Raw genomic sequence first — 121,540 nt, 5'->3', positions numbered from 1 at the left:
GATAAAGTTAAAATAAGGATGGAAGATTAAAAACACGATGGGCTGGTGATTACTCAGACTTCTCCAGCATCATGGTGTTTTTCATCTAGATTGCAACATCTGCAGTCCTTTATTTCTAAAGATGCAGGATTGTTTACTAGATTAATAAGGTTGTAAACATTTTTCATTAATAATGGATGATAATGAATATGCTTCCATTAATACTGAAAGCTGAGCAGTATCAGTGACAGTAATTTGCAGAAATGGCTGGTGTACAACTTGTCCTCACTGCACCTGCGCAACAAATTCCTCTGCATCGCAGGATGCCGGTCGAGCCAAACGCGCCTGCGCAACAATACCCGAGCCCGGGAAAAACCCGTCAGCCACGATCTGCGCATGCGTCACACGCCCTGGCCGGCGCCCCACCCGCGCCTGCGCCCTCCGCCGAGCGGAAAGCCCGGCCAGTGCGCATGTGCGAGGGGAGAGCGGGAGGCGGGGGGGAGAGCGGGAGGCGGGTGTGGCTTTCGGCGCATGCGCACCTGGCCCGGGTTTTTGGGACGAGTCGGGCAAAAAAAAAGTGGGCGCGGTGCGCATGCGCGGGGCCGGAGGTGGGGGGAGAAGCGACGGTTCAGGTTCGCCGCCCAGCACCGAGCGCAGTGGTCGTCATGGATGAGGAGTACGACGTGATCGTGTTGGGCACTGGGCTCACGGTGTGTTGGGGGGTGGGGATGGGGATGGGGGTGAGGATGGGTGTTGCCGGTGAGCCGCCGCCCACCTCGGTGAAGCCTCGGGCCTGCGAGCTGAGTCAGGCTCAGGTTGAGCCTCGGCGCCCAAACGCACTCGAAAGCGCCCGGTGTTATTTTGTTTTATTATCCTGGTCGTTTTCTCTTCTGCATTTTTCTCTCTCTCTAGCGTTCGCGGTAAACACTCTTCCCCCCCCCTTCCTCTTCCCCCCCTTCCTCTTCCCCCCCCTTCCTCTTCCCCCCCCTTCCTCTTCCCCCCCTTCCTCTTCCCCCCCTTCCTCTTCCCCCCCCTTCCCCTTCCCCCCCCTTCCCCTTCCCCCCCCTTCCCCTTCCCCCCCCTTCCCCTTCCCCCCCCTTCCCCTTCCCCCCTTCCCCTTCCCCCCTTCCCCTTCCCCCCTTCCCCCTTCCCCTTCCCCCCCTTCCCCTTCCCCCCTTCCCCCCCTTCCCCTTCCCCCCTTCCCCCCCTTCCCCTTCCCCCCTTCCCCCCCCCTTCCCCTTCCCCCCTTCCCCCCCTTCCCCTTCCCCCCCCTTCCCCCCTTCCCCTTCCCCTCCTCCCCCCTTCCCCCCTCCTCCCCCCCTTCCCCCCCTCCTCCCCCCCTTCCCCCCCTCCTCCCCCCCTTCCCCCCCTCCTCCCCCCTTCCCCCCCTCCTCCCCCCCTCCTCCCCCCCTCCTCCCCCCCTCCCCCCTCCCCCCCTCCCCCCTCCCCCCCTCCCCCCTCCCCCCCTCCCCCCTCCCCCCTCCTCCCTCCCCCCTCCTCCCTCCCCCCTCCCCCTCCCCCCTCCCCCCTCCTCCCTCCCCCCTCCCCCCTCCCCCTCCCCCTCCCCCTCCCCCTCCCCCCAATAGGTTTCTCTTTCACATTTTTGGCTCCTTCTACCTTTTGAACACCAGGAACCTGCAGTGAATTGGCTGGAAATAGAACTGGGCGCAGTGTTTCCCCGCTGGTTTGGCCAGTCAGGGGGATATTCGAACACTGCTGTGTGTTCAACCATGTCGACCTGAAATGTGTGATTGTGTAGCAATACAATGGCGATTCCTTTCACCTCCTGCATTTTAATGCAATCTGGTCACGTCATGTGCTGAAACGGCACTTTGCACAGTGTTGTAATTTGTTCTCTAGTGTAGTAGAGGCGTCCTCTCTCCAATTTCCCCCCTGAAAGAAATGAGGGGTTTATACTTGAGCTTTTACGGTAAAATTTGTAGCAATTGTATTTGCCGTGATTGATTCTTTATGGTGTCGTCACCCACATTTATTCCTGTAAGTAGACCACACTGATGGGATGGTTAGGATTTAGATTATTAAATTCTCAAACCAGATCCTTTGGGTCAGTAACTTGAGTTTAGTGTATGACACAACTGTGGGTTTCTTTTCTACTGAAATCTGTCAGTGTTGTTGTACTACTTGAATTTTGCAAGGAAATTGAAATCTGTTGTACTAAGCTTATTGGAGACAGCTTGCTGTAGAAAATTGTACTTCAGGAACAGCTACTGGATCATTACTGTTTTGTGGCAGAAATCAATTTCTCTGCATTTTGACAAATTGAGATTATGCAAGTTATTAAACAATGAAAGATGCACAATAAGTATAAGTGCATGCCTTGAGGGTGATGCCTTTCTCTATCTTGGTGGCATAACTTTTTCTATACAGGAAAATTGTTGCTTCATTTAGCTTGTTCTTTTAGTGAATCTTCCTATTACGTTTCTCTTGCCCTTCCTCTTTCTGTGGATGTAGAAGGTCTGTCTTGCTTTAACCTTTTGTTAGCAAGCAAAATTGGAGAGGCAAAAAGTCAGTAATGGAGGATATCAAGTTTGAAAATTGGAGAGAACTTGTATGTGTAAAGTGGCTTTCATAAACCCCGTATCTGAAAGTGTATTAAAGACAATTCACTTTAATGCCATTACTACTTTCCTGTTGGGTAATGAAACTGACAGTTTGTGCAACAGAAGGTCTTAAAATATCAATTTGTTCTTCTGTTAGTTGATGGCTAAATACTGACCAGGGCATCAAGAAAACACCCATATTCCTCTTGAAATGGTGATGTGGAGTCTTTACCTACTTGATGTGGAAGATGTAGTCTCAGTTTAATTGGCAAGCTAGTATAGAAATCTGTTCATGTACGGATGTCAAGCTAGACTGTATTTTGATGAAAGGTTATCATCCTGAAATGTTTTTCTCTCTCCCATATTGTACCTATTCTCAACTTTCAAACTTGTACTGAATTCTGGAGGAAGGCTTTGACCCATGACCACTGACTTGAATGTGCAACTTTATTATACAGCTCAAACTGATGTTCATTTTAATTTTTCACCCTAGTCTTCAGTATCTTTGTAACTTGGTGTCAGAATGCTGCTGATGTGAACCAGAAGAATGTACAGTAAGCAGAAGTGAGAAACGATTCATAGCATTGGATGTGATGAAAAACAGACACAGCTGGTACATTGTTTAATGTGGAAGTGTGTGACCCCAGTTTGTTCTCAGTTCTGCTTTGAATTGAAAATTGCTGTAGCCATCTATGTCATGAACAAGTTATTTTTCTGAAACCTATAAGGGGTGAAGTGATTCATCAGGAACATGTTTGGCAGGTTGTAACAACAGTTGTTTATTTTGTGCTTTTGTTATCAGAGGACCTGAGTTGCTTGCTTTTAGAGGATAAGTTATCACTTGGGTATGTGGAACTGGTCTGCTTTACAGAAATCTCAAGTTGCAGCTGGATGAATAAGATTAAACGCCAGGTGTTTGTAAAGAGGAGTACCTGATATTGCTGTGGAAAGACGAATGGTTACCTTGTAGGTTGTTGAGGGTGAAAATCCATAACTTGAGGGAGGGAGAATGCATGTTAGAGGGACACATCTATAATGTTACTAGTGGATAGGACACGAAGAGTAAAGCTACCAAATTATAGTTGTAAAATGCATGTTTTAATCTTGAATTCAGAGTAAATATCTTTTTTAAGTGCTTTAGTAATTATTCTTGACTATATGACTTAAAATAGAATCTGACAGTGTAGCAGAACATTTGCTTGTATATGTCCCAATCATTTTTCATCAGTTGTTGGTCTGGTGATTTTTCAACAACCACATCAAAACTTTTCTACCTTTAGCAAAGGATTGAGATAAAGACCATGTGGCTTGGCACAACTTTAGATACCTGAAACATTTTGATTCTTGGTTTAGTCTTTTGCTGTTAATGAACTATTGGATAGATGTGAGCAAAAGCTTTTTGAATGCAGCTGTACATTTTATTGGCTCATGCAACAGTGTTTATATTGGCAGCTAAGGTGCCATTTTCATTGATTCTGAAAATCCATTTACTTGTGGTCATTGCCTGTTCTTTGCACTGTGATTATAAATTTTAGAATAATTTGAACTCGCTTCACTCATAGTGATATTGATTCAATGAACCTTGAATTTAGTATTTTCCCAATGTTGTTTTGTGGTTGCCCAATGGAATTTAATGGAAAAACTCTTGGGATTGGGGGGGCGGGGGGGGGGGAGAGATAGGTGTTGTAATTTTATGTGCAGAATGTTCAATTATCATGGAGTATTTTGTAAACTGGCTTCAGTGCTGTGACTCATTAAATGTGTGCCCTTGTCAGTTATTTTAAAGGTTTGAATTATTTTGGATAGATGAGGCATAATTATTCATCTGTTAAATAGTAGTTTGCTGTAAATATTTGCCTTGTGTCTGGACGAAGAAGGCAAATGGGCCAAAAAGTTTTAACTGAAGTAAAAACAGCAAATATTAGAAAAACCCCTCAACATTTTGGGTCTGCAACCCTTGGTTCTGACAAGGGGTCACTGTTTCTCCTTCCACAAATGCTGCCTGACCCGAGTTTGAGAATTCCTTATTTTTTGTTTAATTTCCAGCATCTCTAGTTTTTAACTTTCATGAGATTTATCATTCATTTTTAATATTTGGTTCACTGAAAACTAGACCTACTGTAAAGAGCACAATGGAGCAAGAATTGTTTGAGGGAGGAGTTTTGAATGGGATTTGGAATTGAAAGCTTAAAAGTTTTTAGCACTAAAGAGATGGTAGGAATTAATAAGTTCAGACTCTTAAATTATTGTATTAGAAACTTTCAATATCATTAGACTTTTACCCCCAAAGGTGGCAAGTAGATTTAAATTGAGGTAGGGAAAATTTGGGCTTGGTGACTGTATGGTAGTAAATAAGCATGCAGGCCAGATAACATAGAACCTTAAGGCATTGAGTGGGAGTCTTTAATAGTCAATCTTTAAATTGACTGTATGGATTGCTGTTCTAAGTGCAAAGTTGATTGGTGCTTACAGAATGGATTGGCAATTATGGGCATTTTCTTTAAATTCTGTGCTGTTGTCATTCTTAAACACTTAAGATGCTTTAGTCTTTACAAGTACTTAGAAATCTGGGTGTTGACAGCAAAGCACATTAGCAAATTTTTGTTATAGAGCACTAAAGCAGTACATGCTATCTGTTCTCTGGAATCAAAATATGGCCTCTAATGGACAGACTAGAGAAATCAGGGATGAAGTGGCCCGTATTAGAAGCTGGGTTGTCACTGGATCTACTAAATCTCTAGCATCCCCACCCTATCAATAAAATGTGCTTTTCGCGGTAGTGGGATGTTTTGCTTGAATTTCATTATTTTAATCCCCCAATCTAATTTGAAGAGGTATGGCTTGCAATACAACATTACCCTGTTACAGACCACTTTTCACAACTGTTGTAAACTGTCTGCCAGTGGAGGCAATATTTGGAATACCCGTAGATCAATATGTAAGTTTTTTGTTCTGCAGTAAAACCATTCCATTTCAAGCTTTAAACCTTTATCCACATCAAGACATTTGAGTAAATCCATTGCAAAGCAGCTAAAATAATGGGCTACGTGGAAAAATTGCCTTGTGTATTGTGAAATATAGACTCCAGCTTTTTAAATCTTAAATCGTGCAGAATTATGGGATGAGGAAAGCATAAGCAGTTTTGCTCGTGTAAACTGGTTTGTAGTAATTGCATAAGGAAGTTATTTTTGGTTTAATTTTGAATTAACCTACTTTTCCTTGGAAAAGTTTGTTAAATGCAAGGGATATAGTTTTGTATTTGATTTCCAACTATTTAACATTTAAAATATCAAATCCATCAACATTTAGACTTGACTTGCGAATGGGATTCTTCATTCGACTTAAGCCATCTAATTTTTGAGGTTTCACGATTACATTTTTTTCACACTGTTGGACATGTCTTTTGGAAGACGTGCATCCTGGGGTAAGCCACGCTCTCGGCTTGCAAACCTAGTATTGGTTGTAAACTCACTCAGGCTAGAATGTCATCAGTTTGACTCACTGTGCAGAAAAGGCATCCAATTTCCTTCGATATATTTTTTTAATTGGACCAACAAATAAGTGACTCATGAGTCTGTAATTCTTGCAGTGTGTCCTAATATTTGAGACCTGTTGATTAGAGAAAATATTTGTTCTAGGTAAAATGATTTACTTTAAACCTATTTATAGCCACTAGAACTGTCTCTGAAAATGTCAGTTTCATTCTTTTTTCCAAATTTTTGATTTGTGATAAGGCTTTGAGTTGGATTGTCAAATAGTTCTTGATTTTCATTCTCTTTGTAGAGGTGCTGAATTTTTTTTATTTGGTAACCTGGGGACTCTCAAGCAATTTGCTGACCAGAATTCCCGAAGTCTTATTTTGAACAACTAGTTGTAGAAAGGATATTGTACTTGGTATTCCAGCTGGGGTCCGAGACTATGAGCATGCCTTGTTTAGAGTTGCACTGTTTCCATTTAAGTTTATTTATACTTTTCTGTTTGGTTTTATTTTAAAGACATCCTTTTTAAATCTTTTTACAATATTCTTTAGCTCGGATTGCTTTTGGTCTTTGTCAATGTGCATGGCTAAATGGATATGCTGATGTACCCGTTCTACTCAAGTGCAGCGAAGCTCTTATATGACATGCTCAGGACTTTGGAGTATGCTAGTTATGCCTGAACACTTAATTCACTTTCTTCTAAGATACTGAACAGTGTTACAGTTAATACTGTGGACCTAGTAAGTATCAAGGGGAGTGCAGGAACTGAGACTCTGGGTAGGAAGGGAGCGCATGACTTGCCAGAAGTTTACTGAATATTTGGATAGCAGATTATTGGAGTTTTACTCTATAATGTTTAAGATTTCTTTATTGGTCACATGTACATTGAAACACACAGTGAAATGCTTCTTTTACATGGAGTGTTCTGGGGGCAGCCCACAAGTGTCGCCATGCTTCCGGTGCCAACATAGCATGCCCACAACTTCCTAACCTGTATGTCTTTGGAATGTGGGAAGAAACCGGAGCACCCGGAGGAAACCCACACAGACACGGGGAGAACATACAAACTCCTTAGAGACAGCGGCTGGAATTGAACCCGGGTCGCTGGCACTGTAATAGCGTTACGCTAACCGCTACGCATGTTTCCTTTCCAAGTCTGTTATCTCTTCCTTGACCCTCAACTACAGGATTCCTATAGACCCTGCAATGTTGTAGCTAGTTATCACCAAGAGTGCATAATTTTGTTAAAGGTAGATACTGTTTGCACTAAAAAAAAATCACCATTTCACATTTTCTCCAGTTGTATCACTTCAGTGAACTTGTGACAGTATCACGTGCTTCATCCCTGGAAATGACATTTTGCCTTTTGGATATCACTTTTGAGTGCATTAGACTGAACAAGATACAAGGTGCAATTTTTGCAAGTGGTTGATCTTGTGAGACCTTCTATTTTTAGAATGGGGTTGCTATTTATTGCAATTCAGTTAACAAGTTACAATTCATAACCTTGATTCTTGTGATACTGAAACTTCAGGTAAAAGCTAGAGTATTAAAATCCCAACTTTTCTGTAATCTTGTAACTCTAAACCCCCACCTTAAAGAATATGGAATCTGATTTGGTATTTTAATTTCCTTATTACATTCATAGGAGTGGGTTGTTTGCACGTTCAACATTTGTTCACTGTAGGCAGAATTTTAGCCAAAGGGATGACTAAACCTGTAATGCCCCTTGTGTTACTAGATCAAATATTGGCGGTTGCAGTCAGATTTGGACTTCTAAAAAGCCAGTGTATCAGTATTATGCAAGGAATATAGTGAGGTGTCTTGGACTAGTGAGATTAAGCTAGATAAATTTACAAGCGTGAGGTGGGAGGGTACATCATTAAAATTTTGCTCACTGGTATGGAGCTGTCAAATGACCAAATTATTGAATTGATCACACTTGTTTGGTTTTTCTCTGGTTTTGTTGAGTCTTCATATAGTGTTAGACCTGCATAAGATTGAAATGTGCAATATCAACTGATAATTTATTCTTCAAAAGTCTTTAGAAATTTTCCTTTATAATTAGTAAGTGATAAGGCTGAGTTGTGGATTCCCAGTGAGATCTTTTCAATTCTGTATTTGTCCTCTATACGGATGTATGCATAATTTAAAACTTGGTGATCAGTAGCTAATGCATGAGTTTAAAGACCAAGGGCAATTGTATATCTTACAGATAAGATATCTACTGCACTATAGAATAGACTGACAAGCACTTGGGTTTAATTGCTGGTACTGTAGCTAATGGGACAGATCTCTCTCAAATCACTAGAATCTGGATAATGTTATAATAATCATTGGTGTATAGAAAATGTTGGCTTTTGAGAATCTTGCCTTCAAAAATATACTGCTGTCGAGAGGCATGACGGTGATTTCAAGTTATCACTATTGAAACCTAATTCCTCTAATTTTGCATGTATGATTGCAATTTTGTACCTTTAAATGCTGAGGATTGGGTAATTATGAAGAGAAGTGAGAGAATTTCTTACTGGAAGCAGTTGTTTTTGCATGAGATGGAACTTGCAATCAAATCCTACCTGAAGGTTTAAATTGATCAAGTTTCTAGTAAATGATGGGGATGGAAGCCAGGTGCTGTTTTGAAATGAGGGTGCAGTATGAAAGATTGGCTGCTGTATAAAAATGTACTATGAGGTCCTATTACTGAATTGAGTGGCTGGAGAGAGAGAAGGCAGCTACCCTCTAACATACCATGTGCAGTTCACTGTGTCGAGATTTTGATTTTTTTTAAACTCTACAGCAAAAGGAGGATGCAGGCCTTGAGAGAATCTTAAAATAAGCTAAGCTGAAAAGTGATTGTGATGAAAGCCAACGTACCATGCATCAATTGGGGGGGGGGGGGGGGGGGGGTTGGAATTATTTTAAACTCGAACTGGATGCAGAGTTGAAGCAAAATTAAAAATTGACTTCAGCTCCTTTCTGTCTGGAAAATGAGTTAGTGGACTTCCTTTGTCTTGGTTACTTGGTTAGCTCTGATTAGTTTATTCCAACTGGAAGAAAGTACAGTTTAATTCACAGAATTGTGCAATGCAACACAGGAAGCATTGTGGTCAGAAAATGGTGGGGAAAAGATGGGTGAGGCATCTGTGCAAAAATAAGTTTTAGATTATGACTTCATCATCACTAACAGTGTCCAGCCTGCTGAATGTCTCCGGCTTTTCCATTTTGGATTTCCAACATTTGCATTTGCAAAATTGTCTCCTGCCTTATTGTTTTGCAGTTGCAAGTTAAAGCCTGAATCATCTCAAGCAATTGTACAGCTTTATCAACAAATGTTTTGTTTAATTATTGTGTTTATCTAAATTTGCCATCTTATTTGAGTGTTTCCTTGTAGACTTTAATAAAGTGTAATATTTATCTGAAATTCTAAAGTTAACTTTGAACATATCACTGTCAGGATAACCTCACTTTTACACTCCCAATGAAAACCCATACAGGTCCTGACTTGTGTACAGTCTGTGCATACAAACAAACATTTGGATGACTGGCTGCTGCAGGCATCTTCTGTGTGGGAACTTGGTTTAACTATATATTGCCCTTAGTTGGGTTATCTTTTTATTTAAATATATTGCTGGATGGCTGCATTTTCAACTTTCGAATTGTTAGGCTTATGAACGGTAATCTGGGAAGAACCTGTATTAGGATTGCAGTATGTGATTGTAGGTCATGCTGATTTATCAATGAAGGCATGCACCGATTAAACATGCTGAAACAATTTTGTGACCCAGTCTAAACTAGATGCCAAGCTTTCCATCAAATGTAATGCATGCAGTTTGCCAAGTATGATTTAGCAGAAGTCCAATATTTCACTGAATTACAAAACTTGTTTGTTCACTTTGGTGATCTGGGTGTCGTGATTAGCATTTATTGCCCATCTTCTGTTGCACTTGAACTTGGATATTTGAGGGTATTTAAGAGCCAGTTACAAAGGTGGGTCAGACCACATTTCCTCTCCTGAATCAGATTGGTGAACCAGAAGGGTCTCTTTCAATAATCTAGTAGTCTTGCCTGTTTTTACTATGACTATAAATTCCACAGCTGCCATGATGGGATTTGAACTTGAATACGTGGATTATTAGGCCAGCCCCTAGGTTACGAGTCTGGAAATCTAACTTCTGTGCCATTAATTTCTTCCTTGCATAATAGCCATATAATGTAAACTTGTAGTTTAAATATGTGAAACTTTGGATTATATCTTTGTAGCAACTTGAATTCAGCTTAATGATGCATTTTGCATATCTTTATTGCAGCAGTTTTCAAATTGTATTTTTGATTGAAAAATTTCTTTAATTCCGTGTATTAATTGTACTAACACTTCTCTTGAATGCTGTTTAAAGAGCATGTGGATTACTGTAACAAGATTCAATTATACATATCCATAGATTCAGTATGTGATTTTTTTTTAAGCTTGGTCTAGCAGTCTGTTATCCAGCCCTTTATTTTACTTATTTTTTTCATAGGAATGTATCCTTTCTGGAATAATGTCAGTAAAAGGCAAGAAAGTCCTTCACATGGATCGCAACTCCTATTATGGGGGTGAAAGTGCATCTATAACTCCTTTGGAAGATGTAAGTATGACAAATTGCTTGCTTGCTTGCTTCCCCTTCAATAGAAACCTGTTGCTTTTTGTTTCAGGATATGGGTGTTGCTTGCAAGGCTGATGTGTATTCCTAATTGCCCTTCAGAAGACTGATGAACTGCTGCAGTCTTTTAAGATGAAGGCACTCCCACTGTACTGTTAACTAAGGAATTCTAGGAGTTTGGCTGAAGGATGATGAAGGGATGGTTAGTTTGTATTAGAGCGAGGATGGAATATAACTTTGAGGGGAAGCACTTGGGTGTCAACTGCCTGTGTTCTAATTGATAAAGTTTGAGTTTGGAAAGTGCTCCTGAAGTAGTCTTTACAAGCAACTGAAGTGGAGTTTGTATATAGTGTGATGGATGGTGTGCAAATCAATCAATCCTGGATAAATTTTAAGCTGCTAGTGGTGTTGGAGATTTTCTTCTCAAGAGAAATGAAGAATATGCCATCATATTGCTAATATCTGCCCTGAGGATTTCTCATTGCAGGGTACCCAGCTCCTGCCCTGTCTTTGGCTGCAGTATTTTGAGGCTGGTTCTGTTTCTGATTGATGATGGTGGGACTTGGTTAATATTAATGTCATTAAATATTAGGGAGAGGTGATTTGACTTGCTCCTAGTAGATGAGTACATATAGTGCCAAGACACCATTTGGGGTGAATGTTATAGCCATTCCTTGATTGAAAAGAATGCATTTTTTGGGAAAGGTTTCATTAAATGAAATCAAAGTAAAGTAAAATGCTGTCGTACTCTGACTCTATAAATGCCTTGTGTATTCCTATATACAGGATGCAGTGCACTGTTCAACATCATGAATAATGGCTCTAAGTTGGACACAAGCCTGATGGAGTCAATGGCAGATTTGTAAAGCAAGGAATTGTTGTACTTGCCACGTCAGCCTATATCTGGATGTTAGCCAGGTCTTGTTGCAAGCTTGACTCTTTCTATAACGCTGTTTAAAATAAAAGTAATGAAAGTGTCTTCTCCCTTGTTCTTGATGCTGCTTCATCGTCACGGACTGTTTGATCCTGAGTTCTGATTTCCATCAGAAGTGTACTTAAACTTTATGGCTTTGTTTATTTTATTCAATTGCCCACAAGACTAAGCTGGAACATTTGTTCTTGGAATCCTTGAATGAATTGGAATACACACTTTGAATCTTAACATTTATCCTGTTTACTTACTTGCACTTGGTCTGTAATTTCAATTTCTGGCTTGGAATGAATAAAATTTGGTCAGAAATGCTCCACAGTTGGGCGTTTCTGGGAAATGCCTTCATGGTCAAAATGCAAACTTGGTAGGTTAGGAAAAGTCAGTTCTCTGCACTAGGTTGAGTTTAGAACAATGCCCAGTATTTTGCCATTAATGAGATGCCGAGGCCATTATTCTAATTCATGCTGATGGCTTGGAGGAAGCATCTGTTTGGAAATGCTGAATTTTGTGATGTTCAGAATGAGATGTTGCATCAGATTGTAATGATTTACTTTTATTGGTGGTGACGTAGATTTTGATTTGTTACCTGAGCAAAATTGTTTTGAGTAAACAATATTTTAACATTTAATTTTACTGAGGGCTGCAAACAACAATTGCATTGTTTTGTTGAATTACTCAGAATTATTCATCCATGAAGAAAAAAATGTGGATTTTAAATCTTGGTCCTTGGGCAAAAAATAATGCTGCTTGTGCTTGTAGAAGTTTGAATATTCTTTACTTTTTCTGCAAATACTTTTGCTAAAAATTGCTTTAACATCCACACTTTCTGCTTGTGCTCTTTACATCAGCTGTATAAAAGATTTAACCTCCCTGGTTCGCCACCGGAATCCATGGGTAGGGGAAGAGACTGGAACGTGGACCTGATCCCAAAGTTTCTTATGGCAAATGGTAGGAAGAATCTTTTGAAATCTTAATTGTTTAACTAAGATAAACTATTTTGATATGGGTGGAGAAACCATTTAGAGCTGTAATTTTGTGGTAGTTCATGACCATACACATTTGAACCTTGGCATTATTCTCCAGATCAATATTGACAATTGTTGTCAATGGAGGTCTGCTTGTTACAATGGTAGGTGGTGCTTTTGTGGAAGCCACCTCTAAATTGTTGAGTTAAGAGTTGCCTTAGTCCCAAGCTCAGTAGCTTGCAGGATCTTCCTGAGGAGTGCAGAAATGCATTGTTTTTTTTGTCTACTATTGCCATTATCAAGTTTTGTGGTACATCAAGATGCATCATCGTATCCAAGAACAATATACAGAGCAACGCATGTCTGTACAACACCTGCTGCAAGATGTGCAAATCATGATCTTGGCAGCGAGCTTGTGACAGCCCCCAATCCCAGTGCAGGCTGAAGTTGAACAAGTCTGTCTCGTTGCATTTTTGTCTCAACTTTCTCATTGTGATACAGTACCTCTCCAAGGTTTCTACTGTACTGGAGTTGATCTACAGGCTAAAAGAAACTGATACTAAAGTTCTCCACTTGAGAACCAAAATCATCCCAACTACTGCCATTGACTTGCAATACGGAGACAGCACTTGCAGGTGTAACTTGGTGCAAATTGTTACACCACTGATGATGCACAAAACAAGTTTTTAGTGTTATATTACTGTTTAGTTATATAATTAAGGGAATGGACAGTGCACTGTAGAAGATGCATAGTTGAATGATTGGCATATTAATCATGACTTGGTGCTCAGATGATCCTGGGTTTAACCCTTTCTAAAATAACAAATAAGAAATCTATGCTGATGTGTAATCGTAAATTTTAAGGTCCTGGAAGGCGCATTTCCCAGGTTTGCACCATTTCGTTCACTTTTTTTCATGTGTTTCTAATTAAAATCTGACATGCATTTTAAAAGTGTATCATGTTTTACTTTGCAGGCCAACTTGTGAAGATGCTACTATATACAGAGGTCACCCGTTACCTTGATTTTAAGGTTGTTGAAGGCAGCTATGTTTACAAAAAAGGCAAAATCTATAAAGTCCCATCCACTGAGAAAGAAGCCTTGGCTTCCAGTGAGTAAAAAAATTAGTTAGAAACTGCATGGGTGTGCAGTAGATATAATTTGGAAAGTTGTAATTTGTGCATAACATTTTATCAGTTGAAAACCTGTTTTCAGAAACTTTGTGGGAAGGAGTGTGGAATAAGATGTGGAATCCTGGCCTTCCCAGAGAATTCATTAGTACTTTGATTTTGAAAATCGGCTGGGACTTTTGTCCATAATTTTGATAAATTGTGTAAATATCAAAAAACCATTGGAAGCTGAAATGGAAAGTGCTGGAAACATTGAGCAGGTCAGTCAGCATCTGTGGCAAGAGAAGTAAAGGCAGTTGGAGCTGTTGCTGTATTCAGATTACTCTAGTGACCCAGGTTCCATCCAGGCCTTGTGCTGTCTGTGCAGTTTGCACATTCTCCTTATGACTGTGCATTTCCACTAGGTGCTTCCACATTCCTGAGGTGCTGTGGGTTAATTCATTACTGTAAACTACCCCTAGTGTTGATGGATGGCAGGAGAATAGGGTGGTCGTGTTAGTGGGCTTGAGAGAATAGCTAATGGAGGAAACAAGAAGGGGAATGAAACTGGGAATGCTCAGAGAGCCAACATAGACTAAAATGTGTCCTGCTTCGCCATGAAATGTTAACATGAAATGTTGGACTGGTATTGATTTATTATTGTCACTTGTACTGAGGTACAGTGGAAAGCTTGTCTTACAAACCAATTGTACAGGTCAATTCATTACACAGTGCAGTCACATTGAGTCAGTACAGAGTGCATTGATGCAGTACAGAATAAAGTGTCACAGCTATAGAGAAAGTGCAGTGCAATAAGGTGCATGGTCACAACAAGGTAGAGCGTGAGGTCATAGTCCATCTCATTGTATAAGGGAACCGTTCAATAGTCTTATCACAGTGGGGTAGAAGCTATCCTTAAGTTTGGTGGTATGTATCTTCTACCCGATGGAAGATGGGTTGTTTATTGGTCTGCATCTTTACAATGGACCACAGTTGATTGCAGATTTCCCAGTTCTAATAACATTTAGCAATCTGAAAAGCCATTTTCAATTAATAGAAAATTATAATCGGACAAGGTAGTTTTTCTGCACCTTGAGTGAATTTTCACTTTTAACCAGTGGAATAGCAATTTTGTTATGTAATAAAACTATTGAAGCATTAACTTTAAGTCTCAGTAACTTGGATCTTAATGTTTGATGTAATACACTGCTTGTCAATTCCAATCTTGATTTTTCTGTTGGCTTGGCAAAATTTGTAGTGCAGCAACAATAAGTTGGTAAATATTTACTTGTTTTTCATGTCTTTTTGAACAGGTGGTGGGGAGGGGTGCGACCATTGGTTAGTGTTTCTGAGCTATATAATTGCATAATATTGAAAAAGTTAATGGCTGTTTTTCATGTCCATTACCTGCCATATTGGGTAAACCATTGGTATGGGCTTGATGTAATTTTAATAGACTTTGGTAATATACAAAATGTCTAACACTGTTTTAATGGAATAATGTATTCAAGAAGCTGAATAGTTTGGCTTTCTTCAGTTTGCAGCCTATCAGACTTGGTAAAGTTATTAAACTAATTTAATTAAAGTTCTCATTTTTGTTATAGCAAATGTTGAGTTGAAATGTGAACTTTTTTTTGTAGATTTGCTGGGCTTTATGGAAAAGAATAGATATAGGAAGCTTTTACAGCGTGTTTTTAATTACGATGAAAATGATCCCTCAACTTGGGATGGTTTTGACCCCAAGGAAACAACTATGAGGAGCGTATATGAGAAATATAGTTTGGGGAAGGATGTTGTGGATTTCACAGGCCATGCCCTGGCCTTGTATAGGACTGATGAGTAAGTGTTTGATACTAATGATGCTGTCTATCTTTTTACTTCTGAACAATTTAACTGCTTGCTGAATTTTGTTGCATTAATGCCATCAGTGTACCTTTTTTGATCTCCATATAGGCATTGTATGTATTAATCTGTTTGGGTTGCAATAGTTTAGTCTGAGCTTTCTCATTTTAGCAGAAAGTAGTAGCAAGAGAAGCACACTCAGCCCTGAGCTTGGTTCACAATTCCTTACAATCATGGCTGAACATCTGTCACCATACCAAATGCCTGCTCTCTTCCCATATACCTTGATGTCTTGAAATCTGTCTCTAGTTTGAGTAATATGGCTTGCATGGCTTTGTGGTTGTATTCCACAGGTTCATCACCTTCTTCCCTAAATGTTTTGGCCTGTATCTTGAGACTCTGACCCCTTGTTTTAAACCCCCTCCTCCTGCCAGAAGAAACATCTCCTGGTACCTGGCCTCTAAAGCACTATCAGAATTTTATTTTAATGAGATCTCCCCTCATTCTTCTAACTCTAGTGAAAATAGGCATACATGACCAGTCTTTGTACAATAGTCCCACCATCCCAGAAATTGGACTTGTGAAACTTAGCACAAAATGCCAGAGAGGGAGTGCAATTATCTTCCATGTTCAGCATGTCTTTGACTTGGTCACCAAAGTGTTATTGGAAAGGCCTCTTTGTTTTATTTGCTCTTTTTTGTTTTCACTAAATTTGGCCCATTTTGAATTTGCAAGATTATATTCTCAGACTTAGTTAAATTTCATTATACTGTTTAGGGGTAAAATATCTCGTACCTGAGCATTACCAAAGCCCTGGTCAGGGCAGTGCCTGCCTCTACTGAGTGTAGTAGGTCTTGAAGCATTTATGCTTTCTTTTCTCCCCCCTCCTATCTCTTTCCACCCATCTCCTGCCACCCACCCCCCCCCCCCACCCCGCCCCGCAAAAACACACACACCTGATTCTATTGCTTTCACTCCTCTGTGCATCCTTTGCTTTATTAATTTGAGACATCTGTCACATTATTAGGGATATTTCTTCCTTTTAATCTGTACTTCTTGGGAGAAGCAGCTTCCATGCTGCCACTTCCTATGACTGAGATCGGAAACATGCTGGTGTAGTATGTGTCTGACGCTGGTTATAGTATGACCCTGTGATTATTTCTTAAATGCTTTTTGAACATAATTTTAATCCCTCTTTCAGTTACCTTGACCAACCTTGCCTTGAGACGATAAACAGGATTAAACTCTATAGTGAATCGCTAGCTCGCTATGGGAAAAGTCCATACCTTTATCCACTTTATGGCCTTGGAGAGTTGCCTCAGGGTTTTGCCAGGTGAGAATTACAAATGAGCAGTCAATGTATGAAATAAGTGAACTATTAATGAATTGTTATCTTTAGCAAGGCAGAACATGCGATGAAGTACTCTAGCTAGAAAGGTCATAGTAAATGCAATCATAGGAGATTTGAATTGTTTGTATTGTAATAATGGGCATTGAGTTGTACACTCCTTGGACGTAATTCCACTCTTCCAGGATATCTCAGACACCACATGCAAAATCTGCTGTGAGATTTTTTCTTTGTCACTTGGAAGATATCACACCTCCACTTTACAATACCAAATCCACACCAGCCTACAGTGACTTTTGAGGTTTTTGCTTCAATAGATAAACTTGATGATCCTTTTGAGCAGACTGTAGAACAAGCCTACAGGATTGCAAATTTTGGTACCTCTGTGTGGCCTGCTAGTCCATTCCTAATTGAAAATCATAAAATGATACAGCACTACTCATTTAAAGAGTTATCCAATCAGCTTGCACCATCATAGTGGGTTTTCCTCCTTGTATCCCAAAAAAAAATTCAAGTAATACTTGCATATAAAATGTACTTACTGGATTAGAGAACATGCTCACATGCCTTTGTCTTTTGGTGTCTGAATCTCTGGTTATTTCCAATACCCTGCCTAACAGTTTTACCACTGCAACCTGGTGCCCAACATGTAGCTTTTTGTTCCTTTCAGATTTCCTACTTTCTAAACATTTTGGGCATTGTCCATCTAGAAGGCAGGGACTGGTTTTGCTCGTTTTGCTTGCTGTGGGTTTTGTCCCTTGACCTTTGCTTAACATTTACAAAACATGTCTAAGTGAATGAAACCTCTATTGGAAGACTTTGTTTGAATAACTTGCATAAGCACTGAATGACTTCTGCAGAAAAAAATCTGTCATCTTTAGCTAGTCTGACGTGTATGTAACACTAGAGAACCAACGTGTTTGGATTTTTAAACTGACTTCTGAAATAATTTTGCATGCAACTCTGCTGGGAAGGAGAATTGGGAATGGACAATAAAGGTTGACCTTGCATACAATATCTGCATCCCAGGACCAAATGGAAATATTTGCTAATTGCTTTCTAATGCCATGTGATTACATTTTTAAGGACCCACCATGCTTTGCTAAGCTACCAGAATATTAACTGTGGTAGCTTAGCAAAGCATGGTAGGCCTTTAAAATTTTCTAAGCGATTAAAGCCTGGGACGTCATTGCAATATTTATGGTAAAGATTCCTCATGGAATTGAGGAGAAGAATATTCTCTAGGACTTTGGTTAAATAAAAGATGTGACGTGGGTGTGGTGTTACACTAGTATCCTTGGTTCACGTTATACCTGTTCTTATAGTAGCATTTGAGGTTTTACTTAGCATATGAAAGCTGTCACATTTTGATTACATCCCAATAATGTACAGTGAAACTTTTTGTGGTGTGATTATATAATGAAATATCAATATTTACCAACATGGTTAGATTCCTCTGTAAGTAGTGGATTCCATGTGTCTGATCTTGGTTTCCCCCCCCCCCAAAGAGTGGAGGAAACCTTTCACTGAATCAAGAATCTAAATGCACAATGAATGTAGGAGAAACAACTGTGGTTTTGTCAGGGTGGGTCCAAACTGAGTGCCAGTAAACACGTTGATGACATATGAGTTTCATCAATCATAGTGAAATGAATTTAACTTGTACGTTTGCACTAGTGTTTGTTCCTGCGTTATTTCCTCTCCCTGTTGTTTACTGAGGTGGAATGGTGATCACCTGAGGATTGATACAAAAAGTTTGCTACACTGCCTCTGGATATATGCATATTGAGCAAACTAGTTGAAAACCAGGTTTTCCTTTTGTAGGTTAAGTGCCATTTATGGTGGGACCTATATGTTAAACAAGCCTATTGAAGAGATAGTAATGGAAAATGGACATGTGGTTGGAGTGAAGTCTGAAGGAGAGGTGAGAACTTAAGTGCTTTGCTAGCTTAAATCCAGTTCTTAAACAAAGCTCCTGAATACTAAAACTTGTGTCCAACTATTTTAATTATTTGTTTGTAGCACAATTTTGATCTGCTGTAGATTTTTTAAATAAACAATAGTAGTTCTTCAAAAATAGAATGTTGTGGGTGACCAGAAATGAGGAAATATTAGAGTTTGAAAATTGGCCGAATTGAGATGTAAAGTCTACTATACAAACGATCTTTGTAACATGAACTGTGTAAATGTGACACTTGACACAAGCCTCTGTCACTTCAGTGACAGTTGGTATTGCCAGTTTTGCTCTGTAGGTGGCACTTGAGAAGCCTGATAGATTTACTTTATTGGATGTGGGCTGGAACTGCCTGCTTCTATGATCTGGGTCAGTTTGCACAGTTGCTTGTATCTCTGAAGGCTGGCCCAAGTGAATGCCTGTGCAAAATGTTCAATTTTTTTTTACCATTTTCTATCAGTTTTTGCACTCCCTTTCAACAGCCTCAATAGGCTGAAATGACCCCCTCTGCCAGCTCAGAGCAATCCCATTCTCTCCATATTCCCATGAACTCCCCTCCCTCAATCCTCCAAATGTGGTCCAACCAGTGTTTTGTAAAGTTGCAGCATAATGTCCTAACTTTTATACTCTGTGCTCTGACCTATGAAGACAAGCATGCCATAGGTCACTATCTTCACCCTATCAACCAGTTCTGCCACTTTGGGGAATTAAGGACTTAGAATCCCAGTGTCCCCCTGTTAATGAACATTCCTTATTTCACTTCCCAAAATGCATCATCTCGATTAAATATCAGGATTAAATTTCATCTGCCAACACTTGAAAGAATTCTCAAAGGCGACAGGGCAGGATATAAAAGAGTCTGTATTAAACTTAAGGATGAACAACTTGAAACATTAACATTCCATAAATCTTTTATTGGATTTTTAAAAATCCATTATTTGAGATTCTAGGGAATTAACAATTTGTTTTTGGAGCCATTTTTCTAACCAGCAACCATAGCTTGATACATTAAAGACTTACGAGTAATGTGTACTATTTTCAGGGTATTTTTACAGTGTGATTAGTTCATAAATTCTCCACTGATTCCTGATTTGTGCACTGGAGAAGGCTACAAAATCCTCAGAGGACCAGGGAATCACCTGAACAACCTCTGAATTTCTATTTTCAATCAAGCATGTGGATGTTTCAGAAGTTGGAGTCTACTTCAAAGGAAATGATTACTTTTGTCATAACAATCACAGCTGAGCTTTTCAAATTAGTTTGTAGTCTTTAAAGAAAAACATTTTGATCTCATGGTGGTACTGAAGCTTCACTTTGATCAGTACGTGAGATTGCCACTAGAGGTGTTTTAAACACTTGAATTCCAACTAAGCCAATTTGAATTAAAGTGCATGCCTTAAGCAACATTAATTTAATATTTATTTGAGATCCTGGGAATGGCTACCAGTTTACCCAGTAAATAAAAGAACAATCCTCCAACTACAGTGCATGTAATCTTTTGGATTTTTTAAAAATGCATTTGGAGAAATTGGTGCTTTCCTACAAGAAATTGTTGTTTTGAAAGTTGTCCATAAACCACTGGGACACAAATGGTTCTGTAAAACCTTGTGCTGTGACAGATTTGATTAAAATAGATTCTGTTTGCAGGTTGCACGCTGTAAGCAGCTGATCTGTGACCCAAGTTATGTGCCCGACCGTGTGAAGAAAGTTGGCCAGGTGATTCGAGTCATCTGTATCTTGAACCACCCCATTAAGAGCATAGCAGATGTAAATTCCTGTCAGATCATCATTCCACAAAATCAGGTCAACAGAAAATCTGGTGAGTAGCTTGCACAAATCTGCATTTCATTACGGCCCTGGAAGTGAGTGCAAAGACCAGCCCATCTAAGGCAGTAGACAGTTAATTGCACTTGTGCAGAGTTGTGTCCTCTCCAGGAAAGTCTGTACACAATTCACAGCTACGTTTACTGAACAAGCCTATAAATGGGTTACCTACTTTTTTTTTCTTGGTCCTGGAATTGTAATAAATTTATTTGCCTTTACCTGGTTTACATTATTGGTGGAAAGTTCTCATTACCAGCCTGAGAAGATGCAAGATTTTTGCAGTATCCATGGCTATTAAAAGTAATCAGGATTGGGAAATTTCTAATTTAAAGACGGAAATTTCTAGAGCTTTAATACTTTGTACCATCTCAAACTCAATAAATTGCAAACTACATTAATTTGTTTGTCTCATAATCTTTTCAAACATTACCTAGACATCTACATCTGCATGATATCCCATGCGCACAATGTAGCTGCTCAAGGAAAGTACATTGCCATCATTAGCACAACAGTGGAGACCAATGATCCTGAAAGTGAAATTCAACCAGCATTGGATCTTTTGGAGCCTGTGGATCAGAAGTAAGCTTTTAATATTTTGCTCTTAAACTTTAGGGGGGGTGGGAAGAATATTTGTATTTTAATTTTGATAAAATTTATATGGCAAGCTGTTTGAAGGAGAGATCTTCCATCCACTTATGATCTGGTTCAGTGAAAATACCAGCTCTATGGTGGAAGGATTCTTTTTATAACCTCTGGGTTTACTTTGCCTATCTTTGGTGATAGAATGGTCTTACAAAATAATGAGCAGCCTCAATGAATTACACAGGAAGCACTGTAGAAGAGCTGCTGTGGGTGTGTAGGGTTAATGATGGATGATGTCTAACTGTAATAGACTTGTTTGAGCTGTCATGATGAGGCACAAAAGACTAATTGGCTTTGCTGTCCCATGTAGTAAAACTGCTGTTGCAAGTAAAAGCCCCAACTGGGGGCAAATTAGCATTAAAATCACTAATTAAATCAGCATACCTGTCCAAACATTTGAGTTGATATTTTGTCAAATTGTGTTAGCCTACACTTGTACTATCAATTGCAAAGAATGTGCACCCATGAAATGGGTTCTTCAGCCCAACAGATCTATATCACTGCTTATGCTCCAGATAAGCTTCCAGATTTGTCTCGCTGGCTAAACTAGTTTTGACTTGAATGGATTTTGTTTTTGTGTATCCTGCAGATTTAACGATGGCACTGGCTGCCAATAATTTTTATCCTTTATGGGGGCTGCTGTTGAGTTCTGTAATGAAATGAAGCACTGGCATCATCCCTAATGTATTGAATAACACCACCGTGAAAGGACATTTTTCTTGTGGTTTCATGCTGCATAATTACTTTATCAGGAGCTGGAGTTGAATGGTGTGTCAGTACCAGATGTAGTAACTGAAACCTTTTGCCTGGTTGTTCAGGAGTTAAATCTAAGTTTTTTGCTTTCATTGAATCTTTGAAAAGACAGATGAGGCAGGTCACTTAACTGTTGTAGTTAGGTTTTCCTCTTCAAGCCATTTCCTTGTTTTATTTTGAGAAGGGGTGGGGATGAGGATTTGGGCAATGTCTAATGATGTGCAGGTTTTCTGTTGGCCTGGTAATCTGAGGAGAAATTTTACAATTGCAACAGAATTTGTGCAGTTAAACCCAATGTTATTAGATGCATGACAATTGTAGCCTTGCTGCTTTTAGGTTTTTTTTGAAAAGCCTTGAGCCTATAGATCAAATTGCAGTGGTCCATGTGTTTTCTTTCTGGGAGCATTTGTACAAAACAATTTTAATCTCTTTCAGATTTGTTTGCATCAGTGATATGTTTGTTCCAGTTGACTTGGGAACTGAAACACAGGTAAGAGGATGTTGCTGTATGTTATTAATCAGTCCTGAAACTGCTATTTGAATTGTAGGAAGTTTGTATGGCCATTGGAAATAGTTGCCAGATCGTTTGAGCAGTGATCATCATGTAATATTTCAGTTTGGTACTTTCTAAGCAACTTCAGTGAGTGAGAGGTGGAAGATAGATGGGTGATTTAAATGTGATTTGCTGGGAGGGGTGTGGGGTGGGGAAGAGAGAATGGGCAATTTGGGAGCAAATTATTTTAAAACTCAAACTAGAATGGTGCCATGAAAAAGCTGGCTGAGTGGCAAGTGTGTGTGTGTGTGTTGGGGGGGGGGGGGGGGGGGGAAGCACTTCAAAACTTAAAGCAGTTAAGGATGAACAATAAATGCTGGATTTGCCAGTTATGCCCACATCCCTTGAATAGTTGACTTACGTGAAGGAGTGGTTCAAGCAGACAGACAGCTTATAGAATTTGACCACTAGTCTTTGGCTAATGAAGAGGAGAGCTGAGTTTGGGCTCTTGGGGATGGAAGCCTTCTGAGATTATGGTGCTGAATGGGGGGAGAATCCATTGAACAGTTGCTCTGGCTCTGATCTGAATAATTGAATGCCCACTGAACTGGAGAGGCTCTCTAGTTTGGGGGAAACAGGACTTTCTTTAAAATAAAGATTCTTTTCTGCTAATTCATTTATTTAACGCATACTTGTCTCGATTATTTTTGATTTTTAACAGATTTTCATTTCAAGAACATATGATGCAACCACCCACTTTGAGACCACATGTGATGATATCAAAGATATTTACAGGAGGATGACGGGAATAGATTTTGACTTTGAAGAAATGAAGCGCAAGCAGAACGACATCTTTGGAGAAGATGAGCAGAAAGAATCCAACTAAGCCCGATGTCTACTCTGCTGGTTCAACTGGTGTTAAGGAGCTCTGCAGGGAAAGTTTGTAATGTGGGGGCTGCTTAATTTTAAACTGCATCGTCAAGATCCTGACAAGTATTGCACTGATTATAGATGGTAACCCCATCATTTGTCTTTGGCATCATGTGTAAATTTTGCTGATATCCAAGGGGTGCTGTTCAAAGATGGCAATTTGCTTGTGTCTCCTGTTTTGATCAAAGGTTTTGGAGAAGGGTTGTTGAGGGTGAAGTAGTGACTAAATTTGGATGCATTCTTTACTGTAAAATGGAAAGATGTAAAAATGCTAAATTGATATTCCATACTGTATGTGGAAGTATTTACTGCCATTTGCTTTAACATCAGCTGGAACATTTAATGATTTAAAATTTCACTTGCGTAATTGACTAACTGTTTATGATGGATTGATTCTGTGTAGAACTGCAACTTCACAATAAAAGGTTGTATGTACCACCTGCTATTTCTAAACATCATAGAACCTTGTAGGATCATTAATCATGTTTTCATTTCTTGGGTTTCAAATAATTTGGGGTGCTCTCCATTGCAGTTGCTTTAAGTCTGATTAACTTCAGAAAGATTAAATTAAACTCTAACCCTGGAAACTAAATGTTTGGATAAGTCATGCTTTTAAAAACATCTTGCTGTAGATGATGAAGGCAATTTGGTCAATTGAGGAGCCAGTTTCAAAACAAGTATTTCTTGTCTTTTAGTTTGCAACTAAATCTAAAGTGTCACAACCAATTCCAGGATTCTGAACTAAGTGATACATTTCCAAGTTGGAAAAGTAAGACTTGAAGCAGAATCTTGAGGGAGTGGTAGGTTTGGAAGATGTTGTCAAAGCAGCTTAGTTGCTGCTGGGCATCTGGAGATGGTATGTGTTGTCAATGTGATGGGCTAGCAGAAGAGGAACAGTGCTTAGAACATTTATTTTAAAAAAAGGGAGCAAGAGTAGGGCTTTTGAGCCTGCTTCATCTGCACAATTGAAGTTGATGTTCTAACTCTCTCCATTCTCCTGCAAATAAAGTCTGTAATCAGCAACTATTCTTGCTTCTGCCATTATTGGAGGATGGTTGAGTAAGGTAGCTGAAGATACTGATCCAGGAAATACCCTGCACCAACTTTCTGGGGCTGCAATGATCAAAAGGACTGTTTGAGAAATATTGTTTAATTTGAATTGACCTCCATTTTAAAGCTCCTTAATGATGCACTTGTTACCATTAGAATTTGACAGTTTACATTCAATAGAGCAAGCTAAGCCCAGTGGAAGCTAAGGGGAGACCTGATCGAAGCCTATTTATTTAAAAAAAATGAAAGGCATAGACAACTGCTATCTTTCCTAGAGTTGAAATGTCCGATAATAGAGGGCATGTGTTTAAGGTGAGAGGGGAAGTTTTTAAACACTGGTGGATGCCTGGAATGGAGTGGCAGTGGTGGAGGCAGATGTGATTAAAGGCAAGTAAGAGCCTCTTAAGCATGTGAATATGGAGGGATTAGTGTAATTAGGCATCATTAGCTTAATTAGTTCAGTACAACATGTGGCCTGTTCTTCTGCTCCACTGTTCTATGTTCTAAATATGGATTGTTTTCTGCACGTGTTAAATGCCAGTGCTGTGGGTATATTGAAACAGCTTGGCTAGTTTCGAAGCACAACTGCATTACACCTTGAACATGAAGCCTCCAATTTAACATGCATATGTAAACAGGCAGAACAGATTTAAGTATATTCTTTCAAAGGCAGCTGGATGTGGCACTCTTTCCCAATTTGCCCTCCAATCTGGCAAGTTTAAGTTGCTGTTGGTCCAATGTTTCAGATAGTTAAAGTTCTACCCCTCCAATAGACTATTTCAGGCAATGTTTGATATTTGGTGCAATAGTTATTTCTGGTTAATGATAACTAAGTACTTTACAAATCCTTTTGAATCTGTGCCCAATCACCAATTGTGGCACCAGGTGAAGTGTATACATTGTTGATAACTTATCCAATTTAAATCTATGGCCTGTGCAATCAGTTTGTTTTAAGTCTCTCCAATGCCAAAATTTTTATGAATTGAGTTAAAAAGATTATTAACCCAGTAACACTCTAAGCAACTTGTGAGAACCAGAACTACATTACAGGTCATCCCCAGCTTCCAAACACCTGCCTTGGGTACAACCCATACATATGAGTGAGTGTTTTGCTGGTTGCTGTGGGAACCCTGCTCATAGAATTTCTGACTTGCAAACTGTGTGGTTTGCAAACTGTGTGGTTTACAAACAGTTCACAGGAACTGAACCCTACTGTAGCCTAGGAGGACCTGTACTGTAGCTCTTAAACTTCTGAATAAAGGCAATGTTTAATTTGGATTATCCTAGCTATACATCCAATTGGCTTTTGATTGCTCAATACTATCCATGGCCCTCCACATATTCATTACACTTTCACACTAATTCAAAGCTGTTCTTGGTATTAAATCTACCCATGTTTATTCCATTAATTCAACATGAAATGTTTGTCAAAAAAGGAGTCTACAAAATGGATTTTTGGTCTTGCATGATCACTAACCCAGACTTTGATTACTACAAAATGTTAAATGAATACTTTAGTTGCAATATGGAAAGTATTTTATAAGGGATTTTTCTTTGTTCAATATCCTAAGTAACAGTTAGCCATACAGTTTACTAAAACCAACTGGTAACTATGAATATGGCTCTGATTTTCAACTTTAACCAGTGTACAAATTCAGATAAGTCGTTTGGGAGGCTTTGCACCTGAGAGTCTTTCTTAAACCTGCCCATTTACAGAAGGTACCATATAATCTCTGCCTACATGATTATGGATCCCCATGCTTGCTACTATCTGTTTTATGGGTGGGATCCTTCTGTCCCATAACAATCATTTGATTTCTGCTGGCCTGATCCACTTTAGGACATAGTTACTTTGTCTGAGCTTAGCAACCTGCTAGAGAAGGGCATGTCTAAAAATTATTGCAATGATTTTGAATTACGACCCACTGCAATTCACCTACCACTGAAACAGGTCTACGGTGGCTGCCATCTCCCTGGCCCTACACTCTGGAGCATCTGGTCAGTAAAGACACCTACATTAGACTATTGTTTATTGACTACAGCTCCACCTTAAGTACTCTAGTTCCAAGTAAACTAATCACCAGACTCCGAGACCTGCGACTCAACACCTCCCTCTGCAACTGGATCATTGACTTTCTGATCAACAGACTGTAATCAGTGAGGACAGGCAGCAACACCTCCAGCACGATTATTCTCAACACTGATGCCCCACAAAGCTGCATCCTCAGCCCTCTAATCCCTATACACTCCTGACTGCGTGGCAGATTCTGCTCTAACTCCATCTACAAGTTTGCAGATGATACCACTGTGGTAGGCCATATCTCAAATAACAATGAGTCGGATTACAGGAAAGAGATAGAGACATCTGACCATCATGGAATTACTTTGTACATAGAGAAAGTTCTTCCACAAAGCAGAATACTCTAAAGGTTAATTGTTCAGAATTTTATTCCAACAAAATTTACTAACAAATGTTCCTGTTTGTGCAATACAAATAATTTTTATTTTGACAGTGATTAAATATGTACATGTTTACAAATAAATATAAAAATATAATACATTCAGCCATTTAGATGACAGTCATATTAGTGTGAACCAATGGAGGTTAAAAAAAAAGCACATTCAGGTGCATTAAAAAATAGAGCTGATCGAATATGGTAGCTCTACCTTTGACAGTTCTACCAAACACCATAGGAATATTGATTCCTACTTCTACACTTGTCAAGACTCCAACAATCACTTGAGAAATCTGGAGTAGGTTTCTGTTATGATTTTTTTTTATTAATATCAACTTTATATCATTTTTAACAAAGGGGGACAGAAGAAAAAACAGAAAGACTGAACTCATGGAGTTCACCTATTACGTTGGAAAAAACTGCCTGACACAGGGATAACTAAAGAAAAAACCTTACTTATAAATAACTTTTAAAAAAACAATGGTAAACACCAACTCAAAACAAATAGCACTTTACCAAATGGTATATTTCAACAATTGCAGTATTTTTCTAATATTTTATAGTTTGATAATGAGTAGATTATTACCCATTAGATTATTCATCAGCAGGGGATTTATATTCTGTTGAATATCAATAAATCAAGATATTGTAGCCAGGTAAATTGGAAATGCTTTACAGACAAATCCTATCCAAATCCCTGCTGAGAAGATGGAGAGATATTTCTGTGAGTATCTCCAAGAACCTCCTGTCATTTGCTTCTGAAGACATAGTGGGGTTTTGCACTCCAACCCCCAACTACAATTGCTCGTATGGGAAACCAATAACTTGAGAAGTCTGGAGTTAGGCAATGAGAAAGGTGATCCTCTTACCCTTGGAACTGGCTCATTTTTCTGCAAAGCAGCCAAAATACCAGAACAAGTATTTGCAAATTTTTGTTAAGACTGTTCAGCCAAGTGTTTGCTAAGATCAGGCAAAGATTCTGAAAAATAACTTATTTGTGGCAATGGACATTGAAAAGATAGGAAGTACAAATAAACAACCATGGACAAGATACAGGACAACTGAATGAAGATGACTACATATTTTTCTTGGTTTTCCAAAAAAAAACCAAAAAGTTGTGACTAAAAAGATTATCCCAACCCCAACCACACGTCCACCCACCCAGCTGAAGCCTTGGCATACCGAAATGAATACCTTACAACTCAGAACAAGTTTGGATCCATTTCTGAATTTGAACTTGCTGTGCTTTTCCCAAAGAACGATCCCAATTGCGTCTCTGTGGAGTGATGATCTTCAGCCTGAATAGCTTTAAAAACACACAAAAAAAAAGTATTGTCTCTGTTCAGATTTATGTACCATCTCACACTATCCTTACACACATCGAAATATTAGCATGTAGAACAAGCTGTTCTTAGTGTCTGCGATAATTCTAACTTAAATCACTACATCAATGCATTTTAATGAAAATCTAGTGATCTCAAGCTGAATACCCCAAACAAAATATAACTCTTCTCTAGCACAGAACAAATCCTGACGTTAGTTCCTTCCACAAGTTGGCACAAATGCATGGTCAAATGTAAGATTCTATAATTCTTTAGCAAGCCCTTTGACAAGGTCCCACATGGTAGGCTGGTCTGGAAGATTAGATCACATGGGATCTAAGGAGAGTTACCCATCTGGATACAAAACTGGAAGGAGCAGAAAGTGGTAGGGAAGGGTTGTTTTTCAGATTGGAGGCCTGTGACCAGTGATGTGCTGGATCCCCTGTTGTTTGTCATATAAATGATTTGGCTGAGAAAGTGGAATTTAACTCAGACAAGTGCAATGTGTTGCATTTTGGAAACTTAAGCAAGGCCAGGACATACACAGTGAATGGCAGGGCCCTAGGCAGTGTTGTAGAACAACGTGACCTAGGGGTACAAGTATATAGTTCCCTGAAAGTGGCAACACAGGTAGACAGGATGATCAAGAAGGCGTATGGTACACTGAGTATTTCCATTACTTTCTGACTATATTTCAGATGTCTAGAATAAAATATTTTGCCTTCTGTATCAGAACTGCTGAACTCTCAGATTTCCAGTGTGCTTTACCATGAAAAGCAGAAGTTTGTAAGTGCTGGAAATCTGAAAACAAAATGCATGAGAAAACAGAAAATAATAATGATAATAATAAGCAGGTCAGCAGCATCTGCAGAGAGGGCAACAGTTAACGTTTCAGGTCAATCAGCTTTCATCAGGCTCATTGGTTTAATTTACTATTATTTAAATTTAATTAATTTACTCATTGGTCATTTTTGGATTATTGTCTTCCTTATTAGGTTATCCCTACATTTATAACAAAAAAAAGTAAATAAACAAGCTGTAGCGGCTGCTACCGCGATGTGAAAGCAAGACACTAGTCGGTGGGCTGCAGAACAAAAACTGATTTATTTTCCCACCTTGCGCGGGCCTTTTAAGAGGAACGGTTCCCGCCCACCGAAAACGGAAATGACGTATGCGCTACATCAAACTTTTCCCACGTGCGGGTTCTCCTCGTCGCTCGGGGAAGACGAAGGCCCGCCATCTTGGGCCTCGCCACTCCTACAATGCGCGATCCGACCGCCAAGCCGGTTCGCTTGCTCGGACGGTGAGTCGCTACACAACTACACCCAACCCCCACCAGAACCAGCGATACAGTCCCCAAGGTTCGCGGGCTGTGCTAGCCATTGCTTAGGAGGTCAGCCTCTGCGTCGCAGTGTTGGGACCTCAACCAGTTGTAGATCTAAATGGGCCGGTTTGAGGCGGTCTGTCGTGAAAACCTCTTCCTTGCCCCCAATGTCCAAAATAAAGGTGGACCCATTATTCCTCATGACCCGGAACGGCCCCTCATGGTTGTTGCAACGGTGTCCGGGGTGTGCCCATGCGAACGAAAACGAACTTACAGTCTTGTAGTTCCTTGGGCTCACAGGATGGGGCTTGACCATGCCGCGAAGTGGGAATCGGTGCCAAGCTGCCGAGCCTCTCGCGCAGTCTTTCCAGGACTACTGTGGGTTCCTCTTGGCCCCTAAGGGCAGGTATGAAATCCCCTGGGACGACCAGGGGCACACCGTACACGAGTTCAGCTGACGAAGCGTGGAGATCTTCCTTGGGGGCAGTGCGTATGCCGAGCAGGACCCAAGGCAGTTTGCTGACCCAGTCAGGACCTTTCAGGCAGGCCATCAGGGCTGATTTCAGATGGCGGTGGAAACGTTCCACCAACCCGTTTGATTGAGAGTGGTAGACCGTGGTGGTGTGCAGCTGCGTCCCTAGCATGTTCGCTAATGCAGACCAGAGGCTGGAGGTAAACTGGGTGCCCCTGTCTGAAGTGATGTGGGCCGGAACACCAAAACGTGAGATCCAAGTTGTGAGCAGCGCCCGGGCGCAGGAATCAGTCGTGATGTCGGATAGAGGGGTTGCCTCTGGCCACCTTGTGAACCGGTCCACAATGGTAAGGAGGTACTGGGCTTCTCTTGAAACTGGCAGAGGACCAACGAGGTCGACGTGGATGTGGTTGAACCTTCTACGGGTAGGCTCGAACTGCTGTGGCGGCACCTTGGTGTGTCGTTGGATTTTTGATGTCTGGCAGTGCGGACAAGTCCTGGCCCCCTCACTGACCTGTTTGCGCAGGCCATGCCAGACGAACTTGCTGGCGACCAGTCGAACAGTTGATCTGATGGACGGGTGCGCCAACCCGTGTACCGAGTCGAAAACGCATTTCCGCCAGGCTGCAGGAACTGTAGGGCGGGGTTGACCTGTTGCGATGTCACAAAGGAGGGTCTGCTGACCTAGACCAACTAAGAAATCTCGGAGCTGCAGGCCCGAGACTGCGGTTCTGTAGCTGGGCAGCTCGTCGTCGGCTTGCTGTGTGTCAGCCAGGGCAATGTAGTCACCAGCCAGGGACAGGCTGTGGATGGTCGGTCTGGAAAGCGCGTCAGCAACGACATTGTCCTTTCCGGAGACATGTTGGATATCCGTTGTGAATTCCGAAAGGTAGGACAAATGTCGCTGCTGACGAGCTGACCAGGGATCGGAGACCTTGGAGAAGGCGAAGGACAAAGGCTTATGGTCAGTGAAAGCGGTGAAAGGCCTGCCTTCTAAAAAGTACCAGAAATGCCGGACCGCCAGGTACAGCGCTAGAAGTTCCCGACCAAAAGCGCTGTATTTCAGTTCGGGTGGTCTAAAGTGCCTGCTGAAAAATGCCAAGGGTTGCCAATGGCCTTCTATTAGTTGTTCCAGTACTCCACCAACTGCAGTGTTGGATGCGTCCACCGTGAGGGCAGTTGGGACGTCTGTCCTAGGGTGTACCAGCATTGCGGTGTCTGCCAGGGCGTCCTTGGCCTTAATGAAGGCAGCCGCAGCCTCGTCGTTCCAGGCGATGTCCTTGCCCTCACCAGCCGTCAGCGCGAACAAAGGGCGCATGATACGGGCTGCTGCAGGGATGAACCGATGGTAAAAGTTGACCATCTCCAGGAATTCCTGCAGGCCTTTGACCATGTTGGGACGGACAAAATGGCGGATAGCGTCTACCTTAGGGGGTAGGGGTGTTGCTCCTTCGCTGGTGGTTCTGTGGCTGAGGAAATCGATAAGAGTCAAGTCTGAATTGGCACTTGGCCGGTTGATCGTGAGGCCGAAATCACGGAGATGGGAGTACAGTTGGCAGAGGTGGGAAAGGTGTTCTTGGCGGGCACGGCTGGCAATTAGTATGTCATCTAAGTAGATGAACATGAAGTCCAGGTCTCGGCCTACAGCGTCCATCAGCCGCTGGAAAGTCTGCGCGGCGTTCTTAAGGCCGAACGGCATTCGAAGGAATTCGAAGAGGCCGAATGGAGTGATAAGCACAGTTTTGGGGACATCGTCAGGGTGGACCGGGATTTGGTGGTATCCCCGGAGAAGCTCCACCTTGGAGAAGATGTGGGCCCCGTGTAGGTTTGCCGCGAAGTCCTGGATGTGAGGGACGGGGTAGCGGTCCGGGGTGGTGGCATCATTCAGCCTGTGGTAGTCGTCGCAGGGCCTCCACCCGCCGGTGGCTTTCGGGACCATGTGCAGGGGGAGGCCCAGGGGCTGTCTGACCTGCGAACGATCCCCAGCTCCTCCATGCGATGGAACTCTTCCTTTGCCAGGCGGAGCTTGTCTGGAGGTAGTCGTCGTGCTCGGGCATGAAGGGGTGGCCCTATGGTAATGATGTGGTGCTGCACCCTGTGTTTGGGCATCAAATTTGTAAACTGAGGTGCCAAAACCGATGGGAACTCAGCTAGGAGCTTGGTGAACTCGTTGCCAGACAGGGAAACGGAGTCCAGGCGTGGGGCTGGTAGTCTGGCTTCTCCTAGGGGGTAGGATTGGAAAGTTCTGGAGTGCACCAGCCGCTTCCCTCGCAGGTTGACTAACAGGCTGTGGGCCCGAAGAAAATCGGCTCCCAGGAGCGGCCGGGCGATGGCGGCAAGGGTAAAGTTCCAGGTAAAACGGCAGTCGCCGAATTGTAATTGAACTGTACGGTTACCGAAAGTCCGTATCATTGTGCCGTTTGCGGCATTGAGTACAGGACCTTGTTGCCTGTTACGAGTGTCGCGGCCGGTCGGAGGCAAAATACTGACCTCTGCTCCAGTATCGACGAGAAAACAACGCCCGGACTGCTTGTCCTGAACGAAAAGGAGGCTGTGTTGGCAGTCAGCCGTCGTAGCCATCAGCGGCGACTGGCCCTGGCGTTTCCCTGAAACTTGCAGAGTGGGGGGCATCGACGGGCCTCTGCACCCCACCTCTGATGGTAGAAACACAGCTGGTCGCCAGTGTCGTCGTCTGTGTTTCTGGGGTGTGGTTGCTTGGTTGCTGCGACTGGTTTAGGTAGGCGTTGGGCTCGCGGCCTGGCGATTTGGCCGACGGACGACCCGCTCTCGCGTTTGGCCTTCCACAGGACATCTGCCTGGGCAGCTACCTCACGTGGGTTGCTGAAATCGGCGTCGGCCAACAGCAGGTGAATGTCATCGGGTAGTTGTTCGAGGAAGGCCTGTTCGAACATTAGGCAAGGCCTGTGTCCCTCAGCCAAGGCCAGCACCTCATTCATTAGGGCCGATGAGGATCTGTCCCCCAGGCCGTCGAGATAAAGCAGGCGGGCGGCGCGCTCGCGACAGGAGAGGCTGTAGGTCTGAATAAGAAGGTCTTTGAAAGCCGGGTACTTATGCTCCTTCGGAGGAGACTGGATGAAGTCTCCGACCTGGGCGGCTGTCTCCTGGTCCAGAGAGCTGACCACGTGGTAGTACTTTGTGGAGTCGGAGGTGATCTGCCGAAGTTGGAATTGTGCTTCAGCCTGGTTGAACCAGACGCTGGGCCGAAGCGTCCAAAAGGTGGGCAGCTTGAGTGCCACTGCGTTGACTGCTGCGTTGTCATCCATTGTGCGGGTCCAAGATCTGTTTGGACCGTCGGGGTCACCAATGTGGCGGCTGCTACCGCAACGTGAAAGCAAAACACTAGTCGGTTCCCGGTTCCCGCCCAAAAAACGGAAATGACGTATGTGCTCCATCATCAAATTTTTCCTGCGGCGCGGGTTCTCCCCGTCACTCGGGGAAGACGAAGGCCCAATGCCATTTTGGGCCTCGCCGCTCCGACGACGCGTGACCTGACCGCCAAGCCGGTTCGCTTGCTCGGATGGTGAGTCGCTACAAAGCTATAAATAAGTCTTACCATTTTCTGTGACCAAGGTACTCTGTAAACAAGTGGTCAGGGTTCTTAATTCCTTAGTGAGATTATTTACATCCATAACGATGATTCCATTTTGGGTGAAGACTTCTCTGTTCTCAGGTTTACCTGAAAAATTGCCAAGGAGGAGAAATGTAATTAAAAAACAAATTATCATAAATTTGGAAGGTTTGCAATTTAGCAATTCAGGAGGACTTCTTCCAAAAGATTTACGTATAATAGATCAATGCTCAGGGAGAGCGAGAGTTCACTCATACTAATGGAGGTGGATTTTAAATTATTCCAAAAACAAATTGATGTGGGAACAGGAGCAGGCAGTTCAGCTCCTGCAGGTTGCTTCACCTGTGAGTTAAGTTACAACTTCTGTATATTTTAAGTCTACTTTTGCCTGGTTTCTATAATCCTTAATATTACTTCCAACCAAAAAAATTTCAATCTCAATTTTGAGATTAGATTGAGATTAACTATACCCTCAGGAAATTTACTAAGAACGTTTTGATCACTTCATTGCCTGATGCACAGTCACATTATAGCCCGTAACCAATGGAACAGCAAGATACCACAAACAGCGGAAAGATAAACCTTTTGTTCTCATATTGTTGACCGTAACAGGAGGGCGCAGTTAAAAGAACATAGAAAACCTACAGCACAATTCAGGCCCTTCGGCCCACAAAGCTGTGCCGAACATGTCCCTACCCTAGAAATGACTAGGCTTACCCATAGCCCTCTATTTTTCTCAGCTCCATGTACCTATCTAACAGTCTCTTAAAAGACACTATCGTATCCGCCTCCACCGCCGTTTCCGGCAGCCCATTCCACGCACTCACCACTCTCTGAGTAAAAAACTTACCCCTGACATCTCCTCTATACCTACTCCCCAGCACCTTAAACCTATGTCCTGTTGTGGCCACCATTTCAACCCTGGGGAAAAGCCTCTGACTCTCTACCCGATCAACACCTCTCATCATCTTATACACCTCTATCAGGTCCCCCTTCATCCTCTGTCTCTCCAAGGAGAAAAGGCCGAGTTCCCTCAACCTACTTTCATAAGGCATGCTCCGCATTCCAGGCAGCATCCTAGTAAATCTCCTCTGCACCCTTTCTATGGCTTCCGCATCCTTCCTGTAGTGAGGCAACCAGAACTGAGCACAGTACTCCAAGTGGGGTCGGACCAGGGACTTATATAGCTGCAACAATACCTCTCGGCTCCTAAATTCAATTCCCCGATTGATGAAGGACAATACACCATATGCCTTCTTAACCACAGAGTCAACCTGCACAGCCGCCTTGAGCATCCTATGAACTCGGACCCCAAGATCCCTCTGATCCTCCACACTGCCAAGAGTCCTACCACTAAGACTATATTCTGCCGTCATATTTGACCTACCAAAATGAACTACTTCACACTTATCTGGGTTGAACTGCACCTGTCACTTCTCAGCCCAACTTTGCATCCTACCTATGTCCCTCTGTAACCTCTGACAGCCCTCCAAACTATCCACAACACCCCCAACCTTTGTGTCATCCGCAAACTTACTAACCCACCCCTCCACTTCCTCACCCAGGTCGCTTATAAAAATCACAGAGCAAGGGTCCCAGTACAGATCCGAGGTACACCATTGGTCACCGACCTCCACGCAGAATACGACCCTTCAACAACCACTCTTTGCCTTCTGTGGGCCAGCCAGTTCTGAATCCACACTGCAATGCCCCCTTGGATCCCATGCCTCCTTACTTTCTCAATAAGCCTTGCATGGGGTACGTTATCAAATGCCTTGCTGAGATCCATATACATTACATCTACTACTCTCCCTTCATCGATGTGTTTAGTCACATCCTCAAAAAATTCAATCAGGCTCGTAAGGCAGGACCTGTCCTTGACAAAGCCATGCTGACTATTCCTAATCATATTATACCTCTCCAAATGTTCATAAATCCTGCCTCTCATCTTTTCCATTAGCTTACCAATCACTGAGGTGAGACTCACCGGTCTATAAATCCCTGGGCTATCCCTACTCCCTTTCTTGAATAAGGGAACAACATGCGCAACCCTCCAATCTTCCGGAACCTCTCCCGTCTCCATCGATGATGCAAAGATCATTGTCAGAGGTTCTGCAATCTCTTCCCTCGCCTCCCACAGCAGCTTCCTCGTCTAGGAGGCTTGAGGGGTGACCTTGCAGGTTTATAAAATTATGAGGACATAGATAGGGTAGGTCGTCCTTTTCCTAGGGTGGGGGAGTCTAAAACTAGAGGGCAGAGGTTTAGGAGGAGAAGGGAGAAATTTAAAGGAGATCTGAGGGGCAAGTTCTTCCACGCAGAGGGTGGTGGTTATAGAGGATGAGCTGCCAGATGAAGAGGTAGAAGCAGATACAATTACAGCATTTAAAAAGACATTTGGACAGGTAAGGAGTCATAGGGATAGGAAGTCAATGTAACTGCACTGTGTAATGAATTGATCTGTATGATCAGTATGCAAGACAAGTTTTTCACTGTACCTCGGTACAAGTGACAATAATAAACCAATATCAAATGCGGGCAAATGGGATTAGCATAGACAGGCATCACATCCAGCATGAATGAGTTCTGTGTTGTACAGCTCTATGACTCCACGACAGTACTTTCTCTTAAATGCCACTGTCCACGCCACTTCAAATTTATCGCCTCAAAATTTCCAATTCCCTAGCCAACATCTTACCTGAGAGAAGCACGGCGAACCTGGAGCTTATTCTCTGAACCTGCAGTTTTATGAGGCAACTGAGGTAGTCGGGCTTCACCTGGAACTTCGAATCACACCCGTGGAAAGGGAGAACTTCTACAATATTTGCTTCAATCTTCTGATTCAGTAAGGAAATCTTCCTCCTGGCAGCACTGTCCTCCCTGTACCAATGGATTATATAATGTCACAGTCCCAACAGGGGACAACTCCAAAATAAATAAAATACAGCTGTGAAGATTGTTGAAACTTGAATTCTATGTAATCAAAGAAATTGTGTCAATATAGAATTTGCAGTCACAGGATACAGTTTATATCCTTATTAACATCTACATCAAGAGGTGCAGTGGTGCAGCTGGTAGAGCCGCTACCTCACAGCTGCAGTGACCTGGGTTCAATCCCGACCTCCGGTGCTGTCTGTGCAGAGTTTGCACATTTTCCCTGTGACAGTGTAGAGTTAACCGAGGTGCTCCGGTTTCCTCCCACATCCCAAAGATCTGGAGGTTAGTATATTAATTGTCTGCTGTAAATTGCCCCTGGTGTGTAGGTGAATGCTAGAACCTTGGGTGGGGGGGGGGGGGGGGGGGGTTAGTTGATGGGAGTGTGAAGAGAATAGGCAATGGGGAAAATTAGTGGGGAAATGGGATAGACTCAGTGGCTTCCATCTACATTATATGGAAATATAAGCCACATCAGTGTGAGATTAGTAGGTTTGCCGATAATTGGTGGTACAGTGGACATTGAAGAAGGTTGTTTAAGGTTATAACAGGATCTAGATCAACAGGGAAAGCAGGCAAAGAAATGGCAGATGGAATTTAACTCCAACAAGTGTGAAGTGAGCAGTTAAACCAGCATTTTGGGAAGTTAAGTCAGTTTAGGACTTACACAGTAAATAACAGGGCCCCAGGGAGTGTTGTAGAACAGAGAGACCTGGGGATACAAGTACATAGTTCCCTGAAAGTGGTGACACAGGCAGACAGGGTGGTGAAGGTGGCGTTTGGCACGCTTGCCTTCGTTGAACGGGGTGTTAAGTACAAGAGCTAGGACATCATATTACAGCTGCATGGGAGACTGCACCTGGAATCTAAAGGATGTGATTAAGCTAGAGAGGGTGCAGAAAAAGGTGCACACAAGGATGTTGCCCGGACTGGAGGGTTTGAGATACGAGGAGAGACTGGACAGGCTGGGACTTTTTTCCCTGGAGCAAAGGAGGCTGAGAGGTGACCACATGGAGGTTTATAAAATCATGAGGGGCATCGATAAGTTGGATGGTCACAGTCTTTTTCCCAGGGTGGGGGAGTCTAAAACTGGAGGGCAGAGGTTTAAAGGATTTAAAGGGAACCAAAGGCACAAGTTTTTCCCCCACACAGAGGGTGTTTGGGCATATGGAACTGGTAGAGGCAGGCACAATTACAATGTTTAAGAGACATTTGGACAGGTTCATGGATAGGAAAGGGGAAAGGTTTGGAGGGATATGGGACAAACAGGCAAATGGGACTAGCTCAGGAAGACATCTTGGTTGGCATGAATGAGTTTGGCAGGAGGGCCTGTTTCCATGTTGTAGAATTCTACGCCTCTATGAGATGCAATGAATTTACTTGTGAGATTATACGCTCATTCTGTCAGGCATAATACATCCTCCATTTATAACTTCAGTGTGTTCACAAGAACAATGATTTTTGTTTTAAAAATGTACCTTTGACTTCCACGGACTTAAAAAAAAATGACAAGAAGCACTCAGAAGGATTTGTAATCATCAACAGGACCACCCACTTTGCAGCTGGTAAGATCAACATTTTGCAATTTGTTCCTATCTTCACGGCAACGGGATCACCATCCTCAGTAACCAAATCCTCAGACTGATGTCAGCAGTGCAACGCCGCAGTAAGCAAAGCTTCAGCAGCTGACAAAACATACAAACTTACCTTGCCATCTCCTTCAGCTTTTTGAGTTCTTTGAAATGAACCATCCACTTCCATCTAGACTCAGAACCAAGCTTCTCCAGCAGGTCAGAAATCTGCTGCAGGTGTTCTGATTATGCAAAATAAATGAGAAGAACCTTCACTGTAAAACTTTCAAATAAACTATGTCCTATGTTCTAAATGTGCTGCCGAGTTGCCTTGCCATTTGTTTCAGTTACTACTGTGGACAACCCTTCACTGGGCCCAGGCTCCATGCTGGAGGAAGTGAGGGGGTGCATTGCCATGCACCACCTGCTGCCAACACTCACTCACAGACATGGAACTGTGCTCCACAGAAAGGAGAAAGCAAGTTGTCCGAGGGTGCGGTGAGAGTCATACAGCAGGGAAACAGGCCATTCGGTCCACTATGTCCATGCCGATTTCACTCTAAGGGAAAGGATTCTTACAGTTTATCCTATCGCTATCCCTTATGAACTTGTATACTTCAATCATGTCCCCTCTTAAGATACATGAACCACCAGGCTCGAGGACAGCTTCTATCCCGCTGTGATCAGACCTCTCACACACTAAAAGATGAACTCTTGATCTCCCGAACTACCTCGTTGTGGCCCTTGCACTTTATGTGTCTACTTGCACTGCACTTTCCTCTGTAAGTGCAACACTTTATTCTACATTGTTTTCTTTTTACTACTTCAATGTAATTATGTACGGCATGATCTGTCTGAACGGCACACAAAACAAGTGCTTTTCGCTGTATCTCAGTACACCTGACAATAGTAAACCAATACCAATAACCTCCTCTGCTCCAGGGAAAACAGACTTAGCCTCTCATATTAGGAGTTCTTTTCAAGGTGAAGCTGCCATATGGCTTAACATTATTTTGTTCAAATGCATATCTTTCTTTGCTTAAAATGCTGTCAATCCATTACCAGAATTCACAAATAAGAAAACTGAGTGCTGAACGAAGAGCTGAATTAACATTTCAGGATACCTTCCAGCCTAACAATCCTTCAAGATCTCCAATTCTTGGCTCAGATACTCCCATGATATTTAAGAGACATCTAGAGAAGGACTTTAATCGCCACGCACAGAAGGGTACAGCCCTAATGCAGGTAAATGGAACCAGTGCAGGTCAGTACAGTGGGCGGCATGGACATGGTGGGCTGAAGGGCCTAATTCTGTGCTGCACGAGTCTACGACTCTCTGACGTACATCCCTATTTTCATCACTCCATTATCGCCAGCATTCAACTTCGTTTAATTTGCACATTCACAGGATGTGGATGTCACTGATAATGTCAACATTTATTGTCCATCCCTAATCCCCCCAAAACTGAGAAGGCAGTTAACAGTCAACTGCATTGTTGGATCTGGAGTCACACGTAGGACTCACTGGGTAAGGATGGCAGATGTCCATCAGAATCAGGTTTATTATCACTGTCTTATATGATGTGAAATTTATTCTCTTGTGGCAGCAGTACAGTGCAAGGAGATTCTTTACTTAACATCAAGGTCCTTCCTTGAAGGACATTAATGAACCAAGGTTTTTAATGACAATGCTGTACTCTTGTGCCGTTACTGAGACCAGCTCTCTTTTTGTCCTAAATTTCAGATTTATCTAATTACTTGAATTTAACTTCGCCACCTTTCCTGACGGGATTCAAACTCAAAGTTGTGGATCAATGGCCCAGAACTCCAGGTGCTGGTGTAGTAAGTTAACCACTACACCTCTCTCATTCCCACAGCTACTGCTGAGGCTCAGTGTTACATTCTAGTAGCTATATGGGCTGGGAGTTTGTATTGCTTTGACTTTTGCCACTGGAAGTACCTATTCTCAAGGAAACTTTCAATACTGGACTTTATTCCTTCCCACTGCCTTTTTACCAAAACAATTATGTAGAGTGCATTTGTTGAGTTGCAAATCATTAAGTTTCCTTTCAGGAATTGCAAGAGATAGCTATGTGTCTAAATTAATCTACAGACAGGATTCAAATTTTCTCTCTCTCCTTTCAAGATATTGAACTATTTCTATTATGTTATTCGTCAGTGCCACACACATATATCGTGAATGTTAAAGTACAAGTTTAATTTGACAGATTCTCTAATTATGGAATAGCATAAATCAGCAATAATAATGCGATATTATTCAGATTTTTTTATATATCAGCAGAGTATAAACACAATGAGAAATATACTTTGGCTTAAGTTATTCAAGTTGAAAAGCAGTACACCTACCAGGAGTCACTTTGTCCAACACAGTCCCATCAGAGACAATAAAGCCTCCTGAGCTAAACAACTCTTGAAAGGTCTGGTCTTCTATGTCCCTTGGACTGTCCACTCCAGCGAACTGAACGCATTGCATCCGCTTCAGCATTGCTAAGTAAGGAATCTGGGAGAGGGTGACAAACATATGATTTCAATGCCTGTGGTAAAATGTTATAACTAAAAAGAAAGAGGGTAAAGTTAGTCAAACCTGTTGTTAATTTTGAAGGAGAGACTGGCAGGAGGTAATTTTAAATTAGTGCACCCAACAGAGCAGACAAGATTTGACACAATGCGTGTCTTATACCCCATTAAAGCCAGTGCAGAAAATTGTTGGGTGTGGTGCAAAACCGCCATTCTATCCAATCTCTTGGGTTTCCTGCCCAATGAGTTTAGTTAAAATTGTTCCATATACCAAGACTGAATCCTACAATAGGCACACTTATAAAGAGGAAGATTCACCCGTCATTTCAGATTTTCCCTCGGATGAAAAGATACCAGATACCAGAAGAACCACCAGTTTGCCCAAAATTCTCTCTCATATCCCCTTATGTTTATGCATGAGCCTGTTAAATCCACACCAATTAATCTTGCCAATAACATTGCTCGTGGATAGCATGCGACTGACAATACTGAAGTTTTGCTATAGAACCATCACAGTAATAAGCAAAACAATAGATTAACCAACAGACAAAAGGCAATAAAAATGTTTGCAAATTATTGGTGCAGAAAGACCACAGAAACTTTAGAAAAAAACTTAAGTGACCTCTTTCCCTCTGTTTGACTTTATAATATTCCAAGATGTCCTAGCATTTGCATCTGTTTTAATGTTCAAAATTCCGTTCCTTTACTTCCTGCTGTGGATTTATGGTTTTCCCTTTGAATACAAGCGATTTGTTTGCTTAATTAGACCACAAAATATAGGAGCAGAGTTAGGCCATTTGGCCCATCAAGTCTTCTTTGCCACTCCATCATGGCTGATGTTTTTTTCAACCCCATTCTCCCATCTTCTCCTCGTAACCCTTAACCCCTTTATAACTCAAGAACCTATGAATCTCTGCCTTAAATACACCCAATGATTTGGTTTACACAGCCCTCTGTGGCAATGAATTCCACACCCCAATCACCACCCTCTAGCTGAAGAAGTTCCTCCTCTTCTCAGTTTTAAAGGGACGTCCCTTTATTCAGAGACTCTGCCCTCAGATCCTAGACTCTCCTACTAAAGGAAACATCCTCTCCACATCCACTCTATCCAGGCCTTTCAGTATCTGGTAGGTTTCAATGAGATCCTCCCTCATCCTTCTGAAGACCATCGAGCACAGGTCCAGAGACATCAAACACTTCTCATACATTAATCCTTTCATTCCTGGGATCATTCTTGTGAACCTCCTCTGGACCCTCTCCAGGGCCCAGCACATCCTTCCTTACATACGGAGCCCAAAATTGCTCACAATATTTCAAATGTGGTCTGACCAATGCCTTATAAAGCCTTGGCAGTACATCATAGCTTTTATATTCTAGTCCTCTCAAAATGAATGTGAACATTGTATTTGCCTTCCTTACTACTGACTCAACCTGCAAGTTAACCTTAAGGGAATCCTGCACTAGGACTCCCAATTAACCTCCCAACCAACATGTCTTTAACGTATCCACTCTATCCAGGCCTTTCAATATTCAGCAGTAGATATGGGGCCCAAAACTGCTCACAATACTCCAAATGTGGTTTGACCAATGCCTTATAAAGCCTCAGCATTACATCCTTGCTTTTATATTCTAGTCCTCTTGAAATGAATTGCATTTGCCTTCCTTACTACTGACTCAACCTGCAAGTTAACCTTTAGGAAATCCTGCACTAGGACTCCTAAGTCCCACTGCACCTCCGATTTCTAAATTCACTCCCCAAATAGAAAGTAGTCTAAAGCTTTACTCTTCCTAACAAAGTGCACGACCCCACACTTCCCTACTCTGTATTCCATCTGTCACTCCTTTGCCCACTCTTCCAACCTGTCCAAGTCCTTCTGCAGACTCTCTGCCTCCACGACATTACCTATCCCTCCACTTATCTTGGTATCATCTACAAACCTGGCCACAACGCCATCAGTTCCTTCATGCAGATCATTAATGTATAACGTGAATTATACATTGATGATCTGCATGAAGGAACTGATGGCCACACTGACCCCTGCGGAACACCACTAGCCACCGGCAGCCATCCTGAGAAGGACCCCTTTATCCCCACTCTCTGACTTCTGCCAGTCAGCCAGTCTTCTATCCATGCTGGTACTTTGCCTCCAACACCATGGGCTCTAAGACAGATCTTTGTACAATGTTCCTTCTCTTTTCCAGTGATCTGAACAATTATTGTAAAAATAAAAGACAAGTTGCCCTCCCCCCCCTCTTTTCCCCGCTGAAGCAATTGCTGTGACCAACCTTGTACCCTTGGCTTTCCTGTCAAGTTGACAATGATCTGTACTTTGCACACTTGGCCATCCATTATGCTCCAGGTTCAAGAATGTGGATGCCGTGTCACCACAAGGTATAAGCTTGGCACAATAGCACCTAAAACAATGTATTCCACTTCTACAAACATTACCCATGACACATGATACAGTCCTTTAGTAATTAACTACTTGTCACATATTTATGAAGAGTGGCAAAAAGAACCAGAGGAGAGAGAATGATAATCGGTTTGCTCCACAGTGCACTGCTGGTTGGAAGTGGACTTGAAGCTAAAAGATTCAGAGATGTATTGCGAATGGAACCAATTTGCAGGGCTATGGGAAAAAAGTGGAGCAATTAAGAGAGCCAGCACAGTCATGTTGAGTTGAGAAACACCACCTTGGTAATGTCGGTTCCTCACCTGATGCAACTGCGTTGCAATGTCTTCATTCCGGATAACCACAAGCACTTTGCCAGAATGGTGCAGCTGTATCATGGAAAGATCCGATTGGCTAATTTCCACGTGACCTTCTTTCTTTAGAAATTCCTGAAACAGAGGAGGAGTTATTAAATCAATAAACCATGATATGGACTTTAAGGGGACTTATGGGTGTTTGTACAAAGTCAAGAAGTAATGGAGTAAAGGCACAGCTGATGACCTGTGTATAAGATAAGACATCTTTATTAGTCACATGTATATCAAAACACACTCTATGCAAAAGATGCATTTCACTGTGTTCTGGGGGCAGCCTGCAAGTGTCGCCATGCTTCTGGTGCCAACATAGCACGCCCACAACTTCCTAACCCGTACGTCTTTGGAATGTGGGAGGAAACCGGAGCACCCGGAGGAAACCCACGCAGACACGGGGAGAACATACAAACTGCTTACAGATAGCAGCCAGAATTGAACCCGGGTCGCTGGCGCTGTAATAGCTTTACGCTAACCACTACGCTACCGTGCCTGCCTCTATATCTTGATATTTATTCTCTGTACGGCAATGAAACCTCTAAGTAGATGTTTCAGATTAAAGAAGTTTGAGAGAAGTTGTTATGTGGGTGTCTGATATGGGAGGTCCGGACATCACAGAACCAGAGTACATAGAGTTTAGATAATTGGCAAAAGAACCAAAGGTGTCATTATTTTGTAAAATAAATGCCATGACTGGTTAGCATTTGGAATGCATTGCCCGTTATCCAATCTTGGCTTTCAATACTGGACAGCACTTGAGCAGAAAGGGAATTGTGGGGTTATGGGAAACAGAGAGAGCCAGCTGGAACACGAAGGGTGGAATCAACATCTCTCTCTCTGTGACCATCCTCTGGTTCATCACTCAAGGTTGTTTATCAACACCAATTGTTCGAACTAAATCAACGGTCAGTCACACCGATTACTTTGGCAGCAGCGAGAAACATCAACGAGAAAAGACCATTGAGCACACAAGCCTATTCTTTTCTAAATATTCTTTTCTAAATTAATGTGGTCATAGACTTTAATGCAAATTATCAATGCTATTCCTTTGTGAATTCCAACATTTTTGGCAGTAGATTATTTTAATATAATCAACAAATTCAAGAATGCTTTATTCAGAGTTGCTTAATTTGAAATGTGTTCATTCAAAACACATTCATTCTTTCCTGGAACTGCTTACTTCCAGCACATGGATAATTCATTTTTCTCCCACCAAGCAACCGAAGACTAAATTAATAAAATTAATAGCATCATCACACTGTACTGTATTGTTTTCCATTTGAGAAATTTAAGCAACTTTGGTTTTTGTTTCATGATCACTGGAATGATTATTCTTATAGAAAAATTCAAACAAAATTACTCTTCAGGAAAGAACGATGAGAAGACTGTTCCTGTAAACCCACAGAACCAAGTGCGAATGTTCCATGCTTAAGGTAAAGTCCCAACGACTGGCAACTTTCATTAGGAACAGGAGTAGGTCATTTATTGCTTTAAGCCTGCCCCACCATTCAATGAGTTCTAATCCATAAACTAACTCCACATATCTGCCTTTACACATATTATCTACTGTTAAAAATCTATCAGTCTTACATTTAAAATTAACAATTAGCTTTGCACCCTCTGCCATCTCTACCAGAAGTCCAAATTTCCACCACTCACAGTGCGGTAGTTTTTCCCCATCTTCATTCGTGAAAGGACTGGCTCTAATGTTTAGATTTGTGTGGCTGGTCCAGTTGAGTAATATGGCTACGAGAGCAGGCCAGAGACTTGGTATTATGGTGAGTGGCTCTCCTCCTGACACCACAGAGCCATCCCACCATCTACAAGGTACAAATCCGGAATATGACAAAACACTCTCCACTTGACTGGATGAGTGCAGGACCACTAGCACACAAGAAGCTTAACAATATCCAGGAGTACGCAGCCTGCTCGTTTGGCACCCCACTCACGTCGCTAAACATTCATTCCTTCCTCCACCAGCACACAGTTGGCTGTAGTGTATACCATCCACTGCAATTACTCACCTAAGATACTCCCAAACCTGTGACCTCTCCCATCATGAAGATTCCTTCAGGGACATGGAACACCACCACTCACAGGTTCCCCTTCAAGTTGCACATCATGACTTGGAAACATGGGTCTAACTCCCAGAACTTCCTCTACTTTGCTTTCTGCCCACTAACTTTAGGTTTAACTAACTTGGGAGACTTTATCAAAATGAAATGCCTTTTACAAGTCCAAGTCCATGAAGATTCCCAACACATTCAAGATGCCGGAGGAACTCAGTGCATCAGGCAGCATCTATGGAGGGAAATGAAGTCCTGATGATGGGTCTCGGCCCGAAATGTTGACTGTTCATTTCCCTCCATAGATGCTGCCTGACCTGCTGAGTTCCTCTGGCGTTTTCTGCATGTTGCTCCAGATTTCCAGCACTTGCAGAATCTCTTGTGTCTCTATAAAGATCCCCAGTCCACTTCTATTGGGTTTCCTCTAAGATTTACTCAGACTTGACCTCCCCTTCTCAATCAATGCTGTACAATTCTCTGTGAATTACCAAACAAATGATACACTTCTGCACTGATCAATCTACTATATCTCTTGAAGTGCTTATTCATTTGAAAATAGAAGTTGTTCAAAACACACCTCACATACTGTTTGAGTCAAAACTGAGGGTGGCCCTCAGAGGAAGAGCCTGGAGGATAAATGGACCAGGCAAACAAATGCAATCGAAGCCCCATCAGAAAGCCACGTTGCTGTGTATGATGGAGATTGATGACCTAAATAAGTCACAATGAATCGTGCTCCCTCCTCTGACGGCCCTAACACTGGTTAGTGGACAACATACCGTGGGACGGTGACAGAGGTACCTGGGATATGGGCTGATAAGTCATCCTTCCATAATCACAGGCTGTCGATTCAACTTGCTCAGGGAACTGCCCCACCAACTTGATCAGCAGCTTCTAAAATGTTACCAATGCGACTTTGCAAAGTTAATTGGGCTGAGATTGCATTTGTCTTTTTCCTGATATTTATATCATATTTTTATATATATTTTTTGAAACAATATACTTTTCTTTCTGCGTAAGGAATCTACTGATTTGCTTGAGCACAAAAGAGGAGCTGTCTGGAACTTGAAGGTTTCTCTCCATTGTAGGCTGTGAGTAAAGGAGATATCCCCTCAATCCAGTGTGGGGATATTGGATGGAGCTTGCAGATTTTGAAAGCATCAGAACGGCTTAGCTTTCTTGCCAAACAGTCAGATAACCATGGGTTCTATTGCAGGGTCTCGACCCAAAATGTTGATGTACATTTTTTGTTTCTACAGATGATGCTTGGCCTGCTGAGTTCTTCCAGCGTTCTGGTGTTTGTTTCAGATTCCAGCACCTGCAGTCTCTTTTGTCTTTAAGCATGGGTTCAAACCCACCCTCAGAACTTACACACACATCAGCTATGGGATAGGCTGTTTGCAAATCAGTAGGTCCCACTGGCAGCTCCTGAACCTGATAGATCGAACAGAGATTGATTTCTCACATACACACAACATCCTGTGTTGTACAGGATTTTTCTTGTCTAAAGGGAAACTTCTCTGTTCCACGGGAATCAGCCACAACTCTGTAGAAGGAGCGACCAGTGGCATCATTGCCCAGTTTATCTGGATGACTGTGTACCCTGTGGCCACAGACTATAAGATATCTTTACTAGTCACATGTACATCGAAACAGATGTACAGGTTAGAAAGTTGTGGGCATGCTACATTGGTGCCAGAAGTGTGACAACACTTGCAGGCTGCTCCCAGAACACTATGCAAAAGATGCATTTCACTGTGTGTTAGGAAGCAGAACTTCCTCAGCTATCTGCTTGATCCCTGGGGCCAGGGCCCCACCTGTGGTCAGACCTGGGTGGGCAGGACTTTTGCTGGCATCGAGTGCAGTTTCAAAGAGCTCTTAGAGGCATGATGATCTTGCCAGTTCTTTGAATGGCCTTCCTCAGCCTAGCCTCCCTTCAAGATTTCATTCCTGAGACAGGCACATGTACCCAAGGGATTCCCAGATCACACTGGCAAGGTGAATGGTGGACAGAAAGGAAACGTGTCCGGCTTTCTGACCGAGGGGAGTCTAACATTAAAGCAGGAATACAAGCCTCTAAAAATAAACACCATCCTTAATGGATTTTTTCAGAACATCCTTGAGCACTGTCTAACGATTAGATTTCATATACAGGTAACTAGAAGAACCTGTATTTTATTTCCCTTTACTCCTCTCAGTCCTTTCACACGATGTTGGTGATGCCAACACATCACCAATATTGTTGCAGCAACCTACACACATGGATGTTTGTGATCGCCAATAAGTACATATTGTGTAAAAATTCAAAGTGTGTTCTCTGAGCTAATACTCAATCACTGAAAGATGGTTTACGTGCACTGAAGTTCTTAATCTTGACTAAATTTGAAAAACAAAATTGGCTAGTTACTGGGAGACCTACCCATGGCCTGAGCTAAAATATCTGAGCGAGAGTTGTATATAACTGGAGAAGAGAGACATAACAATGAAACCTATCAAGGATCCCGAAGGACTTATCCAAAGGGGTGCTGGAACCCCTTTGTCATAAAGCACAGAAACAGGCCTTTCGGCCCAAATGGTACATGCTGACCAAGATTCCCATCTAAGCTAGTCCCATTTAAAAAAAAATTTTTTTTAAATTTTATTTACAGCATGGTAACAGGACCTTCCAGCCCAACGAGTCTGCGCCGCCCTTTTTAAACCCAAATTAACCTACCCGTACGTCTTTGCAATGTGGGAGGAAACTGGAGCACCCGGATGAAACCCACGCAGACATGGGAGAACGTACAAACTCCTTACAGACAGCGATGGGAATTGAACCCCGATCGTTGGCGCTGCAACAGCGTTGCGCTAACTGCTACGCTACCGTGCCGCCCACACGCTACCGTGCCCGCATTTAGCCCATATCCGTCTAAACCTTTCCTATCCAAGTGCCTTTTAAATGTTGTTAATGTACCTGCTTCAACCACTTCCTCTGGCAGCTCGTTCCATACACTGACCACCCTGAGTGAAAAAGTTGCCCCTCAGGATTTCCACAAATCCTGGAATCCCTCTCCCAGTAACCCCATCCAATTGACCGTGGGGTCCAACCATGAGTTAACTGTACTTCCACGATTGTTTACAGAACAACATTGTGTACACTTGAAGTAAATCACTGTCCTTGGATTGTCTGAACCTTGTAAAAGATGCAAGTCGTTTAAACGGAACCTTTTCTCTCTTAATGAAAATCAATAAAAATATAGATGCTAGAAATCTGAAACAAATATAAAAAATGCTGGAAACACTTATCAGGTCAGACAGCATCTGTGGAAAGATAAGCAGGATTAACATCTCAGGTTGAAGACCCTTCATCAGAAATGGGAGAGAGAGAAAAACAAGTTAGTTTTAAGTTGCAGGAAAGGTGTGGGAAGAGATGGGTAGGACAAAGGGAATATTGGAGATAGTGTGAAGTCAGGTCAAGTGAGTCAGATGGTGATTATCCTTTGTCTGTGTCGTGTGCTGCTAATAGCAGGGCCATGCCCAGCAGGTCAGGCTGTACTAACGGAGAGAGAAAAACCGAGCCAACATCACAGATGGATGGCCTACGGCAGAAATGGCCAGTTCTGATACAGACAGAGAAAGCAAGTTGCCTGAAGTTGGAGAAATCAAATCTGGATCCGGAAAGCTGTAACGTGCTCAAATGGAAAGTAAAGTGTTGATTCTCAAACTTGTTATATCAGTGCAGGATGCAACAGACAGATAGGTCATTGTGGGTGGGGGATGGAGAATTAAAGCGACAGGCAACAGGATTCTGCCAGGAAGTGCACCTAAGGTTAAGATTTCTTAATATATTGAAGCTTGCCTCCTCCAGTCCTGTGGGTGCAGTCCAAAAGCATTGATGCATTGAAGCTACTTCCCTTCAACCATTTGGTTCTTGATCCAACCGGCAAAACCCTAATCACTATAGTTCAGCAACACTATGACCTAATTTTGTTCTAATTTGTTCTAATTGTGTTCTTAGTTCTAAAAATGGACTTTGTTCTAATTGTGTTCTTTTTTGTAAAAATAGTGCATAATTTGTGGTTAATTTATGTTTTTCTTGTGAATGCTGCTTATATGATGCTCTGTGCCTGTGATACTGCTGCAAGTAAGTTTTTCATTGCACCTGTGCACACATGTACTTGTGCATATGACAATAAACTTGACTTTGACAAGGTTATAGAATCAGGGATAACTGCACACAATTCAGATCTCATTTTAAAGTCAGGGTAAATTCGCATTTGCTGTGTAACTTCCAGAATCACATTTAGAATGAAAGGCTTTCAGTGTAATTCCACTCTCACTGGTGATGGTATAGCAGCACCTCTAGTGGCAAGAGGATGAATTTGCAATGTACCAAGTTTGCACATCCAGCCTTCATTGTAAATGTTTGTAACTTATAATGGATGAAGTTGCCAAGAAGTTGGTGTAGGTTTGAGACTCATTTAAATATGCTTAAAAAAAAGTATAATTACCTTAACTTCCTTCAAGAATGAATCAGAATTTGTCTCACAAACATAAAATTTGTAGCCGACTTTCCACGATTCCTTTACAACTTCGTTTAAGCTCTGGTGCAGGTTACTGCTGACATTGGTTACTTGGGACAGAAAGGAATCACATCTTTTCCTCTTCTCACCTTGAAGCTCTTTGCGTTCCTCACACACTACATTTGCCTGCTGATCCACCAACAAAGACCATCTCTCCCCAGTTTCTCTCCACTGTTTCTTTGGCATTCTATTCATTTGTTCATCAGCATGGCGACTCCACGGTCTTTTGCAATATCTTTTATGGCTTTTAGGTTTGTGAAGGTGTTGCAGTTCGCACTTCCAATTCCTGGTATAATCTTCTCTATTAGTCAGTTGCGATATCTGAGTTTTATTACACAAGTGTCTCTCACTACTTTGGTCAGTTATTTGATGAGATAGTGTCACAGTCAGTGGTGCTGCCTTCTCACTGGACCCAATTTGGACACTATTCCTTCTCAAAGCTGTTCCACGCCCATGTCTCATGGAGAAGATGCTTGCATACGGTGCAGCACAGGATCTGGTTAACAACCGGTTAACATTCCGAGAGAAATGGATAAACTCAAGGTCTAAAATGTTCTGAATTGGACTGCCGTTGCTCCAGCAACTTGTGTCAGACTCTGGAAAAAGCAAAGGTGCGCTCATATGGAAGCTTTTCCTTTCCAAGTTACAAAATGTCCTTGTGATCCTATCACACATACAGGGCCTAGTGGGTTTTGGTTGAACTTCTGTGGTGACGCTGAAGTTTTGTAAGACTTTGTGTCTGCCCGAGTTGTCCGGAATTTTAATGAACACGGGTACATGGACATTGGAGTCACTCATCTCCGCCCCGGCATCATTTTCTTCAAAGTCGTGAGCTAAATAATTCCCTTCAACATTTCTCATCTGCAGAGGACAACCGATTGCTCCCCAGTTCTCTCTGAAACTTCCGCATTCTGAATCCATATCAGATGAGCAATGGGCTTTCTTTCTGCGTGCTATTGCTTTCCTTTTCGCAGGCCGACAACTTGCTTTATGACTAACCCTGGGCACCACTTCATCTTCCAGGAAGCTTCTAGCCCTTGTGTGAATTTCACTGTCTGTACCTTCTGAAAAATCTTCATGGGAAGCGAGAGTTTCTTTGGAGAGATCACGGCTGCAATCGAATCTTTCAGAATCAGTGTCAAAGTCATCATGGTGATTCGCTGATTCAATTTCCTCCTCCTGCTGAATGCTCTGCTTCCACAAATGCTTTTGACTCCAGATAGGTCTTATCGGGTTTCTACGGCTGTAACTAGGGGGCAAACATTCCAATTGGTCTGGATATTCAAGATCAGAACCACTTGAATTCACCCGCTCTCCCAGAAATCTTTCCACCATAGTTCTCTTGTGTTGTGTTTCTATATCATCTCTGATTTGCTGAATATCAGCACAATTTTCACTATGGGAGCCAGTAATTCCTTCCCCCAGTGTCCTATCTCTAACATCCACAGGTCTGCGGGCATCCAAGCTTCTATTATAGTCATGTGTGATGACATTTGAAGTTTCAGAATGACTTTGCACATCTTTTGTAGAAGCAAAGCTTTCAGACACAGCATCAGTCAGGTTAAACTGTTCAAGTTCATCCAGCAACAAATCTCTCTGAGTTGGAAGCATGCCTTCGATGTTTCCCAAGTCTTCTTTGCAATTCCTATTCTCTCCGTTGCTGAGATAATCAGATCCTTTGTCATGATGTCTGCTTTCACTTGATCCATGTGGCTTTTGACAGCTCCCTGGAGCAGGTGCACTGCTGAGGTCTGTACTCGGAGACTGCTGCTGTGCCTGGGGCTTAGTACAGAGGAGCTCTCTAATTACTGAAGACTGACGAATAATTCCCGGCTGGCCACTCTCATTAGCCACACTTCTAGGCTTCTCTGCAATCAAAATTGGACAAGCCGATGGCGTCACTGAGGAACTCCAGCTCTCTGTTACAACAGAAAAATATAGATTCAATTACGTAGTCTGGTAAGCTTATATTATCTATGCTTTCTCATAGCTCTTGAGTGGAAACATGCCAACTTTAGCCATTATTAGCATCGTATTAGCTTAATCTTCATTTGTCCCTATATTGATTGCTAACTCGACTGGAATTGTTCACTTATTCCAAAGTCAGTTGAAGAAGACCTAGTAAATCACCAGTTCATAGCACAGGTATACAAAATTATGAGAGGCATTAGCAGAAAACTTCTCCCCAGAGTTGAGACATCTAAAACTAGAGGGGGCCACGCACAGAGGAGCTGGAGGAACTCAGCAGATCAGGCAGCATCTATGGAGGGAAATGGACAGTTGACGTTTCGGGTTGCAACCCTTCAACTGGACTGGAAAGAAAGAGGGGAGATAGCTAGTATAAAAAGGTGGGGGGGGGGAGGGATGGAGCAAGAGAGGGCAGGCGATAGGTGGATCCAGGTGAAGGGGGGCTGATAGGTGGGGGTGGGGTGGGGGGGAAGAGTGGGAATGATGCAAGAAGCTGAGAGATGATAGGTGGAAGTGACAAAGGGCTTAAGAAGACGGAATCCGATAGTAGAGGGCAGTGGACCATGGAATAAAAGGGAAGGAGGTGGGGAGGGGAACCAGTGGGAGGAATGTGTGGGTGATGGGCAAATTGAGAGGATGGGAGAAGGGAAAGATGGGTTGATGGGGTCCAGGGGGGATAAGGGGGAAAAAAGGGACAGAGGGGAGGGGTTACCAGAAGTTAGAGAAATCTATGTTCATGCCGTCAGGTTGGAGACTACCAAGGCAGAATACAAGGTCCTGTTCCTCCAATCTGCGTGAAGCATCATTTTAAGAGTAGAGGAGGCCATGGATAGACATGTCAGTGTGGGAATGGGAAGTGGAAAATTAAAATGGCTGGCCACCGGGAGATGCCGGCTGGTCGGTGGACAGAGCAAAGGTGCTTGATGAAGTGATCCCCCAATCTGCGTCAAGTCTCACTGATGTAGAGGAGGCCGCACTGGGAGCGCTGGATGCAATAAGTGACACCGATGGATTCACATGTGAAGGACTGAGTCACCTTGAAGGACTACTTAGGTATAGGTGAGGGAGGAGGTACAAGGGCAAGTGTAACACTTAGCGTGGTTGCAGGGATAAGCGCCTGGAGGGAGATCGGTGGGGAGGGACAAGCACACAAGGGAGTCACAGAGAGAGCAATCCCCGCGGAAAGCAGAGAGGGAAGGAAGGGGGAAAGATGTGCCTCATCGGAGATGGCGGAAGTTGTGGAGAATGATATGCTAGATGCATGGGCTTGTGGGGTGATAGATGAGAAAATGAGAGGGCATGTGAATGTGGAACTTGCCACATGAATGATAGAGAAATGGACAGCTATGAGGGAGGGAAGGGTTACATAGGATAAAATGTCGGCACAACATCGGGGGCCGAAGGGCTTGTACTGTGCTGTAATATTCTATGTTCTATATCTTTCGGGTAAGGGGCAAGAGGGTTAGAGGGGATCTGAGGAAGAATTTTTTTTTAACCTAGAAGGTAGATGGAATCTGGAATGCACTGCCTGAGAAAGTGGTGGAGGAAGGTCCTCTCACATCATTTAATAAGTAACTAGACGAGCACTTGAAGACTATGGGCATAGAAGGCTACAGACCAAGTGCTGTAAATGGGAGATATATAGATGGGTACTTGATGAGCAGCAGAAACATGGTGGGCTGAAGAGCTCATTTCTGTGCTGTATGACTTTTAAAACTCAATTTTGTGTTTAAGGTTAGAATTCTCCAACTCAAATTACACTTAATGAATTAATGAACTGCAGTGCTAAATCAAAATTTCCAAGGAATTCCGAAAAAAAATAAGCTTCCAAGTTTCTTGCAGAAAGAGGACCTTTGCTGTCTGGTGTTTGTAAACAATGGAAGAGGAACAGGAAACGGAAACCAAAGGTGGAGTCAGAGGCAGTCATGGTTTGAGATTTGGGAGGAAGAGAAGCCACTGGTAGAAATGGTTTGACAGAAGTTGGTGAGGTAAGAAGCAAATCAAATGAGCGCAGTCCTGTACAGGTTTCACAGCTGAGAGAGCTGATTGCATTGACTACAGTGGCACCAACTCTGAATCACACTCCTTTCAAATGCACCTCCCTATTGGAATCATGACATCAAGGAATTCATCCTTTTAAAATCCTATGCCTGCATCTACTTGCCTGAATAAACTTCCATGTTCTCCACATTTCATAACACAATACAAAAATGGCATTTACAAATTATCAGAAAAAACTGTGGATACAACACACAGTACTGGTGATCACGGTCAACACTGTAGCAGCTTAAAGTATTTTTTCAGTTATCTGGTTACCTTCAGACTCAACCTGTACATTTTGCTGAATAATTTCAGCTCGATTCGTAGATGGACTTGTACCCATAGAATCCCATTCCAACAAACATCCAGTAGTTTTATCTGGAACGCCGTGGTATTGTATGATTTCAGCAATGTGTCTTTCATCTGTTGAATACATGTCAGAGTACTGTCACATATTATTTTAAAAGAATGACTCAAACAAAAATTAACTTCAAAATCAAAATGCTGGCTCAGGTCATTAAAACCCACAACCAGAAAAGGGATATTTACATCTTTGTGGTGCTTGTATGGGGGAGAGAACAGGAATATGATACTGAGACAAAGGATTAGCTATGATTGTACTGAATAATGCAGTTGGCTCAAAGGGGCCAAATGGTCTACTCCTACTCCCATTTACTACACTTCTGTGTTCTATGTTTTTGTCTCGTCTCTTCCAAAAGATGCCAAAATATTTTACAACCAGTCAAGTCTGTTGGAATTGCAGTCACTGTAGTTACATAGGAGACGCAACAGCCAATTTGCACACCGCAGTGTGAGTATGAACAGTTAAACTGTTTGTAATAAACTTGGCTAAGTGTTCAATATTGGCCAGTATAATAGAGATAACCCCCTGCTCCAAAATAGTGTCATAGGATCTTTTAAGTCCACCTTTAAGAACTGGACCCCATCTAAAGTGCGGCACAGCTCAAACTATACTCGAGTCTTTGGAGTAGGATTTGAACCCAGAACAATTTAACTTCAAAACAACTGACACACCAGAGACCTATTCATTCTCTTTGGATCTGCCAAAGCAAAACTGCAAGTTACAATAAACTTCTAACAATGTTTTTATTAAAGCACCTTTATTTAGAACTTAATTACTACTCATAACTTGATCTGTTAATTTAATCCACAGGGAAATTATGAATGCTTAGCTGCATGAATGTCGTAAGAGCTTTTGGGTCTCCTTGTTCATGAGACATTCTTGCTGCATCATTGTGCAGATGCCACTTAATGTATGCCAACAAAATACTTTGCAGTAATATTCAAAGAAACTCAAATTTTCAATAATGACCAAAGTAATTAATCAACTAACTAAAGATAGATACAAAAGTAGTTTCTTTTAATGCATTGATGGGACGTGGTCATTATTGGCAGTTAATTGCCCTTGCATATATGGCTCCCTGGGCATTTTTGTTGTGGGTCTAAAGTCACATACAGAACAGAATGGAAAAGGGAAGCAGAATTCTTTTCTGAAGCACATTTATTAAGGAGAGATTTTATTTCTAAAATGGCAAACTGGTATTTCCATGGTCATTAATACTAGCATCTCATTCCAGAGTTACTTAATTATCTGGATCTTAATTCCCCAGCCGCAGTGGTGAACTCGTGTGTCCAGCTCAATAGTTCAGCTGTCTGAGTTACTAGTCCAGTAACATAACCACTATGCCACCACACCTATTTAGTGTAGGATGTTTAGGTGTATGCACTGGGATAAATGATTCAAGACAAGAATTTTAGTGGATCACACCAATAGGCTGTCCATTCACACCATTCCATTCCAGAAGCACACAATCAGAAAATTATGCTGTGATTTTTAAATTAGTGTCTTATTTGCAAGGGAAAGGAATGGCACTAATTAGAACTATTAATCCCCCAGTTGATAGCTTGGATTATTTCCTTTAGCAGGAACTTTCAATATCCACAATGAATTATTTAAGTGACTTGTGTATTTACCACAACATTTTAGATACAATATTAGTGTCACTTCTCCAGGCAGCAACATTCACAATACCAATCTCAAACCTGATAAAGGAGTCGATCTCTGATCCAAACTTTGCTCCTGGGTTTCACTTGCTGATCTCGCATCACCCACATCATCTGAAGATTCCCGTTTGCCATGTTCTTCCTGAAAAAAAAAAGCACGACTTAAAATATCACATAAAATAATGCACATTTTAATTCTTTGCACATTAGCATCACAAGCATATTTCTGGGCAAGCAGCCTGAATTCTGAACCTTTGGTCTGAAGGCACAGGTTCAAATCCCACCACAGTATCTGGAGAATTGAAACACAAGTAAATAAATAATCCTGGAATTAGCCAGCAGATTGTTGGGAAACCCATCTGGTTCATCAATGTTCTTCAGGGAATGGACTCTACCATCCTTACCCAATTTGTCCTGCACATGATTCCAGACCCACTAATGTACTTGACTTAACTGCTTCCTCAGTTCAGGGCAAGTAGAGAACAATAAACACTGGTATTTGCGGTGATGTCAGTATCTTGTAGAAAATGACATCACTGGCAGTAAAACTAAGTAAAAACATGATAACTATGGTTGTTAAACTCAAAATTATTGCCACTCAGCTTTCAATAATTCTACTTTAATTCTAAGAAAGGTTACTTTGGTACTTTTAGAGTTATGGTAGCTGCCATGGTCTCTCACAGTTATAAGGTTGCCATAAGACTCTTGAACAGACCACTTACACAATAAAGCTGAACTCTTGATCTCCCAATCTACCTCGTCATGGCCTTACATTTTATTTGTCTACCTGCACTGCACTTTCTCTGTAACTGTAACACTATGTTCTGCATTCTGTTTTTTTTTTCCCTTTTGTAATACCTTGACGTAGTTATGTATGGAATAATCTGTCTGGATGGCACACAAACAAAAGCTTTTCACTGTATCTTGGTATATCTGAATTACAAACCGATTACCAAATTATTCATCATTTCAAGAACTACCATCCCATATATATCACCAGTGGTGGTTTTACTGGCTTTCCTACTGTCTAAAACTACTTACATCAGCTTCTCCATAATGAAGACCACGTGTCTGTGGAAGAACCGGATTTGCATCTCCTCCCTCCCTCTCTGTAACATTCCCCAATCCTACCAAGTCTCTGATTTCAACCTCTCACCATGTGCCCAATTTTAAATCAAAACTCCTCGAATTTCCAATTCATTTTGGAAAATAACTACGTTATCCCTTGTAATACTCCTTTAGCAAAAACGTTTGCAGTTTCTACCAGGTCACTGCTGGAAGTTTGTGCTGCTACATCCGTCACAGTCTCATTGATGTCACTCTCTCCGCCCTCTTCCTCTGGAGGAACACTCCCTTGGGCTAGTTCTCGTTCACAGACTGGTGCATCGCCGTCACAATAGGCGCCGAGGTTTGAATTCATCTTGATCCTCTTAATTACGGATGACGTGATTACTCCTGGTGCTTGGTGTTCTTCTGAAGCTGCTGACTCTGAGTCACTTTCATTCACGGCGGGCTCCTGAACTCCAGCTGACTCTTTGTACAGATCTCCTGCAGTCACCGTGTCTGGAGCCTCAGTGCATTCTTGTACCTGTCTTATTGCGTTCTGCAGCATCATACTAGACTTGGTATAAAAAAGCCCAATCCACATATGAAGGATAAGCTTCACATCTTTCATGGTCTCTTGGATCGTTGGATCCCAAAGTCTAGAATAAAAGTCATCAGAAAGAAATCATGTTACAAGCATTAGTAATGCATGATCAGGCTTCACTAGCTTGGGTAATCTAATAGAAATTCTGATGAAACATCTTGGACCTGAAACTCTATTTCTCCTTCCACAGATGCTGCCTGACCTGCTGAGTGTTGTTAGCATTTTCTCCTTTTATTTCAGATTTTCAGCATCTTGTTTTTTTTAAAAAATTTTTTCCAGCTCACAACATCTATTCTGCCATTCTTAGCTGATCTGTATCACACCTCCATCAACCAGCTTTGCTTCCACAGCCAGTCAAGTAAAAGGACACCAAACATCCTCTGCACATTCACCCAACACAGCTGAGCACTGGAAGTCCAACCAGAGCAGCTGGCTAACATTACATCTGTATCCACTTGCAAGGAGATATAGCAGGTAGAAGTTGGACTTTGGCACTGGGGCATCGTGGTGACCGAGCAGCCTCCTGCAGGGGTACAAGACAGCTGAGCCACTGGGAGGTCCCTGACCCATTTCCACACCCAAGTTGGTAGATCAAGAGTCACTCTATCAGTGAGGAAGGCTATGCATCCCATTTTGGTCTGCCCATTCAACGGGGACAGCCTTTGCACTGCACATGATCTTTCCAACGTCCACTTATAAGAGCTGAAATATAATTGTCCCTGGGAAGAAATATAACTGTGGACAAGAACGTGGGACACTTCTTACAAATATTCCCAATATATGAATTACACACCGCTTCACGCACAGATCTGTAATGTAAAATAAGAACACTTATCAGTAGTCTCCAAACATTTAGCAAGGAAACAAGTAAAATATATATTAAAAATAGACAGACATATAAACAGAGAATCCAAGATGATTAAACAGCACCACTTTTCTGCTTCCTCATTTCCAAAAGCTTTGAGCAACTTACCCATGTAGTGCTCGATTCACAGATTTCTCTAGTGGGTCATTGGTATACTTGCTGTCCCATTGGTACAGATATGGCCCTTTCCATTTAAATGTCACCTTTATAGTGTCCTTTTCCTCATGTACATAACGAGACTGCTGGCAAGCTTCATCCAACCTGCTCTGTACTGGATCTGTCAGAGTATAATCAGGTATCTGAGCACGTTTTCCTATTGCATCATCTTCCTTCTGTGGATCTGGGGCGGGGTCTCTAATGTTTGTCCGACAACTGTCCTCGCGCCTGAAAGGCAGCACTCTGCCAACTAATGTCCCTTCCTCATAACTTCTCTCCTCATCTTTGGAGGAAACCTCAGAATGAGTCCTGTTCTGTTGGTCAAATGTGGTGGACTGCCTTTTCTCACTCTCCACCGGCATTGATGTAGACTGATAAACCACATCCTCCTTCTCTGACAACACAGGGTTAGCGACGGCTAAACACACGGTTTCTCTATCCCTTGGTGGCCGGGAATATGAATGGTCTACCAAGATATGTGAACCTCGTGGAGCAGTTAAAGATCTGCGAGCCACGTCCTTCCGTACTTGGGTCGGAGATTTGTGAACTTGCAATGTTTCTTGGCTAGGAAAAGCTGGCATGACATCTGTCATATATCTTAAACTCCCAGAGACAGGTTGACTTTCAGAGTGCTCTTGACTTCCATTTTGGTGGCTTTCCGCTACACTTAGTTCTGTGTCAGGCAAACAAGCACTGCCCTTCGCAGGTAGATTGAGAGAACAATTCGATCGCCTGCTGCTCTGAACGGAACCAATCTTGTTGGACGCACCCGTGCCAGATGCCAGGTACAATGATATGGAGCGTTTCTGTTTATATCTAGGTAGTGCCTCGATGGCTGAGCTAATTGCAAGATCGGCAAGAATGTTGAGTGCATCTGTTTCCAAAATATTGGTTTCAATACCCTTCCCTGGGGCTCCACTTCCCTCCTCTGAACCTTTCTTTGACCGTGACTCATTTGGGCTTATGGCCAAGGACAGGGGCTGCAGGGAGGCAGATCCATTGTCAGCAGGCTTGCCTTCTACAAAGTTCCAGGTACAGACACCATATCTTGAAATCTGCTCTGTGTTTATTCCTGTAACACAGACTGACAGGTTTAAAAAGTCATTCATAATTAGATAACACTTGATTACAGCAATAGAATTCATGAAACAGGAGAGAGGCAGAGGGGAGCAGTTCTTTTGTTTGGTTGGCCAAACAACTAACATACATCAAAATCTTTTTCCCCCAGTAGGGGTATCAAAAACAAAAGGGAATAGGCTTAAGCTGAGAAGAACCTGAGGGGCAAGTTTTTTTAAAATAGAGAGTGGTTAATATCTGGAATGTGCTGCCAGAGAGCTGGTAGAGTCAGATACAATTACTACACTTAGGAGGCAATTAGGCAGCAAGGCTTAGAAGGATATGCCCCTAATGCAGGCGAATGGGATTAGTTTAGATGAGCAATAAGGTAGGCATGGAGATGGTGGACCAAAGGACCCATTTCTGTGCCTTATGACTCTAAGATATGGATGTGCATCACATATCCAGCTTCCATTTCCCAATGGGCAGGCACGGTAGTGTAGCAGTTAGCGTAACGCTATTACAGCGCCAGCGACCCGGGTTCGATTCCGGCCACTGTCTGTAAGGAGTTTGCACATTCTCCCCGTGTCTGCGTGGGTTTCCTCTGGGTGCTGCTGTTTCCTCCTACATTCCAAAGACGTACGGGTTAGGAAGTTGTGGGCATGCTATGTTGGCGCTGGAAGCGTGACGACACTTGCGGGCTGCCCCCAGAACACTATGCAAAAAAGGTGCATTTCACTGTGTATTTTGATGTACATGTGACTAATAAAGATATCTTAAGAATGTCATACTCCACAGTAACGCATCGCCTTCAAACAATCACCCTGGGGACACGTCTCATGTTTCCCATCCTTCAAATGTTCAGCCAAAGAGACCAAGAAACTATCAGATCACAAACAGACACCTGCAGAACCTGACCATTTTAGCATCTGGTAACTTCGGAAGTGTAATCACTGTCAGAACTGTAGCAGCCGATTTGCATACAGCAAGCTTCCACAAACCCACAATGCGACAGTGAGCAGATAACCTGTTTTTGTTATGTTGATTGAGGGATAAATATTAGCCGGGACACTGGGGGGTAACCACTATAGTCTTCTGCAATGTCAGGGAACTTTAATACCCAGCTGACAGGGCCTCTGTTTAACACCTCAGTTGAAGGACAGCATTGAGAAGTTAGTCTGGATATTTTGTGCTCAAAACTCCAAAGCTGGATTTGAACTCCCAAGTCTTGATTCAGAGGCAACCACTGAGCCACATTTGGTTTAAAGTAACCATCTGTACTCCTGAGGCTACTCTGAAGCACTGCTCCTAATTAAATGTTAGTACAAGAGCTGTCTTTCTAAAACTGTAACCAGATTGCAACGTCATGCCAAGATCTACCAGTACACCTTTTGGCAGTAGTGGGGAACAGAGAACCAATCCATTCTGTATTATCTTGTACTACCTCAACGCACTGTTTGTCTTAGAGTCATAAAGCACAGAAATGGGCCGTTTGGTCCACCATGTCCGCATTGACCTTATTGCCCATCTAAACTAATCCCATTCACCTGAATTGATCAGTATGAACGGTATGCAAGATAAGTTTGTCACTGTACCTCAGTACATGTGAGAATAATAAGCCAATTCCAATTCAAAGTTCTTCTTACCTGTTTCACTACGGTGCTGGCCCGGCTTCTCCTCTCCCACCTTCCTCGCCTTCCTGCAGTCATCAGCAGCTTTCTCTGCCTTAGCATTTCGGTCGGAGCCCGTTTTAAGAGGCACTCTGGTAGCTTTCATCCTCTTTGCGTTCACTTCCGGAGGGGCAGGCTGTCCCTTGGAGTTACCTTTGGCCGACTCTGCCAGAGCTCTTTTGTTACCGCAAGCAGGTTGCAACCTGGAGGATCGCCCAAGACTTGAAGGTGCAGTTTTGCTGGTGCCACAGTCAGGACCTGGCTTTTCCACTTTGGCAGCTGGTCTGCTTGTTGCTCTGGTGGACAAAGTGTTCCCTTTAAACCTCACTGCACTGGCACTTTTGCTAAAGGCCTTACCAGTAACTGGTTTGCTGGTTGCATTGGTTCTTGCTGCATTGGTGCGTAGATCTCTGTTTGGTGGCTTTGTCTGTTTCTGTGCCATTATCCTCATCTTCATCCCGGAACCAGGAGGTGCATTCTTCACGTGGGAGCTCCTGGTCATGGGACTTTTTCTTTGGACCTGCCCTGGTTTATTTTCCCTTGGGATCGTAGCTTTGCGGGACATTGGTTCTGAAACATGAGAATGGCTCGCAACCTTGGCACTGGACTTCTGACACAGCTTGAGATAGTTTGCCTGAAGTTTCAAAATTGCTGACACAGGCAGCATGTAGTTTGTAGGGTCAGTAAAGTAGGGAGAGAGGCGGGAGACTGTCGATCCCTGGCAGTTTTCTGGAATAGACAGCTCCCTCTCACAGGCAACTTGTGGAAGGCTACCATCTGCATTCTGGTGGGAATTCGGAGGCACCTCTGGTGCCATTTTAAAGTACTCAATGAGACTGTCTTCAACCAGTTTTTTACATGGAGGCTTCTGACTGCCAGAGGATCTCAGACCTTTCGCCACTGCATAACTAACAGCAGGAAGAAGCAGAGATATCTTAGCTGAGAAAGGTGAGCTCTGTCGTGGATGGATTACCTGACCTACATCTGTTTGGCAAAGAAAATCGATATTAACATAGGAACTGAAAGTATAGTGTTCACTTTCCAACATTTCATTCAATCTACCCTTTTACAATCAGCTGCCTACGGGAAATGCCTAATCCTGTCAGATCTTAGAGGCCAGGAATTCTCAGGCCCAGATTTTCTCTTGGAAGAGAGACAGCCTAGGGACACTGGGAGGTAGAAGGATGCCATCAGGTCACCCTGCAGCTATGGAGTAAAACATGCTCCACCATCCAAGGTACTCAAATTGTCAGCAAGACATCTGGGCTGAATTTGATTAACTTAACTGCTGTCCAAAAAACTCACAAATTGAAACCACTGGGTAACTGGAACATATGTTTAACAGCCTACCTAAATTGCAGGATGAACTTCAAAAAAAATGCAGTTGAGTCACAGACAAAGCAGACAAAGTTATATTAAAATAATACTAATTAATTGCAGTAATTTGCAAAATTCTGTGGGCATATTACTTTCTGGGGTGGGGGGGGAGTGATGGTGAGAGTCATAGTTGAGAACACTCAATTGTTTTTTTTAAACATGTAAATCATGCCCATGGAATCTACAGCTATTGCTTGTTTTTGGATAGACAATCCTTACTGCAATGCAGTACATGGCTCCAATCCAGGGAAGTGATTGGTTTATTTTGTGGTGTCTGCTGCAGAAACAGACGCGTCTGGGATCTGGGATCAGGTGGATGGACGCCAGGCCACGGGAGCACCTGAGAGGAAGGTCTGACGATCTGGCCCAATGCAGCAGAGTAGTGAAATGTTGCATCTGTCTCATCTCCACTGAGGCAGTGCCTTCTTGCATTTACATAGGTCCGTCTTTCCCCTTCCCAACCATTACAAGTTTGTATGCGAGTTCCTATAGGATATATTGATACCCAAACCATCATACAATAACTCAGCTGGTGAAGACACTACTGATACAAGCCACACATCCCATTACAGCTCTGTGCAAACATCATAGTCACTTCTCAAGATGTTCCCTGCAATCGAACTTGCCAAGGAAGGAACAAGAGGAAGAAATCATCAGTCAGCGACTCCTAGTCCTGAGCAATGTCTAACAATGTGCCATTGGGAACCAGGGAGTAAGAACAAGAGCAATGTATAGGATCAGGGCTGTTTCCCCAGTGGGTGATTGCACAACCAGCGCTCACCACCGAGTCCTCCAGACAAAAAAAGTCCTCTGGGACATGACGTGGTTAATGCATGGTACCCATGAAACTGGATCACACCTGCAATCAATGCATCCAGGGAATAAGGAAAAAAATCCTCATTAGCTTCTGAGTTCCACTTCACTATAAGATGACCTTTTCCCCCCCCCAATTTAACTTCTTCATTCCCTTCTTTAGGCAGGTGCTAAATGTAGAAGCCTACGATGTACAGAGATCCTCACGTCAGAATGAATTATCAATTAATGCATTAAAAAAAAGGCAGGTTTTCTAGATCACTGTTAAGGAGTCTAAAAACATTTAATATTTTTGGATGACCTTTAAGAGGAGGGAAAACGTTTATGGCGCAGGATAATCAAGAATAAAGAGAGAGTTCGTACCTTTAAGATGAGAAATTCTTGGCGATTTAAAAATGAATACAGCCTGTGCTGCGCCCTGGGTGGTCTTGCTGCTTTCTGCATAACATAAAATAGCCATAATTATGAAGGGCCTCATCAGTACAATATATTCCAATATTCCAACGCTGACTTCAGAAAAGGGGGTGGTCTACATGCACATGTCTACATCAACAGTGCTGAGGTCGAGAGGTTTGAGAGCTTCAAGTTCCTGGGAGTGAACATCAATAGCCTGTCCTGTCAAATCACATAGACGCCACGGCCAAGAAAGCTCACCAGTGCATCTAATTCCTCAGGAGGCTAAATAAATTCAGTATGTCCCCTCTGACACTCACCAACTTTTATCGATGCACCATAGAAAGCATCCTATCTGGATGCATCACAGCTTGGTATGGCAACTGCTTTGCCCTGGTCTGCAAGAAACTTTGCCCAGCGCATCACAGAAACCAGCCTCCCCTCCTTGGACTGTCTTTACCTCTCGCTGTCTTGGTGAAGCAGCCAGCATAATCAAAGACCCCACCCACCCGGGTCAATCTCTCTTCTCTCCTCTTCCATCAGGTAGAAGATACATGAGCCTGAGGGCACATACCACCAGGTTTAAGGACAGCTTCTATCCCACTGTGATAAGACTATTGAATGGTTCCCTTATACGATGAGATGGACTCTGACCTCACGATCTACCTCGTTGTGACCTTGCACCTTACTGCACTGCACTTTCTCTGTAGCTGTGACACTTTACTCTGTACTGTTATTGTTTTTACCTGTACTACCTCAATGCACTCTGTACTAACTCAATGTAACTGCACTGTGTAATGAATTGACCTGTACAAATGGTATGCAAGACAAGTTTTTCCACAGTACCTCAATACAAGTGACAATAATAAACCAATACCAATGTCTTTATATACATGCTTACCTCTAGCAGAGCTGGCAACAGATTCGCTGAACAATATGAGGAGCCCCTGATCCTGTAAGCATTTCACAATTGCCTGGGGGGGGGAAAATACATGCATGGAATTAAATGGAGGGCTATGTGGGAGGTTGGGGGGGGGGGGGTGGTGTTAGATAGATATTAGAGCAGGATAAAATGTCAGCACAACATTGTGGGCCAAAGGGCCTATACTGTGCTGTAGTGTTCTATGAATTCTGGTAGGGATACAAACACACTGACATTGAAAAGAGGGTCAAAAGGTATTTTAAAGGAGTAACAATGTGCATTTGGATTGAATATTTAACGTAAAAAGCATCTCCCAGACTTCAGGAAGAAACAGACAGACACAGACTTCCATCCCCTTGAGCATACTCTGCCTTCAATAAGATTACAGCCAATCTCCTGTGCCTCGTCTACTTCCTGCCCAATCCCATAGTGCTTGATCCTCTTTAAGTGTCCTAAAACTTACTGATCTCTGCCTTAAACGTACTTAGCAAATCCACAACATTCTGGAGTAAAGAATTTCAAAGATTTACTATCCTCTAAGAAACATCTCAGTCACAAAGAGGCAACCCCCAATCCACGACTATGAACTCTTGTTCTAGACATCTCAGCCTTAAAGCCCCTCAGTAAATTACTTAAAATCTCATGTGTTTCAACACTGAACTATTTGGAATTCTGTAGACACATCAGACTCATTACAAGACATGGCAACTCCATATCTGAGTAAAGGGGTTTCTTAGTATGATTTTAAACACAGCAAGTTCTTCCCTAATCCCATCTTGCAAAGGAAACAGGACAAATGTAAAAGTCCTTATGTATATTTTTGTGCATTGAGCCAGATCATCAGACCTACTTGTGCAAGCCTCCACCCTGCACATTCTCCATCCTGATATGAACCAGAAGTTATTATTAGAATCCATAGTGAACCAGAAGTTATTATTAGAATCCATAGTTCTATGGATAATACACAGGCCTGACACAGTCATTCAAACAAGTAGGCATGAGCCACTTGACCCTTTGAGCCTGCTCCGCCATTTAATAAGATCACGACTGATCTGAATGCAACTTCAATTCCACATTCCCAACCATCCGGGGTAAACTTTCACCCTCTTGCTTATCAAAAATCAATCTACGGCTCTCTTAAAATTTCAAAGACTCTTCCTCAAAAGGCAGTGGACGCAGAGTTCCGAAAGCTCAAACTTCAATTTTAGCAAAAATTCTGCTCATCTGTCTTAAATGGACAACCCTCTGCACTAAACAATGAGCCCCCTAGTTCCAGGAAACATCCTCTACATCCACTTTGTCAAGAATCCACAGGACCTTAACTTGCTTCAATCAAGTCACTTCTCATTCTTCTAAGCTACAATGGAAAAAACAAGCCAAACCCATCTAGTCTTTCCTCATAACTCACCCATTCCAGGTATTGATCAATTAAACCTTCTCTGAACTGCTTCCAACACATTAACATCCTTCATTAAATCAGGTAGTACTCCAAACGTAGTCTCACCAATGCTCTGTATAACTGAACTATAACCTCACTACTTCTGTATTCAATTTCCCCAGCAATAAACCATAGCATTATATTAGTTTTCCTAATCATTTGCTGTAGAGTATCCTTTTGTGAATCATACACTAGTACACCGAGATCCCTTTTCATAAAAGATAAACGGAAGGCTTTAGCAATTTTACATCCCATTAAAAGGGAACATTAGGATTAGAGTGGGGAGTATGGGGAAGCTATCGATGTAAACAACTTGATTCATCTCCTATCCCACAGCATTTTTATGGACTGTGCAAAGCACAGGAACCTTTAACACAGGAGGAGACCACACAGCCCCTCATATCTATGCTGGCTCTTTGAGAGAAAGAGCGAAATAAAACATAATTATTGTCCAGAGGTTCTGCAGATATTGGAATCTGGAGCAACATACACAAAATGCTGGAGGAACTCAGCAGGTCAGGCAGCATCTATGGAGGGAAATGAACAGTCGACGTTTTGGGTCAAGACCCTTCAATTATTGTCCATATTCCTGTAACTCCCCCTCAAGAACCAATCCAACTCCCATTTAGCATTACTTTTGGAATCAACTTTCAACACACTTTCGGGCAGAATGTTCCAGAGCACAACTCTAAAGATTCTAACATTGATGGCTTTTAAATCTCCACTTCGCTTATCATCTCGAAACCCTGTGCCAGGTCATCTCTTAACCTTCACTGAATCAAGGGCACAGCTGATGGGGCTTTTAGAAACATAGAAAACCTACAGCACAATTCAGGCCCTTCGGCCCACAATGCTGTGTCAAACATATCCCTACCCTAGAAATTACTAGGCTTACCCATAGCCCTCTATGGGTTTTGTTCATTCGTTTGTTCATTCCTGACACTTAAACAGGCAATCGGTACTAATGCAGGCAAATGGAATTGAAGTAGATGGCCAACAAGGTCAGCATGGACTTGATGGGCTGAAGGGCCTACTTCTATCACTGTTCTCATCACCAAATAAAATCCCTCTCCTAGTAGGAGAGGTCACCCTCAGGGTGCTAGTTACTGCATGGAATCAGATGCACCGCAGTCGTTTCCAACACCCTACTGTGGAGTGTCCTACTTACAGGCCAATTATCCTCTTTCCTTCTGAAATCTATTGCCCAACAAGATTCAGTTTGAATAAAAATGGGGAGGAGGTGGGAAAGCCCTGGCTCAGTCTAAAATCAGTTAATATAACGGTCAGTTGGTTGGTCTTTGGGGGAACCTTTCAGTTGTTGCATCACAAAGGGACAAGTGACCAGCTACTATTGGTAGACACTGGGCAGATGTGGAATTCACATCCTGAGGCAGGTGGCACTGGTTTATGCCGGGGGAAGCTGGGGGTTTACATGAAAGAGCAGAGAGTGGTGTGGGAGATTGAAGAGATGGGCACACTCCTCTGGAGTTAAAATAATCCGTACAGCCAACAGAATTGACAATAAGAGACAATTGGATAAGTTCGTAGATAGGAGGGGTTTAGAGGGATATGGGCCAAATGCAGGCAAATGGGACTAGCTTAGGTATTTTCACCCAAGGAATGGGGGGTCTGGAACTTCCCAAGTGGGAGAAGCGAAGACCTTCACTGTATTTTAAGAATACCCAGATAAGTACTTGATGTACCATCCTACAAAGCTGTGGCATTGTCTTGTAAATTCTTTCCTTTCAGACACTTATCAATGTTACTGCACCTGGCAGTGCATTTCAGACCCAATCTCTCACTGTGTGTAAAAAAAAATGTTCCTTTGTCACTTTTGGTTCTTCTGCCAGTCACCCACGTCCCCTGGTTCTTAACCTTGGCACCAATGAGAAGTTTCTTTCCATCTACTCTGTCTATGGCTCTCATCACTTTCTTCTGCATTCAGCTGATTTTCCATCCATGATGCCATAACCCCTTTTATTCTCCAGTTTTCTATCATGATGACAAGCCTGCTATGTGGCAACGCAACAAATGCCGTTTTCCAAGTCTATATACACCACATCAACCATATTTCCCTTAACAACCCTCTCTGCTATTTCATTAAAAAAAACATCAAGTTACTCCGACTCAATTTCCTCTAACAAAGGCATGGTAGCATAGCAGTTAGTGTAATGCTATTATAGCGCCAGTGACCCGGGTTCAATTCCAGCCGCTGTCTCTAAGGAGTTTGTACGTTCTCCCCGTGTCTGCGTGGGTTTCCTCCGGGTGCTCCAGTTTCCTCCCACGTTCCAAAGACGTATGGGTTAAGAAGTTGTGGGCAAGCTATGTTGGCACCAGAAGCGTGGCGACACTTGCGGGCTGCTCCCAGAACACTCTATGCAAAAGGTGCATTTCACTGTGTGTTTCGATGTACATGTGACTAATAAAGATATCTTATCTTATCTACTTTCTCTAATCAATCCACACTTGTCCAGCCGACCTTTTCATTATTTCTTCTTTAACTTTCCCTATCAAGGTTAAACTGACTGGCTTGTAGTTACTGGGTTTACCCCTACACCTTTAGAGGTGCAACTAGAAGTGACCACCAAGCCTTTCCTTCATAAGTAATACAGTTCTTACCAAGTTCTTTTCCTTCAATTCATCCAATAGAGGACCCAGTTGAGGAGTGTCTCCTTCTTCCAGATATTCCACCAGCTCATACCAACTGCAATATAAACCTTCCAAACAAACTGAGACAAACAATGGGTTAGTGTTTCAGCTGAACATATTGTAGATTAACATGTGGAGCAAATCAATTTTAAATACCTTCTTTTATCACGTAAGTTTTTCTTTCAAAAACTGCCTGTGGCAATTTGATTTTCAGTTCATCGATCTTGATCACATATTCAATTTCAAGCTTTGTTGGTCTGAAAACAAAAACGTACGCAGCTAAAAAATGGTAATATTTAGTAGAAGTCATCCATGTTGATGAAATACAGCTTCGCAATCCATAACTGTTGTTGTGCAATCTATTTACAAGTCACAAGGCCCTCTGTGACTTGCAACCACATTATAACACTCAACCATGCACTATTTTGCATGTGGTCCACCAGTTGCAATGGAGCAACCATGTTCTCACAGTCAACCATGCAATATTTTGCACGGTTGACTGTTATAACGTGGTTGCTCCGTTGCAACTGGTGGTCCACAGAGCTCAGGGATGAATTACAGCATCGATGATATCAATTACAATTGGTCACCTCAACATCGGGTGTAGGCATAAGGGACTGTACACTTGCTCAGCAGTGACATCGACAGTGATAATTGATCCCATCCTTGCAGCCACCCTGTTCCTCAAAATGTGTGCAGAGAATATTGAAGACAGTCCCTGCCACGTCTATAGAAAGCAATCTTCCATTTAATATGACAATGTTTAAGAGACATTTGGACAGGTACATGGACAAGAAAGGTTTAGAGGGATATGGGCCAAATGCGGGCAAAAGGGACTAGCTCAAACATCTTGGTCGGTAGGGACGAGTTGGGCCCAAGGGCCTGTTTCCTTGTGACTGTGTGACTCTATAAAACAAGATGCTTCGTCTGCTCTTTGCCACTAGCTTGTGGCACATTTCAAAAGGTATGAACAACAGAGTTGAGGGTTGGCGTGGATTCTCTGTATCTCTCTATGACTCCACGTGTTAATACAATTCTCGGCACATAGTGCTGATGGGTATTTTGCACCACCTGTTGGCAATGTGTTGTCATTAATAATTGTTGGGTCAGTTTTCAGTCAATGGAGCACACACGCACACACAGAAATGGCAATACATTTTCACATCCTCTTGTGGGAATGGAAATCTGCCTTACCCGTGTACCTCAATGTCCTGGCAGTCTGTGGAACAGCACACAAGGAATTAATAGTTTTCAGGTGAACAGGCAACTGTAAACTACATATTGCACTCAGGTTACTTCCAAGGAGAAGTAATTAAAAGAGTTGTAAATACTGGGTGGTCATTGTGAACAAGGTCATACTAAAACGGCAAGAGGCTGGTACAAGTGTCTGAGAGGGGAATATAAGCAGAGCTTTAAATCGGTGAGAAATTAAAAGGATTCATTACATTTTACTGGGTTCATGCTTGTTATTCTATCATCGAACTGCTTTTATTTCAAGATGAGGAGACAGGAGACTGCAGATACTGGAATATGGAGCAACACACAAGATGCTGGAGGAACGAGCAGCTAACTAGCCCCGTCTCTTTTCCGTCTCTCACCATCTGCCCATCACCCACACACTCCTCCCACTGGTTCCCCTCCTCCACTACTCTCCTCTGCCACCCCACCTCCCTCCCGTTATTCCATGCTCTGCCTTCCTCTGCTGTCAAATTCCATCTTCAGCCCTGTGTCACTCCCACCCATCACCTCCCAGCTTCCAGCGCTGTTCCCACTCTCCCCTCCCCCTTCTGCCTATCACCTCCCTCACTGGATCCACCTATTGCCTTCCAACTGTTGGTCCACCCCTCTCCGCACCCCCGCACCCCCCCCACCTTTTTATACTGGCCATCTATCTTTCAGTCCTGATGAAGGGCCTCGATTCAAAACATCGACTGTCCATTTCCCTCCACAGATGCTGCCTGACCTGTTGAGTTCCTCCAGCATTTTGTGTGTCGTTTTTATTTCAATATGTTTTTCTGGTAATGTGGTTGGAATATTGCAATCAAAGGAATCAAGCATATACACCATTGCAATGATGCTCGAAAAGGTCCACAGCATACAAGGAAAGGCTGCCTGCTTGATTGGCACCCCACCCACTAGCTGAAACATTCACCCTCTGTATCATCAGTGCACCGTGGCTGCAGTGTGTACAAAATGCACTGTACTTGCTCCTCTTTGTCCTCTACACTACCTTCCGAATGACAACCTCTTCCACCTAGAAGGACAAAGGCAGAAGGCACATGGGAACACCACCCTGACAGGTTGCCTTCAGTGTCACACACCATCCTGAGTGGCCAATACTCATCCATTCCTTCACAGTCACCAGGTCCAAGTCCTGCAACTCCCTGGTGAACATCATTTTGGGAGCACCTTCAGAAGGAGGATTACAACATCACCAGCACCTACTCAAGGGCAATTAGGAATGGGCAATAAAGTTTGTCACAAACCAGCAACAAAAGAAACACACTGAGCATGATTCAGTGTTAAAAACTATTTTATTAATCACTACTTATGATAATATGTAAAATAAAAGTAAAAATGTTAGTATGTTAGAATTCAAAAATGTTAAACCTCGAACGTTAACCCCAAAACTAAACTCTTCGTGTGTGTGTGTGTGACAAAGTCCAAAACTCCCAGTTCCGGAATGGTTCTTAAAGTTCAGTTCCGCAAGCCATAAGGTGAAACATGAGCAAGGGCTTCTTCAACAACCACCGTTGTCTGAAGATAAGACGTAGATGTAGAGAAACATAGAGAGAGTAAATACGAAATCCAAATGTTCCATGATGGAACCCAAACGACACTTCAGTGTTTACTCGGTAGTGACTTCCTCACCCCGAAAAGCATCCGAACCGTGGTCGTCCACATACAAATACCTGTTTCCTTCTACAGGTCAGCAACAAAGTGAACTCCACCGGATTACTTCCAACTTCCATACATGGATTTCAGTGGCAAACACAGTTATTGTTTCTCATCCATCGATAGAGAAAACAAGCAGGCTGGTGTCTCTCTCCCTTCTCTCTCTCTCTCCTTCTTCTTCTTCTTCTTCTGACTTCTTCAACAACGTCATTACGTCCTTTATCTTCTATTGACGTAAGCACGCCCCACACACACATACACACACACTCTCTATCTTAAAGGGACTTTCACTGAGTCTGTAACAAGTTGGCCCTGCAATCTGATAAAGTATTACATTTTTAAAATAGCTTCAGTTAATTCTGAATACTACTCACAAGGGAATCATAAGTATAGGGCTTCAATAAGGATCTGAACCCAAACTGTTACAATCTTAAAGATAACAAGGTGCAGAACAAGAAAGAAGTCCAACTCCTTCAGGGATTGGACTCTTACAAAGAAAAAGGAGAAAATCAAAGATGCACATACTGTAAAAATAATTCACAATCACTGAATGGCTTCAAAGATCTCCACACTTTGCTAATTACATTTAATATGTGCCTGAAACTCCACACACATCAACTCAACTTGTAACTCCAACAGAGACCCAGGGTGTCAGGAGCTGCAACGTTGGAAAAAATACTTTGCATTCAATATTCAAAGTATAGCAATACTGATGCCTATGCAATACTTTGCATGTTGAATGCCAACATGACCCTGCCTAGAAATTCCAACACCACCCATCACCCTGTTCTAACACAAGGTGCTGGACTGACAAAGCTACTCAATCACAAGCTGCTGAAGTTCATTGCAGTCTACTTTCGTTGGGCAAGGAATCAATATGGTTAATGATCTATGAGAAGACGCCAACAATACCATTAATCTCAGAACAACCCAACCTTAGATGTCGCTGAGGGAATTACTGGAGGCAATCACAACACACTTTGGGAGCAATAATCACCCTAATGTCTTGCTGAAGTAGCTTCCTGGACTGCCCAATACACCAGAGCGTAGAGGCATAACTACCAGCGTCTACTACTGTCTCCCCAGTGATCAGGCATTAAATTTATTCCAAAGTTACAATGCCTTTAAGGCATTTAACTGTTAACCAGCCCAGCAAATTCTCATCTTTACTGGCCAGTGGCTCCTGTGGGAAATCGAACAGTTGTCACAGGGCTGCTGGATTCACCCTGAGCCGGACACTCCCGGTCGCACTCACTAAACTCCCTTCACCCTCGAACAGGGTCACATTGACGTCTCCCTCCGGGAACCTTTCACTTCAAGTTTCTTTTTCAATCTTTTTATTGAATTTCTAATTAATTCAAATTAATATAATAACATTAATAACTATACATATGGTGCAAAGAGATTGGGATAACAATAATGACGGTTAATATTTACACTCACAAGGAGTAAAATATATAATCTGAACCTCCCGCTCTCTTGCTAAGTGAGCGTGATACAAAAAAGAAATTGAAAAGAAATTTGATTATATGAAAAGAAAACCCCCAAATCAAAAAAAAGTATAATAATAAACAAAAGCAAACCAAGAACTTCAAAAGAAAAACTGGACTGATATTTCTTCGGTTAAAAAAAAATTATTATGTTGTTAGCTCCACTCCTCTATTAATAACCAAAGGTTCTTGAAAATCACTTCAAGTTTCATTGAAAGCCAGTTGACTAGGGGATATTGTGGGGGAAAAAATACCCCAAAGCAGAGATAAAAACACTCTTCTTAAGAAACCCTATGAAGGTAAACTGTAGCATTGTATCACAGTGCATCTCCCAACAGATATTAACAGCATGGAACAGGGCATTTTCCAAAACCCTTCCCCTTCGTTGCTAAGTGTGCCTAGCACCAGACAACTGCACTGTGTAAGCCATCAGCGTGACAGAACTTCTGTTTTGTAGCCTTAATCGTTTACATATTAGATGAGCTACAATCAACTTCATCTAGAAATCAGTCTCCAGTCCGTGCACTGGACATGGTACACAACTAGTTTTTGTGTCCTCTACTCCGCTTCCAAAATTCGAACCAACTCGGGATAAATTTCCAGGTATTTTTATTAGTAGCTTGAAACCATAAGACACCCCAAGGTCCTTCACAGGGGCATTAAAATTTGACATGGAATCACATAAGAAGGTATTAGGAACAGCGACTTAAAGGGAGGGAGAGCAGGGGAACAGTGGAAGAAATAAAGGGCACACTTACAAAGTAACCGGCATCAATGCACTGCCATTCGACTTCAGAGCCACACTGATCTCCTTGGATTTGTTGATGAGTTTTCCTTTCCAAAGGCAATACTGCACAGCTAAACACAAAGGGTTGAGGCTTTAGCAAATAAAGTTATCTGAGAACAGGACTGCGTATGCACACAGTACAGTAACAATCCATACTGCGATTACAAATGCCAAGCCAAACCACAAAGAGAAATACGTAGTCTGCTCTCATTAGTTCAAATTTGTTTGTTCCATTTGTAAATAAATAAATAACATTAATTGAAGTTAATGCTATTTAATTGTCTTCTAAAAGAATGATTTAAAAGAATAGTAACTAAACTTACAGTGAAACCAGAACGTGCACAATAAATTCAGACTGGCATTTATCACGCATACAAATCCAATTCCACATTCTCATCTGGATCCCCAGGTTTTTATTCCGCTTTTACTTTCGACCATCTCTCTGAACTATTTTCAAAACAGACATGCTCCCTGCTTCAATCCCCAACACCTGAAGTGCATTCCACAACCTAACAACTGTCTGCACAGAATGTCTCTCTTCCTCTCTTTTCTGAAGTCCTTGTACTAAACAATGAAGACAAAGAAAAAGAAAATTATTCTTGTCATTAGGTCACCTTGTTCTGGAGTTCCGATCAATTTTGTCCCATCCTGTTGTCATTTAAAACACTTCAGAAATAAGAAGTCCAATCAAAACAGACACTGCTGGAAACAGTCAGTAGGTCATGCAGCATTGGTGGAAAGAGAAAAGAACTCGCATTTCGGGATGAACGATCTTTGACCTGAAATATCAATTCAGTTTCTCCTTCCATGGATGCTGCCTGAATACCCAAGTATTTCCAGTGTTTACTATTTTTATTCCAAATTACCAGCATTTGCAGTTCTTTAAACTTTCAAAAAAAAGTTCTGCACTTATATTTCCTTCTTTTACCAACTACTTCATTTTATATCCCATGGCACTAGGCTCCTGTGACAGTGTGAACAGTTTCTCCTTAACTCTCCAGGTTAGTTAGACACAATTTGCCTTTATCAAATCTTGAAGCAGGGTCTTGACCCAAAACGTCAACAATTCCTTTCCCCCACACAGACGCTGCTCGACCCGCTGAGTTCCTCCAGCAGTTTGTTTCTTTTGCTCCAGATTCCAGCATCGACAGTTTTTTTGTGTCTCTTCTTTATCAAATCCATTCCAGCTTTTTCCAAATGACTGCTAATTCAGTCCCTGTCTATTGTTCCTGGAGCTTCCTCTGCCATCAAAGTTGAGCTGACTAGTCTGCAATTACTGGGTTTTTCTGTACAAAGCTGCAGCATCTGCAATTTTGCAGTCATTAGACACCACCACCGAATGAATAGAGGTCTGGGAAATTGTGGTTGGAGTCTCTGCAATTTCCTCCCTTATTTCCCTCAGTGACCTCAGATGCATTCCACCTGGGCCAAGTGATTTATCCACTGTTATGTAGAGCGAGCCTTTCTGGCATCTCTATCAATTTTTAGTCCATCCAATATCTTAACTGCATTTTCCTTTGCTAAAACTCCAACCAACGTAAAGTACACATTAGTACCTCTGCCATGCCCTCTATCTCCATGAGAAGATTTCATTTTGGATTTTGGTTGCCCCTTACAACGCTCTTCCCTGTTAACATGCCTTAAGAATAGTCTTAGATTCCATTTTATGTGTATTGTCAAAACACAGAGCCAAAAGACATTCATAAGCGACCAGATATCAACTACAGACTTTCAAATATTGCACCAGATCAGAAGCATATTAGAATTAAAAGCAAACTTTAAAATTCAAGATAAAAGCACTTCTTTAAAATATTCAGCTTCTGACTGATTCTGCTTCCACTGGAATGAGATACAATCACTATGTTTAAGAGACATTAGACAGGCACTTGAATAGGCAAGGCCTAAAAGGATACAGATCTAATCCAGGTAAACAGGATTCATGTAGATAGGCAAAAAGGTTGGCATGGATGTGGTGGGCTGAAGGGCCTATTTCTGTGCTGTACAACTCTATGACTCTACAACAGAATAAGCCTAACAGCAAGAATTTAAAAAGGAAATGAAAATTACCTTGAATTTTAGAAGAATCTCTGGTAAGGAGAAAAGTGACAGAAAAAGTTAATTAGATAGGATTTTCAGGGATCATTTGTAAAACAATAATTACATTATCCCAAACAGGAAAAGAGAACTCACATCCCAATCTCTCCTGACTGTGTCGTGATGCACTTGTAGTCATAGTACTGAAATGCTACAACAGCGTATGGATAAACTTGTCTAGGGCAATGCTGAACATCACACTGTTCAAACTCATACAGATAATACTGTAACAAAGGGAAATAAAACTGATCACTGAAAAGATACAAGATTTGAGCATTTCAATCAAATGTCAGAATACATTAGCAAAGCTTTTATTAAGAACAAAACTTCAAATACTGAATCAACAAAAAAGTCCTACATTGAGAATGGACAGAGCGAAGTTTCTCTCTTTTCCATCTTCACAACTAATTTATAAAAGGTTATTAAAGCAACATACCTTAGTTCTTTCAAACCAAAGCAGAAATAATTTCTTGAGAAAAGTGTATTGACTGTGAGTGAGGCAGCTAACAATCAAACTCAGAGAGGAAGCAACATCAAAAATACCCATTAAACAAGAGTTTCAGGCAAATTCAGAGGGTATAGACTCAGCCAGCTCAAATTGGGGGGCACAACCCTCCCAACCATCGAGGACACCTTCAAGAGGCGATGCCTCAAGGTGGCAACATCCATCACCAAGGACCCTCACCATCCGGGACATGCCCTCTTCTCATTATTACCATCAAGGAGGTGGTACAGGAGCCTGAAGACCCACACTCAACCATTCAGGAACAACTTCTTGCCCTCCACCATCAGATTTCTGAACAGTCCATGAGCCCATGAACACTACCTTAATATTCCTTCTTTTTTGCACTATTTGTTTATTTTGTAATTTATAGTACAGTTATGTCTTTGCACTGTACTGCTGCTGCAAAACAAGCAGATTTCATGACATATAAGTCAGTGATAATAAATATGATTCTGAAATGCAAAATTTAAAAAAAACTTTACCTGTGTCAGTTCAAAGGCTTGAAAGTGGCTTATTCTGGAAGAAACTTTCTCACTGTTTGTGGAGATATGGCAATTGTAGCCAGGAGTTGGACTGGTGAAATCAGAAGTGTAATTTTCAATCACAGGCTTCACTCTACCCTGTTAAATAAACAACACTGCAATGGATTTACTCTCAAATACAAGGAAGTGGAGAGAAAAATAAAGTAGTTTTTAAATCGAGTTAAGAAAAGTCCTTTGGCCTGACCTAAGAGAATTACACCATTGGGCATCTATTAATTTCACGAGTGGATTGAACAACCAGAGGCCAAACTGTCAAGTGAATATCAGATGTCACACTAGCCTCCAGTCAATCAAGGAGAAAAACACCAGGGATCTTGCTTCTATTACCACTGACATTAGGGCTGTACTAGCAAGAATGGTGCAGCTGGTAGAGATGCTGCTTCACAACACCAGAGGCCCATGTTCAATCCTGACCTCGCGTGCTGTGTGGCATTTGCAAGTCCCCTCTTAACTGTGCGAGTTTCCTCCAGGTGCCCCGGTTTCCTCACACATCCCAAGTTGTGCAAGTTGGTAGGCTAAATGGCCACTGTAAATTGCCCCTGGTGTGTTGGTGAGCGGTGGAATCTCAGAGCAGACCAAGAGAGTGTGGGAAGAATAAAAAGTGGGATTAACATAGGGTTAGCGTTAATGCCTGGTTGATGGTTGGCATGAACCTGATTGCCTGGAAGGCCTGTTTGCATGCTGTTTCTCACTCTATGACTATCATTTCTGACTTCTGACCACCTTTGCTCAACAGATGGCAGCATTTCATCCTGTACACATGCATTGATCCATAGTATTGTGGTGAAATATTAAATGCTTCAATATGGCGGCATGCGCAGTTAAAATCAAAAGATTCACTGAGCAGTACTGAGATGACATTTGGTTGTAAGCCAAACCAAAAAAAAATACATTTCTTTTTAAATGTTGGACTGAGTGAAGGAATCAGGATCCAATTTAGAAGTTTCAAGAGAAAGTGACTCAGGCGTAATTAGAGAGTCAAATCTAGCATGGTTAATTTACAACTCCTCTTCAGTGGCTAGGGCACAGCTACTAAAGCGGTGTGTTAACGCTGGCCTTGCCAGAGACATCTTTTGGATGATTTTTATTTTAAAAACAAGCACAAGGAACAGCACAACTCAGTCAATAAATGAAACACATCCTATTCCAAGATATCCAAGATTAATTTTCTGAAATTCCCAGTATGCAAAGGACACCAAATGGGTAATACTGCAGCAGGAACAAAGCTGTGCACGTGAAATAATATTGCAGCTTTGCTATAGATAGACAATACAGAAGGCTCCAAAAACCAGTTTTACAGAAAGGAATGGCTAGATTAAAAATAAGGTAGAACAGGTTACAAAAAGTTGAAATAAGATTTTCTGGATAAGATATAAACACAATGCTTTCTTTTACTTTACCTTAATTATTTTAAATACAAGAATATAGCCTTGCTTCCCATGATGCCATGGTGTAGGATGAAGAAAGTCAGAATATTTACAAAGATATACTCCTGTAAGGCAATGATAAATATCAAAGTTAATTAGTCTCTATAGCAACAATCATTCAACAGAACCCAATACCTCATTCCTAAGGCCTTGAACTTGTACCACAAGTTTAAGCACGCAAGAGAGGGAATAGATTGGAGATTAGACCGTTTCCTTTCCTTGAGAGTAGCAAGCCTGTGGAATACACTTGTTGGTGTGACTGGTGCTAACTACTGAGTGGAAGCTGGATCAGTTTCTGACTCAGACAGAGGTGACGTCATTAGTTAAGAGGTACAGGAAGTAAAACTAAAACCTTACTCAAATCCAACCCAACCTTAACACAACAGCCAATTGGAACCCAACCCAAACCTTGGCATATATAACTTTTTTTTTCTGTACACCATCCAACCATCACTATAAATATAACAATCTCAAACATTCTGCACACATCCAACAAACCGTGTTGACTGGGATAAAGTAGTGGGATGGGCCAGGTCCAATCTGAACCGATACGTTTTATCAGAATAACTAGTGGACCCAAAACACATTCTCTGTTCTCATCAGGCTTGGCTGATGAGATTGTACATGGATTTTAGTAAGGCGTTTGATAAGGTTCTTCATGGAAGGCTTATTCAGAAAGTCAGGAGGCATGGGATCCAGGGAAACTCGGCTGTGTGGATTCAGAATTGGCTCACCCATAGAAGACAGAGGGTGGTGGTAGATGAAGCGTATTCTGCGTGGAGGTCGGTGACCAGTGGTGTTCTGCAGGGATCGTGGTTCCACAGCCAGAAGTCGTGGTTCATTTTGGTACCAACGACATAGGTGGGAGGAGGAATGAGATCCTGAAAAGTGAGTTTAGTGAGCTAGGCAGAAGGCTGAAGGACAGGACCTCGAGGGTAGCGATCTCGGAATTGCTGCCAGTGCCACACGATAGTGAAAGTAGGAATAGGAGGAGATGGCAGATAAATGCGTGGCTGAGAAGTTGGTGCAGGAAGGAGGGTTTTAGATTTTTGGATCATTGGAATCTCTTCTGGGGAAGGTGGGACCTGTACAGAGAGGACAGGTTACACCCAAACTTGAGGTGGGGCCAATATCCTTGAGGCCAGGTTTGCTAGGGTGGTTCAGGAGGGTTTAAACTAAATTGCGAGGGGGAAGGGAACCGGAGGAGTAGGTCAGAGGAAGAAGGGGATGGGGAAAAGTCAGATCTGACAGGTAGAGAGGCTTTGAGGAAGGAGAAGCAGAGTACAGGCTACAAAAGTAGTAAGGTGGATGGACTAAAGTGCATTTACTTGAATGCGAGAAGCATCAGGAATAAGGGAGATGAACTGAGAGTTTGGATAAGTACATGGGAGTATTACAGAGACATGGCTGACATCGGGGCAGGAATGGATATGGAATATTCCTGGTTTTCTGTGTTTTAAAAGGGATGGGGTTGGGGGGAGAAGAGAAGGAGGGGTGGCGATACTGGTCAGGGACACAGTTACAGCTGCAGAAAGGGTAGATAATGTAGAAGGATCCTCTCGAGAGTCAATATGGGTGGAAGTTAGGAATTAGAAAGGAGCAGTTACCCTCCTGGGCGTATTCTATAGGCCCCCCGGTAGCAGTAGGGATACTGAGGAGCAGATTGGGAGGCAGTTTTTGGAGAGGTGTGAAAATAACACGGTTATTATAATGGGAGACTTCAACTATCCAAATATTGATTGGCATCTACTTAGTGCCAAAGGTTTAGACGGGGCGCTGTTTGTTAAGTGTGTCCAGGACAGATTCCTGACGTGGTATGTTGACAGGCCAACTAGAGGGAATGCCATATTAGATCTAGTTTTAGGTTATGAACCGGGTCAGGTGACAGATCTATCAGTGGGTGAGCATTTGGATCTGGCCCATCCCACTACTTTATCCCAGTCAACATGGTTTGTTGGATGTGTGCAGAATGTTTGAGATTGTTATATTTATAGTGATGGTTGGATGGTGTACAGAAAAAAAAATTATATATGCCAAGGTTTGGGTTGGGTTCCGATTGCTCCATAACCTTTAGAATTGTCATGGACAGGGTTAGGAGCAAAGAGGATGGGAAGATATTTAATTGGGGGGAAGGAGAACTATGAGGCTATAAGGTGAGAACTTGGGAGTGTAAATTGGGGTGACATTTTTGAAGGGAAATGTACTATGGAGATGTGGTCAATGTTCAGGGATCCTTTGCAGGATGTTAGGGATAAATTTGTCCCAGTGAGGCAGAGAAGGAATGGTAGGGTGAAGGAACCGTGGGTGACGAGAGAGGTGGAACAACTAGTTAGGAAGAAGAGGGCAGCATAAATAAGGTGTAAGCAGCAAGGATCGGACAGGGCTCGTTAGGAATATAGAGTAGCAAGGAAGGAACTTAAGAAAGGGCTGAGGAGAGCGAAAAAGGGGACATGAAAAGGCTTTGGCGAGGAGGGTTAAGGAGAATCCCAAGGCTTTTTTCTCGTACGTAAAGAGCAGAAGGATGGCTAGGGTAAAGGTAGGTCCAATTAAAGACAAAGGTGGGAGGATGTGCCTGGAAGCTGTGGAAGTGGGTGAGGTTCTCAATGAATACTTCTCTTCAGTATTCACCAAAGAGAGGGGTCTTGATGATGCTGAGGACAGTGTAGGTGAGGGTAATGTTCTAGATATTAAGAAAGGGGATGTGTTGGAGTTGTTAGAAAATATTAGGACAGATAAGTCCCCAGGCTGCTTCGTGAGGCGAGGGAGGAGATTGCTGAACCATTGGTTAGGATCTTTGAGTCCTCGTTGTCAACAGGGGTGGTACCGGAGGATTGGAGGGTGGCGAATGTTGTCCCCTTATTCAAAAAAGGTAGTAGGGATAGTCCAGGGAATTACAGACCAGTGAGCCTTACGTCTGTGGTGGGTAAGCTGTGGGAAAGGATTCTAAGAGATAGGACCTATGAGCATTTGGAGAAACATGGACTGATCAGGGACAGCCAGCATGGCTTTGTGAAGGGAAGATCTTGCCTCACAAGCCTGATAGGGTTCTTTGAGGAGGTGACCAGGAAGATTGATGAGGGTAGTGCAGTGGACGTGATCTACATGGATTTTAGTAAGGCATTTGATAAGGTTCCGCATGGTAGGCTTCTTCAGAAGGTCAGAGGCCAAGCGATCCGGGGAAGCTTGGCTGTGTGGATTCAAAACTGGCTTGCCTGTAGAAAGCAGAGGGTTGTGGTGGAGGGAGTGCATTCGGATTGGAGGGCTGTGACTAGTGGTGTCCCACAGGGATCGGTTCTGAGACCTCTACTTTTTGTGATATTTATTAACGACTTAGATGAGGGGGTGGAAGGCTGGGTTAGCAAGTTTGCAGATGACACAAAGTTTGGTGGTGTTGTGGATAGTGTGGAGGGCTGTTGAAGCTTGCAGAGGGATATTGATAGGACGCAGAGCTGGGCTGAGAAGTGGCAGATGGAGTTCAATCCAGAGAAGTGTGAGGTAGTACACTTTAGAAGGACAAACTCTAAGGCGGAGTATAAGGTAAATGGCAGGATTCTGGGCAGTGTAGAGGAGCAGAGGGATCTGGGGGTTCATATCCACAGATCACAGAAAGTTGCCTCGCAGGTGGATAGGGTAGTTAAGAAAGCTTATGATATGTTAGCTTTCAAAAGTCGGGGGATCAAGTTTAATAGCCACGAAATGATGATGCAGCTTTACAAAACTCTGGTTAGACCACACTTAGAGTACTGTGTCCAGTTCTGGTCGCCTCATTATAGGAAGGATGTGGAGGCATTGGAAAGGGTGCAGAGGAGATTTACCAGGATGCTGCCTGGATTAGAGAGTATGGATTATGAGGAGAGACTAAAGGAGCTAGGGCTGTTCTCAATGGAGAGGAGGAGGATGAGGGGAGACATGATAGAGGTATACAAGATATTGAGAGGAATAGATAGAGTGGACAGCCAGCACCTCTTTCCCAGGGCGCCAATGCTCAAAACAAGAGGACATGGCTTTAAGGTATTGGGTGGGAAGTTCAAGGGAGATGTCAGAGGGAGGTTTTTCACCCAGAGAGTGGTTGGTGCATGGAACGCGCTGCCTGGGGTGGCGGTGGAGGCTGATACATTGGACAAGTTCAAGAGATTGTTAGATAAGCATATGGAGGAATTTAAGTTAGAGGGATATGTGGGAGGAAGGGGTTAGATAGTCTTAGGTGTGGTTTGAAGGGTGGCACAACATGGTGGGCCAAAGGGCCTGTATTGTGCCATATTGTTCTATGGTTCTATGGATCTGTTCTGGGACCCCAGCTCTTTGTGATTTTTATAAATGACTTGGATGAGGATGTGGAAGGGTGGGTTAGTAAGTTTGCTGATGATACAAAGGTTGGTGGTGTTGTGGATAGTGTAGAAGGTTGCTGTAAATTACAACCAGATATTGATAGAATGCAGACTTGGGCTGAGAAGTGGCAGATGGAGTTCAACCCGGATAAGTGTGAAGTGATACATTTTGGGAGATTAAATTCGAAGGCAGAATACATGGTTAATAGCAGGACTCTTAGCAGTGTGGAGGAACAGAGGGATCTTGGGGTCCACGTCCATAGATCCCTCAATGTTGCCACGCAGGTCGATAGTGTTGTTCAGAAGGCTTATGGAGTGTTGGTCTTCATTAGTCGGGGTATTGAGTTCAAGAGCCATGAGGTGATGTTGCAGCTCTATAGAACTCTGGCCAGACCACACTTGGAGTATTGTGTTCAGTTCTGGTCACCTCATTATAGAAAGGATGTGGAAGCTTAAGAGAGGGCACAGAGGAGATTTACCAGGATGCTGCCTGGATTGGAGAGCATGTCTTATGAGGATAGGTTGAGTGAGCTGGGGCTTTTCTCTTTGGAGTGAAGGAGGATGAGAGGTGACTTGATAGAGGTGTACATGATAAGAGGCATAAATATAGTGGACAGTCAGAGACTTTTTCCCAGTGTGACAATGGCTAACACGAGGAGACATAATTTTAAGGTGAGCGGAGGAAGGTATAAGGGGGATGTCAGGGGTAAGTTTTTTTTTACAGAGAGTGGTGGGTGCGTGGAACGCACTGCCAGCAGAGGTTGTGGGGGCAAATACATTAGTGACATTTAAGAGACTCTTAGATAGACACATGAATGATAGAGAAATAGGGGGTTATGTGGGAAGGAAGGGTTAGATAGATCTTAGAGCAGGATAAAATGTTGGCACGGTAGCGTAGTGGTTAGCACAATGCTATTACAGCACCAGCGATCGGGGTTCGATTCCCGTCGCTGTCTGTAAGGAGTTTGTACGTTCTCCTGTGTCTGCGTGGGTTTCCTCCCACATTCTCAAAGACATACGGGTATTTAAAATGGGCGGCGCGGATTTGTTGGGCCAGAAGGGCCTGTTACCACGCTGTAAATAAAAGTAAAAAATAAAAAAAAATAAAAAACATTGTGAGCCGAAGGGCATGTACTTTGCTGCAGTGTTCTATGTTCTATGGCTCTAATTAGGAGTTAAATGTGTTTTTAAATAACACATCCCCATACGATCACATTGAGTGGTTTTGATTGCCAAAACTGGTCAGAGAAGGATAGCCTAGGTATTTTAATACATTTTCCCTCATTTGAAGGTAGAATTCAATCTTTTTGTTCTCCTCCGAGAAGAGGTACAAGTTACATGGTTGTGTTTGGGAAGGAGGGAGGTGAGAAAGGGAAGATAATCAGTTCAGCTAGTGTTTGTTGTCTGACTTTCAATTTTGTATTTACACTCAGGAATTTTGTGATTACTTCTATTTTAATTTTGGCTTTTCTTAACAAGTCAATAATTCAGTAAAAAAATATACTCATGGAATCATACAGCAATAGGCCTTTCGGCCTATCAAGTTCAAGGTGAACATCAAGCACCCATTTTACATTAATTCCACCCCTCTCCCCTCCATTCTACCATTCAAATATGTACTAGGAGCAATTTACAGCAGCCAATTAACCTACTAAACCACACGTCAATGGGATGCAGAAGGAAAATGGAGCACCCGAAGAAAACGCTACAGTTACAGGGAGAACTTGCAAACTCCGCACAGACAGCATCAGAGGTCAGGATTAAGCTTGGACTGCTGGAGCTGAGACAGCAGCTGTTCCATTGAACTGCTCAAATAATGAATAAAATAATTGCATATTAACACATTATGCACTTGGAGGTGAACACTGCAATATAATGTCAAGACCATGGGCTTAAAATTTTTTTTTAAAAGTATATGATCTTCGGTAACAGATTTACCAATGTAGTTATTGTGGGTACAGGTCAATAACAGATTTGTCCTTTGGGATTTAGCCATCAAATTACATAAAACTAGAACATATCACAGTTTGATTACGATGACAGTGCAATTTTGAACAAGGTCCATATCCGCAAGTCTCGGGTAACGTGTTTCAAACTTTTTTTGTTTAAAAGACAATAGTGTGTTTAACTTTTACTCTACACCTCAACCTAAGCAAAAAGTGCTATTTGAATTGATTATACTGGAAAATCCCCACTACTGAACATTTAAACTTTATTTATACAGCATGGTAACAGGCCCTTCCAGCCCAACCAGCCCGCGCCACCCAATTATACCCATGTTAACCTACTAACCCATACGTCTTTGGAATGTGGGAGGAAACTAGAGCACCCGGAGGAAACCCACGCAGTCACGGGGAGAACGTGCAAACTCCTTACAGACAGCGGCGGGAATTGAAACCCGATTGCTGGCGCTGTAATAGTGTTACGCTAACCATCCACACTACTGTGCCGTCCTCTTTACAGATGGTCTACTATGATAAAACAACTCATCACAATTCCCTGCAAGAGCTATACACCTCCTAGCTGGAGAGCGAAGAATCAAGGATAACTTAATAGCAAAACTCTTTGTTCATTAAATGACTTATCTGGTTCACAAGAAACAGAAAGCTCAAGCCTGCAGGAATGTAAAGAGGATGTCACAGCTTTGCAACTGCTGCTCCAGAACTCACTACTTGCTGTTCCATTTTGTATGTGCTCACATCCTGGTAAAGCTTCTCAGCAATTGTTTTTGCAAAAATTTGTCACCGGGGTATCAGTGTGCAAAACCGTCTACTTCTTCTGTCTACTTTGATACCATTATCAGCACAGCAGGCAATTCTGACTCAATTCCAAGGCTTTAAGGAAAAAATCTCCAAAATGACTTTTCCCATTTTAGGAACAACAGCCAATGACTCAAGATCTGCTCCCATCAGTACCATTGACAAAATGTTAGTCGTGTTAATGAAAACTGGCTTCCTATTCATTTAAGCTTCAGTAAACATTGTTTAAAGCTCTCGAAGAAGATTTTGTCAGTAGGATCCTTAGAAGTGTTAAAACAACCAGCAACACTGTAATCTACCCACAAGTTCCCCATGTAATTTGAAACCAACCGTCCAACTGAAATAAAGTTGAACAAGAGTAAAGCTGAAAGACAAATGAGTGCAACCATCAATGCATAACCATAAAAAAGATGCAAAGTAATTGAACTATAAAAAGCTTATAATTAAAGGTAGGGCTACTAACTGAGTGCAAAACTATTGCATCTGTTTTATTCACAGTAAATGGAGTGTTTGTGTGGTTCAATGTTTTGCTGCTCATTCTCCTGCCTTTGCTGACCTCTGTGCCAAGTAACCACACACTTCCTGCTTTGGCTGATTTAAAGCAATCTCCTCAGTGATTCCTGTTAACAGGCCACTGTTGCCAGCTGAGGCCATTTTGAAGCTGAGCATTGAATCCAAGCTACCCGTATGGTGCTAATCTGCCCAGTTGTGGATAAAGATACAACAGCTGCAAACAGATATTTCCAGAGTGGATCTTTGCTTCTGTGCATGTCAGAAAATGGAGCACAACACTGCAGTTCCAGTTACACAACCTGTGCAACCCAGTATATGTGCCTTCTACTGTGCACCTAACATGGCTGTAATATCCTTTGAAGGTTTGGATCAGAAATAGATTGGCATATTGCCTTATGAAGTGCACTTGTTGTTCCCTCATGTCTTTCCCTCCAAGGAAGTTGGAATTCATTAAAGTCTGGGCTATGTCAGTGCATCGGCCCCAACTCCTGCTGTACAACAAACAGGAAATGAGGAGGAGCATTAGAAATTGTTTCCTAGCGCCGCTGCTTTGGGTCATTTACATTTTGCTTTGTGTGTGTGTTATCTGGAGAGTGCCTCATTCCAATTTAGGGATACTTTCCTGGGATCTGAAAGCAGAGTTCTTGTTACTGATCGTACCCACACACTTCCAAAGAAAAAGGAGCGCTCCCACCCAGCATGCACATTCCACTTTGGATGTTCAATACAATATGGTGTATTAAATTCTCCTAAGGTGTAAAGCAGTCAAAAATGTACCTATAGACTATGGATGCATAAAGAAAATGATGCAATTCAATGCCTAGGGACAAAAGTGTGTTTGCAGAAATAATAATAAAATAATAATGAAATTTACTGCCTTTTGTTCAAATCCTATAATCAGCAGTCTTTGAAGACATCGACTTCACAAACCCAGATGCTTAACATTTGTTTCTGAATAACATGCTTATTTTTCTAGTGTCTTCATAATTCTTAATCAAAAGCAAGTATTCTAACTCTCTCCCAATAAAAGTAATTTTCACTTCCTGTAACATGTGCTCTCACTTATTCAAACTGTGTACACAGGTTACTAATTGCATAAAAACAAATATACCCTTCATTGGATCTCCAAGCATTGTCATGTCACTACTCCCAGTCTCCAATCCTTTTTGACAGACTGCTTTTGCCTACAAAAACACAGAAGAAAAATCAAGTGACACTGAAAAAGGAAACCAAAATCAAAAATATTCTGTGGCAATTAAACTAGTATACAACTATTCTCTCTTGCATCACACAGCTTTCTTCTTTTAAGACTTGGACTGGATCCCTTTCCCAAATATTCCCAATTATCGTCTGTTTATACAAGGACATGGAGCCTGGTTGCCTGATTCAAATCAGATGGGATCCAACAATGTGCATTGGGTTTAGTACACATTCTGCTAAAATGTTGGGGATCCGAACAAGATCAGGCTGTCCTGTGGCAGCTGGTTCAGTACTTTCTTATTGGTCAGGATGATTTGCTTAGTTTCACTGTGTCCTCCACTCTCAAACATTATTTGTGCCTTTAAGCTCAGATCAATAGCACCTTTGAGGCTGTCAGATCTACATTGGGCCAGGGTGGACAATATGATTAAATCCCGAAGTTCAGAATGGCCATTGACAGGTCAGTTTTTAAATTTTACTCCTGAACAACCCTCTACAGTTATACAACTTGCACTAAACTGTTCAAAAGTGGAGAAAGAATAAACAAACCGCTCAAGCAGTGAAAGCAGAAGTTACGAAGCTATCTAAATATATGGTGCACAGTTGCCTTACAACTAGCCACCCTGCTCTTTATATTTTCACCTGTCGATGGGCTCGAGTTATAAAAGACTTTAGTTTAATCATAAAATGTTTAGGTCATTCCCTCCAATATTAGGATTTTTGACTTACCTGATCTTCTGTTTCAAACAGTAAGAAAGCAAAGGACTCAGCAAGCTCCTCCTTGGTATATCCTTTTTTCTCCATATCCAACAGCCAGTCATTGTGCTATAATTAATAAATAATGCATTATAATCTCTTCTAGGTTACCAGAAAACAATTTGGACCCAATAAACATTAAACAACTTTTACTATTTATTTAATTTTGGGATGTGGGTGCTGCTGAAAAGACCAGCACTTAATGTCCATCCTCAAACACTCTTGAGGAGGTCGTGGATCACCATCATCTTGAACCACCACAGCCTTTCTGGTGAAGATTCCCCCACAATGCCACTGAGAAGAGTTTCCAGCATTTAGACCCAGTGATGAGGAACGAATAGTGATATTTCCAGGTCAGAATTTTTACAATTTACTTAACTGACATTGGTGAAAGGACCGAAGGTATGGTTGCTATACTGGCTGATGACACAAAGATTGGTGGGAAATTGGGTTGTGAAGAGGACTTAGAGGATACAAGGGGATAGACAGATTAAGTGAGTGGGCAAAGAGCTGGCAAATGGGAGGATCTAGAACCAGGAGTCACAATTTAAAAATAAGGGAATCACCCATTAAAGACAAGAGTTGAATCAAAATTCTTTCTCTCAGAGGACTGAGTGACTTTGGAAATCTTTTCCACAAAGGGCAGTGGAAGGAAAGCTTTGGAATATTTTTTTAGGTAGATATTTGATTAGCAAGGGGGTAAAAGGTTACTGAGCATGAGCTAAGAATCAGATCACCTATGATATTATTAAGCGGCAAAGCAGACTTCAGGGGCAAAGTGGCCAACTCCTGCTCCTAATTTACACACACATACGTTTTTATGTACGTATACATGCAACTTGGAGGGGAACCTTAATTGGTGCTTTCCCAATCTCCCGAAGCCCTCGTCCTTGGTGGTGGAGGTCACCAGTTGCAGTAGCTTGGGTGAGATGATTTTGCAGATGGGGCACTCTGCAGCCACTGATGGTGGAGGGAATGAGTATTTAGATCAGTAGATGGGCTAACAATCAGCAAGTTGCTTTGTCCTAGATGGCATCAAGCTCCTTGGGTGTCATTAAAGTTGCACACACAATCCTGACACATGCCTTGCAGGTGGAAAGGCTTTAAGATGTAAGTGAAATATGCATTATGAACTGGAAGCATTCATGTATTAATACAAAAATCTAGGAGTTGCAGTCAGGGTCAAACAAACATTGCCGTTCGTTCATTCATTACGCCCACATTTACAAAATGCACAGCAGTTACTTGTCTAGGCTACTCCAACAGCACCTCCCAAACCCGCAACCTTTATCATCTTGGACAATGCATTAGCCACATGTAAACATTGCCTGCAAGTCATACTCCATGCTGACACGGAGATTCATTGTTGCTGGGTCTAAGTTCAACAACATTACAGGTGCACTTTCACCAGTAGTCTCCATGTACCGCTGCAAGGCTGTTAACAAGGCATCACCTAGTCAGGAAACTCAAAAACTCAGGGAAAGTGGACAGCTATATTCAAGTTTTACTCACTGTTGGAAAACAAAGGGTGAATTTCTACTGATGTTTTAGTGATTGGGAGGTTGTTTGCAGTGAGGTTCCAATATGTTCAGCTTCTAAGTTGGATTCAAGAGGCTACATGTTACAGTGGCATGACAAACATTTCCGCAGCCCCGAGTACTCATTGCTCCAAGTAAGTAAAATAGTGACACCAAAAAGATCTCATCATGTTACTTTACCCTTATTTGCATACACAGGATAGGGTTTATGAATGTTCAAGCATAACCAATTCCCTACATGGAAATTAAATGCTGTAACAAAAAAGGCAAAAGAAAAGTTACCTGAGATAGGAGAATTTTTAATCTGATTCTACTACATTGCTATTCAATAGTGGCTTCCACTTTATTTTAATGTCTTTGGTTTTTAAGACCTTTACTATCCTATCATAAACGAAACCCCACTTTCATACATTGCAAATAAAATCTGCAGCCATAAGTCTTCTTTACTCTTCATTCATCCTCACCATCCAGTAAAATAATTGCAAGCTGTACAACCAAATAAACAACTTTTATTATTTAATCAATTTTGGGATCTGGGCATTGCTAGCTCTTCTGCTTCTAAGGCAACTCCTCTCAGATTAACTCAAAGTATATTCCCATGTGATGTAATTCTATATTAATTGGCCGCTGTAAATTGCCCTGTTGTCTGTAAGTGAGTTGTAGAATCTGGGGGAAATTGATAAGACTATGAGGAGAACAAAATATTGGTTTAATGTGGGATTAGTGCAAATGTACAGTCAATGGGCAGTGTGGACACAGTGGCCCAAAGGGTCCGTTTCGTGATGTGTGACTTCGTAAAGATACCAAATGGCTGTGGCTGACAATTTAAAAACTGAGGGTCAGAGCCTGATGAGAGGATGAAGTGAAATTATCTCAGTCAGCTGGCTGCGAATCTTGGAGGAATGTGGATCTTCAGTTGCTCAGGTTTATTCAAGGCAAGACCGTAGACTTTTGAACACCAAGGCAATTAAAGAACTTGAAAATATGCCAGGAAAGTAGACCAAGGCAGAAAATGCATCACCATTTTGTTGACCAGTAAAACAGACTCCCTCTCCCTTAATATTATAATACCTGATGTAGCAGCCTTGTATTATTCACTAAGGTCACTTGGCTGTAATGAAAATAATCCACTGACGTTTCATCTAAGTACGCCTGCTGCAAGATCGGTAGTATTTCTTGTGTGAACTGGCTGGAGGTGAGAGATATGGGACAAAAGATTTCTGCAAAAGAAAAAATAACAACATTGTACTGCATATTCATGGAACGGTGGATTATATTTTGAAAAGAGGTAGTTACTCTCGCAGAAACACATACAGACACACACACACTCACAATTTCCAAATTAAATACCCAAAGTTATTAAAATGTTTCAATAATAATGTTAGTATCCAAGCAATTGAAAAAAATTACTGTAAAATAGTCTCACTTTTTAAATTAACACTACTCTTGAATGCTGTTTTACCATTCTGTTGATAATAGGGAAGCTGCAGTGTGCAGCTTCCTAGACCCATTTGCTGATAGAATTTTAATATTCTATTCTCTTGGCAGATTAGCTAAGAATTATTAACCCTATGGGATCAATGCCAGGGACATTGACAGTCTGCCAGTACCTCGTGCACTTACCACACTTCATGCATGACCATGGACTGTAATCTTCTCACAACTTACTGCTCAGCAGAGGCCAACTCTACACCAGAAATAAAGGCCCTTCCTATTCTGTCAAGGGTTTCATCTAGTGAGCAATAATGCATGGTTGACAGTCATTGCAAGTGCTAGTCTTCAACTGAGATCATTCTCTTTTCTTTCCACCCTACTTCACAAAAGTTTTATATGATTTTCAAACATTTTCAACTTATATTAAACGACAGAGCAGCTACCAAGACAGAGTTCTACTACCAGAGTGACAGCCTTCTGCTGCCCAAATGGCTTCTGCTGAACAAGGAGGGTGTAACTTGCCCAATGGCCAAAACTTGTGCAGTTCACAGTTGAAGAGGTCAGTTACCAGAACAAGAGCCTGCCTTTTGAAAACCTGTACCAAGACCAGAATTTCAGTGAAGTATCTATCTGTTGTCACTTGCATTTCAAGACACGCCAACTGATTACCAATATCTAATGGAAGCCCACACTACTGCACCTCTTCCCATCCTGCTTCCTGCAAGGACCCCACTCCATTCTCCCAGTTTCTCCACCTTCAACATATCTGCTCTGATGGTGAGACTTCCCACAATAGTACTTTTCAAAATCTCTGATTTGGGGACTAAAATGCAGATATTGGCTGACACTGTTACGTTTTGTTTTAAGGTTTTTCCTTGCTGTTTCTTCTATCTAACAGCTTCGGGTTTTGGTAGTGGGGGTAGATTATTTTTTGTAATAAAATATTTCAATTTTTTCTTTCCTTATTAACTAACTACTATATGTGATTACTGATCTAGAGTATTGTAATCCTAAGTACGACTTAATACAATGTATTCAGTAGTATTTTCACTTTCTTTTTTGATGCATGTACTCTGTATTTTTTTCATGGATTTAATAAAAATATTGTAAAGAAATATCTTCCTTTATCCTTAACCACGGCTTTCACTTTACTGTGGTTGACAGGTCTCTCAGCCAAGTCTCCTCTATTTCCCATACATCTGCTCTCACCACATCACCTTCCAGCGGGAGCCAGGATAGGATTGTCAAGGACAAGGTCAGTCCTGATGCAGGGTCTCTACCCAAAACGTTGATGATGATTCCCTCCTCCCCCACAGATGCTGCTTGATCTGCTGAGTTCCTCCAGGAGTTTGTTTTTTTTCAAGAATAAGATTCCCCTAGTCCTCACCTTCCACCCCACCAGCCTCCACACTCAACCTATTATCCTCCACAATTTAGGCCACTTCCAATGCCCATATAGCCCAGCGCATCACGGAAACCAGCCTCCCCTCCAAGTACTCTGCCTTTACCTCTCACTGCCTTGGTGAAGCAGCCAGCATAGGTCATTCTCTCTTCTCTCCTCTCCCATCAGGCAGAAGATACAGGAGCCTGAGGGCACGTACCACCAGGCTAAAGGACAGCTTCTATCCCATTGTGATAAGACTATTGAACAGTTCCTTATACAATGAGATGGACTCTTGACCTCACAATCTACCTTGTTATGACCTTGCACCTTATTGTCTACCCACAATGCACTTCCTCTGTAGCTGTGACACTTTACTCTGCACTGTTATTGTTTTTACCTGTACTACATCAATGCACATTGTACTAACTCAATGTAACTGCACTGTGTAATGAATTGACCTGTACGACCGGGATGCAAGACAAGTTTTTCACTGTACCTCAGTACGAGTGACAATAATAAACCAATACCAATGCAATTCTACTAGCAAACACTTCTACCTGTCCCATTCCCTTTCAGCATTCCAAAGGGACCATTCCCTGCGTGACTTACAGATTCCACATTATGCCATGATTAATCATTATGTTATTGTTCAGTAACAGCACAGTTTCATGAATAGGAAATCTCACTTTTTTTGAGGATGTAACCAGCTGGATAAGTGTGGAGAGGGAGAAGAAAATATACATGGTACCGGTGTCCACCACTGCAAATTCTAGCAGCTCAGCTGAATTCCTCTCACACTTCAGCACTGTGCAGTATACAAAGCAATTAAGCATGTTTTTAGTCAGGTAGCAAAGGTGGTAAAAGAGGGGAGAGAGTGTGTAAGAGTGGTAAGAGAGGGGAGTGGCTGTGGGAAGGAATTGTGATCTGGAGGCTTGAACTGTTGGGGAGAATAGTGGTCACATTCAGATGCCAAGGGATTGGCAGTCACAGAGTCGTACAGAACGAAAAAAAAGGCTCTTTGGCCCAACTCGTCCATGCCAACCAAGATGTCTGTCCAAGCTGGTCCCTTTGGCCCACTTCCCTCCAAACCTTTTCTATCCAAGCACCTGTCCAAATGTCTTTTAAACATTGTAATTGTACAAGTCAAGTGAGGGGTAGGCCAGGAATTCAGAAGGAGGTGGGTCAGGGTGAAGGGTGGGTCAGTGGAGTGGTAGCCTGGAGCTGGGAGTGGGAGGCAAGGGGTTTCTAAGCAGCGCAAATCAAAGAACAATAGGGGTCCAGAATCACCCACGATAGAGTCATACAGCATAGAAACTGACCCTTCACTCTTCACATCCACACCGAACATCAAGTATCCATCTGTACTTATCCCATTTACTAGAACTTGGTCCATAGCTTTCTATGTCTCTGCAATCTTACTGGATAAGGTCCTGTGGCCTACTTCTTATGTTCCTGCATAAAACAATAAGCTTTTCATTGATGGTTTGGTAAGCCAATTCCCAACAAACACTGGGGCAAATGGACTTGAAGTTCTTGCCTTAGACAGTGCTATTCTATCAGATAACGCTGACTGTCAAAGCGAGTTGGCCTCATACCAACTAACGAAGCATATTTTTGTGTTACGTGATTGAGAAGTTCTATTCTGATCATTCACATTAACCTTCATTTCCAGGGTGCACTTAAACCATCTCCCAGAATATGAGAAACAAACATGGTCATACGTGGCATTTCAGGCAATCCAGCACAAGTGCCATAGAATTATACAACACAGAACCAGGCCCTTTGGCCCAACTCCTCCATGCCGACCATGTTGCCTACCCGAGCTTGTCCCATTTACCTGCATTTGACCCATATCCCTCCAAACCTTTCCTATCCGTGTAACTATGCAAATGTCTTTTAAATGTCATAATTGTACCCAGCTGTACCAATTCCCCTGGTAGCTCATTCCATATACTCACCACCCTGTGTGAAAAAGTTGCCCCTCAAGTCCTTTTTGATCTTTCCCCCCCTCACTTTAAACATTTACCCTCTAGTTTTAGACTCCCCTACCCTTGAAAAAAGACTGTGACCATTCACTTATCTATACCCCTCATGAGGTCACCCCTACGCTCCAGGGAAAAATGCCCCCAGCCTCCAGCCTCTCTTTATAGCTCAAGCCCTCCACTCCCAGTAACAGCCTTGTAAATCTCTCTTGCAACCTCTCCAGTTTGATATTCTTCCTATAGCAGGCCGACCAGAACTGAACGCAGTGCGCACAAGGTCTCGTTCTGGGAATGATGCATGACATTAAATTCAGCTGCAGAACCAAAACCTATAAATACTGATGGGGGAAAGCCAGTTATTCCGGGGAGTGCTTCCAAAGACAACACCACAAAACAATGGGCGGCTCAACTGCATTGGGAAAAGAAAGGTCAAGAAATGGGATTCTAGGCTTACACGAGAAGAGAGGTGGTTACCAACACAGAGCAGCCATGATCTTACTGAATGACGGAACAGGCTCGAAGGACTGAGTGGCCTATTCCTGCTCCTAATTTATATATACCCTATTCCCTGATGGCATATTGACTCCATGGTACCTTATATCTTTGGGCAGCTGCAGAACATTCTGGAAGGAAAGGGTCCACATCAGCCCCAGCAATGTCAGTTGGGAAGAGGACATCCAGGCAGAAACAATAGAGTCAGGAACGAGATTAAGCAGTAGAACCACAAAGGTACTGATAGAGTCATACACCACGGAAACAGGCCTTTCAGCCCAACTCATCCACGCCGACCAAGGTGCCCACCTAAGCTAGTCCCATTTTTTTGACCCATGTATCTCTAAACTTTTCCTATCCATGTACCTGTCCATGTCTTTTAAATATTGTTATTGTACCTGCCTCAACTACTTCCTCTGGCAGCTCCTTCCATATACTGACCACTCTCTGGGTGAAAAAGTTGCCACTCAGGTCCCTCTAAAGATCAATATCAAATGCCTTCAAACCACCAGCACAGCCTTTGGTTGTCCAAAGAAAGGAATATTTGAAAATCAAGATCTTAAATCTGGCAATGCTCTTGTCTACTGGAGCAGCAGTGATCCCTACCCTCCTGTAAACCTGAGTCATGGAATAACTACACCAGACATCTTAGAGTAGAGATACCACCAACAATGTCTCTGCAAATCCTCCAACAAAATAAGCAAAGCAACGTCAGCATCTTCTCCCACACCATCAATCCCAGTTGTGAGACCCAATTACACTTAGTAATAGGCAGACCACCTCATTCACAAACCAGACTCCCAAATCAGACCTCTTACCCTCTCTGGATCTAATCAACAAATGCCAACATAACATGGAATGTTTCAATTGATCCACTTCCCTGACTCCTCACAGCTCACTCAAACCTTCCCTCCTTCTTGAACCTTCAGCACTCCACACATTAAGAACCAACCCTGATAACATTGTGAAACCTGCCAAGCAGGATGGTGACATTTTGGTTTGGCAATCTGACCTCCATCTTGCAGAGACAAACATTAGCTGTCAGACGTTACCTCACAGCTGCCACTGTTCCATGACCCACCACTGAACATCAGGCCATCGTCTCCTAGACAGTCAAGGACCTCATTTCCTCAGGAGATCTTCCCTTCACGGCCTTATAGTCTCACAACCCTGATGAAGTTTGTTGGATACGGACAATGGGGGGTGTTCATAGCTTATGAGCTCTGATATTGCAGAAAACCAACTGCACTCATATCATTAAGTTATCGCTTGAACCTTGAAACCAGGAAGAAGTGTATGATAAGACATGCTGAATTGTAATTGCAATGTCACGGGTTTTGACCATAAAAATGTGAAGACAAGTAATTGCCCAGTTCCAAGGACTATGTAAACATGCAAACCTGCATGTAGACAATTCTAGAGGCTTCTTGCTGATTGTATAAAAGTTGAATCAAACGAGTGTACAGGGAGTTGCATAGAGAATAGGGATAGAGCAACTTCATTTGTTTGCTCCTCCCTGTGCTCTCCCAACTCCTGCTAGCGTAATAAAGCCTTGCCGATTATCACTATTTGGGTTTTCTTGTTTACTTGTGTCCACACACAGATTGACTTTAACAACCCCACCCATGCCACTTCCAACTCCTTCCCAAGATCCACGAGCAGCACTGTTTGGGAATACCCATTGTTCCACCTTGCGCTTGTCCCACTGAACTTCTTTCTTCTTATCCTGACTCCATCCTTTCTGCCCAGGCCCAGTCCCATCCCAATTGCATCCATCACACCTCCGACTCTTTGCGAGCTTCTAAATTCCTGCTCCCAACCAGCTCACCTTTACCATGCACACCTAACGAACTGAGGGGCCCTCTGCTTCTTCCCTGAACAGCAGCCCAATCAGTTCCCCGCCATCGATGTCGTCATTCAATTCATTCTCACATTGAATTTCTTCAACTCCACTCACTTCCTCCAGGTCAAAGACATAACAATGAAGCCTTGCACGGGCCCTAGCTTGCACCTGTGAGACAAGCCTTGTTTTAGCCTTGTCTTTTAAAAAAAGAGGGGGATAGGTGCCAATGTTGCAATTAAGCAGGAAGAATAAGAAATACTGGATGCGATAAACTTAACAGAATAGTATTAAGCAGTTTAGCATTTTTAAAAATGAATAAATCACCAGGACCAGATGAGATGTATTCCAGGCTGCCAGAACAACTAAGGGAGGAAACTGTGAGAGCTCCAACCATCATTTTTCTAAACTCCCTGGCTGCCACGGTGGTTGCAAGGGGATTGCTAACATACCATTGCTTTAGGAAAGAGACAACCCAAGTAATTATAATTAATTTGGTCATGGGTAAACCATTCAAATCCATTCTGAAAGACCATATAAACCTTCAGTTGACAAGGCACAGATTAATCGACATCAATCAGCGTGAATTTGTTGAGGGGAGATCATGTCTGAGTGATGACTGAGCTTTTTCAAGGTGGTAGCAAGGAAGGTTTACAATGGCAGTGCTTTTGATGTAGTCCACATGGATATTAGCAAGACTTTTGATAAAGGTTCCACACAATAGGCAGGTCAACAAAATAGAAGTCAAGGGAGAGTAACCAATTTTTCCCAAGTGGCAGGAAATAAAAGGCAATGATTGACGGTTGTTTTTGTGCCAGGAAGGCTGCACTAGTAGTTTACCCAGAATTGGAAATAGCATGGAATATATTCAGAACTATTTTCTGTCAGTATTTTGCAACAGCAATAAGAAAGGAAGCAAGTAACATCTAGAGGTAAAACTGCTTTGGCCAGATAGAAAAGAAAAAATTAGTGAACACAATGTAGAGTCATGGAAAATGTACAATCCATGAGGACACTCAGTTCTTTGTATCTCTGCTGACTGATGTAGTCACCCAGCTACTTTCACACCCCTCCCTGTTCCAAAGAAAACACCTCCAGCCTCTCCAGTCTTTCCTCTAAGCTAGTTTTCTATCTTGATAATGCCTTAGTAAATCTCCTCTGCGTTCTTTCCAGTAATCACACTCCTCTTGAAATGCGGTGACCAGAACTGCCGCCAATATACAAGTTGTGTTATATACAGTTCTAGTATAACCTCCCTAATCTATAGTCTTTCTCTTGGCTAACATAAGGAAAGTATTCTTTAACATGCTACCGTTCAGTATCTGTGGACATGCATTCTTTCCCTCTGTTCCTCTATACCTCTCAACATGCTCCCATTTACTATGCATTTCTTTGCACTGTTGCACCTCCTCAAATGAATGACCTCACACTTTTCTAGACTGAGTTCTGTTTGCCACTTTTTTGCCAAACTGACCAGACCATCTGATATCTACCCACTGTCTAAAGCTTTCATCTCCACTATCAGTTACATGCCCAATTTTTGTACCATCTGTACACTTCTGTCCAAACATTCTCAAGTTTAAATTATTAATGTACACTACAAAAAGAAAGGAACTGAATTAAACAATGTTCAGAATCAGATTTATTATCACTGTCTTATGACACACATGTTATATCCACACTGGGCTGTAAAGTCCTTAAAGGAATAAAAAGCACTAATGGGAAGTACTTTCCATTCCCCTTTCAAACCCATTTTTGCAATTAATGGATGCTCCAATTCCTTCACACAGCAATAGAGGAAAATAGAAGGAGGAATTGGCCCTTCAAACCTTCCCCCACCATTCAATATCATCACGACTTATCTGCCCCAGGCCTCTACTCCTCTCCTGTGCCAATTTCACAAAGTTTTTAATAAACCAATCTTCCAAAAGTGTGTCAACTCTTTAAATACCTCAAGTGATCAAACCTCGACAACTCTCCGTGCAAAGAAATTCTTGCAAACGTCAGTTTTAAATGATCATCTCTTTATGTTGTAACCATGTCCCCTCGTTCAAGACTCTCTTAAGAACCTCAACATCTACTCATGCCCTCTCAGGATCTTACGTGTCTTCTAAACTCCTAAAGATACAAATCTAACTTTTTTAGCAGTTTGTGACAGCACAGCCCTCTCATCCCATGAATTACCCTGGTGAGTCTCTTCTGGACTGTCTCCAGAGTGAGTATATCCTTAAGTAAAGGAACCAAAACCGTACGCAGTACTCCAGGTGCAGCTTCAACAACATCCTGTAAAATTATAACAATACTTCTCTATTTTTGAACTCCAGTCCCCTAATAATGAAGGCCAATACGCCATTGCCTACTTAATCATACACTACACCTGCATGCTAACTTCTTGCTTCATGCACAAGAGCACCTGGATCCCCTAGACTCATCTGCAGTCTCTCTCCATTTAGATAACAGTCTACCTTTTGATTCCTCCCACCAAAGGAGTATTACTTGTTCAGTTCTGGTCGCCTCATTATAGAAAGGATGTGGAAGCTTTAGAGAAGGTGCAGAGATTTACCAGGATGTTGCCTGGATTGGAGAGCATGTTTTAGGAGGATAGGTTGAGTGAGCTAGGGCTTTTCTCTTTGGAGAGGAGGATGAGAGGTGACTTGATAGAGGTGTACAAGACGATAAGCAACATAGATCAAGTGGACAGTCAGAGACTTTTTCCCAGGGCAACAGTGGCTAACACGAGGGGACATAATTTTAAGGCGATTAGAGCAAGGTATAAGGGGGATGTCAAGGGTAAGTGTTTTTTTTTACAGAGAGTGGTGGGTGGGTGGAACGCACTGCCAGCAGAGGTTGTGGGGGCAGATACATAAGGGACATTTAAGAGACACTTCGATAGACACATGAATGATAGAGAAATGGGGAGCTACGTGGGAGGGAAGGGTTAGATAGAACCTAGAGCAGGATAAAATGTCGGCACAACATTATGGGCCGAAGGGCCTGTACTGTGCTGTGACGTTCTACGTTAAAGTGTGTAGCCTTCGGATGCTTTCCTGCACTAAACTCCATTTACCAAGTTTTCACCCAGTCACTTAACCCATTAAATGCTGTTGCAGAGCCAAAATATCCTCACTGCACTACGCCCTCCCAGCTACTTTCATGTCATGAGTAAACATAGATGCCTTATACTCTGTCCCCTCCTCTGATTCATTAGTGTAGATAGTAAATAATCGAGGGCCAGGAAATGATTTGTGGAGCACTCCACTAGTTTCATGGTTCCAGCCTGAAAAAGACTTATTTATTTTGACTGTTTTTCATGTGATAACCAGTCTTCAATCCATATTAACACATTTCTCCAGATACTGTGAGATCATATATTGTGCACAGCCTTTTATGAGGCATCTTATCAAATGCCTTCTGGAAATTCAAATACAGGTCGTCCCAAGTAACAAAAAGATTCCGTTTTTACAGACACCTACAAGTCAATTTTGTCCGCAAGTCAGAAAATACACAAAAATCACTCGATATGGTAACCATTTTCAACATCTATCATCAAAGGTTCCCCACCATCTGGGCCATGCCATTTTTTTGCAGCTACCATCAGGCAGGAGGTACAGAAGCCTGAAGTCCCACACCACCAGGTTCAAGAACAACTGCTTCTCTTCAACCATTCAGTTCTTGAACCAACCGGCACAACCCTAAACACTATAGTTCAGCAACACTATGACCACTTTACACTAAAATGGACTTTTTTTTTTGTTCTAATTGTGTTCTATCTCGTAAAAATTGTGTATAATTTGTTTAATTGACGGTTTTCTTGCAAATGCCGCTTATATGATGCTATGTGCCTGTGATGTTACTGCAAGTAAGTTTTTCATTGCACCTGTGCATACATGCACTTGTGCATATGGCAATAAACCCGACTTTGACATATCACCACAGTACTGTAATGAATGGCACACAAGACTGATGAGAACAATTACTAAATGTGGAAAGAAAGAGGAAACTAGCTCTGCCATTCGTAGGAACGAACACATGTACACGTGTCAGAATTTTAAATTTAATAATATTATGGGAGCTCGTTTCTCTGTAGCAGTGTCCATTAGTTTGGCGTTCATAACCCAGGGATGGCCTGTACACCACTTCCACAGTTTCCCTCTATCAACTCTGCTTGTTGTATTCTTGAATTACTCCAGCAAATTTGCCAAACGTGATTTACCTTTTATAAAGCCATGTTGACTCAATTTGATTACACTGAGCTTCTCTAACTGATTAGCTATTTCTTCCTTGTTTATAGGCCTCACATCTTCCCAAGAGACGTTAATGTAACTGTCAAAGTCAAGTTTATTGTCATATGCACAAGTACAGTACATGTATGCATAGGTGCAATGAAAAAGTTAAAGCAGCATCACAGACACAGCATAAATTAATCATAAATTATACACGATTTCTCCAAGAAAGAGAAGAATTAGAATTTTAAAAGTCCATTTTAGTGATCAAAGTGGTTGTAGTGTTGCTAAACTGTAGTGATTAGGGTTCTGCCAGTTGGTTCAAGAACCGAACGGTTGAAGGGAAGTAGCTGTTCTTCACCCCGGTGGTGTGGGACTTCAAGCTTCTGTACCTCCACTGTGTGTCTCCATTCCTTCTTGAACAAGGTTATCACATTTGCAATTTTCCAGTCCACTGGTCACCTCTCACTGAATTGCTTCTAGAAACAGTTATTTTGTAAGAAAACCTGAAAGCCAAATTGCACATAGCAATGTACAGACAACAATGGCCAACTGAACCTTTTTTTGGAGATGCAACATAACCAACAAATAAACTGGGACTTTGGGAGGATCTCTGTTCTGAATGACACAAAGTATTGGTTCAAAGCACCATTTTACATTCTCTAGAACTGCTGGACGATTTTAAAATCTCCTGCAAAAACAGTAGCCCAAACAACGTCATAATCCTTTGTACTGCACCCAAGTGCCTTCCTGGATTAATGTGCTCAACTTCCTGAGGTAGTGCTTGAACCTCCTGACTCACAAAAGAAAATCCTGGGTTCGTGAGACAATCCGACGTTCTCATTTGTTAGTCATACAGCACAGTAAAAGGCCCTTCGGCCCACCACGTCCCTACTGACTATCAAGTGCTCATCTACATTAATCTCATTTACCTGCACTTGGTTCACAGCCTTCAATGCTTTGCCAATTCAAATGCTTGTCCATAATTCTCAAACATCATGAGAGTACCTACCTGTACCTCTCAAGTAATGTGTTCCAGATTCCACCCAGAGGTTATTCCTCAAGTTTTCTCTAAACATTCTACCACTCACCCCAAACCCACAGCCTCTATTTTTGGACACCTCTACTACTGGGAAAAGATTCCTCCTAGCTACCCTATCTAAGCCCCTCATGAACTTTACACTTCCATCCTATCACATACCCCTGCACCCTCCACCCCTGCTCCAAGAAAAACAAACCCAGCCTATTCAATCTCTCCTTATAAATGAAATATTCCATGCCTGGCAACATCCTGGTAAATCTCCTTTGCACTCTCTCCAGTGCAATCACATTCTTCCAATTCTGTGGTGTTCGGAAATGTACATAATAGTCCAGCTGTGGCCTAAACAATATTTTATACAGTTGTGCTATGGTCTCCCAGATCTTGTATTCATGCCCCAGCTAATGAAGGCAAGTATCCCATATGCCTTCTTCATCACTGCTGTCACCTTCAGAGATCCTTGGACTTCAACACCAAGCTCCCTCCATTCCTCATTACTACCGAGGAACCTAAATATTGTAGATCTAGGCAAAATAATTCTGATCACAGGATTGCAGGTTGAAGTCCAAAACTGGCACATTTCATCTTAAATTGGAGATTGGACAATTCAAATTCCTCACAGATTACTGAAGTTGGAAATGTTTAATCCTCACATGCATACCTCTGAGGATTTATTTTACAATGAAAGATATCAATGTAAACCTCTCATTCTGTAACTACAACAATAAAGTGTAAAAATGCATCCACATTTGTCAGCAAATAATAAACAAAAAGCACTTACATTCATTTTCTCAAAGAAAATTTAACTGCATGTTTTAAAATGGTTATTATATTCACAATGGTGAAATTCAATAAGGCCTCACATTGTGATCAGAATAAGTACACAGATCTGTCAAGTTGAAAAAAAATCTGAAGGTGCTGAAAGAAAACAAAGTGCTGGAAACATTCAGCGGGTCAGACAGCATAAAGTCACAGAGTTATACAGCACAGAAACAGGCCCTTCAGCCCAACTCGTCCATTCTGACCAAGCTGCCTACCTGAGCTAGTCCTACTTTCCCACGTTTGGTCCATATCCCTCTAAACCTTTCCTAACCACGTACTCATCTAAAAGTCTTTTAAGGGTTGTAACTGTACCTGCCTCTAAAACTTGCTCTGGCAGCTCATTCCATATACCCACTACTCTGTGTGGAAAAACTTGCTCCTCAGATTCCCTTTAAATCTTCCCCCTTTCACCTTAAGCCTATGCCCTCCAGTTTCAAACTCCCCTACCCTGGGAAGCAGACTGTGAATATTTGCCTTATCTATCCCCCTCATGATTTTATACTCCTCTATAAGGTCACTCCCCAGCCTCCTACACTCCAGGGAAAGAAGCCCAGCCTACCCAGTCTCTCCATATAACTCAAGCCTTCCAGTCCCAGTAACATCCTCGTGAATCTTTTCTGTACCCTTTCCAGTTGAAGGACATCTTTCCTATAGCTGGGCAACCAGAACTGCACACAATACTCCAAGTGCGGTCTCACCAATGTCTTGTCCAGGATTCACATAACATCCCAACTCTTGTACTGAATGGCCTAACCAAGTGTGCCAGCCATCTTCCTTCTTCATCACCCTATCTACCTGCGTTATCACTTTCAGGAAACTACGTACTAGGTGTTTCTGTTCTACAACAGTCTCCAGGGTCCTGCCATTTAGTAGAGAAACAAGGACTGCAGATGCTGGAATCTAGATGAAAAAAACAAGATGCTGGAGGAACTCAGCAGGTCAGGCAGCATCCGTGGAGAAAAGACCCTTGAAGAAGGGTCCTGACCCGAAACATTGACTATCTTCTTTTCTCCACGGATGCTGCCCGACCTGCTGAGTTCCTCCAGCATCTTGTCGTCTTTTCACCCTGCCATTTAATGTGCATGCCCTGCCCTGGTGTGACTTCCTAAAATGCCACACATTGCACTTGTCTGAGTTAAATTCCATCTGCCATGCCTTGACCCACTTTCCCAGCTGATCGAGCGTCTGTGGAGAGAGGAACAAGCCAACCCTGGAACGTTCACTCATTCTCTCTCCACAGATGCTGCCTGATCCGCTGAGTGTTTCCAGCATTCTTAGTCACAAAAGTGGGAACACATGTTACTGGCTGACCCCAGGCCATTGCACAAGTAACTCGAGAAGTAATCGACTTGAACCAACTGAAGTTTCCTGGCAACTTCCATAAATCAGCAGAGGTCCCAGGTCAAATTACTGGTCGCCAAACACCATCAGCCCTTCATACAGTAATAAAACAAAATCACGAGGCCATTTGACCTATCATGCACGTTAGCCGAATTAATACTATTCAGCCTAATCTCACTAACCAGTTTTGTCTGCGACCTTCTTGGTTACACATGTACCAACTTAATTTTAGATGCAATGACGTTCTCAAACCTCCACTCCTCTAATCCTACCTCCAACACTAGATACTTCCACTGCAAGTTGCCTTGGCTTCAACGAAGACAACAACAAAGAGAAAATCCACCTCTTGGATGAAAGTGGGATGGTTAAATCTGATAAAGCAGAACGAATGCACGGTTGCACAACTCTTGAAGTGATTTGGCGGGCTGGAAGGATTGCTGCCCGGCGTTGGACTCACCTGCTTCCCGAGCAGTGGGGCACATCTGCTGACAACCGGGCGATAACCGAGCGGAAGACATCGTTACCCCTCTCCTCGGCACAGCAGCCTTTCGGGCCGACAGAAAGTCCCCCCCCCCCCCCCACACCACCTCTTGTGCTGTGGTGTGTGTACGTGTGTCTGCGACTGTTGCAAATGCAGCCAAACTCCAGGTGAGAAGATCCTCCTGAGGTGGGGAAGGGAGAAAGGAAGAAACCCGGCGCCACGGCAGCGCAAGTTGGCACAGCAGAAGCACTCCGAAGTAATTGATTTTCCTCTGTAGCACAGGAACCACAACACGAGTCGATCTCTCGGCGGCCTGACAGCGTGTTCGGAAGGTGATGAGGCACGGAGGCGTTGCTCCGACTGCAGCGGAAGCACTACATCAGGAGGGAAATAGAGAAAGAGAAAGCTCGGTGCGTGGTATTACCGTTGCGGAAGGAGGGTCGACTCCGGACTTCCTGAGAGGCACTCGTGATCCCATCCCGGTTCAGCTTGTCGGAGAGAAACGGATGACTCATCCACAGTTCAGATCGGACAACTTCTTAAAAAGTACATATTTTCCCCCTTGGTAAACCCGGGAACCGCGGCTGTTGCTCCCGGGCTCGTGTAGTGTGTCGTCCCCCCGCCGCCGCCGCACTGTTGCCCCCGGGCCAGTGTGTCCCCCCCCCCCGCCGCCCTGTTGCCCCCGGGCCAGTGTGTCCCCCCCCCCCCGCCGCACTGTTGCCCCCGGGCCAGTGTGTTCCCCCCCCCGCCGCCCTGTTGCCCCCGGGCCAGTGTGTCCCCCCCCCCCGCCGCCCTGTTGCCCCCGGGCCAGTGTGTTCCCCCCCCCGCCGCACTGTTGCCCCCGGGCCAGTGTGTCCCCCCCCGCCGCACTGTTGCCCCCGGGCCAGTGTGTCGTCCCCCCCCCGCCGCACTGTTGCCCCCCGGGCCAGTGTCCCCCCCCCCGCCGCCGCACTGTTGCCCCCCCCCCCGCCGCCGCACTGTTGCCCCCGGGCCAGTGTGTCCCCCCCCCCCCGCCGCCGCCGCCGCCCTGTTGCCCCCGGGCCAGTGTGTCCCCCCCCCCCGCCGCCGCCGCCGCCGCCCTGTTGCCCCCGGGCCAGTGTGTCCCCCCCCCCCGCCGCCCTGTTGCCCCCGGGCCAGTGTGTCCCCCCCCCCGCCGCCGCCCTGTTGCCCCCGGGCCAGTGTGTCCCCCCCCCCCGCCGCCGCCGCCCTGTTGCCCCCGGGCCAGTTGCTACACTGGGTTTGTATTTGACTGGGGTTTTCGTCACGGTGGCGGCGGCGGCGGCCCGCTCCGTCCCTGTCACCCCGCATCTGCTGACGCTGCCGGCGGCCCGGCACAGCCTCCATTTTCAGACTCGTCTCTGCCCAAATCTTTTGCTGTCTCCGGTCCCGGGTAATCCCTCTCCCGCCCCGGCCCTGGATACCAGCCCAGCTCTCCAACCATCTTCGGCCCTGGACGCCGACCCTCCGGCCATCTCCATCCACCCACCCCGGTAACTAACCGACGTCCCCAGCCACCCCGACCCCCCCCCCCCCAACTCCTCCCGCCAACCGTCCCGCCCCTCCAACCGCCTTCATTACCACCCACCACCTCTACCTCTTGTTCACCGACTTACCCCTCTGGCCTCCTCCTCTTCCCATCCACAACCGCTTCTACCCCCCCCCCCCCCCCCGTTCACTGACGCACCCCTCTGGCCACCTCCACACCCCTCATTCATCAACCCAGCCCTCCAGCCTCTTCCACCCCCCCCCCCCCCCCAGCCGACGTTCACCCAACCCCCCAGCCCTAGGCTTGCTTATCCCCATAACTTCCATCCTGCTGCCCAACACCTCCCCATAACCACCTATGACCCTGGACCCCTCCCTCCAAATCTATAATGTCCTACAGTCTACCATCGACAAAACCTCTCCCTAGTTCATTAATCACTTCCACCACTGAGCTATGTAACCACCACCAACCCCACATGTACATCCCAAAACCACCTTCAGCCTTGCAACATTCCTTCCCTTGTTACAGCTGACCGACCCCACCAGTCCACACGTCCAACTCCAGCCTTGCACCCACTGTACTTTTGACTTCTGGAGTGTAGAATCAAACTACATGATCACCTCCACCCATCCAGCTTGTAACCACCATCACCTTCCTTATTCTAATCACCTCCAGCCACAAACTCCACCCTCCCCATCAACACTTCCAGCTCTTCACACAAAATCCCATAACCAGCTCCAACTGTTTGACCAGCATGCTCTATAACCACCTCTGGCCTTGCACCACACCATCTCTGTAATGTGCTCCAGACCTGGAGACCATCCGTCTCTAAAACCTCAGCCAGCTCAGTAGTCACCTCCTCTGTAATTCCACCAATTTTAACTACCACCCCCAAGGGTCCTTGTCACATTTCATCCCCAGTAGCTGTGTAACAGAGGATTTTCTGATCTACGGGCTGTTCTCAGGGACACACACAGAGACGGACATCAACTGCTGCTGGAAGGTCATCAACTCGGTGAAAGATGCCCGTTGGTCTGCCCAAAACTTGTTGGTCTCCCAGCACTGCGAGATGTCCGTAGGGGAATGCTGCCGACTGCCACATTCCAGGCTGCAGGAGTACGTGCTGAGGGACGCACTGAAGCTGGGTGCAGCCAACGCAAGGGCTCTGTGGGGAAGGACTAGAATTTAGGGTTCTTCTGCCACAGGAGAGGGAGGGGTGGAATCAGGTGAGAAAGCCCCTTAAATATTGTAAATATGAGATTGGGGTAGCACCCCGAGGGAGCCACACGCGTGGCATCGGTGCTGTGTTTTTTATATAAGAAGGTAACACTAATGATTGATTCGAACACGAATGTAAAGGTTTGCACTGTTTTATTGTTGTATATAGTTTTTTTTATGATGAATAAAGTTTATTTTGGAAATAAAAACTACCACCCCCATTCCTGAACCTCATTAATCTCCTTTACCTGGTTCTGTGTACAATCCACCTATCCCATAATCTCCCTCCAGCACCACACCACACATCCAGAGGCATGTGACACTATCCCTGTAATCAGGCCTATATCCCACCTGTCCCCATAACCATCTTGAGCTGGCACACTGATGCAGCAGGTAGTGCTGTTGCCTCATGGTTCCACTGATTCTGTCTCCAGTGCCATCTGTGTGGAGCTTGCACCTTCTCCCTGTGACCACCTGGATTTCCCATGTGGGTGCTCTGGTTTCCTCCTACATCTCAAAGGCGTGCTTGTCATCAGGATAACGGGCTACAGTCTAAGTTGGTGATAGGAGAATCAGGGTGGACTAATGAGTGTGTATGAGAGAATGGGTTACAGGGAAATAAATGGGCAACACAATTGATGGGATTGCTGAGGGATGGCTACCTCCTGCGTTGCAAAATATGAGAAATGAGCACTATCCATCCTCAGCCTTGCAACCAACTCCATCCCCATAAACCCATCCATCCCTATAACTATATCCAGCCCCAAACCCCAATAATATCCATAACCACCTGGAGCACCACAGCCTCTCATCCCCAGAATTTGTTCTAACCTGCAAGAGCTGTACATCCCACCCATCCCCATGACCACCTCTAGCTCTGTACCCCATGTCCCCATAACACCTCCAGCTGTGCACCCTACCACCCCCATGACCTCCAGCTGTGCACCCTACTGCCCCCATAACCTCCAGACATGCACCAAAACCTGCACCAGCTCTACACACAACTATCCCCGTAAACACCTCCAACTCTGCACCTCACTAGTCCCCTTAACCTGCAATCACCCACCCAGCTTCACAACCAACACCTCCCTCATGACCTCACCAATCCCCCTAACCACCTGCAGCCTTTCACTCCCCCCATCTCCATCCCTATTTCCATCACTGCACCACTGGGAACAAAATGCATTCCAGGAATCAGGATTTCCAGTTATTGGTATTGGTTTATTATTGTCACTTGTACCAAGGTACAGTGAAAAACTTGTCTTGCGTACCGATCATTCAGGTCAATTCATTACGCAGTGCAGTTACATTGAGTTAGTACAGAGTGCATTGATGTAGTACAGGTAAAAACAATAACAGTAGAGTAAAGTGTCACAGCTACAGAGAAAATGCAGTGCAATAAGGTGCAAGGTCACAACAAGGTAGATCATGAAGTCATAGTCCATCTCATTGTATGAGGGAACTGTTCAATAGTCTTATCACAGTGGGGTAGAAGCTGTCAGTTCTGGTGATAGGTGCTCTCAGACTCCTGTATCTTCTACCTAATGAAAGAGGAGAGAAGAGAGAATGACCCAGGTGGGTGGGGTCTTTGATTATGCTGGCTGCTTCGCCAAGACAACGAGAGGTATAAACAGAGTCCAAGGAGGGGAGGCTGGTGTCCGTGATGCGCTGGGCTGTGTCCACAACTCTCTGCAGTTTCTTGCGGTCCTGGGCAGAGCACTTGCCATACCAAGCCGTGATACATCCAGATAGGATGCTTTCTATGGTGCATCTTTAAAAGTTGGTGAGAGTCAAAGGGGACAAACCAAATTTCTTTGGCCTCCTGAGGAAGTAGAGGTGCTGGTGAGCTTTCTTGGCTGTGGCATCTACAGGTGAGATACCAAAAACAACTGGTTATTCATTACCTGTAAATTGGTAAACTTAACAAGGAAAGAAACCAGGCAAAGGGTTTGTGAGTCCCCTGTTTATTAACTAAACAGAAATGGGTTTTATAAACCGAGAATGCGACCGCATTTGGAATATTGGAGGGATATGGGCCAAACGCAGGCAAATGTGACTAGCTTAGATGGGAACCTTGGTCAGCATGGACCAGTTGGACCGAAGGGCCTGTTACTGTGCTGTTTGACTCTATGACTCTAAATGGGAATGGAAGTGGTTTCTGCAACTGGCCAAGAGATCCTAAATCCATTATCATCTCTCATTGTTTTTATGACAGGCATAACATTTTGCATATGACGATCATACCAGGCATATGATGTTGCATAAAATTTTTTTCCTCATCAAGTTTACAATCACCTTTGCGCTGTATTTGTGGTAACATTTTTGGAAAGATTGTAAGGTCAGCAGGAAATAAAGTATGCGAAAAGGATGTCACATGTAAGATTCTTAATAAATTCGCACCTGTTCACATATATTACTTGCACATTAAATAGACAAAAAGAAAGGCATTATTTGCTATTGAAATACTTTTAATGCTGAAAATATTTTTTAAAAAAAACACGTTGAAAATTTGAAGGAGACCATACAGAGAAAATTGATCTGTCCACAATTGTGGTAATTAGAAGTGAATGTGGAAAAATATTCTTTCTTCCAGGCACATCTCCCACACTGTCCTGTTCAGGCACTAGGATGCTTTTTTTTAAACTCCATCCTCATCAGGTCAAAATCCTTTAATTGCCTAAGTGACAATACCGTGGATGCTGTGGTTCAAGAAAAAAAGCCCATATCCATCTCCTCACAGGCTGCATACGATGAGCAATTCATGTGGTGTCCAAATCCTGGAAGTAACTAAAGAATACATTATTAAAAGCAAAGACCTTCCTTCAGAACGTTTGCTGACACGTTGGTGGTGTTGCATGCAAAGTACCCCAGTGCCCTATGAAAGATAACTCTCGTCTCCCAGCTCAGGGATGTGATGAACTTGCACAAGCCACAATAGCTTTCTGTTAATAGAGTATTCATGTGTTCCAAGACTGGGTGGAATCAACTTGGTTCATGTGAATCTGTGCAGCGCTGCAGAAACAATTAACAGGGCAATAAGAACAGCACATTTATATTGAAGTTTATAGTTGAGAATTTTAAACTCTCAAAAATTGTGCTGGTAGTAACAGTTGTTACAAATACCATATACATTTTTGCTTTTTTAATTTGTGCCTATGAAATATTGACCACTGGCTGGATTTTGTGCTCGGGTCTTTGGAGAGGTGCTTAAACTCAGAATATTAGATGTCCTTCTCTGTGAGATTTTCTTTTTTTTTGTATATAAAATTCATTCACCAGATTAGTCAGGAAGAAGCTACAAAGCAGCTCTTGAAAAATATTTTTGTAGTTTATTGGTAAACTGAACATGCAACCCTGCTTTGGGCACCCAGTATAAATAGCTGATCCCTTGAGGAGTGTTTGTTTTTAATCCCCAGGAAAGATGGTATATAATTAATACAGAATGTAGTACCAACAGCTGCAACAACATAAACAAAAATTAGTTCCAATCATCACTAAGAAACCGAGTTAATCATACGCATGGGTGCATTTCATAAACTTTTACTATCTTAATAATGCATTTTAGCGAAAATCAAACAATATGCTGTCACCTAATGGAAAATTAAACACTGCTTTTTTATTTTGTAATCTGACACTAAAGTTTAGAGAGTTGTTTTCATCAAAACCAGCGACCAGGGTTGGACACAATTACTGGCCTAAAACCATGCCTCTGACAAGTAATTAAACAAGATGTACTTCCTCATACAATGTTGAGCATTGACTGGATTCCAGCTGCAGAACATTAGATTGCCTTCCTTGTAAGCTTTCATTTCTGTTTTGAATATAAAGGTTATTCACCAGATCACAGTCAGGAAAAACTAAAAGCAGCCCTTCCAAACGTAGTTTCTCTGGCATTCATTGATCAGCTATTCTGAAGTTATATCTTCAGTCTCTTACAGAAGCTTTGATTAAAGTGTCAGTGGTTAAGAAGATTTCTCAGTCACTATTATGGTACTTCTAAGAATGAAAGACTTTATTTATTGCATCTTTCCCAAGTAAAGACCATCTTTGCAGTCAATTAGGTACTTCTGAACTGTGGTCATTGCTGGAGGAATCGCACTGCGATAATAACCAGATATCCCATTTTCCTGATACTGATTGAGGAATAGGCATTTGCCAGGACATTAGAAACACCCTGGAATTGTCGATGTTTTGGGTCAAAACTGCATCGGCCCTGATGGAGGGTTTTGACCCAAAACGTCGACAGTTCCTTTCCTCCCACAGCTGCTTGACCCACTGAGTTCTTGTTTGTTGCTCCAGATTCCAGCATCTGCAATCTCTTGTGTCTCCATTAGAACACCCCTGTTCTTCAAAATGGCACACGGAGTCTCTTGACAGAGCGAACTAGATTTAACGTTCAGTCTGAAGGACAGCTCCTCCGGCAATGCAGCATTCCCTCAGTCCTGCACTGGATCACCGGCCTAGATCTCTAAAGTGGTGCTTAAACCCAGAACCATCAGACATGAAATGAGAGGGCAGATCACTGAGTCATTGATAAAATTGGAGCACTTGCACCTTTTAAGGGTGATTGAATTTAAACACATTTGACACCTCTGTAATGGAAGTAATGCATGACTTTTTGTTGAAAGGTAACCTATTAATTGCAAAGACCTATTCTGCTTGTCCACTCATGCAAGATGTACTTCCTGACTTCTACCTCTTGAGTTTGGAAATGACGTGGCAGTAAAGTTTGTTCCTTAAAAACTGATAATAATAGTGTGACTTCCTGAAATGGTTCTGCTTCAAATTTCCAAAGTGTGTTAAGAATACGAACCTTTAAACTTCCTATATGGTTAGAACTTTGTTACTAAAATCAGTCATTACTGCCTGCAAACCAAACTCAAACAATGGACAGATAAAGTCTGAAGGTGTTGCTCAGGGATGGAATGAACAAGAAGCACAAGCAGAAGTGCATGCTTACTTGAAAGCGGAGAGCCTCCATAGCTTTTAGTCCCTGATTCACCTTAATTTGTTTTTCAAGACAGCTGTGCTTTGGTTTCCCAAATTTTGAGTCCTCCTTAGCCATCCTCTCAAAGTGGTTTGGACTAGTTGCAAGTTTAGCATATTGGTAGATCTTGAATTTGGCCTTTCACAACTTTCCATAAAATTGTCCTTTATTAGTTGTGTTCCCCCACCCCACTCAGTTCAAGACCTTTGTGTGTGCTTTTGACGTGCCCAGTCTTAAGTATTCCAAAATACCCCCAAGTACTTTTGTCACCTCCATAACCATTGATTTATCCAAAAGTGCTCCAACATGCAAGAAGTTCAACATCATACAGTACAGAGCAACCCACATTGTTGATATCCCATTGTTCACTCCCTCCACAGCCAATGCACTGTGGCTACTGATTGTGCCATCCACAAAATGCACTGGAATTGCTCATCAAGGCTGCACTAACTCTCCTAGGCTCTCAATCCTACCAACAAGAAGGACAAAGGTAGTTGGTGCGTGGTGATCTCCACGTTCCCTCCAAGGTGCACAACCTGACTTGGAGGTATATCAATGGCCCTTCACTGTCACTGATTCTAATTCCTAGAAATGCCCAAGAGCACCAGGGAGGTATTTTGATCAGAATGATTGCTGAGGTCAAAGAGACTCACCGCCATCTTCTCGAAGGCCTTTAGGGATGGGCAATGAACCCCATGTGCTGTCGTCCACACTGTCCTTCCATTCATTCATCATCCAATCCCCACTGATCGATGCTACATTCCAGTGTCCTAATGTTTCATATTTAAAATCATCTGATCTACAAACCTCTCCCTACCTCCACAAGTTGGCCTAAATCATTCCCAAATGGTCCAGTCCACTGCATCTTACTCATTCAAATCATTCCTTTGCCTCACCCTTAATCCCTTCTTGTCCCATTCCTGGAAAATTTTGCCCATCCCTGTTCAACTTCAGAGAAACCTAAACCAATCTCTTCAGTCAAGCCTCAAAACTTCTTTGTTGAGGTTACTGAACAATTTTAATTGCTGCCACTAAGAAAAATTGAGACTTGTATAAATCATATTAGAATCTAGAAATCAGATTTTTTTAAAGAGGGAATTAAACAATAATTGATTATTATTGTTAAAATTTAGTGCAGCCAATTGTAAAACAATCAACCACAGTACCTTCGCTCCATAATAATGAGACTCTTTTGCTAGGCCCTGCAATAATACTGATAAGCATCTGTAGAGTTTCGGTGTGATTTAATATGTCCCATAGAGTCTTCTATTGTTTGCACTCTGCCATCAAGAGCTAAAGAATTAATAGAAAGCTGCAAAATAAAAACCTCTTTGACTGGGCTGCCAATCCACAAGCGGGATCCCTACCCTAATCTAGCTCAGTTCAAGTTTCACAAAATAGAATAGCACATGATTGGCTTTTAAATAATAACAAAGCAATCTCCAGCAAGCCAGCATCTAGGAAACAAAATATGTTTGTAGCATGAACTCTGTAATGTTTTGCCATAAAACTGAAGTTAATCAAAAGAGCTACAAATAATGCATGTAGTATCTTGCCCGATAACTGATACTCCAGCACATTATTGAATGTGTGGACTCCTAACTTGGATAGATTAATCCTATATATTGCAAATTAAAAGTGATTTTCAAAACTGCTCAAACTGGCCATAGAAATAGTCATTTTAAAAATGAAGCATGGGGGGGGATCTTTCTGCCAAAACAAATCTAGTTGCATTAAACTTTTAATCTGATTGTTAGTTTGCCTTCCTTTTAATATACACAGGCTTAGGTACAGGCTAGAGGGATGATTACTCAAATGATGTAGAGAAGAACTATTGAAGCCTCCAGGTTGTACACCTGCTAGTGTGTGCATCAATTGGATGGAAGAGAAAGAACTTGGAATGGAAAACTAATTTTAAAAAGTTTGTTTTTTTCTAACCAAGGTGCGGAATATTGGTGGGGATCTGTTCTTCCATTCTCTGTACCCAAAAGCTTCATTTGTAAATCATTTGAAGAATGGTATTATTCTTCCAGCCGTGTGTGAGACATTCCCTCATTAACCACCCTGGTGTCATTCAATTCTGATTGTATGAGGTTAACAAAAACTTTATTGTCCTTTTTTCTGCATTTGTAGGTTGAGGACAGATTTGGGGACAGCACAATTCCTATTCATTTGGGATTTTTAAAGGCAAAGGATTTCACCTTGGCATGGTGCATTTAAACCCCAATCCCTGTGAGCAGCAATGGGTTAATTCGCTATGAAAATTGGAGTTTTCATTCTCTTCATCCTTCACACCTCCACCACGAGCTTCAGTTTTATCCTTATCATTGGCTCATGGTTACTTTCCAGAGTTTCTCACACATCTCTGCTTGGTAGCCTGATCCACGTGCTGCATCTCTGTTACATCATCCATAGACTTGCAGTCAGTTTCCACGTGTAGAATCAATTTAGCAAGCTCTGAACTTTTCTTGACCATCTTCCTATTGCAATATTATCTGACCAACAGTAAGCCTTGGACAAGAGAAAGTTTCCCAAGTAAACCTTAGGATGACTGAAGTTATTCTGTTCAACCCATACTGGTATTGGTATTGGTTTATAATTGTCACTTGTACCAAGGTACAGTGAAAAACCTATCTTGCATACCATTCGTACAGGTCAATTCATTACACAGTGCAGTTACATTGGGTTAGTACAGAGTGCATTAATGTAGTGCAGGTAAAAACAGTAACAGTACAGAGTAAAGTGCAAGGTCATGAGATGGACTATGACCTGACTATCGTGAGGTCATAGTCCATCTCATCATGATGACTCTGTTCCCCCTCTCTGGCTACTTAATCAGTGTGAACTAAACAGAAATACAGTCCCAATCTCACCGGATTTGTATCCCTGTATCCTACTTATCTTTGAGGCTGTTTACTTCTGACTCTGCATTATTAATCCTTCTTACTGTCATTGTTAACTATTATTATGCTGACTTTCTGACTTCCATCTTCAATAGATTGCAAGTCATCCAAAACTCCCCCAACATACTGTCCTACTCTAAACCTTCCTCGTTCAAAATATAGATAGTAAGAAACTCTTCCCCATGGCAGAGGTGTCCAAGACCAGAGGGCATGGGTTTAAGGTGAGGTTTAGAGGGGATTTGAAAAAGATTTTTTTCATCCAGAGGGTGGTTACAATCTGGAACACCCTGCCTGTGAGAATGGAGGAGGCAGGTACTCTCGCAACATTGAAGAAGAATTTGGATGGACATTTGATCAAGGTAGGGAAAGCTACGGACCAAGTGCTGTCAAATGATAAGATAAGATAAGGTATCTTTATTAGTCACATGTACATTGAAACACACAGTGAAATGCATCTTTTGCGTAGTGTTCTGCGGGCAGCCCGCAAGTGTCGCCACGCTTCCAGCGTCAACATAGTATGCCCACAACTTCCTAACCCGAACGTCTTTTGGAATGTGGGAGGAAACCGGAGCACTCAGAGGAAACCCACGCAGACACGGGGAGAACGTACAAACTCCTTACAGACAGCGGCCAGAATTGAACCTGGGTCGCTGACGCTGTAAAGCATTACGCTAACCACAACACTACCATGAGGTTAGTATTGGAGAGGTACTTGGTGGTTGGCATAGACATGGTGGCAAAATGGCCTGTTTCTGTGCTGTATAACTCCATCCCTGTGGACAAGAACATAACTAGAGTCCATCCCTGTAAGAGTCACCAAGTCGTCCAGTAAGGAATTCAAAGGGTGTTGAAACTATGGAAGTGACTGCCATGAGGAGTGGTTGAAACAAATAGTGCAGCTGCATTTAAGGGACAGGTGTAACAGGGAGAAGAGAGCAGAGAGCTACACTAATGTTGAAAGTCATGAGGAGGCTTGAGTGGAACAAATATGGCATGGACTGCTTGGGCCTGCTGGCCTGTTTCTGTGTTGTATCTCCAGTAATCCCATTTAATGTCCCTGATTACTCCAACCCCCAACAGATTGAATGAACATTTTTATCCTTGTCTACAGATCCACCCTTGGTGTTATCTTATTCTGAAAGCTCATCCATCCATCCATCCTCTCCCATATCCTTCAACTCCACCCTGGGTCCTTCCTCTCCCTTCCCTGCACTCCACCTTCAGACCCTTTGATCATCTTGGCCTAGCCTCTCATACTTTGCTCAAACTCCCACACTTGTCTCCACACCTTCCAAAAGCCAAACAAATACATATCTTTATGATCACAATTTTAGGCACCTCCATAAAATCTCGACAAAGGCTTTGTCTTTCTCTTTGGAGAATCACATTAGGACATTTTTTAATGTCAGAAACAAGCAATTGTTCATTACTGCAATAATCTACATAGCTAAATTCAGAAAAATAAACAGAAATACAGGTTACATGAGAAAACTTTTACTAATAGATCTCATAGATATGATTACAGTTTTAAGAACATAAGAAATAGGAAGCAGATTAGGTCATTAGGACCCTCCTGCCTATTGAATTGAATTGGAATTGAACTGGTTTATTATTGTCACTTGTACCGAGGTACAGTGAAAAGCTTGTCTTGCATACGGTTAATACAGATCAATTCATTACACAGTGTATTGAGGTAGTACAAGGTAAAACAGAATGCAGAATGAGGTGTCACAGCTACAGAGAAACATTCTGCCATTCATCACACTCATGGTTTACAGAGACCTGTATGTAAGGCCAATAAAGTTTAAAGATGATAAGTATTCATTTGATGTAAGTACAGTGTGGTTTACTTACCCAAACAAGTCTCAGCCATTATGTTTTGGCAAGCGCTGCTGCCCATGTAAGTTATTGCTTTGATCTTCACTGCAAGGGTGGTGCCATGCATTCCTCTTTGGTTATGAATACACTTCAACAGCTCAGAGGTGTGCTCTGCTAAACATATTGCATCAGTATCTAGTTTGAGCTTGTTTGTAGCGATGGTCAGGGATTAACAGAGTTCTACATGAGTTTAATTGAACAAAGTACAGATAAGGGAAGTTGCACAAAAGAAAGAGATGTTAAGAAAATCTACAAGATTTTCAATATCTTTGTAACGTGGATTTTAAGTTATTTAACTTGATGTAGGTCTTTGGCAACGGCTACACTTGTGTCCGAAAAGCCAAGTTTAATTACTTCCTGCTAGTTTTTTTCCAACATTGTCAGAGGAGGAATTTTTTTTGCTGCTCTCTGAATATCTGATTTATGAGCAGAAGTGACTTTCACATGCCTTAATTGGTAATTTTCCACTGATGTTTAATATATTTGGGTTCACTCATCTATTTTTAACATTGAACATAAACAGAACTGGCAGCCCTACATGAAAATTGATATGTTCTGGGATGCTATTGCCAGATTATGTTTTCTATTATTTAAAAATAAAGCACAATTTAAAAAGCATTGCTCCATGTTTTTCAAGAGCTGGAATTTACTATCTTAATGCATTGTGGAATGAATTGATCTGTATTAAAGGTATCCAAGACAAGCTTTTCACTGTATCTCAGTACATGTGACAATAATAAACCAATTCCAATTCACCAGTAATTTTGTAGCATATTCTATCCTACCCATATTTTGTGTTAATATCGCTGTTCTTCCCAAACATTCAGAAGTTCAAAATTAATTGATTGCAACATCTGAACAACCACAATATTGTATAGTTATAAAATTCTTAGATGAAAGATATTTCCAAATAAATGCTCATGATGGTGGAACCTGTTTAGATTGTGGCAAAACACTCTGGAGATCCAACGTGCACCATTGCTGTTTATTGCAATGTGGGCCTGTTTCATCAAATCCAACACTTCATGCTTCCTGATCTCAGTTGTTCTAGGTAAGAACGTGAAACTCCCTGCTACATTGGGAGGTGAATATGATCAATGTATTTAAGGCAAAGCAAGAGATACGCAAGGGAGAAATGGAGAGCAGGTTATGAGCTGAGATGAAACATGTGGATTTGCACGTTCTTCCTCTGACCATGTGGATTTGCACGTTCTCCCTCTGACCATGTGGAGTTTGCACGTTCTCCTTGTGACAGCATGAGTTTCCCCTGGGTGCTCTGATTTCCTCCCACATCCTGATGAGGTGCTGGCTGCTGGTTAACTGGCCTCTGGAAATTAACCCCAGGGTAGATGGGTGGCAGGAGAATTCAGGGCAAGTTTGATGGGTATGTGAGAGAGAATAGATTACAGGGAAATAAGTGGAGGAATGGGACTGATGGCATTGCTCTGAGGCTGGCATAGACTCGATGGGTGGAGTGGCCTCCTATGTCATAAGAAAAAAATTAGACATATACGTAAGAAGAGATTCTTAAACATAAACACTAGCATATTCTGGGGGCTTCTGGTAGCAGAGTAGTTGAATTACTGGACTGGCATCTAGTGGCCTGGAACATCAAGTGATATAAATTAAAATTCCACCGTTGTGGCAGGTGAATTTAAATTCAAGCAATTAGATAAATGTGGAACAAAAAGCCGGTATCAATAATAGTGATTAGGAAACAACCTACCCCATTCACTAGCATCCTTCATGAAAGGAAATACAGCCTGCTTGACTATCCATCTAGATCATGACTAATCTTCCAATTTAGTGATAGTTTCTTGCACTATCCCCATTTCTCTTCTTCGAGTGACACAATTGATTCTTATCTGCTTCCACAGTTCAAGATAATTAGGAATGAACAATAAATACTGGCCCTGGCAGTGATGTCCACACCCTGTAAATAAGTGACCAGAAAATTGGGTGGAATGCTTCAAATTCAATGCTATTATCAGGACATGCTCTCTGTCAATGACTGGAAGAAAATGTGAGGGAGCACTGCCTCTTAGTGACTCCATTATCAGAGCAATGTGAAGAAACCTTCAGAAGAAGATTGCCCAGCTGCACTGTTGGTCATGAAAATCGTATGGTTTAATACGCCAGAATAAAGAGGATATATTAGATTTTACAGATTCTAGTGTTGGAAGGCTGAGCAGATGTAATACTAAGTGCACCTGAGGAACTTTCTCACAGATAATTTTTTTTCCAAAAATATACTTTATTCTTAATATAAACAGTAAATACAATCAGGCATGTGTTTTTCTATGATCATTGTACTTCAGCTCAATGCATCCTCTTACAATACATCACAGCCCCTGATGCAGTCTCAACCCAAAGTGTCGACTATCCCTTTGCCTCCGCAGATGCTGCCTGACTCATTGAGTTCTTCCAGCAGTTTGTCTTTGCTCCAGATTTCAGCATCTACAGTCTCTTATGTCTCCATCAAAGCCACTCATGTTTCCTCCTTACACAATGCATCTGTGAAGCAATTGAGAGGCTGCTAAACAGGGCCAGGTCCCTCAGTGTAAGATATAACAAAGTACTTAATTGCTTTTGCCCTCCTCTAAATAATTCAACATTTATTGGAACTGATTGAAAAGTGTTACACTACCTTAAAGTGGCAGTGACTGAATTAACTTTTGAAAACAAAAATTCAAATTATAAAAACTTTCTGATATGTTCTCCAGCCTAAATAGGAAAGTGTTAAAGTCTAGCCTAGGACACGTACAATACAGAATTGTTTCTATGCTAAATTATTAGTACAGAAATTTAAAGGGCTCCACTACCTCATGTGTTTCCCAGTCCTCTATGCTTCAGTTGTTAATCTATTTTTCCATTGAAAATGCCTAGAATACAAAAACAAGTCAAGCTAGAAATGTATAAACCGCCAGTTGCGTAGAGTACTGCATACAGGTCTGGTACCACAGAAGGAAGTGATCGCACAAGTGAGGGTGCAGAGGCAAATCATGAGGATTACCCAGGGCTGGCAAATTTTAATTATTATAGACTGGCTAGGTATATTGTGGAGGGCAGTGGTTGTCATGTGACAGCAACCTGCCCAGTACCTGGTCAAAAGACACACCACTGTCAATCAAGGCCTGGCTCCACATCACCCATCAGTGCACACCTGACCATTAGCACCCTTAAGCACCTTTGTACTTGGCCTCAGGCCATTGGCCTCCAATGATCGATTAGTCCTTGCTGGCACCGGGCCATTGGCCTTTTTGAACTACCTGGGCTGGACCCCCCCCCCCCCCAGCCCTCCAGCACTATAAAGATTGCCACATGTGCCGGGTTTGCTCTCTTTGTTTGCTCCGAGGAATCGTGAAACGACGCTGGAGAGACCGCTGGTAAGGTGTGCACTTCGACAGGGTTAGGAGCGTTCTAAGTTAGTATTCCCTGTAGCGTGCAGCCGTGCCTGCACTGAGTCAAGGGGTGACGGGTAGCGTGTTGCTTTTCCTTGATGGTTTGTACCCAGTTCGTTGTGTGTGCGTGTGTGTACTTACCCTTGTTGCGATTTTCCCATGCTCGCTATCACCAATGCGCGTGTGTGTGTGTGTTGCCCCGTTACCTTTTCCCCGCATCTGTCTTTGTAAATAAATGATTTAACTCTGTGTTCAGAGTCCTTGTCCTTTGAGCCCTCAAATCTGTTTCACAACACTAGGCTTAGTTTATTTTCTTTGGAACAAAGGAGATGAAGATTTCATTGAGGTCTATAAGATTATGAGACGTTTAGAAAATATGAAGAGGAAGAAGAACCTATTTCCCTTAGCAGAGAGTTCAATAACTGATGAGCAATGATCTATAGATAGAAGGATCAGAGAGGGATTGAGGACAACTATTTTTACCCATAGAGTAGTAGGGTTCTGCAACTTGTTGCCTGAGAGAAAACTGGAGACAAAAACTATCCATGCATTTAGAAGGCACTTTAAGAATTCTGACCTGTAAGGTTACATACTAGGAACTGGGAACTGGGTTTAGCCCACATGAACAAAATTTGCCAGTATGTCCCCTCTCTGTGTTGTAAATTTCTATCATTCCACAAT

The 121,540-nt window shown here is 42.6% G+C and overlaps 3 protein-coding genes across 6 annotated transcripts; 1 reads left to right on the top strand and 2 right to left on the bottom strand.

The window, feature by feature from the left end:
• Positions 1-540: 540 nt before the first annotated feature.
• Positions 541-23,902, top strand: gdi2 (GDP dissociation inhibitor 2). Its single transcript, XM_052033744.1, has 11 exons — positions 541-689; positions 10,537-10,644; positions 12,439-12,538; positions 13,531-13,665; positions 15,304-15,502; positions 16,707-16,838; positions 18,678-18,777; positions 20,455-20,626; positions 21,066-21,210; positions 22,462-22,516; positions 23,241-23,902. Exons 1-11 carry the CDS (start codon positions 645-647, stop codon positions 23,403-23,405), a joined length of 1,356 nt encoding a protein of 451 aa, XP_051889704.1. The 5' UTR covers positions 541-644; the 3' UTR covers positions 23,406-23,902.
• Positions 23,903-26,070: 2,168 nt separating this feature from the next.
• LOC127580475 (protein TASOR 2-like) lies at positions 26,071-105,662 on the bottom strand. 4 transcript variants are annotated; one of them, XM_052034006.1, is made up of 25 exons: positions 104,963-105,662; positions 91,020-91,168; positions 88,384-88,479; positions 87,566-87,638; positions 78,828-78,919; positions 77,368-77,505; positions 76,477-76,604; positions 76,354-76,373; positions 74,258-74,357; positions 69,271-69,371; positions 69,085-69,194; positions 65,007-65,079; positions 64,076-64,150; positions 61,499-62,506; positions 58,749-59,880; positions 57,392-57,830; positions 56,167-56,269; positions 54,379-54,525; positions 50,023-52,013; positions 43,419-43,544; positions 40,532-40,685; positions 38,301-38,406; positions 36,358-36,539; positions 33,648-33,770; positions 26,071-28,261 (listed from the first exon to the last, which is right to left on the bottom strand). In XM_052034006.1, exons 1-25 carry the CDS (start codon positions 105,021-105,023, stop codon positions 28,158-28,160), a joined length of 6,831 nt encoding a protein of 2,276 aa, XP_051889966.1. In that variant the 5' UTR covers positions 105,024-105,662; the 3' UTR covers positions 26,071-28,157. The 4 variants fall into 4 exon arrangements, 3 of the variants coding, with proteins under 3 accessions (XP_051889966.1, XP_051889964.1, XP_051889965.1); XM_052034004.1 differs by having other exon boundaries at positions 105,411-105,662; XM_052034005.1 differs by having other exon boundaries at positions 58,749-59,868; positions 105,411-105,662.
• LOC127580545 (uncharacterized) lies at positions 105,509-106,330 on the bottom strand. Its single transcript, XM_052034132.1, has one exon. The coding sequence runs from the start codon at positions 106,328-106,330 to the stop codon at positions 105,509-105,511; it is 822 nt and encodes a 273-aa protein (XP_051890092.1).
• Positions 106,331-121,540: the final 15,210 nt, after the last annotated feature.

The sequence above is a fragment of the Pristis pectinata genome, chromosome 19 (assembly GCF_009764475.1).
Source record: "Pristis pectinata isolate sPriPec2 chromosome 19, sPriPec2.1.pri, whole genome shotgun sequence".
In the NCBI taxonomy this organism is placed as follows: domain Eukaryota; kingdom Metazoa; phylum Chordata; class Chondrichthyes; order Rhinopristiformes; family Pristidae; genus Pristis; species Pristis pectinata.
This window is presented reverse-complemented; position numbering and strand designations above follow the sequence as displayed.

Excerpts from the sequence above, each read along its gene's own strand:
- gdi2 (XM_052033744.1), top strand. The coding sequence starts at position 645 with ATGGATGAGGAGTACGACGTGATCGTGTTGGGCACTGGGCTCACG. Across the intron at positions 15,503-16,706 it reads GCCTTGTATAGGACTGATGA|TTACCTTGACCAACCTTGCC; the intron begins GTAAGTGTTTGA and ends TCCCTCTTTCAG. Across the intron at positions 20,627-21,065 it reads TCAGGTCAACAGAAAATCTG|ACATCTACATCTGCATGATA; the intron begins GTGAGTAGCTTG and ends AACATTACCTAG.
- LOC127580475 (XM_052034004.1), bottom strand. The coding sequence starts at position 105,501 with ATGAGTCATCCGTTTCTCTCCGACAAGCTGAACCGGGATGGGATCACG. Across the intron at positions 88,480-91,019 it reads ATACAAGGCTGCTACATCAG|CACAATGACTGGCTGTTGGA; the intron begins GTATTATAATAT and ends TATTAATTATAG. Across the intron at positions 56,270-57,391 it reads AAACTTCCAGCAGTGACCTG|GAAGAACATGGCAAACGGGA; the intron begins GTAGAAACTGCA and ends TTTTTTTTTCAG.
- LOC127580545 (XM_052034132.1), bottom strand. The coding sequence starts at position 106,330 with ATGGAGGCTGTGCCGGGCCGCCGGCAGCGTCAGCAGATGCGGGGTGAC.